At 44.2% G+C, this 144,179-nt stretch overlaps 1 protein-coding gene across 1 annotated transcript; it reads left to right on the top strand.

The window, feature by feature from the left end:
• Positions 1-26,556: 26,556 nt before the first annotated feature.
• ALKAL1 (ALK and LTK ligand 1) lies at positions 26,557-89,577 on the top strand. Its single transcript, XM_090037322.1, has 5 exons — positions 26,557-27,124; positions 74,255-74,308; positions 80,357-80,437; positions 86,691-86,767; positions 89,081-89,577. The coding sequence occupies exons 1-4, from the start codon at positions 26,743-26,745 to the stop codon at positions 86,753-86,755; spliced, it is 582 nt and encodes a 193-aa protein (XP_089893448.1). The 5' UTR covers positions 26,557-26,742; the 3' UTR covers positions 86,756-86,767; positions 89,081-89,577.
• Positions 89,578-144,179: the final 54,602 nt, after the last annotated feature.

Here is a 144,179-nt window from a genome sequence, read left to right as displayed (position 1 = left end):
GGTTGTTGCCTCATGTATCTCTAAACCAGTTAATCTCAGAGCATGCCTATATATGTAAAGAGAGGCTGCTCTGATGTGCTGTAATTACAGTGTGTCAAAACAGACGTGATTAATCTAGTCTGCTGGAGCATGGTAATTACCATGCTTCAGTACACTCCAGCATCATGTATATCAGCATCCCTGTGCTGAAAAATGGTGGTGGGACCACTTTAACTAAAGCTTGTTTGACAATTTTTAATTAAAGCACCCCATCACCATTTTTTAGTGTGGGGATGGTGGTACACCTGATTCTCCAGGTGCTTTAATTAGAGTGGCTCTTGGAGCTGCTCTAATTAAAGTCCCTGTCCCCCTCACCCCAGGCACATCTGTAAATGCTCTAAGGTGCTCTGTATCCTACCTTCTGCTTGCTTTGTATAAGGGAAGAAATGTGGTCCAATAGATAGGGAGTGAGAAGATCTGGCTTTGTGCAATACTGGGCAAAATCTTTCTATTTCTCTGTGTCCTCTTTATGCACAGAAGCCTATACACTGAGTTGTCTAAGATAAAAGAATTCAAGTCAGCCTATTGCATTTACATACTGGTGCTTATAAATGTAAGCAGAAGTTAGGGAGAAATACAGGATCAATAGAAGCAAAAGTTTTTCTGATATCATCCAGGGATTATATTGAGACCATAGTTGGTAACCAAGAGATATGTGGGATTGGAAATCAAAACTGGTTTGCTGGACCATAAACCTAATTGATAATTGTTGAACAAAAAATAAGATGATAGGCTATTGGAGTCTTTTGGGTATCCTTACTTTAGTAGGAGGAAGTCAGGAGGAATCTTAAGTTGGTACTGAGCATAGGCAAAAGAAAGAGGGACATGCAGAATGAAAGAAGAGAGCTTTACCTTCATGACTGTCACCTCCACAATCTCCTAGTACTATGAGATCCACAAAGACACCACTATCACCCATTGCCCTGATCCTGAGGTCAGATCAAGCTGGGAAGAAGAAATGATATTGTCACCTCCACCTGTTTTCACAAAATCCTAAAGAACACCTGGAAAGTGAAACAAGCTGTCATTCCCTCTCTCCTCTCCTTTTCTTTCTCTACCATACTTGTTTTCTGGCTTTCCTTTTTGTTTGCTTTCTATGACCAGGAAGACAACTAAAAGTAGGGTGACCATACATCTTGAACTGGCTGGGGCAGTCCTGGACTTCAGAAATTGGTCCTGGTTGGCTGGTGAAAATTAAAACAAGGGTCTGGGACATGAGCTGTGTAATAGGAAGCTTAAGTGGACAAAAAAATTGTCCTAATAGGTTAGTTTGTTTAGTGGAATGGCCATTAAAAAGGGGATTGTTAACACCCATGAAGTAAAGAACAATGGGTCATTAATGAGCCATTGACTCCTTAGCTGCCTGAATATTGCCTGAGCAATATAGCTGCCTGAGTATTTCTAGTGGTATATCTGGCATGTCCTGGATTTCACATTGTCCCATATGATCACCCTAGCTAAAAGCAATGTCTTAAACAGCCAAACAGCACTCACAGTTTGCAGTAGAAAATTTTGTGATGGCAGATGCTGGGCCATTCTTTCTCCAGCTGTGAATCTTCCAAGATTTGGCACCAGAAATGGAAGCTGCATTTTAGCATCTTTATGTTCTTTTTCTCTCCTTTTCTGGTTGACTTCTCTGTTTTGCTTTGTTGTTATTTATAACAATAGTTCCAGTCCCATTCAGACATGGCATGGCTTCGTTATAGGCAGGTCTTGCCTTACCAACCTTCTATGACCAGGTAACTCGCCACCTGGACATGAGAAAGCAGGTTGACATTATATACCTAGACTTCCAAAAGGCCTTTGATCTAGTATGCCACAATGTCCCCACAAGAAAATTGGAGGATTGTGGGCTTAACTCCAAGACAGTCAGGTGGGTGAGAAACTGGTTGCAGGATAGGACCTAGAGAGTCGTACCAAATGGATCTGTGTCATCCTAGCGAGAAGTGGGCAGTGGTGTCCTGCAGGGGTCAGGGCTTGGTCCAGTACTTTTCAACATCTTTATTAATTATTTGCATGTGGGGGTGATGAGCTCCTTGGCCAAGTTCCCAGATGACACCAAGTTATGGGGAAGCATGGTCACGCTTGAAGATAGGTTACAGTTACGGGCGGATCTAGACAGGCTAGCAAGTTGGGCAGATCAGAATCTGCTGAAATGTAAAGTGCTCCACCTTGGGATGAGCAACCCCCAACACACCTAAGGCTTGGTGGCACCAAACTGGCTAAATTGAGAGGGTCCAGAGAAGGGCCACCTGCATGATCAGAGGGCAGCAGAGCAGGCCTTATGAGGAGAGGCTAAGGGACCTGAACCTGTTCAGCCTCACAAGAGAAGGCTGAGGGGGGATCTAGTGGCCTGTTACAAACTAATCAGAGGGGACCAACAGGCACTGGGGGAGTCCCTGTTCCCCGAGCACTACCAGGAGTGACTAGAAATAATGGTCACAAGCTGGCCGAAGGTAGATTCACACTAGACATCAGAAGGCGCTACTTCACTGTCAGGGCGGCTAGGATCTGGAACCAAGTTCCAAGCAAAGTGGTGCTAGATCCTACCCTGGGGGTCTTTAAGACAAGGCTAGACAATCACCTAACTGGGGTCATTTGACCCCAGTACTCTTTCCTGCCCATGGCAGGGGATCAGACTTGATGATCTGCTTAGGTCCCTTCCTACTCTACTAACTATGAAACTATGACTAGCACCACAGATGAAAGGGACCTGGGGGTAATAACAGACCACAGTATGAATATGAGCCAGCAGTGCAATGCTGTAGACAGTAGGTCAAATAGTCTGGTCTGCATCAATCAATGCATCACCAGCAAAACTAAGGAGATGATTCTTCCACTCTACTTAGTGCTTAAAGAGTCCAATTAAGAGCCACTTGTATGATCAGAGTCTTAAAAGGCAAGCCATACAACAAAAGGCTGAGGGATCTGGGACTCTTCAGCCTGAATAAAAGAAGGCTGAGAAGAGACCTGGTAGTAGCACTATGGGAGTACATCAAAGGCTCAGTTCACCAGGGCACCCAAGGGAAAAACTAGGAGTAATGGCCACAAGCTCCTGGGAAACCAATTCAGGCTCAACATTAGGAAAAACTTCTTCACAGTCAGGGTGTCCAGACTTTAGAATAAGCTCCCTCCAGAGGTGGTGCACTCACTTACCCTGGAAATCTTCAAGAGGAGACTAAACAGTCACCTTGCTGGGGTCACCAGACCCCCAGTTATCTTTCCTGCTTGGTGCAGGGGGTGGGACTCAATGATCTTACAAGGTCCCCTCTGGCCTTGCAAAGTATGCATCTATAAATAACTTTATCTTTGTCTCAGTTTTACTACCATCTGAAAAGATTGTCAAACTAGAGGCATTTTTCCCTTTAAAAATGAGTATGGTGAGAGAGGAAATGAGATGGACTTCTATTTTAATATACTACTCAACACTTCACATTTCAAATACTTAACTATTTTTTATCTTTTTTTCTGATTCTTCAGTAAAAAGGTTAAATTTTTTGACGTGATTGTTTTCCATTGGACTAATCAGGCAGAGGTCTTTGTGGTTATAACCTTGAACTTTAACTGTTTTATATTGTGCAGTGCTAGGGCTTATGTCACTAACTTTGACTCTCTCTTCTTATTCCACTGAAATTAATGAAACTCTGTCCCACATTCAGTCTATAATTCTTAGTTAAACCGTGATCTCTTCAGAGCAGGAAGACACTTTTAATATGTTAGACCTACCTAGAAAATGGATTTCCTTTCTGTAAAATATTTTGGAGTTTAAAAATAATCTTTCATCACAAACTGGGATGAAAAATCAAAAACCTGACATTCTGCCAAGAGGAGAAGCTTTTTTTCAGAACAGTTAGTGTCCTCGTTGGAAGGAAACGTATTTGGTTTCTGTTGCAATTTTTGATAAAACCAACATTTTCCGCAGAATTCATATCTTCCATTGAAATATTTTTTTTTTCTTCCTCGTGGAAAGCTGTTCAAAGAAAAAACTTTAACAAGCTCTAATGTTTATACTGTACTTGGGAGAATGAGTTCCTGATCTCATTTGAGTCCTTTACGCACTACCATAATATAATGAAAAACAACAAGGATATGCTCATGAAGCATCCAGGATCCTCCCGGCCCCACCACACCAGATGCAGCAAGCAGTGGCAAGGCATGGTGAGTGAGAGTGAGGGAGAGGGAAGGGGCAAGGAGCCAAGCCAGCTGTAGGGGATTGGGAAGGGGTTTTTTCCCCTCCCATCCCCATATAGTCACACCAGGTAGGAATTGTGCTCCCAAGCTGGGCAAACTGGCATGCTCTTCAGGGGTGTGCTGGAGTTCATGCAGGTGGGAGAGGTCCTGATTGAAGTCCTGGAGGGGCAGGTGAGGGAACTCCAGGCAGAGGCGAGCAGGCTGCTAGAGATCACAAAGGATGAGACTGATGGTTACTTTCATTGTCTGCAGGACAAGATGCCTGATGGAGAAGCAGAGAAGGAATGCCCTGAAGCAGATGTAGGTGAATGGAGGGTGGTCACCTCCAGGGTCATATCTCTTGCTATAGGGACAGCCCCCCCTCCAGTGCAGTTAGAGAACAAATATGAGGCCCTAGCTGCACTGGAGGAGTGTGCAGACCTCCCAGCCAAGGGGAGGAGCTGGACCGGGAATTTTTGGGCCAGCTTGCAGAGGCACTTAAGGCAAGGTATGTAGTTCTCATGGGTGATTTAAATTACCCGACATCTGCTGGGAGGAACAGTCAGCCAGGTCAGACCGTTCTAGGAGGTTCCTGGCTGAGATACAGGACCTCCACTTAATTCAGGAGGTGCACAGTCCTACCAGAGGAAATGTCCTGTTGGACCTGGTCCTGGCCATAGGTGATGACCTGGTAAGGGGCCTCCAGGTTCTTGACCACCTGGGTGATAGTGATCATCACTTGCTGGAATTCACCATCCAGTGCAGGGTATCAAGGGCCTGCAGCAAGGCGGTAGCCCTAGACTTCAAGGAGCCAACTTCAATGAGTTGAGGAGATTAGTGGGAGAGGCGCTGGTGTTCTCAAGAGCAGGGGAACTCGGTGCCCAAGATGAGTGGTCTTTTCTTAAGGAGATGATACTCAGGGCCCAAGGGGTGACCAACCCAACAAGAAGCAAGGGGGACAAGAGTGCCCTAAAGTCCCCCTGGCTCACCAAGGGCATCCAGGAATGCCTGATTGCCAAAAAGGTGGTGTACAACCAGTGGAAGACAGGATGCTATCTCCAAAGAGGAGTATACCTCCTCTGCTTGGGCCTGTAGGGGGGCTGTCAGGAAAGCTAAGGTGGACATAGAGGGACTAGCATCCAAGATCAAAGATAATAAAAAGTCCTTTTTTAAATATATAGGGAGGTTGAAGAAAGCACCAGAAAATGTGGGGCCCCTGCAAGATTCCCTGGGCAATCTGGTGGTTACGCCAGAGGAGAAAGCAGACCTCTTTAACCAGTTCTTCACCTCCATTTTCTTGTGCAGGGACCAGGACTTCCCCACCATGTGCAGGGACCGAGAGCTTCTGGAGGGCTGGACATGTTCAAATCAGTGGGTCCAGATGCTCTCCATCCCAGGGTGTTGAGGGAGCTAGCTGGGGTTATTGCAGGGCCCTTGGCATGGCTTTACAAGAACTCATGGTGCTTGGGCTAGGTGCCAGATGATTGGAAGATAGCCAACGTGGTCCCCATCTTTAAAAAAGGGAGGAGGGAGGACCCGGGCAACCATAGGCCTGTCAGTCTTACCTCAATCATAGGGAAACTCTTTGAGAAGATCATCAAGGAGCACATCTGTGATGGACCGGCTTCAGGGATGATACTCAAGGGCAACCAGCACAGTTTCATTAGGGGCAGATCATGTCAAACCAACCTGATTTATGATCAGGTCAGAAAAGCATTGGATGCAAGCGTCGCCGTGGACATAGTCTTTCTGGACTTCAGTAAGGCCTTGGACACCGTCTCCCACCCCATCCTCATTAAAAAACTAGGTGACTGTGGCATTGATGCCTACACAGTCAGATGGATTGCAGATTGGCTGAAGGGTCATACTCACAGGGTGGTGGTAGACGGGTCATATTCGATCTGGGGGGAAGTGGGCAGAGGAGTCCTCCAGGGCTCAGTTCTTGAGCCTGTGCTGTTCAATTTCTTTATCAGCGATTTGGACAACAGGGTGAAAAGCAACCTGTTTAAATTTGCTGATGATACCAAAATTTGGGGTGAGGTGAGCATGCTAATAGGGAGGGAAAGACTGCAGCAAGACCTGGATAGGTTACAGGGGTGGGCTAACAAGGTCCCTTCCGACCCTACTTCTATGATTATATGAAAGTGCACTGGAGGAGCCCACAACCATCACTGAGTGAGTTGAGGACCAGCCAGGAAACCGAAGGAAGAAATGCCATATCATCATGGTGGGAGACTCCCTGCTGAGAGGAATGGAGGGAACCATCTGTCACTCGGATCCCATGGCACATGAGATTTGCTGCCTGCCTGGAGCCCGGATCAGGGATGTGACAGCAAGGATTACTGACCTCATCCAATCACTATCCCATGGTCCTTATCCATGTGGGCACAAATGATGTGCCAGGAGTAATTCAGACCATATCATGAGTGACTACAGGGTGCTGGGGGCCAGGGGCACAGGTAGTCTTCTTGTTGATCCTCCCAGTCAGTGGTCACAGCAGACTTCACATCGCCTGTGTCAAAGAAGTCAACCCGTGGCTCCGGAGCTGGTGCCATCAATCGGGTTTTGACTTGCTGGACCACGATCCGCATTTCCACACAAGGGACTTCCTGGGACATGATGGTCTCCATCTCTCTGCAGAAGGTAAGAGTCTCTTCTCTTACGTGTTGGCTGATCTCCTACATTGAGCTTTAAACTAGGTTTGACTGGGGATGGGGATGCAGAAGACTGAGAAAAAATCTAAGACCTACAATCTATGAGAAATGCGACAGCACATCCCAGGTAAGTACTTAGGGGTCCATTGGGCATCAGAATGGGGGGACACCAAAGGCACCATTTGGAGGGCTCAACTGCCTCTATACAAATGCTAGAAGCATGGGGAACAAGCAGGAAGAACTTGCACTTCTGCTTGCAAACAATAAATTTTTATTTCGTAGGGCTAACGGAAACCTGGTGGGACCCTACCCATGACTGGGCAGTACGTGTGGAGGGTTACAGGTTGTACAGAAAGAACAGAGTAGAGAAGAAGGGGGTGGGGTTGCTATCTATGTTAAGGAGCATTATACATCTACCTTAATCAAAATGAGATCAGAGGAGGAGAAAGTTGAGGTTTTGTGGGTTAGGGTACATGGAAGTTGAGAGAAAGGGACTTGGTGGTGGGGGTCTGCTACAGACCATCACATCAAGAGGCAGAGCTAGACCTGGAATTCTTGAGGTAACTGTCAGAGGCTGTATGGTCTAGGGATGTGGCTGTCATGGGGGACCTAAACTACCCTGACATTTGTTGGGAGGAGCAATCAGCCAAATCCAACCATTCACATAGGTCCTTAATCTGCGTACAGGACCTTCACCTAATGCAGGAGGTGTATGGTCCCACTAGGGGCAATGCCTTACTGGACTTGGTGTTGGCTACAGGGGATGACCTCATAGGGGAGCTGCAGATCCGTGGTCACCTTAGGGACAGTGACCAATTATTAGAATTCACCATACGGCGCAGGGTGGGTAAAATAACTAGTAGGGTGGAAGTGCTTGGCTTTAGGAAGGCTAACTTCAGGTTGCTCAGGAGTTTAGTCAACGATGCACTGCAGGATAGGAGTATTGGCAAGATGGGAGTCCAGGAAGGGTGGTCGTTCCTAGAGGAAGTGATTCTTTGAGCGCAGAGGGAGACTATCCCATTGTAAGGGAAACGGGAAAAGGGGCCAAAAAACCTCCTTGGCTAAACAGAGGAATTCAAAGAAGCCTAAGGGCAAAAAAAGAGGCATATAGGCAGTGGAAGCAAGGGGAAGCTACCAAGTAGGAGTATACCTACTTGGCCCGCACTTGCAGGGAGGCAGTTAGAAGGGCCAAAGCAACCACAGAGCTGAGGCTGGCAACAGAAATTAAAGACAACAAAAAGTATTTTTTTAGGTATGTAGGGAATAATAGAAAGGTGCAGGGCAGCATAGGACCTCTACTGAACAAGCAGGAGCAATTAGTAACAGACAGTGGGGACAAAGCTGAGCTCTTCAATGAGGTTTTTGCCCTGAACAGGGGTCAAGACAGGTCTCCGAATGGGTTCTTAGATGGGCATCAGAGGGACACCAGCCCACCAGCTGTTGATGCTGACTTGGTGCAGAGTCACTTGGATGGACTGGATGTGTTCAAGTCAGCAGGCCTGGATAAGCTGCATCCAATGGTACTGAAGAAATTGGCCGGCGTCATAGCAGAACTACTGGCATGGGTTTTTGAATGCTTGTGGTGCTCAGGCCAGGACCCAGAGGACTGGAAAAGGGCCAATGTGATCCCTATTTTCAAGAAAGGGAGAAAGGAGGATCTGAGTAATTATAGGCCAGTTAGTCTCACCTCTCTCCTTGGAAAAGTCTTTGAAAAGATTATCAAGGATCATATTTGTGGGACCCCAGCGGAAAAAATAATGTAGCAGGGCAACCAGCATGGGTTCATAGCAGGTAGATCATGCCTGACTAATCTGGTTTCTTTTTATGATGAGGTCACAAAATGCTTAGACTCAGGAGTAGAAATGGATATCATTTACTTGGATTTTAGTATGGCATCTCACTCCATTCTCATAAATAAATTAAGGGGCTGTGACTTAGATATTTTCACAGTCTAGTGGGTGGTAAATTGGCTTGAGGGGTGCACCCAGAGAGTGGTAGTGGACCAGTTGGTATCAGCCTGGAAGGACGTGAGCAGTGGGGTCCTGCAGGGCTTGGTCCTTGGACCTGTGCTCTTCAGTGTCTTCATCAGTGACTTGGATGTGGGTGTGCAGTATGTGTACTCTGTCCAAATTTGTGGATGATACTAAATTGTGGGGTGAAGTGAACACACCAGAGGGTAGGGAATGACTGCAGGCAGACCTGGACAGGTTGGAAGAGTAGGCAGTAAACAATAGGATGCAGTACAACAAAAACAAGTTCAGAGTGCTGCACCTAGGGTGTAAAAATATCCAGCATGCCTACTGGCTAGGGAATGACCCTCTCAACAGCACAGAAGCAGAAAGGGATCTTGGAGTCATAGTGCACTCCAAGCTGAACATGAGTCGTCAGTGTGATAAAGCGTGATTAGCTTTGCTGATGACTTATCATGCATTAACAGATGCATGATGAATAGATCCAAAGAGGTGACACTTGCCCTCTATACAGCATTGGTTAGATCTCAGTTGGAGTTCTGTGTCCAGTTTTGGACCCCGCACTTTAAGAAGGATGTAGATAACCTAGAGAGGGTCCAGAGAAAGGCCACTTGTATGGTGTAGGGTTTGCAGGCCAAGGCCTATGAGGAGAGACTAGGGGACCTGGATCTCCTGCAAGGAATTGGAGATGCTCTGTTCACCAGGGCACCTCCTGGGGTAACAAGGAACAATGGTCAAAAACTGACAGAGAGCAGATTTAGACTAGATATCAGGAAAAACTTCTTCATGATAAGGGTGGCCAAAATTTGGAATAGGCTTCCAAGGGAGGTGGAAGACCTTGGGGGTCTTCAAGAGAAGGTTGGATAGGCACCTGGCTGGGGTCATCCAACCCCAGCACTCTTTCCTGCCTAGGTGGGGGGTCGGACTCAATGATCTGATGAGGTCCCTTCCGACCTTAGCATCATTGAATCTAAGATTTACTGGGTGCATCTGTATGAGAAGCTTTACTGTACAGCTGACTAGTTAGTGCCTCAGTAAAGTGTCACCATCTACATGTGTGCCCCTATTAGGCTGGACTAAACTAATTAACTCTGCCATAGGATTGTACTGCCCAACACAAATACTATCTTATGGCAGAGTTATTTACTCCGCCACAAGACATTTATAGACAGTGACTGGGCTCAACAGAGGCCATGGCAGCAGATGACACTGGAAGAGACAGAGAGCAAGCTGATAAAATACTTTCTCTTCTTAGAAAGTTATATAATTAAATTCATGTGTTGCACTTCTATGAGTGGCAAGCCAGAAACTCTTGTCAAAGGGAAACCTTGTTTAATTTTTTTCACATAGAGTAGCATAAAATGCAGATAACAGATAACACACCTAATCAATCAGTTATCTCTCTTGATCCCTCTGTTCATTTCTTTCTTCAGTTTTTCTTCATAAGACCTTTCTTCATAAGGTGGTCTAAATAGGTTTTGTTTTCCCCCGTGGAAAAAAATTCATTTATTAGTCTCAAGCCAAAACTAGGAGTGGCCAGATTTTAGTGAAAACAAAATGGCATGTGGATGTTCAGGCTATGTATGAAAATGCAGTAACTTTTCCCTCCTTGGAAAGCAGGAACACTACGCATATGCATACATACATACATGTATGTTTGATCAAACATCCAATTTCACTGTATTTTTATTAGAAAAAGTTTAATTAGCCCTATTTTCCATCACTAACTCTCTTCCTTTTATCAAGCACATTATATCTCTTCCTTTTCCCCCTGCCTATTATTTATCCTCCTCCTTCTTTTCCCTTTTTTCCTTGGCTTCTTTATCCACACTTAATTATTTCTTTTTTTGATTTCTTTTCTTCACCTTTTCTCCCTCATTAGTATTTCCTTCCCCCTTGTTTCTTCTGGTTCTTCTCTCCTATCTTGGATTTTTTTCCCCCTAGCTTTCTTTCTTTCCTACCTTCACAATAGCTCCTTTTCATTCTTTTCTTCCACACTTCATTGACTGAGTCCTCTCTCCATTAAGTTCTCTTTCCCTCTGAATGCCTTCCTCTTCTTCCTGTCTCTTCCTCCCTAAATCAGTTACTTCATGATTTCTTTATTTTTCCCTACCTTCCACACTCATTGCCTTCCTACTCAAATCATTCTCCCCTGATTCTTCTTGTTTTGTTGTTAACAGTGTAGTGCTCAGTGTACTAAGAACCATTCAAACATGCCAAAAATAAGGCCTCTACCACAAAAGATTCCATAGTAAAGGAAAACAGATGAACTAAGGGAAAGCAAAAAGGAGTGAAAATAAGAAACGCTACTAAAACAATCCATGGTTTTGAGGGGATGTTAGTAATACTCTACTGTGGCTGGTGTGAACTTAGGTTTTAAAGCTTCTCTGAAGTGTGGTTTTAAGGAGGCAATAGAAGAAAAAGATGTCCTTGCCTCAAAGATTTCTGTATTCTGCTTTGTCTCCTCTTTGCTGAAATATAGATAAATAAAAGCTCTATCACTCATTTAGAAATCAACATTGTTCTTTAAAATAAAACATGTATGAAAGTTCTGATGGAACCCATGAGGTGGGCCACCTGACGTAACCTGTGTGTTGAAGGGTTTGCTTTGCAGACTGACAGCTTACACTAACTGTAACCCTATCTGTCAGCTAAATTTTTCTTGGCCAAATTACCTGTCAAATTGCTGCTGCTATCTAGAAGGGTTTATGACCAAATTAGTTAACTCTGAGCTAACGAGATTGAGTCCATATGGTACATGCAGTTTGAAGCTCTTAAATGTTCTCCACTTGACCCTGCCAATGGCCAAATCTAATTTTATTCTTGTTCTTGAAAGAGACAAAATCTTTGCTTGGGATGAAAGCGCATCTGCGTATCTCAAACAAGTGAGATTTGGTAACCAATTTGTTCAGAGGATTTTATTTATAGATCATCTAAATCTTCTCCACTGACAAATGAAATCTGTGTGATGTGAGCAGGTGTGTAAGGTATTATCTCCATTTTGTCTCCTTTCTATTTGCTCTCTGATTTGAAACTTGCTATTTAATGTCTGATTGAAACTTTTGGTCTGTATAGTAATCAATCATTATTTTCAAAGAATACACTTTGGTCAAAATAAGGGGGTACAGCCATAAAGTCATAACGTGCTGCTACTAGCAAATTGCCCATCAAGAATGACGGATGAATTTCAAATAACAAAAACAAACAGATTTTACTTTTTATAGTTATTAAATAAATTCAATATTTATAAAAACTTAAAATAGGCAGAACATTTGAAGATACCAGTCTCTTCCTGAACTTGTTCTTGTCCAGTGGGCTGGAGGTGGACCCACTGATGCTGCTGTTACCCGCTGCCTGTGCGCCTCTTTGCTCGGCAAGGGCAGGAGAGCTCCGCGCCTCGCAACAGCCAACCATGCCCTGGGGCTTCCCCTGGGCACCTCCTTCCCTGCTCAGGCCTTGGGACAGGGTCACCGCTGCTTACCCACTGCCTCCCTCTACCCTCCCAGAAGGAACTCAGTAGAAACAGCCCTGGATCCTGACTTTTTTTTCCCAGTTCTGGAAGTTGTGATTATCCTAACATGGCCACTGAACAAATGCTAAGGTTTAGCAAAGAAATTTCTCTGAAGACACAAATATTCTCTCTTACAGTTTTCAAGCTATTTGCATTCAAAGAGTGTTACAGACAGACAGGCGAAGCCCTTTGGAGAGAAAGAGAGAGAATTTATGAACAACCATTTTATCTCTTGGAGATCCTATGGATAAGAAGAGCATTCATATTTCGTAAAGTCATAAATCATTCAGGGCCAGTACTGCAATGGATAATGCATCTGACTGGTTCAGAAGATTGTAGGTTCAACTCCTGCCTGGCTTGGGTGCATCTCTTTCCTGCCCAAGTGCAGGGGGGCTGGACCTGATGACCAGTTAGGTCCCTTCCAGCCCCTAACATCTATTAAATTATGAGATTCAATGGTTATGTGAAGAAAAATCATTACTATATTCTTGTATTATATTATATTCTTTTTGAGTGTGGAATAACATTTCCTCCAAGGTGGGGCATACAAGGACATTTACTCTGCATAGAAATTGAAAATCCTTTTTGAAGGGGATTAAGCTATAGTCACCAGACTCTTTCTTATGGGTGGAAAATTTTTTATGTTTAGAAATTCCTCATAGGGGGCTCTGTGGGTTGCTGAAACTGGCAGCATGGTGCTACACTGTCTAGGAATGAGAGTCCTTAAAGTCAGCACAGGCCTCCCCCCCCAGAGATCCTTGTGAGCCATAGGAATTAGAACTCTTTTGCTAACAATTAGCCTACCCACAGATTGTTTCCCAGTGTTATTTTCACTGGAGAAAGTATTCTAGGCTGAGCTCTGTATTTTGGTCCTGTAAAGAACGTATGGAGTTTACAGTGAACAGCATGGTGATTTGCTTCAAACTAGTGTGAAGTAGGCTGTGAAGAGAGCAGCCTTACTAAGAATGATGTGACAAATATATATCATAAAGTTCATGGCAAATGCCTAAGAGAATGTTTCATGGGAGTGCATTTCCTAAATATACTTGATCAAGCCTAGTTGGAAGCAAGTCTAACTGAAAACCTTAAACATATGGCTTCTATTCAAGTCGGGCTTCGTCCTTCTCTCTTTCAAGTCAATGGTAAAACTTTTGTAGACCTACAAAAATAAGTCTGAGACAATTATTGTATCTGCAGCCTGCATTTAAAGCATCAGTGGCCCGGGTATTCCTATCCTACATTTGACCAGTTTCCCTCACCAATGTTTGTTTCATGGTGGTATAAAAATTTGCTCACATTCCTTGTAAAATAAACAGTTTGGGAGTCTGGCAAGTTTGGTCTAATACCAAGAACATGACAAATGTCACCCTGAACTTAAAACCAGATAGAAGCCATAACATTCAAGGTACTCCAAGAATTAGAAGCTTGGAAATACATAAAAGTGTTATGGATTGTAACTCTATGGCTCCAGCTCCCCTAGTTGGATCAAAATGTATTCCTCAAAAATAATGGTCTTTCTTAAAATCTTATCAAAATCTTAAAAATTACTTCTGTTCTATTCCAACCATCTAGAGTATATTTTATTGATCAGACACTTTAACCTTCCTCAAGCAGTGATTCATAGTCAGTCTGATTGATTTATTACCCCAAGGATTATCTTCTCCTCTGGCACAAAAGTAAGCTGGCACAATATTTTTACCCAAGGGCAGATCCGTGGGGGTGAAGGGGTGCCCTGATACACTTTGTACTCCCTCCAAACTCCGCTTTGATTTCTGATCCACCCAAAGTTTAAAATTAATTGCCTGGCAGCATTTTTAGTCAGGCAGGGCTAAGGGAGTAACTTGACTTCATGGCTCATTATAATCTATCAGATACCTTCTAAAGTTTTCATTCCACAGGTGTCTAAGACCCTCTCTTCTTTTTAATGATCTCGATATTTCACCAATCAAGCTATCCTGTATTTTGCAGTTATGAGGTCTGTTAGCTGCTCCTCGTAATGGAGATGATTGTAGATTGTTTTTAACTCATACTAATGAAGTTATATTTGTTTTTACTACCATCTTAAATTTCATAATAGAGCCCTGGGACTTTAGCTTATTAGGAGCAGAGTCCTCCAGGGCTCGGTCCTTGGGCCGGTGCTGTTCAACATCTTCATTAGCGACCTGGACGAGGGTGTGGAGAGTGCCCTGTTCAAGTTCACTGATGACACCAAGCTGTGGGGTAAAGTGAATACACCGGCAGGCAGGGACTGCATCCAGGGAGACCTGAATAGGTTAGAGAAGTGGGTGGACCTGAACAGGATGTGGTTCAACAAGGACAAGTGCAGAGTGCTGCACCTGGGGAGAGGGAACCAGCATTATGGTTACAGGTTAGGGGCTGAACATCTCAGCAGCACAGAGGCAGAGAGAGAGGGATCTTGGAGTCAGGATTGACTCCAGGATGAATATGAATCACCAATGCGACGAAGCAATAGGCAGAGCCAACCGCACTCTGTCATGCATCAACACGGGCATCCCTAACAGGTCCAGACGGGTCTTGCTCCCTCTCTATGCGGCATGGGTCAGGCCACAGCTGGAGTACTGTGTCCAGTTCTGGGCGCCGAACTTCAAGAGGGATGTGGGGAACCTGGAGAGGGTTCAGAGGAGGGCCACTCGCCTGGTTGGGGGCCTCCGTGGCCAGCGCTATGAGGAGAGGCTGAGTGACCTGAATCTCTTCAGTCTCCACAAAAGGAGACTGAGGGAGGGATCTTGTGACAAGGTTTTACTACAACCTTATCAGGGGCTACCAGCAGGGACTCGGGGAAAGTCTGTTCACCAGGGCCCCCCTTGGAGTCACCAGGAACAATGGCCACAAGCTGAGGGAGGATAGGTTTAGGTTAGCTATTAGGAAGAGCTACTTCACTGTAAGGGTGGCCAGAGCCTGGAATAGGCTCCCTAGAGAGGTGGTCCTCTCACCTTCCCTGGAAATTTTCAAGAGGAGACTGAATAGGCACCCAGCTGGGGTCTTATGACCCCTCCCACCCCCAGTGCTCCTTCCTGCCCATGGCAGGGGGTCGGACTCAATGATCTGTCTAGGTCCCTTCCGACTCACTGATTCTATGATTGTAAACCTTCTAGTTTACTTTTAACTGGAGAAAAATATGTGTTGTTTTATATGAGGTGATGCACCTCACCATCTGCCCTGCCCTTTTCAAAATTCTAGATCTGCCCATGCTTGCCCCATGTTGCTTTTTATCAGTTTCCCTTTTCCTTCATGTATTTCTGCTCTTGTATGGGATGCAAGATCCAGATAGCTTTGTCACCTTTTACTTTGGAGAAATTCTAAGCTTTCTGCACATACAAGTCCTTGCATGAATGCCATGTGCCCCTGCAGGCTGGGGGGGCACAATGACTGCCCACAGGTGATGTGGTCATGGCAAGTGGGGAGCTCCTGCAGGCAGCCACAGTGGTGTCAGTGGTGGGGACAGGCTGAGTGGGGAGCTTCCGTAGGCAGCCACAGCAGTGTCAGTGGTGGGGGGAGGGTTGGCGAGCACCGACCAGTGCTCAGCGACCACCCACAGATGCTGCTAGCAGCATCAGCGGTGGCCAGCAGTGATCAGGGACTGCCTGCAGACACCACTGCCAGTGTCAGCGGTTGCAGGGGGTAGGGTGTGGGGGGTTGGTGAATGGAGACCACCTGCAGGCACCACCAGCAGGGGTGCACTGCCAATCTCACGGGGTGCATGTGCACCACTACACATCACTAATGAGTCCTTGAGCTCATTTGACTTGTATTTTGTTCCCCTACTCTTCTCTCTTTTCTTTTGAAAATGCAATACATCACCTTAAGCCAATGGTATCAAGCCTGTAGTGTGATGGCGTCCTCACCAAGAGGAGACAATAAGTCTCCTGCTTATGCAAGAAAGAAGGCACACATTGTCCCTTCCTGGTAAGGAAGCCATCAAACTACGGGCCTGATGCCATCAGCATAGGGTGACTTTCCAGAGTCGTCTTTTTCCATGATCAGCAATGACAGTACAACATACAGTCTTTTTCCAATGACAGGGAAGGATAGAAGGAACCCCAAGGATCATCATCACTTGAACTGTTACTAAATATTAACCACCAATTACACGTGGTCTCAGTGGAAATATACCCTACATGCAAAATTCCAGTTGGGGTGGTGGGATGTAGAAAGCAGTGCATGGAGCTTATAGCAGATTCCTTTGCCACAAAGGACATCAAATATCCAGGGATGGAATAAGTCAGGCTCCCAGCTGAGTACCTTTTTTAAAAAATTACTTCAGGGACTCCTATATGTTTTACCACAGATTCCCCGATCTCTGTGATAATATACCAGATCAGATTTAACTAAGGCTCAGTCACTCGTATTGGCCAAAATAGTTCTTCCTGCTGGACATGTATGGTTATCCAGAGGGAATCTCTTTTACATTCAAGCTTGCCTAGATATACCCTAGAACCAAAGTCAGATCCTGCATGCAAATCTGTCATCTTTGCATCTCACAGCTTAGATACTGGCTTTTGACAAAGGCTGTTCCCTACAGGATAAGAAGTTTCTCTAGAAAAGCAGGAAACCTTCCATCAGGAGGCATAGGACAAATTTTCTCTAAAGGCAACTCAGAATGACAGGGAATGAATAGAAGTGCCAATACTGAAGACTATAGGTGAAGCCGGGGGCATGTGCCTCCCCTCCAAAATTGGCCCTCGCTGGCTAGGAAGTAGGGATCACTGACTGGTGCTCCCCCTGAAAAGTGCTAGCAGGTGGTGATCAGCCACTGAGGGACCCCTGTCCCCCAGTCAGTGATTGGCTGCAAGCACAGGGGGCACTTCAGGTTTGCTCTGCCAGCACTTCCACTGTTGGCAGTGATTGGCCACTGGGGGATCCCACCCCACCCCATTGGTGATCGGCAGCTGGTGTCCCCCCAAAGCCAGGAGGTACCAGTCGTCCATGCTGAACACCTTGGACTATATGTTGTTCTTGATACAAGCAGGATTATCATTTAAGTTTCTGAAAGTTCACCTTGCAACAAAATTGGCATTTCTTGTTCCACTAGTCATTATGAATGGGTTATGGATCCTAACTCTGTCTCCCTCTGAACTCTCCTGCCATGACTTAGATGGGAAAGATAATAAGAGGGATTCAGAGGTGTTTCCCCACACAGAGTTAGTAATGTCGCCCAGGTGTTCATTTCTCACAACAAAGCTTTATTATCCCTGCAGGGCTTTGGAGAACCACCAGGACTTCGTCAATTACTCCATTAGTGAGGGAAGTCCGGGTTGCTGATACGGTATCTCAGCTCTGGGTACATCATAAAGGCATTGTATTCTCTACCATCCTTGCTGCTAATTGCCTCATTAAAGTGGTGCATTCCCCATGTCTTTTACTTATGTCATGTGCCGGGACTGGTGCCGGCTGCCCTCTTGCTGTCCGCATCACCGTGCTCAGTGTCATTGTGTATTGCTTTGGGTTAGGGCTAAGCCTAGCTCTCCTTGGCCACCTCGCCCCAGGGACCTTCTCTTTCTCTCCCAGCTTTCCATTGAACCACTTCACAGAGCTCCGACTCTTCACTGGACTCACCAGAGCAGCTGCAGTTCCCTGGTAAGTACTTAGCTCTGTGGCCAACCCACCACCATCCAGGATCCCAGCGTCCTGTGGAGTCACACGCCTGGCTCCCAGTACTTCTCTCTTATGGGGTCCTGAGAAAAGCCATTTACTTTGCATATCTCTAGAGCAGTGGTTCTGAACCTTTTTCAGTCAACTTATCCCTTGGTCTCAGGGTGAGACTTCACGTACCCACTTTCAATAGGAAATTAATTTTTTAGGTCCTTCAACCTGTATTAGACAATGTATGAAATATATCTCACATACCCCCTGATGAGGCTTCACGTACCCACTGCAGGTACATGTACCCCCGATTCAGAACCGCTGCTCTAGAGCTTTGCATATCTCTAGATATTTCCTCTGTTACCTCAGGAGGACCAAACCTTTCAGGTTGTCTAGTATTCTCTCAGTTGCTATATTTAATGCATCATAAGCCCCCATAAAGAACATTCAAGTAGACACATGTTGTATTTTAGCCTGATCAAGTTAGCCATTTTAGTCTGCAGTCAGGCAGAAGGCAGATAGATATGCACCTCAGAAACTAAATAAGTTATATAAAGAACATAAGCTGTTGTGAACTCAAGTTCAGTTATTTACCCTGATCTCTGCCTCAGCATCTGATGAAGTGAGCTCAAGTTTATGAAAGCTTACTCTTTCTACATATATAATTTATTATTTCATTCTGCCAACTGGCAGTATTTCCAAATGTCACAGTTCAGATCTCTGCTCTTTCTGATTTGGGGTGATCTGGGTTGAAAAAATTTTGCTCTTGATCTGGCAGTGCAATATCTTGAACCTGGCACACCAGCATGGCAATACCCTAAATTCCAGGCTATAGATGTGCACATATACACAAGAGCACTGGATGACTTCTGAGTCCTTTAGCAAGTGCAAAACTATTGGTTCTTTTGCTGAATCCATGGTCACCTGCAGGATCATTTTGGGCCATGTGAGCAGGTATATCCTTCCAGCCTGCTGCCATGTTGGAATTTCACTGACCTCTGCTTCGTCCTCCCACTTGCACACCACTCCTTGATGGTAAAATGATGTTCAGCAGGATGGATGTTTCTCAGCATGCAAGTCAGTTGAGCAGGGTCACTAGCCTTCTTCGGGGCTCCACCTGCCTTACACCCTGCCCCTTTCCTCAGGCTAATGGTAGCTACTCCCCAACGACTGGGAGTGGAGAATGCCCATGGAAGTTGCTTTTTGGCTTCTGCCAAGTTCTTTAACCTTCGGCTTCTAGGTTTCTTCTTCTGCTGGTCTAATCTCTCTGTGGTTCTGATTGCCAGGCTACCACTGGATCAACTTAATTAACTCATTCACATCTCTTCCCGGCCTTGCCCCAGGACCTATTGACTTAATCTCTTTGAATATCCCCCAGGTGCAGGATGTAGAGTCCTGCTTAGCTGTAAATAAAATCCTTGGAGAATTCTTCTCCCCTGGTATCTTTCACTTGTACAGGGAAAATAAATCAAAAGAAGAGGTTTTTTTTATTCCTGGTCTTCAATTCTTTCATTTCTTTTTCAAAAAGAAAAAAAAGTATCATTCTTGTTCCTTCACAGTTCTAATGGATCTGTAGGCTGTTGCCCTCCAACTTCTGCCTGGCTTTTCTTTTCCCCGATGTGCCCTCTACGGTTTTGGCTACCTCAGTTTCCCTCCAGACCCCACTCCTCCCGGTAGACCTATACTCTCTTTCTTCTCAGCTGGTCTCTGCCAGGCATTCCCATGGGTATATTTCCCACTGGATCCCAGCTTTGGGATGTGCTGAGATGACCTATACTACCCCTCCATCTGTTTTTACTTGTCTTTTGGAGAGAATGTGGGTGGTCCTTGCTTGGGGCTCATACAAGTCCCAATGACTCATGAGAGTTCAGAGTGCAGGGCCTTCTTCCTCTTGGGTCTTCCCTGTTCCTAGTCTCTTTGGGTTGTTCCAGTTCTGGGGGATGCCAAATACCAAGCCTCTCTTTGGTGTCCTCCTTTAAACTGCCCTGTTCTCTTCCAGGGCTAATCAGGGATGGCTTCCTGGCCACATTTTCTCATGCCCCTGGGGCCTCCCTGTTTCCCCACTTTTCCCCAGACCTTCTTTCCCCATATTTAGGGATATGTCGCTTAGCCTGGGCCCATCCAGGTAAGTTTCCAACCTTGTATTGCCAGACCCATGACAGCATAGCAGCGGTTTTGACCCAGTCCCTGCTACAGACCAAAATAGGTCCCTGTCATTTTTGTGGTATTGCCCTCCCTCCCCTCATGAAATTGTCTTGTATGCTCCATATAGCTACGGCGTTAAGGTTGAGATGAATGTAGACATATTCTCATCTTGAAAAGTTAGCTGGTGCTTTCTCAGCTTGTTTTGCTTGTGGTGTTGTATAAGCTGCTGTCTGCCATAGAGTATAAGTCAGATCTAGTAATCCATGAATGAATGAAAAAGGCAGTCCTAGTTAGAACGTAAGATGATAGGATGTCAAAGAACTCCTGCGGCTTATATGAAATAACCCAAAGTCATTATCTCCAGTTATGGCTATCCAAGTAAGTTGATTCACTTCATTTATTGGCTGACAGACTAGGCAATGGTGCTTTGCTCAGCCTCTGGACCCCAATCCTTTGGGTATTCCATTATTAGTGGTCTGGCCAGGAATGCCATCTTGAAAACTTTTCAAAACATTAAGTACAAACTCTTTTAACTTTGCTTAACTGAAAACAAATTCCTGAGCAAATTGCCCAGGGACACTTTCCAAAGCACATGATGTTCATCTCTTGCTCTAAAACTCCTTTCCCAAATGATCTGAAGATACTATCATGGGATCTTGGGTTAGATGTCCATAAAATAAGTACTAATCTCCTGTATTTCATCTAGTCAAATTGTAATTTTGAAGGACGTGGTCTCTCTCACATGTCTGCAACTGCACAATCCCTGTGATAGTTAAATGTTGATTTGGCAGTTTCAGGGACAAAACCTCCAATACTGAAAATAGTGAAACCACTTCAAAAGGAAAATGGGGGAAACCGTGCTCTTATTTCAAGTCTGCGCCACAGTCTCAGCCACTTCCCTTTTCTTTCCTCCCAGTTTCCTCCTGTTCCAAATTAGGAAAATTAGTTTTCATTTGAAAATCACAGTCAAAACCCATTCATTGTTTCTACTTGAGCTTTTCAATAAAGAGTTAAAAAATAACCAGAGACTGACATTGAGCTTGGGAAAGTGTGACCTATATCTCAACAGGAAATAACAAACAGGAGATTAAATCCTGTTTACCCTAGAAATTAATTGGTTTTAAAGCCAGTAAAAGACTATTATGATTTATCTAGTGTAATATGTTTTAAATAACTTTATAATGATAACACCCATATGCCATACACAGACTACTTTTACTGAAAAACATTAATATGTCTAATTTCATGTGTGAATAAACTTATATTTTCATTGTACCATGGCTGAAATAATAACCAACACTTAGTTAAATATATAATAGAGTTGTCTGTTTGCTTTTTAAATTAAAATAATTAAGACACTGTTTACTTGAAGTACAATTATTTTATAATATATTTTAAATGTGACAAGTTACTTTTAACATGTTGGACTATCAAGGAAACACTTTTATTTGCATTCCATTCCATTGCTACATAGTCTGTTTGCCATGTCCTATTGTTTAAATTTCACACCTAGAAATGTTTAAAATGGTTATAAAGTCAAATAAATGAGGGCACAAGGGATATTAGGAGCTCAGTTTATTCCAAACCCATGCACTTAGGAAGAGTCAACTACACATAGACAATCCCTGGCAGTTTGTCTGACTTGTTCTTAGAAACAACTTAATGAAAGAGTCTGTATGGTTTTAAAAAATGATGGGAACTCTTCTATTATTTATGCTCAACAGAGAATATGTTGAGCAACTATAAATACTTGTCTTGTTTACTTTGAAGTAATACTCTCTCCTTCAGTTCCAGATCTCCTGAGTGAATTCTGGACTATTAAAATCAATGGAAAAAATCTTTTTCTTTTTTCTAGGAAGACAGTATTTCACCTTCATCTTTTTTCTTGGGGTTACTGGGTTGACATGAAAGTCAAATGTGGACAGATTTATTTAATCTCAGTGGGACACCTATCCTTTGATCCTTTACTTTCATTTTCTTTTTTCTTAATGTAAATACTTTGGGTGGGGGGAATAAATTTGACTAAATTAGGTTTTTTAGGTACATCTAGAACCTGAAGTAAAATCCTTACGAAAGAAACCATTTGGAAGCAGTTAAATTCAAAAAGTGCATTTCTCTAGGTACATCTACATGTTCATTAATGTGCAGTGGTTACTGCACATTTAATTTAGTACTTGTATAATTAAGTGTTAAATAAATGTGCAGTAACTGGTGTTACTGTGCAGTAGTGCGGGCAAACACCTTTTAAGTGTTACTGTGTAGTAGTCTAATAATACTATACAGTAGTGTATAAGCACTATTTGTGCTGTGACATGCTAATGGTACAGTATTGTTGGGCTGCTGTGCTGTTAGTGTCTCATGTAGATGTGCCCCCTGAGTATAACCGTACTTACAAATAAGACTAAGTTCAGACCAGTGAAACACTGACTTGTGAATGAGGGAGCTCAAAGAACAAAAAGAACTACCATAGGGGTTATTAATGCATTAACTAAATCAATTTTTAGTATGGATAGCAAATAAAGCTGAAACATTTTATAGGCCACTATAAAATGGTTCTTAACATCATTTCCTAAATAAGGGTCTATGTGAAATGATGGGATTAAGGGCTGCTTTCTTTTCTGTCTTCCAAGCATTTTCTGGTAAAATGCTGGGGTTCCTTCTGAGAATAATGATGTGGGAGTCTCTTTAAGGCCAATGAAAGATAGGTCAAATGCAGTTCTGGCTTGAGAAGATGTTTTCAACCTGCCAAAATTGCCTAGGATTAGTAAGCAGTCTTCTTCCCCCAGTTGCTGTCTGGTTGTCATTTTTTGAAATACTCTCTGAAGAATGCACATATCTAAATAATAGGAGCAGAAAAAGGCTTTGCACAATAACAGAAAATAAATCTTTAAAAAATCAAACTCTGAGGCTCTGGGTAACTTTGATCAGAATAAGTTGGATAAGAATAAACTACTTATAAGAATAAACTTCTAATAAGTTAGATCAGACTAAGTTAATTGAAAGTTGTGATTTAGGATTCGTGTCATTTTAATTGTTTTTTCTTATCACTTTAGGGATTGATCAAGATAATAGGAATTATTTCACTGTAAAATAAATAATTCCTTCATATTGCTGTCCTGGGAGAGCCATCCTCTTTCCCCCTTCTTTTCTTGAGTGTTTTCCCTCTGTTTTCAAGAGCATAAAGTAAAAAACTAAAATCTAGTCCATTAAAGATGGTACATCAGGTCTTCACCTCTGGCAACCTGACTTATCTCTCCTTCCCCTTTCCCCCCTCTTTTAATAACAGTCTATATTGTCTTTTCTGTAGATATAGTATTCCAATCCAAGAAGAATATGGTGCACCTCCAAAGGGAAAACACCCCCCGAACAGGAATAAAAGATAAAGGAAGATGCTGAGGGGTCTACAAATTGGAAAGGGTTCTACAAGTGCAGAAATGCATAGCTTTGGATCATAGATCATAAAAGTCAAGCAACAGGTTACATCCAAATTGTTTAGTAATTTTCTAAGTGCATGTCCCAGTCTCAGAACTACCATAAATCATGGATCAGGCTCCCCATTATGTTGCAAATCAGTATTATATATGCAGTGTATTTGCAGGGCTGGTTAAGCAAGGTAGAAAAACTCACATCTTTTTCTTCAGTGCCTATAAGGGCTAATTCAACATCATCTATTGAAGTCAATGGAACTCTTCCATCTGGCTTGAGAAGATGTTGGATAGCATCCATAGTCTGTAAGAACTGTGCCATAAGCACAAAACTCCTATGTTTTATTTTGTAAAAACAAAACACAACAGGATAGCAAGGCTATTTTATGGATATTTAAAAAAATAGCAGTGTTGTGAATGCTCTGGAAACATTATTCTTAACTGAGAGAGAGGATGATAATGGTCTTGGTTTTTAGAGACCAACTCAATCCTAGTAATGGTAGGAATATTTCTCCTTGCAGAGAGAATGAATTAGAAATGGAACTTCAGGATTTGATTTGGAATATTTCAAGTTTTAGTACTCAGATTATACTGGTCATCTACAGCTTACATTTTCCTAATGCAGGTGCCACCCCCCCCAATTTATCTCAGACATCCCAATAAACAAACATTTAAGAAATATATTCTGTCCAAAACCATGATGTCCTGTCTAGATTTTGAATGTTACTTTAGGAATACTGGCAATTCCCAGGCCAAATTAGACTTCCTAGTTTAACAGATTTTCTCTGAAAGTCCCCTTTATCAAATACTTGTCAAGATGGTATCAGAAATCTTCAGTACAGTCATAGGATATTCTGCCCAAGGGAAAGTTTCTTTATTTTCTAGTGATTGAAATCTGTGTTGTGTCTGAGAGCATGATCGTTTACAGCTGCTCCAAAACTCATGACTTAAAAATCTCCACTTTGATAATTTTGGATATTGTATATAAATGGCAAATTCCATTTTTTTTCTTTAAATCCTACTAAGCATTGGCTTCAAAAATGCCTGGTAGCAGAGTTCCATGAGCCTACTATATACTATGGAAAAGGATTTCTTGGTATCCCTTTTTAATTTCAACTGTTTTGACTACTTTTTGTACTTTGACTTCCAGTTCAGAGGTCCATTTTTGCAATCATTTTAAAGATGGAGTTCATTCTATGACAACAGAGGGCACATTTTTATAACTTCTGGAATTCATGACTTTGCCTAGGTGAGTAATGATTTTGCTACTTTTATTTTTTTTAAGTCTTATGTTCTGAAATTAACATTTTTTTATATAGAAAAGTAGAAGCTTGCAATGTGATAGATCAGTTCCAGGGATCAAAGCCAACCTGCCCATCCTTATGCCCTCAAAACAACCATTTTCAACAAAGATAAACCTGGATTTCTGCAGCAAACCCTTCTTGTTCTGATGGCTCCTGAGAAAAATCAGTTGTACTGTATTTCATCCTCCAAAGAGTTAATATATGTGCAGTGGAATTCCACCAAGTTCAAAAATACTCTCATCTCCTTGAGCTTGTGGTTGTATTAGCAAGCATCTCCTAATCTGCAGGGAAACCTAATTTCACAAATAGATCTGAGCTGCGTCAATTGATGGCTTTCAGTTGTCATCCGCTGGGGGACACATTGTGAAAAGGAAGATTGTTACAAAGACCTTAGTGGAACTGAAGAGAGATTACCCAGGATGTCTTCATTGACTGCCACCCACCTGAAGTCGATAGCACTCAAATGAATAGCCTGTCTGAAGTATATAAGACAGGTGTATGGCTGTTCAATGTGGGACTTGTTCTGCACTCACTCTCCTAAGACAGAAGTCTGTAGTGGGAGGAGACAGGCTGTCTTGCCCGAAGAAAGAAAATCTCATAAACCAGGACTGAAACAGATCTTGCTCTCTTTCCTTGCTCTCTTTCAAGGTAAGCTCCCCCTCCTCCTCTGTTTAGGGGCTGTGTAGAGGTTTAGGCTGCTTCAGCTCTCTCTGAAAGCAGGACCTTAAGTGTAGCAGCTGGGGAGGGGTGGGGGTTGGATGTCTTCATTCATTCATTTAATTTTGCTGGGCTTTACTACCACTGGACAGTATTGAATGGGAGACTAAATCCGTTCCTAATGCACTGCCAGAGCTAGTCAGCTGCAACAAGCGCTGGGGAAGGATTGGGAGTCTTGAAACACTGCGGGGGGTGGGGGGGAGGGAAGGGATGGCCTGCTGGCTCTGCTAACACAGAGGGGTTGCAACAGACGCAAACAGAAATCCGGCTGGCAAGTGACCCCCCCCCCAACCTAACTGCTGGCTCTGCTTAAAATAGCTTGAACCAGGGGGTGTCTAGGGCCGGGCCCAGCCCAGCACCATGGCGGGACGTTAAACTGTCCTTGCCAAAAAGCCCACCCCAAAGACTCCTGCTAAGGAAATCCCTCTCAGCTCCACAAAGATGTTGGCCAGGCTGGGGGAGGGGGGGGGCAGGCTCACAACTTGATAAAGCAAGTTAGAAAGACCGCGCCTACCGCAGTCTTCTGTCTCCACACACACACAAGTTTGCCCTGTTTGAGGAAGACTGTGGTAGATAGATACCTGCTAGCTTTATCCTTTAGCTGGGGAACTTCCCATATACATATGTCGTAAAACTTGTGGGAAGTTGCCCCAGATGCCGGCTCGGGGCAGGGGGAGGCTGACGCGCGCTGCCCGGGGGCTGTGCCCAGCGCCGCCCGCCGGCCCCTCCCGCGGGGCAGCGCCGACGGGGCGGGCAGGGGCGCGGGGCTAGTTGCCAGCTCGGGGAAAGCCCGCTCCTGAGACGATGCCGCGCCGGTGCCTGGCGTCCAGCTTGGGGGGGAAACTTGGGCTGACTGCCCCGAGTGACTCAAAGCCCCGAGGAGCGCTGGCATGGGGGTGGGGTGGGGGGAGACAACCCCCAACAAAGCCCCGGCTTGTCATGTGCGCCGCTTGGCTCGTCCCCTCCCCTCTCCCCCGCCCCGTGCGGCCGGCGCCCCAGAGGAGGCGGGCGCGGCGCGGCGCGGACAGGGGCCCCGCGGCCGGCAGCGCGCACTCGGCGGCGAGGAGCGGGGCCAGCCCCGGGGCGGGCAGCAGCGCGCAGCCCCCCTGGCCCAGCATGAGCCGCGGGCCGGGGGCGGGGGCGGGCCCGGGCCGGAGCTAAGCGCCCCGCGCTCTCTCTCTGTCCCCCCCCAGAGCCGGAGCGATGCCAGGGGCCAAGCGGTGCCACGCGCTGCCCGCCATCGTCTTCCTGCTGCTCGCTGGGGCCGCGCCGCCGCCGGGGGCCGGGGGCAGCGCGGAGCTGCAGGCGGCGGGTGCGGAGCGCGGGGCTCTCCCGTCTCTCCTCGTGCAGGCGATGGGCGACGGCGGCAGCAGCCCGCAGCCGCCCCGGCTCCGGCCCCGGCCCCGGGACAGGGTGATCGCGCGGCGCTACAGCGGCGGCGCCCTGCTCGCCTCCGCCTCCCTGGAGCTGCAGTCCCGCGCCGCGGCCACCGCCGCCGCCGCCGCCGCCTCCTCCTCCTCCTCCTCCTCGCGGGAGCGGGCGGCAGGGCAGGTGCCCCGGCTCTTCACCACCGCCAGGCACGCAGGTAAGACCCCGGGGCTCGGCTCCTCCACCCCCGGAGCCCGGGCAGGGCAGCGAGCTCCGCTCTTCGTGCGGGCTGGGACGCCTCCAAACGCGGGAGCAGAGAGCGGGCGGGTGTCCTGCCCGGCCCGCGCCCCAGAGCCGCCTGTAATGTCTAAAGTCGGCAAAAGAAAGTAGGAGAGGACTCCGGGAGCCGCGCCGCCCTCCTTATTCGGCAGGGGCGACTTTGCTGCTGATTCCCGGGCTTCTCCTCCGGGACTTGGCTTGGAGGATTTGCATTTGCAAAATAAGATCATATTAGACAGTCTGCTGCTCCCCCACCCCCCTTCGTTTTCATACCTCTCCTGACTTGTCCAGGACAAAAACCACTTCTGAAAACCAAGAGCTCCCCACTTCTCTGACCCAGAGCTGCTAAGTCTCTTCCTCCGATTGAAAAAAACCCCAAACCCGCTTATTTCATTCCTGGCTGGAGTTGTTCATTTTTAGATTTGCCTTCCCTCTGATTGGAACTGACATCCTCAACATGTTAATGAAATATTATCTACCTTTAAAGGCTTGCACAGCAGGGGAAGCTATTTCCCCCCCCCCCCCTTTGAAGAAGCTCAGGCAGTGTCAAGTGTGGTGAGGAAGGAATTGGGATGTGGCTGGCCCTGCTGTGGGCAGTGCGTAAATTAGGCGGTAATGTCTTGTTGTGGTGAAAATACTATTTTATTCAGTCCATAAAGTCACTGTAGTAGACCAGGAATAACAGAGGTTAGCGGGGATACAGAAATCTTTATTAGGCAAGTGGACCACAGGAATTGTTTCTCCCATGCACAGTAAAACTACACCCTTTCTAACAGTATTTTTTCATGGAAATAACATAAGATTTAAGAAACGGGTGATTAAAGAGTGTCTGTGTCCTTGTTGTAGCCCCCCAGCATTTGCCTCAGGTTTAACATTAGTGTCATTTTGAGCAATGGGAACAAGTAGGGATGTGGATTTAAAATTAGGTCCTTCAGTATTGTATGGATCTCTTCTGCATGTAATCCTCCATCTCAGCATTGTAAAGGGCAGTGAAGTTGCAACAAGTGGATGCAGGAGGGATATTGGGAAAAAGTAAACATGCTGGTGTGCCCATCTGTGTTTAGGGGACCAGTCTGTGTCAAAGGAAGGTGTCTATGATGACGAGTGGTTACAAATATGTGAGTGAGGTAACTGCAAATATGTCTGCTGGGTTAGTGGTCTTTTTTCCCAGACAGCATGCTGGAAGTTTGACTTGGTTACACAAAAATGTTAATCTTTTAAATAGCTGGTAAATGTACAGAAAAATCTCACTCCCCTCCTGTCTCTTAGTGACAGAAATCATCAGGCTGGGAAGTGCCTCGGTTTTTTGACAGCATGAAGGAAGAAAAAGGAGCAACTAGACTAGGCATGGTAGCTCTGCAAAAATTTATTACATAGAAAACTTGTCTCTACCTGACCAACACAGATGAAAAGGTTGACAAAGGTGATTGCCAGTTATTGTCTTAGTCTACCCAAACACAATAAGGGACCTCCTGTGTTGTATTGTTTACAGTTCCTAGCAACAGATGCCTTAAAGAAAGGGACAGGAAAACCAAATATCTACTATGGAAGTTTTTTTCCTAATCCCTAGGTAGTTGTCTTATGTACTGAAATATACCAGTTAAAAGCTTATATCAAATGTAACAGAAAGATGTTTCCATTACCTGTATCAGTCTTTTTCAAATCTTTCTTTTTGGATAGACAGAGAAGTATTTTTGAATGCACTTCAGAAATATGATTTATCTTTAAACATTTATTTTTCATAAATATAATGCTGGCATACAGGTGTATGATTGCTAGATAACCTTGAAGACTAAGACCTCTAGTTATCCACAGCATAGGAACAGCACAACATTGGCAACTGCGCAATACATTTCCGCTCCAACCTGCAGAGACCACCTATAACGTTTAGAAAGCAGTTTAGTTTCTATTCGTATTCAGTTCTTGGGATCACTGTTACAACAGAGAGCAAGAAAACATTAAGCACCAAGTATGATGATGGCTTTTTTTAAAGGGGGACACCTGTCTGCTTGAATCTGTTCTGAAACCATCAATTCTTTTCATGCATGTCATTGGCATGCTAACAACTTTTTCCAGATGGTAACACTTCAGTCACTATTGAACTGGATTAATAAAGAGATCTGAGAGTCAGAAAGCTGGTTCACTTTACTGAATATTCAAACAGGAGATTGCGTTTCAATGGAGCAGGATTTATTTTCCTCTTATTTTGGAAACAAATATAGTACTTTGTGTAGAAAAGCACTTATTTTCTGTATCCTTTTCCTCTCTTTTCATGGAAGCCATTCAGTAAATTTGGAGAAAAGATGTGGGATGGCATTAATTAACTCATATTGTACGTGAAGATATTTCCTTCCAGATCTAGTAAAGATGTCAGCTTAAAAATCACTTTTCCTTCCTGTTCTCTGCCACCTAACAACAAGAATTTTACGTCAGAAGAACTACCATTTAGCAACCAAACATAAGACTATCTTTATCTTTTGCTTGGATTTTTGCTAGATGTGTTGCTAGAAACCAGTTACTCCTTTGAATATTTATTTTGTAGTAAGGCTAAATCTCCTACTACAGCATTCCTATTTTTGCACTATAAGCTATTCACAGTTGATTAGATGTGAGCGGGTACCTGCTTATTTGGGCTGAGAAGTCAAAGGTGCCCTGGCAGAGATGCTAGCCACATCATTCCCTTTTGAGTTGCTGAGAGGCCACTGGGTTACTAGAATCATTTTGATCCTGTGATCATTTTTGACATACTGTCTTAATCCCAAAAGCTCCTCATATTGGGAAATTGATAGTGGTTTAATTCTTGCTTTGACAAGTCCCTGTGGGCCTTAGTTGTCATATATTCCATAAGCATCTCTCTATTCTGTGTGTATGACAGTGGCTTTCTTAATCACTATCCCTCTGAGGGCATGAATATCTAATTGTGCTTTGTCATAAGATCAACCCTGTAGTTTTCACAAAGATGAGGTTGGTGTTGTGTGTTAGGTTTTATGGTAGCATAACACTGAATATTTCTTGCTTCTAAATTTAAATAAATCCCAAATAACACTCAGGTAGGTATTTCCTTCTCCTGATGTACAGTGCAAATGGTAAAGCCTGGAACTGTCACTGCACCCACTTCTGGCTGTGGATACCATAGTGACCTACAATGCTGCCAGTGTCACTTTGAAGTAGCAGTAGCAAAGCTGGCTACTGCTTTGCTTTTAAGGCTGTTGACTACTGTGACACGCAGATATTTGAAAGCATTGATCATTACCTGGTCAGGTACTGTAGGACATTATAAAGGGATAGAGGCACAGTTGTAGGCAGATGATAGTTAATAATTCAGCAACAGTCTTCAGATTCATGCGGGCCCGTGGACTGTTTGCCCTTCATCAGTAGGGTATGATCTGACTACTGGGAGAACAAATATAAAAAGAAATGGCCATGTGTATTGTATTTAGAAATAGGATGACATCTATCAAAAACTATTCAACTAAAATGAGTATACATTGGGACCTAAATAAGAGAAGGGGTGTTCCAAATTCCTGAACAATGCAATAGGATCTGCTCATTGCTTGGTACTTTTGAAAATTAGAAGAAGCCTGAGCAGGCTAGGTGAAGACTTAGAAACCTAACTTCTACCAGTTAGACTGATATTTTTCAAAGCCTCATCTGGAGTAGTCTGTGAAGTTTTGGACCCCATGCTTCAAAAAAAGATGTGGAGAGCTTGGAAAAAGTCAAGTGAGGAGTGACAGAAATGATTACTGGTCTGGGAAACATAACTTTATGATGAAAGGCTCAAAGAACTAGGTTTATTTAGTCTGGAGAAGAGAAGGCTGAAGAGGGATTTGAGAAAAATCTTCAAGGATCTGAAGGGAGACTATAAAGAGTATCTATGGCTATAGGGAACAGGACTAGGAACAATGGCCTCAGGATGTAGCAGAGGAAGTTCAGATTGGAGATTAGGAAGAGCTTTCTGGGTAGGCATTGGGATGGGCTACCTAGAGAATTTCTGAAATCTCCAACCCTGGAAAATTTCAAGAGCAGGTTAGACACTTGACTGGGATGGTTTAGTTAGGGATGATCATGTGGCGAGTAGGGGATTGGACTAGATGACCTCATGAAGTTCCTTCCAATCCTATGATCCTAAGGATAAAAGGCTGAAATGAATATGAAATGGGTGTTCATACCCCTTTAGATGGCTTTCTTTTCTATAAACTTGATGGCTGTTCACATGTTTTTCATGAGCCAATTTTTTTTGGATAAGTGCCCCTTTTGGTTGTAGTACTGGATGCATACCTCTTTATTAACTCTAACTGTTACTGAGAGATATTGGACTTATGCTTTCTAACAGATACAAGGGCTTAGCTGGATATCAGCTGTATATAATGTGTGTCAAAGATTCCTTTCTAAGGAGAGGTAGTTAACTGTTAATCTATAGTCAGGCATAAAATAGGAAGGGGTGGCATTTTAACACTAACTCACTCAGAAAGATAGGCTTTCATATGTTGCTACAGCCTACTTGTTAGATTCTATGACTGGAGTTGCAGAGGACAGCAGTACTAAATGGAAAGGGGTAAAGTAATTTAAGTACAAAGGATGGAGGAAGGATAGGGAGAGCAGGCATTTCTGAGAGGTGAACGTGTTGAAGATTTAACAAACGGGCACAAGGGTTATAAATGCTAGTCCAAGCAGTGGAATAAGAATCCAGAATCCCTTCTAGGTAATGGTCTTATGTCTTCAGTGATCTCATGGATCATTGTGTGCTGGGATTTCCTGAGATTTGGTTCATTGGTGATATTTGCCAGTGTGGACTTCTCTCTCTGATTTTTCTCATGATTTTCCTATTATTTCCTTGAATTCGAGTTGTACCCGCTAGTCCCAGTCTAGATCAAGGACCTGTACTAAATGCAGTATAACCATATAATAAAACATTTTGCTGGATTTTCTGTTTTAAGTCCAAAGGTAGATGGAAATGGGCCAGTAGAGCATAAACTCTCCACTGGTGGATATACCTTATAGAGATAAGGTACATTTTTAATTAAATCAGATATGCATAAACTTTCCTAAGCTATAGCTAATTGATACTTGTCACTATCTTACAGAGGCCAGTGTCCTCTATGAGCTGACCTTCCTAGTCCCAGAATAAGGGATCACAAGAGGGATGGTGAAGAAGTGTGGCAGCTATTCATGATGCTCCATTAGCATAAGGACCCTCAGCAAAGCAAATCACCACTGTTCCCTTGCAGCTGTAACTTGAGCTAGGCAAACCTAGTTGCAAATAGCTCTCTTGCAGACTTTCTCCCTTGGCATTGAGCTCCGCTTCACTGATTAGAGCTTTGATGCAGTTGAGAATTTTTTTTCCCACTTTTCATGCCCTGAATCTGTGATCTAAATTAACATAAGTAGTAAGTAAAGAAGACTGATTATGGTGGGAAGATGGAGATGATAGTGACTAGAAGGTGTGATTATGCAAGCAAGCTATTCTCGAAGCTTGATGTGCTTTTAAGGAATCTTGCATTTGGGATGTGTAGTGCAATTTAATCAATGTGTTTTGCAAAATCACTGCTTGCTACAGCAACACGTGTTAACTATGGTCAGTCTGCTGGATATACTGAGCACCATGTGGCAGGGAATTAGATTAGTGGTCCCCAACTTTTTGGCACCCCTCCATAACTTTTTTGTGAATAGAATGGCACCCAGTAAAAAAAATAAATGTATATATTACAGCATCTGCTTCCTTGGGCTGGCAGTGAGGGGTGGAGCATGGGGCAGGCAGCCTGAGCTTGAGTTTACTTGTTTAATCTCCTCACACCTTGCGTATCTTCTCATACCTTGCAACACCCTTCAAAGGGTCTGGGGATATTCTGGTTGAGAATCAATGATTAGATGCTTGTCAATCAACAATGGTCAAGCGACAGATGATCCTGTCCAGCAAGATCTTATTTTACTGTAAATGTGGGAAACTGAGATGTAGAACCAGGTCTTCTAGGTATTTCCTTAGTTTTGCCAACTCTGTATTTATATACTTTAACACTGTTTTACATTTGTATGTTCTCCAACTAATGTGACAACATGACATAACAATAAAAAAATGTGGTATATACACTGGTGATCTTGAAAGATTTTCTTAAGCAACTCTAGTAAAGCTGGTTGCTCTGTTATTTATAATGTATAGAACAACAGAATATACTTTACAGACAGCTTTGATACTGTATAATCTTACATGGTGATAACTAGAAGTAGATAATACAGAATTAACTGTTGTAGGGTGTCATATGGAGAAACAAAGGTTAGAATAGATTAAGACCCTAAGACTATTTTTAGTATTATATAGTATGGACCTAAAATCATACCTCTTTGGAGTTAGCTTTAAATTTTTTTTTTATGTATTTAGTCCAATGTCTGGAATGAAGGTCAAAGTGGAGGGTGGTGATACAGTTTTTTCTGAAAGTGATGAATAAGGGTGTGTAATCTGATAGGGATCTTAAATACTAGGCAGGACATGTCTCGTAAATACCGGTGGGATTTTCTAAGATGTCTAAGTCTGCACAAGTCCCAAGGAAAGATAATGGGACCTAAAATGTTGCAGGTACTTTGAACATCCCAAGTATCATAGATGGATCATGTGATACCTGGAGGATTTTAGGAACAGGGGGCAGCACACAGTGCAGGAAAAGCACAGAGATAGATTCAGTCCTGGCATAAACTAATGCAGTTCCCTTGCATTCCAGCAGAAGTCCCTTATTCATTAGCTCCCAAACTATTTTGTCTAATGGGAGCATCAAAGTAAATGGAAGTGGTAGAACATGGAATAGAATAGAACAGAAATGAGATGCAGGCACGGTCTTAAACAGGAAGAGTTACAAACTGCTTATCTATGAAGCAAAGGAATAAAGGTAAGTGGAGCTTGGGTTATTTTTTCTTCTTGCTGATGGAAGAATAAACATTTTAAGAGACATTTCACAGTTAAAGGAAGGGGAGTAAACAGTACGGAAGAGATGAGGAATTCAAATCTGGGAATCATTTACTGGAAGATTTGGTACCTGACTCAGAGTTGGAGAAATCACTGCACTGTTATAATACTACAAAAAGGGAGAAGAAGAAGGACCAGTGATGGAGCCCTCTAAGACCCTAACAAACTGGAGTCAGGAAGGCAAGATTCTGCAAATGCAGTCAAAGAATGACTGGAAAGGTTGGAGTGAAACTGCAAGTTTTTCACTTATATTTTCAATAATAAAGTGTTCATATCGCAGCTGCCAGTTTTTGGAAGCCTACTGGCAGTTTCAGCAGGAGTAGGGACTAAATATATGTGTTGACTGATCATTAGAGATGTTCTCTCTAAGTGGAAATTGGGGCAACTTTTAGGGGAAAGGCATTCTTAAAATATCTGTGCTGCATCTGGACTATAGAGGATGTCATATATCAGTGTTGACTACGTAGCTCCTTTTCATAAATAGATCTAGTAAAATGATAACTGGAGAAAGTATAATGTGTTTTCTAGGTAATACTATTCCAATATGCTAAATTACTTTTCTCAATCTACCGTTTGCCAAAGAATGTATATCTGGATAAACACACCACAAATGTTTTCTTCTGTAGCCAGGGTCTTTTATTGATCATATACTGATAGCTATAACCTCTTGGATAATATTGGTATTTGTGTGTTCGGTAGGTTTGCCTGTGGATATGAGGTAGATTGTTAACTGTAACTTGTTAGAAAAGAGATTTGCGTGTGTGCATGCTCGCATGTTCTATGCATGTACCCTTGCATTGAGTGGAATAGGCATTTTTTAACAGACAAATATTTTTTGAAATGCTTCCATGTGTCTTTTTATGAAAACATGTGTACTTAGGCAAGACTATAAATTCCATGTGTGTTTAGCGAGCTAATTATTAAGGAGTGTGGGGGGGGGAAATGACTAAATATAATTTATCAAATTACTGAAAATGACTAACAGGAGATTATGCCAGTCCACTCCCTTTGACCTGAGTGGGCTTTGTATCAGGCCTATTACTGATATTTCTCCAGTACTTTAAACAGAGATGCTTGGAAAACTATTTTTACTAAAATAGCTAGTAAGTTGGCAGTTTGATTTGATTCAGAATATGTACTCTCATTAGTCATAATCAGGTTAGAAATTATTCCTTTAATGATGGATTTAGAGGTTAATGAAGGCTATTCATTCATAGTTAGGACATATTCAAAGTTGGGTGACTGGAACACAATAGTTTTAGTGAGATTTTTGTTAGGTGTATGTGGTTTGGTTGGATGGTTTGTTTGTATAGTGGTATAAGGTTTGTATACGAGACAACTGTATGAAAGATGTGTAATCCAGTCATTCAATTTGCTGGTGATACTTTTAAATTATTTTATTCTTGGTATATTTTACTATGCCTACCCGGGAAAAAGTTCAGTGCTATGCAAATTAACTTGATCCTACTCATTGTGCTAAAACTGAGTTCACTCATCCTTAAGAAGAAAGGTGTATTTAATGCAGTGGCGATGTGTAGAGGGCGCATGGGGGTGCACATGCACCCCCTGAGAGCCAGTGCACCCCCCGACAAGCTGTGCTTGCCACTTAGGCGAGGGGCAGGGGGGTAGGTGGGAGTGTCAGTGCCCCCCCGCCCCGTGAGTGCCAGCTGGGGAGTAGGAGTTCTGCAGCCGCTTTGTGATGGGCTGTGGGGGGACCCCCCCCCATCAGTGAGATTTGGCTGCGGCTGGTCACTGGGGGGGGCACAGGCCCCCCCTGACTAAAATGGCACCAGTTGCCCATGATTTAATGCAAACACTAGAGCTGATGGAAAAATACTTCCTTCTTTTGCAGAAAAAAAGTGTTTTTGTTCTGATGTGGTAGAACTAGATGCATTAATTTTTTTTAAAAGAGATGCTTTAAATTTTAAATAATTATGAAAATGATAATTTCAAAAAAATTTTCCTACAATTCAAGAATATCAGAAAAAAATGCACAAGTTTCATAAAAATTAAACATCTGACCAATTCACCCTCCCCCCCACCCAAAAATAAAACATTTTGGAAAATGGTCACTTTTTCAAAGGAAAAAACTATTCAAAGTCTCTCTACCAGTTGCAACCAACAATACTTTTTTCTTTGGTTTTGCATACGTAGGTTACAAATAAAGCAGTTACGTTTCATTTTAACAAATATTGTTTTCCTACCTAATTTGGAACCTGTGTGTGTGGGGTGTATATTGTAATAAAATTAACTACAGTTACTTTCATCTTCAAGTTTTTCTACATGATGATGGTTATTATGATGTACACACAATCATAGAATTTGCCTTCTTAACTGTAGTATTCCTGGTATAGGTACTCCCTCAAAATAAAGAAAAGCCCTGAAGAAATCACTGAAAGCTGCTCGCAACTCTGAAAATTATTGCTCATTTCCCTTTTAAAGTTTTTTTTTAAATCACTTTATTCTTTATGATAAAAGGTTATGTATTTCAACAGAAATAAAGTACTAGCGTAAAAATATATATAGTGATATGTAGGTAGGGTTGCCAACCCTCCCGGATCGGCCAGGAGTCTACCAGAATTGATGTTGATACCCCAAGTGACTATTGAAGCAATCTGGGAGATTCAGGAAATTTGAATAGTGGTGAAATGAAAAAGAAAGAGTATTTTTGCTGTTTGAACAGTGAATGGTGCAAAGAAAATGCGTTTAAAAAATTGGCTTTGTAAAATTGACACTGTTACAGTAGAATGTATTGTCGTCAAGGGTTTTCGGTGAAGAAACAAAAATTTCCTGGAATAGCTTGAGTCAGAGTTGGCAAGCCTATATGTATGGCAGCGCTGAATAAAGACAATGGTTTAACAAACACTTTAATAGGATTAGTGTAGCTGAAAAAATAGGGGTGTTAGATCAGCTGTGATATAGCATTAACTCTGTCTTTGCTTGTGAATGCGTAATGTAAACAGGCTTCTAGTTCTTTTTTCCGTAGTCTTCATAATTTCATAGTCGTTTACTATTACTGTTGTACATAAAATGGCTCATGTCAGAATTATTTAATATAGCTACAAATACATCACCAGTCTGCTAACCATGCAACTACAGAATGTTCTTTTGTGTGTGTTGTACCGAGGAAAGTTTTCAGAAAAATGTCCTGTAATTCTTTCCTTCTCCACACACATCTATAACAAATAAAACTTGTGATTCTTTCCTGACTTGACAAGAAGGCAATATGCGGTTTTTTAAATAAATCAATGCATTATACCTTTTTAGTAGAGTTGATGACAGACTGTCCTAGAGCTATTCATCCCTGAAATTTTTACCACTAGAAGATTGTTTTGGGCATCAGTGTTTGCTCATCTCCAACTGAAGCTTACTGCTCTTTATGATGATAGTGTAAGTCCCACACAGCCCACTTGATAGACCTAAAAAAAAAAACCTTTGCTGGAACAGGAAGCACATCAATCTGACCTGGCTCTCCAGCATCTGTATAGATTGGGCACTTTAGTGGGCTTTTTGGCACTTTTATCTAATAGTTGATTGAATCACCTTGAAATAAAAGCACCAAAAAGCCCCACTGAAGTGTGTTATCCAAGGCTGGATCAAACTAATGTTATGGCTCTTCCAGCCATGTGCTTTGCACAGTGTGGGGATGTGCCAAGCTGAAAGTAAAAGCACTGTTGGTTTGTTGTTGTTTTGTTTGTTTTTTTTTTGGGGGGGGGGGCAGGTCACACCTGTAAGCAGCCACAGAGGCAGATCAAGGGGGAGTGGGGCATGGTGCTGTTGGACTTTCCACCCTTCACTTCTCCCCCTATGATTCCTGGACCACCCCACATTTAAGACCAGCTGCTTGCCATTGACCATCTGTTAGCTGCTCCTGGTAACGTAGCTCCTACTTTATATCCCCGCAGACTGTTTTTAATTCTAGCTAAAGCCCCTGATTTAACTCAGGTGTGGAAATGTAAGCTCAGATGTTGACATAAATTTCAGTGAAGCATGGATGTACTCTCAGGATGCTCCACGCTAGGTTTTTTTATTTTATGAATCTTCAAGGGTTGTACATTTAATTTTTACTTACAACAGGACAAATAAAACAACATCTTTTGATTTTTGTTTTTGCCTTGTGTGTTGTGGACTTTTTTATATATAATATGATATAGCAAATTGATGCACGCCACAGTGGAATGGTATTTGTTTTTGCTGATCTTAAACTGAATAATATACCCTTAGGCCCCTACCATTTTAGTTTCTTTTTATCTGGATAAAAATATACGTTGTGTTTGTGATCATGCATCATTCCTTCTGTACTCCCCTCCCCCCTTTCAAAATCCTAAATCTCATGGCTTCACACTTGGATAACGTGGTGTCTTACAATTGCAGTTATCTATTTGAGCTTACACCTGCTTGTCCCACAATTGGTAAATGAAATCATTACAAATCCACTCTATCTTACTGTAGTGATCTTGCTGTGTTGCAACCAGAATCAGGCATTGTGCAATCCTCTTGCAATTAATTCTCTTCTCCCCTTTTTAGAGCTCCCATAGCACTCCTTGGACACACTATAAGAGATTTCATTATACAAGAAATCTATGCACTGTTACTGACCTTGATGCCCTTATGTTTGTGGTGTCAAGTGTTTATTTCTTAAGTTTGTTTTTTTTGCACCCTATTCAAAAGACCAGAGTTAGTCACAGTTCAGTCTGTAGTGGGGAAAATGTCTTTGAACTTGCTTCCTTCATTTTGGAATAAAATGTGCATACTGTATTTGATAGTGTTATAGAGCACTTCTGATTGCAATGGCAATCAGCCTTTTGTCCCCATGGGCCAGCTGAGTGGAGTGGGGCCAAGCCATGAACTGAATTGGACTCCATGCTGCCCCCACACTCTGGGATCAGGCTCCAGGGCTTTGTGCTGACTGCCTATCAGGATTGGGCCCTGGTGTCCCACTGCATCTGCCCAGCCCTGTGTGCCAGGACTGGGCTCCTGATCTAGTGCTCTGGACCATGGGGAGCCCTGTGACCTGAATTACACAGCACTAGGGGCCAGATCTGGCCTTCAGGCTGATGGTTGAACACCCCCGTTACTGAGTATCATTTCCAGATGCTTACCATGGCTAGCATGACCAGATTCTGTTCCACCTAAATAGACTTTGGTGCTGAAGTACAGTTCTTTTATCTTGTCCTGTTCGGGTTCTGAAAGTCCATTATGCATTTGCTTTGGTAACACACTGTCACTTCATCCTTAAGAATCATAGAAAGCAGCATGGAGGGGGACCCAGTATGATGGGATAGAATTCCACTCTAGTCATGTAATCTCCATACATGTGTAACAGGTGGAATAGAATCTGGTTCTTAGTGTGCTATCCAGAGTCAAAAGAGAAAATTGCACCTCGGCCCAAGTATGTAGGATCATGCAATGGAAGTTTACCTCCTGTGTTGCATCCTGATTCTGCTCTGCTTCCATAAAAGCAAAGCTCAACGAGAAGCTAACATGTCACTCGTTCCTACATTCCCAAAGCTTCCTGGAGAAGGCTAATGCTGGTAAGAATATCATATACCACCACAAAGATTTGTCTGGAATTTCAGTCTTGTAAATATTATGTTTAGAAAACAGCATCCCAGAGCACCGTATCAGAACAGCTGCTCCTGACCTTCAGTCTTTTCTCCAGTGTGGCACTCATCATATTAAAACTTTTGTTCCTAAACATGGAGAGCTTGAGCAGGAGGACAAACTACACAACACTGCAGAAGCAGAGTTCCTTTTCTTTTTTTACATTTATATCTCATAAAAACATGAAAATAATGCTACTAAAATTGGTGAATTTCTTCAGAGCATCTAATGATGGAAGTTACAGTATATGCTTAAAGTGTAGTTCTATGAATTGAGGAGTTACCTGAGTCCTTAGCTATAGTTGGTATCTATTGTGTGCAACTCAAGAAGGATGGTTCTAGATTAGCAGCATGCTTCAATGGTTTCTTGCAGGTGTTAGTTCATACCAGCTGCCAAAAACTTTAAAGGGCTGATTCAGCAACTGAAACCAACAAAGTGCAAAGAATCCTTGGCTTTTATACCTTTCCTTTGCCATGTTCCTACTCCTGCCTCCCCGACATATCTTAAAGTTGGCATATGATCTGCCCTGCTGGCCACATTCTGTGTCCAACTCTTCCTGTCTGAGGATCGTCACCTTGTCATTGTGGAGAGGCTTGCATGTTCCAATGACTCTGAGAGCAATGCCGTCTGGAGCTCATGCTCCTGATAGGGCCACCCACAGTGGCAAGGTCAAGGAGGAGGTTCCTCAGAAAGAATGATCCGAGCAGTCCTCAGTGGCAGAGCAGGCGGAGGAAGGCTGAAGCCCCAGTGGCTGTGAAGGCAGAAGAAGGCTGCAATGGAGAAGTGGCCCCAGTCGTCATGGTTCACCATGCCACTGAACCCGGTCACCAACTGCCAAGACTGTGTGGGCCTGACTGTGTACTGGAGTCCCCGTGCTAAACATCCCACATGAAGGCTTCTGTCCAACCCAAAAGCTCTGTGGTAATGGAGGATTGGCAACAGGGGCAGGGCTGTGATACCTGGAGACCCCTAGCCAAGAATCTGCACACAGGTGGCAGATGCATGATGGTTATTGGGCAACTGCTGGAATAGGGCTGTCCTTCAGCAGGTGCATACACGATTGAGCAGTCCTTATTAGGATACTCTCTGCTTACCCCAATGGGGAGGGGACTAGAAGAGGTGCTCCAAAATTAGGTTGTCCCATATTTCTTAGCTGGGAAACCATCCAGCAGGATCATCATTCCTGTGGTTGAAATAAGAAAAAGCTAAACTTTAGAATCTGGAATGTGAGAGCGCTCATCTACAACCCAAAGAGTGATCATCCAAAAAGAAACTGCCATTGTGGCTCAGGACCTAGCGAGGCACAACATGGATATTACTGCTCTCCGTGAAACCCGGCTCGCTGGGGAGGGACAGCTGATGGAGGTCAGTGGAGGATACACCTTCTTTTGGAATGGAAAACCAGACCACAACCCCCATCAGAAAGACTGGATCAAGCCCATGTGGAGGTATCCGAGGTTGACAGTGCCTATGCCTCCATCCCCAGGGATGATAAAGTTGTTCTCCTGGGTGACTTCAACGCCCAAGTTGGACGTGACCATGAAATCTGGAGCAGAACTATTGGCAGGAATAGTGTAGGAAAGGCCAATGCCAATAGTATCCTGCTTCTGACCAAATGCGCCCAACACAGCCTGATTGTGACGAACACCATCTTCCACCAGAAAGACTGGATCAAGCCCATGTGGAGGTATCCGAGGTCAAAGAACTGGCACCTCTTGGACTACATCGTCCGAGGTGTAGACCTGAGGGATGTGCTTGTCACAAGGGCCATGAAGAGATCTGAAGACTGCTGGACAGACCACCAATTTGTGCACTCAGTGATAAAATCCACCTGGGGCCCAGAAGGCCGCCTGGAGACTGCTCAACATTACAGCTCTGAAGGACCCTGGACAGTGGGAGAAGTTCCAGGCCCAGTTGTATAGTGCACTGGAGCAAGTCCCTACTGCTGATGATATCTCCATCCAGGTACACTGGGAGCAACTGAAGTCTGCTGTCCAAGATGCCTGTGCCCAGACTATTGGGTTTGCATAGTGACGGAACCAGGACTGGTTCAACACTAGTGGTGCTTAGATTTGCAGTCTCTTTGAGTGGAAGCATGCAGCCTTCATCCCCTGGTAAAGCCATCCATGAACTCAGTAAAAGACAGCAGTGTACCACCAGTTGAAGGCTGAGGTCAACCGAGTGATGCATCTGTGACATGACAAACAACTGGTGGGTGGAGAAGGCACGTGTGATCCAGGGCTATGCCAACTAGCCCAATTTGTGCATACCTTCTTCCAGGCTACCAAGACAACCTGCAGACCCTGCTCCATTGAACAAACCCCCCTCCAATCACAGGGCAGCTCCCAACTCTTCAAGGACGATGACGCCATCCATCGGCATTGGAAGGAGCATTTCAAACTCCTCCTTAACCAAGAGTCCACCATGTCAGAGAAGACCCTCCAAGCCAGCCCACAATGCCCTGTGGTGGATTCCCAACCATCAGAAAGCTGAAATGGGCCATCCAACAGATGAAAACTAAGAAAGCCTGTGGGCCAGATGGTATGCCTGCAGAGGTCTACCATGCTGGTGGCTTCCAGCTTACATCACGAATACACCAGTTTATCCTCTGCCTTTGGGATGAAGAGGACATCCCTGGGGATCTCAAGAATGTGACCATCTACAAGAAGGGGTACGAATCTGACTGTGGGAACTACAGGGGGCTTTCTCTCTTGTCCATTGTGGGTAAGATCCTGGCCTGCATCCTCCTGAACAACCTTTGTCCCATCACCAAGGAGATTCTTCTGGAAATCTGGGGCAGCTTCCAACCATCCTGGGGCACTGTGGACATGGTTTTCATTGCCAGGCAGATCCAAGAAAAATGTTGGGAGCAAAATCAAGAACTGTTCCTTGCCTTCGTTGACCTGACCACGGTGTTCAATTCCTTAAATCGTGAAGACCTGTGAACGATCCTCCATCACCTTGGCTTCCCGCTGAAGTTTGTCACCATGCTAAGGCTCCTGCATGACAATATGACCATCACTGTCCTGACTGGAACATCTGAAACCAATGCCTTCTGCATCTGGATTGGGGTCAAACAAGGTTGCATGATCACTCTCACCCTGTTCAGCATCTACCTGACCGTCCTCAATCACCTCATCCAAGATGATCTACTATCCAGTGTCAGTATCCAGTATCAACTGGATGGGAAGCTTTTCAATCTTGGGTGCTTCCAGGCAAAAATGGAACTTGCCACTAATGACATCCACAACCTTCAGTTTGTGGATGATTGCTGCATGATGGCTCACTCTGCACAGGATGTGCAAGCAACATTCGATCTCTTCAACACTTTATATAAGAGACTTTGCCTTTCTTTGAACATTGCCAAGACAAAGGTTCTCCACCAAACCTCCCTAGACCAGCTGAACGCCCCTTGCACTATCTACGTAGATAGGGAGGCTCTGGAGTATGTGGAGCACTTTCTGTATCTCAGCAGCCACCTCTCTCAGTGGGCTACCATCAATGAAAAAGTCCAGCACAAGGTCAGCTGTGACAGTGCCACTGCCTTTAAGTTGCAGCAATGTCTCTTCAAAAATAGAGACCTTTGTCAACTTCCCCAAGCACCCTCAGGCTTCCAGCACCCCGTGCACTGTTGGATCTGATGAGTGCTGCCTGCAAACTGGGGCTGCACCCACACAGCTAGTACCCTGCCTGGGTGTCTCTGGGGGGGCACTGCTGCTGCGGAGGGAAGCACCAGGCCTTCCCACAGCTCAGAGGCTGCATGACCCAGTGGAAACTTGCATGGGGAGGCTTTGCTGAGGGGTGGGTTGGAAAGCGGTGTGGGACCTGATTTTCCACCCCCCCCCCCCCCCCCGAGCCTGCCTGCATCTTCTGTGGCCAGAGAGCAAGTTGCCAGTGGGTCATGCAGCCCTTGAACTGTGGAGGACCCCGGTGCTTCCCTCCATAGCGGCGATGCCTCTCAGGTAGCACCCACCCAGGCAATCCTGGGGGGCGCTGCTGCCACAGTGGGAAGCATTGGGGTCCCCTACAGGTCACGGCCTGCCAGCAGCTCACCCTGCTCACTACAGGAGAGGCAGGCAGGCTCTGGGAGAAAAAGGAATAAAAAAAGGAACCGGCCCCTCACCCCTTTTTTTTTTTGCTCACTCCATGGTGGGGGAGCCCCAGTGCTTCATTCTAGCTCTTACTTGTCTGCATAGTTATTTGAAATGCCTCAGGATATATAATAATAACATGCTTATTCCGTCTGTCCAGAGCACTCTGGTCGTTTCAGTAAGCATTGTGATTGGCTGCTGAGACAACCAATCAGAGTGTTCTAGACAGACGGAATAAGCCTGTTGTTATAGATTTGAATGGGGAATATCCCAATAAGAATTTTCAGTGAATGCTTTGTAAGAAATTCTTTGATATATTTGCATTATTTATTGGCTGTTTGAAAATACTCAACAAATTAATGGACATGGACAAATCATATATCAGAAGGACTCCAAGGGTGGCCAAGTAGAGAAGACAGCAATAGGTCCTTCTGTGTTTTGATGATCAAGAATGGCTAGATAGGTCATTTTTTTTCCCTCTTGCCTGACCATTCTGCTATTTGACTGCTGTCTTCATGTCATTTCCATTCAGATGTTTGGTTGAAGACTGGTTTCTTCTAGGTTTTCCTGGCCTGGATAGCTCTTAAACTATATTAAACAAAAAAGGGCTAATTTATTTTTAAATGGCTGGTGCCATGGGCTTAACACAGTTCCCACGTTTCCTACAACCTACTGATTGGCCCTTTTCCCTCAAGATTTCCACCTTTACAGTTTATGCTTCACACTTAAGTTTCACAGATAAGTTACTGAAATCTATATAAAACCTTCACCCAAGCTAAAGTAAAATAAGTACAGAAATGAGCCAGATTTGGGGAATGCAGGCTTTTTTCCTTCAGAATACTTTTTTTGTACATCTTTTCATGGGGGTGAGGGAGGCTCCCAAAATGATGCATGAGGAACATTCATTAAACACAAGTCTTACCCTGGTGAGCAATCAGTAATCAATAATTTGATCTGTTTGGCACATGATTTTTGTAGATACATATATCTTGCTCAAAAGTTTTAGAACAGGGGTTTTCAACCTTTTTTGATCATTGTACCCCCAGGTGGCTGGATGCAGAGCAGTGTATCCCCAGCTGCCGAGTTGCAGGGTGGGTGGGAATGACAGGTGGCTGGATGCAGAGCGGGCAGGGTGGGGGTGGCGCACAGCTGAATATGGAGCAGGCAGCACCTGCACGGCAGTGCAGGATGGTGCATGGTGGCGCTCCATCCCTACCTGCCTGTGCTTACCCCATGGGGCCTTCCAAAATACTTCCAGGGTATGTGTACCCCCAGTTGACAACCCCGGGTTTCAAATGTTGATTACAAATTTGAAATTTAATCTATCTGCCTGTTTTTTCTTCATGTATGTGATGAGTGGTGTTGGGGATGGGAGGAGGAGAGGAGGTGCTTTTGTATAAGGTCTAAAGTTCAGCTACACTTTGGGTGCTAAAATGATATATGCACAAATTCCACTGCACACTCCTGGGATATCTGACTTTTAGGGTGTAGGGCACACCATTGCTAGATTCTCAGCTGTACCTCTAATCTGTTGGGTACTGCAGAAGGATGGCTTCAAAGGAACTGTCTGAACATAATGTGGCTTAAGTTTACTAAAACAGCTATGTTTAAAGTTTGAGATCACTTTAGTCTCAAGAGACCCATATTCAACCTACTAAAGCTGACACATGGTACAACTCCAGTGATTGCAGAGGCTAGACAGTAGAGGAAATAACATGGGGGTTGCCTACATCAGATGTGTGGAGATTTGCTTACGCTGGTGGGATATTTAAGTAGGGAAATCCACTGGTATTAGGCCTCCCATACCAATGCTGGTTTTTAGAGTTAAATTTATCTAGATTTTTATTCTGTAATGAAAAATTATAAGACAAGGTTTTATTTTTGCAGTTAAAAATAATTTCCCATTATTTGGCTAGAAGCCTACATACAGAATAATGGTCTCACATTAAAATTTCATAGATTTCATAGACACTAGGACTCAGAAGATTATTGAGTCCAGTCCCCTGCCCCAGGGGCAGGAAGTCAGCAGAGGTTATAGGATCCCAGCAAGATAAAATCCAAATTTCTCTTGAAGGTGTTCAAAGTAGGTGCTTAAACTACCTCCAGCAGAAGTCTATTCCAGACCTTGCGGGCTCAGACTGTAAAGAACTTCTTTCTTATGCACAGCCTGAAATGGTCATGGAGGAGTTTGTGACCATTTGACTTTGTCATCCCCTGGGGCAGCCATTCCCCCAGATCCTGGTGATAAACTTATAGGCAGCCACCAAATCACCCCTGAGCCTGCAGGGCTCTTTTCCAGGCTGAAGAGTCCCATACCTCTCAGCATCTCATCATAAGTCTGTTTTCCTCGCCTCTGATCATGCATGTGGCTTTCTTCTGGACTCTCTCAAGCTTCTCCACATCCTTTTTTAATTGTGGAGCCCAAAACTGGATGCAGTACTCCAGCTGTGGCCTTACCTAGGCTGAGTACAACAGGAGAATGAAGTCCTGGGATTTGCTTGAGAAGCATCTATGGATGCAAGCCAGTATTTTGGTCGCTTTACTAGCCACAGCATCACATTGAAGGCTCATGTTCATCTTGTGGACAATCATGACCCCCAAGTCCCTTTCTTCCATACTGCTAGCCAGTTTAGCACAGCCGAGCCTATAAGCAGGCTGCGGGTTTTTACCCCAAAATTTGGTGTAGTCAGCAAACTTGGCCAGTCCGCTTCTGATACCAAAGTCCACATCATTAACGAAGATGTTGAATAGTGTTGGCTCAAGGACAGAGTCTCGAGGACCCAACTGGTCACAGGGCACCATGATGATTGACTTCCATCAACCACCACCCTCTGGGTCCAACCACGGAGCCACTTCCTCAGCCAGCAGATTGCGGTGAAGCCGAAGCCACAGTTGGCCAGCTTTGCTAAGAGGTGATCATGTGATACCAGATGGAAGGCTTTTTTGAAGTCAAGATATACAACCTCAATCTCTTCTCCCTTGTCCAGGTGATTAGGTCACCTGGTCATAAAAGGAAATAGAATTGGTCAAGCAAGACCTACCCACAACAAGCTTGTGCTGGCTATCCCTCAGGATCCTGCCATCAGCCAGTCTGTTAGAAAAGGTTATCAAAGAGGCCATTCTTAAGCCCTTCCCTGGGATATAGGTCAGGCTGATGGGCCTGTAGTTTGCCGGATCCACTTTCCTCCCTTTCTTGAAGATAGGCACGACATTGGCCTTCTTCCAGTCTTTGGGCATTTCACCAGAGTGCCAGGAGTTCTTGAAGATCTGTGCCAAGGGCTGAGCTATGATGCTTGCCAGCTTCTTGAATACCCTGTGGTATAAACTGACTTGAAGGTGTCCAGCCTCTCAAGGTGTTCCTTCACAAGGTCAGTGTTGATGGAGGGTAAGGAATCACCCTCACCCAGGTGTTCCTGTCCTGTAATGGACAGGGGTGCCACTTGGGCCTGGTGAAAAACTGATGCAAAGTACCCATTTAGCAAGTTGGCTTTTTTCTGGACATAAGTTGTCCCATCTGGTTTATCAGGGGTCCTTGCTTTTCCTCTGGCTCCCCACATATCTAAAAAAAGGCTTTTTATTGTTCTTGATACTTGTAGCTAGTTGGAGTTCAGTTGGAGCCTTGGCTTTTCTGGTTTGCTCCCTGCAGGTCCGGACCAGTGCAGAATATTCCTCCTTGGAGGTGGATCCAGTCCTCCATCTTTTGTAGGTCTTTCTTTTTAGATGCAGGAGGTCTGCTAGTTCCCTGCAGAGCCAAGAGGGCTGCTGTGCCCTTTTGCTGTCTTTCATCCGAGATGGGATAGACTTAGCTCGTGCATCCATGTTCACTCCCTTGAGGAGCAACCACTAATCCTGAACTCCCCTCCCCTTTGGGCCCTGGTCCCTTAGGACCTCACTGATGAGACTCCTGAGCTTGTTGAGATCAGCTTTTCTGAAGTCGAGGATTTCTGTATTGCTGACTGACTTGCCAGCTTTATGGTGCATGGTGAAGGTGATCAGCTCATGGTTGCTATCACCCAGCTTTCCTTCAATCATTATGTGACTGATTAGGTCATCCCCTGTAGCCTGTACCAGGTCAAGCAGCGCTTTATTTCTTGTCGGCTTGTCAACTTCTTGCATCAGGTAGAGCTCATCTGCGCATGAGAAAAAGTTGTGCGACCACTCGGATTTGGCCAAGCACTCTTCCCATGAGAAGAACAGTAATAGAAAGGAATGTATTTAGGAATATCTACAGTCAGTTTACAGAATGACATGTATCGATATAAATCCTGTGCTTTTTTTAAAAAAAACAGAAATGACTATAACTGCTCACATTTTTGTATCTTTAGGTCATTTACTGATTTAATACAATAGCAAATTTCTACAGACTTTTAGGGAAATTGTACAGGGGGAAATATCCTAATAAGTTAGGAAAATCCTTGTGTGCTATTTTAAGGCAGCTTTTAACCCCTTATTGTGTTGATAGAGAGGGTATATGATTTGGTTCATTGTATCAGTTGTTTAGAAAATATCTTTAATCTTTCATCTGTATCATATTCTCAAATATGTTACTTAGTCTGAATTAAGTGAAGCTTCATAGATTTCATAGATATTAGGGCTGGAAGGGACCTCGGAAGATCATTGAGTCCAGCCCCCTGCCCAAAGGGCTGGAAGTCGGCTGGGGTCATAGAAATCCAGCAAGATAAGCATCCAATTTGCTCTTGAAGGTGTTCAATGTAGGTGCTTGAACCACCTCTGATGGCAGGCTGTTCCAGACCTTGGGGGCTCGGACAGTAAAGAAATTCTTCCTTATATCCAGCCTGAAATGGTCTCACAGTAGTTTATGACCGTTCGACCTCGTCATCCCTTGTGGCGCTCTAGTGAACAAACATTCCCCCAGATCCTGGTGGTCATCCCTGATAAACTTATAGGTGGCCATCAGGTCACTCCTGAGCCTATGCTTTTCCAGGCTGAAGAGCCCCATGGCTCTCAGCTTGTCGTCGTAAGGCCTGTTTTCCTGATCTCTGATCATGCCTCTGGTCTCTCTCAAGCTTCTCCACATCCTTTTTGAATTGTGGAGCCCGAAACTGGATGCAGTACTCCAGCTGCAGCCTCACCAAGGCCAAGTACAAGGGGAGAATGATGTCCTGGGATTTGCTTGAGAAGCATCTATGGATGCAAGCCAGCATTTTGGTCGCTTTACTAGCCGCAGCATTGCATAGCAGGCTCATTTTCATCTTGTGGTCAATGATGACCCCCAAGTCTCTTTCTTCCATAGTGCTGGCCAGCATAGCACTGCCGAGCCTATAAGGATGTTGCAGGTTTTTCTTTCCAAGGTGGAGAACCTTGCATTTTTCAGTGTTAAACACCTTCAGGTTTTTGTCCGCTCATTTGCTGAGCCTGTTCAGGTCAGCTTGGATCACCCGCCTATCTTCTGGTGTGGATGCTTTGCCCCAAAGTTTGGTGTTATTGGTAAACTTGGCCAGTCCACTCCTGACTCCAATGTCCACATCATTAAAGAAGATGTTGAACAATACGGGTGCAAGGACAGAGCCTTGAGGGACCCCACTGGTCACAGGACACCATGATGAGTGACTGCCATCAATTACTACCCTCTGGGTCTGACCATGGAGCCAATTTCCCAGCCAGCGGATTGTGGTGGACCCAAGGCCACAATTGGCCAGTTTCACCAAGAGGTGATCATGGGATACCAGATCGAAAGTGTCAAGCCAGAGTTGGTATACCAAGCTCACCGTGGGGCAGCCGGGTGGTGGCAATTGGGCACGGAACAGGTGGGATTAGCGGTGGTAGAGTTCTGACTGGCACAGAGGCGTGTAGCTTTCAAACAAGGGTGATTTATTCAACTTACGCCTCAAAGCGTAAGTACTGATGTTCTTCAGTTACAGTGAATAATGACAACAACAACAACAGGGGTCTGTTGGCCCACGGGGTTCCGGAGTGAGCCGTTGCTTTCTAGCCAAAGCTAGGTGCAGCTGCCCACTCCTTAAGTCCCAGGGCTGGTCAACAGCTCATAGGTGGGGAAGACAAACAAACAAAACTGTAACGTGGTGAACGATGAAATGAGATGTGACGCCAGTCCAAAAGGGACGATCGAGGTCAAGGTCAATGAAGAGCGGTGCTGGAGTCGAATGCCAGGTACGGTGGGACAGATGGATGGTCGAGGACGAAGGCCGAGGTCGGAAGCCATGGAATCAAGGTAAGTTCGGTTTGAGAGTCCGTTAATGAGTATCAAAATCGTAGTCGTAGCCAGTGCCAGTTAGATCGAGAGCCAAAAAGATCAATAGGATAAGAGCAGAACGAATCGGAAGAACCGCAGTGGAGGAGACCGATAGGCCGCAGAGCCTAACTGAGGGACAGTCTCTGAGAACCAGCCTCCGTCCTCAGTTGAACAGATCTCCCCGTGAGGGAGGGGCCCTCAGACTTTTTATAGCAGCCCTATAGCCAATCAGGCTGCTTCGCTGAGAGAAATTTTTAGAGGTATTACCTCATTCCAGTTGTACACTGGGCATGCTCTGCAATAAGGTCTGTGTAGCAACTGAGCCTGCGCAGGGCTGAAAGTGGGTCAGGGCTGATTGACGGCTCCTGAGGTCACCCAGGGGGCACATACTAGATCTGTTTCTATGGCACATGCTCATACAATTCCTTAACTCCTGTAGTGTCAGCAGTCAAATGAAAATTTACCATGACAGAAGGCGTTTTTGAAGTCAAGATATATGACATCAAATCTCATCTCCCTTGTCCAGGTGATAGGTCACCTGGTCATAGAAGGAAATGAGATTGGTCAAGCAAGACCTACCCACAGCAAACCTGTGCTGGCTATCCTTTAGGATGTTGGCCTCGGCCAGTCCCTCAAGGATGGCTTCTTTAATAAACTTTTCTAAGATCTTCCCCAGGATAGAAGTCAGGCTAATGGGCCTGTAGTTAGCCAGATCCACTCTCCTCCCTTTCTTGAAGATAGGCACCACTTTGGCCTTCTTCCAGTCTTCGGCCACTTCACCAGAGTGCCAGGAGTTTTTAAAGATCCGTGCCAGGGGCTGGGCTATGACACTCACCAGCTTCTTGAGTACCTTGGGGTGCAGATTGTCAGGCCTGGCTGACTTGAAGGCATCCAGCTTCTCAAGGTGTTCCTTCACGAGGTCAGCATTTATGGAGGGCAGGGGATCTCCCTCAGCTGGACCTCCCTGTCCCATAGCGGGCATGGGCATCCCATGGGACTGATGAAAGACCGACACAAAGTACCCATTTAATAGGTTGGCTTTTTCCTGAGCGTCAGTTGTCAGTTGCCCCATCTGGTTCAGCAGGGGTCCAGTGTTGCCCTTGCTTTTTCTCCGGCTCCCCACATATCTGAAAAAGAACTTTTTGTTGTCCTTGATGCTCAAAGCTAGTTGGAGTGCAGTTGCAGCCTTGGCTTTCCTGGTTTGCTCCCTGCAGGACCGGACCTGTGCAGAATAATCCTCCTTGGAGGTGAATCCCATCCTCCAACCTTTGTAGGCTTTTCTGTAAGCTTATTTCAGTGGAATACATTATGCTTTGATGTATTGCATTGCATATAAGCTAATACAGTGAAATGTAATGCATAAGAAATTAGAAAATATATCTTCTACTTCTTTTAAATTTTCATCCATAAATATCCTTGAAGCATGTCCTTATCTTAGTGGGAATTGTTGGTTGATGTTTATCATATTTAAATGCAGGTAGTTGAGTAATTGTTGGCAACCAAAATTACCAAAATTCTAGTTCACTACAACTTAAATGTTTTATATAGAATCCTCCTACCAATAATACTTTAACCTGAATGTAATTGATCCAGACATAGAATGTAAGAGGCAAGGATGTCTTACAGTGATATCATTTTATTGGACAAACAGTTGAAATCCTTACCTCTTGCATAATTTTGGACCATCATAGCTACAACATGACTCTTGCACTACTGTAGAAAAGAGTGATAGACAGACAGACATGGGGCTGGATTTAAGCATCACACAGAAACTTTATTAACTTAATGGGGAAGGTTTATATCTGGTAACCTTATCTCTCATACTGGTGTTTAAGAGGTTCTAGAACCAGATTACAAGGTCCAAATCAGTTAACTAATGCCTCGGGTAGACTTTCAGCCTACCCCTAAAACTAAGTTTCCTTTTCCCCTCATCTGCACAGCCTGGGAGATGTAGAGGGTATGAAGTCATCTGTAAAGACTTCAGGCATCATCATGTTTTCCTTTTTATGGGCTCCTTGGCTTCAGGAAGATTCCCTTTTTAGCTTTTAACTACTGGATACTAGCAGCTGGGTGTCCATGAATAAAACATTCCTTCATGACCTCCCTACATTAACATAACTATTCTTTTTCCTTTTTAAAACTAGACTAGGCCTTCACAATGCTATGAGGAAGTTGACCCCCACCTCCCTGATCCCTGACATTTTGGTTCAAAAGGTAAAAATTCCCTCCTAGCCCCACAAAACAAGCAATTGATCAGACTTACAGAATGTTGGAAACACAACTCAGTACGGTGCAGGAAATGTAGCTGAGATACCAATCGACTGCTTTAAATTGATGTGGTGGCCAAGCATCTCCTATACCCCTGATTGGCCAATGGACAATAGAAAAGCCTGTTTTCACATATGCCTGCAAGGAAGGGGGTTCCACTCCTCCATCCCAACTTCTGAAGAAATGCTGCGTCTAAAGAGATGACTAAAGGCTCCTAGTGTGATTCTTGCTTGCTCCTAGTGTGATTCTTGCTTGCTTTGAATCTTACATAGGTCTTTATACCAGTGCAAAGAGAATGTAACATGCAATCTTCCAATTTTGAAGAAGTAATTAAGAAACACTTAAATGGAATTGAAATGCCATATGAGATATCCAGAAGATATTTGTACAGTGTGCTGAAACTGGAGGAATACCTTGGCATAAGCCTTGATATTACATTCATTAATTTAGTTTTAGTGTTGTTTTTAAAATGACATGTCACTGTAGCTAATGACAAATGGTCTTCACATTAAAGTTCATCCCACAGATATGATAATTTGTTTTTCTTAGTTGATTCTAGCAAGAAATATTATATGCAGAAAAGGAGATAACTTGTGGGTATAATAGTCATATACAGGAAGGTAACTTTCCTGAGAGGAACAGCAAAATCAGAAAGTTAGGGTGCTAAAGGAGGATATAATAGTCCAAATAGCTTTCTACATAGCAATGCTAGAAAACTATAATGTAATTAAGGGTGAGTGATAGGGGCAACAGCTCTGGGTGCTCATATCAAGGGAGTGCAAGAATTGACATTAACACTGCTGCTGACGCTACTGCTGCTGTCCTGGACTCTGCTGTCACCCAGAGCACAGAAACTGCTTGTTATGCCTCTGCTAGAAAATAGAAAAGAGAAAGTCAGGCAAAGTCAGTATGCATTTTCCTTGCCTGTTCTCTTTTTTTTCTAGTTTACCCAAGTATGAAAGCCTCTGTTGAAGGACAAACTTCTCTGCAAGTCACAAGAAGTAGACATTAAGGTTAGTGACAGTGGACTTGGTGGGGAAATGGTTGGAGGATAGCAGCACAAGCTCCAGGGGACTTCTCATAAAAACTCCTTGCAATCAGTAGCCCTTAAAAGCCTTCACAGATTTACAGTTCTGAAGTACCAGCTTCTTTGACAAGGGGGCCAAACTCACTCTCCTTCACCTACAGACAAATGAAGAGGAAATCCTAGCAGTAAACATTTCTGGCTTTACAGGATATGAAGGAATGACTAACAACATGGAGTACAGAGCATGGTGATAAGTGCAGTTTCCTACTCAAATGAACACACACAAATGCTGTAAACACATTGCTAACGTGGCCCTCTCCTCTTCTTGAGGAACAGCCTCAAGAAACTTCTGATCAAGTAGTCTTTTCTATCCCGTGCATCTTGTTATGAAAGTATGGCATGTTATAAAAGTATCTCTGTCATCTAGAGTTGTGAAACGGAACCACAAGGACCTGAATAATGGATGTCTTTTTTCCCCAGTAAAAATAGATGATTTACTAGCATACAACTTATGAAATATAAATAGGCTAAGAAATTGGCATGACATTTGGGGCATTTCATGTTTAATATCATGTACTCTAATCATGCATTTCTAATATACTATTTTTATCTCATCCTGGTATAGCATAACAAAAATAAATAAAACCAATTCATTCAGAAACAGAACCTATTTAACTGAAAAAAGCAAGGCAGAGAGAGAAAGCAATAACACAGAGTAGGTAATTTGCCAGAAGTTGTGTGGATTTCTCCGACAATGCAGCTGTCTCATCCAGCCTATCCTCTCCTTTTCTTCATCTCCGGAATCCCTGTATTACCAAATGCGCTCTGCAAAGAGTTTCAGGGGAAAAGGGATACTGTTCTACATAATCCTTTCACTGAGGGAGTTTTGCAATGGTACTCCCCCATTATCAAACCACTCTATGCCATGTATCACTGGCTTTAAGGAGTAAATTATATATTTGTTTGTTGAATTTAAACTTATGTTCAGCTCATAAGAATTCAGGACTGGAAGGATCCTTCTGGGTCATTAGTTCAGTCTCCTGTTATCTTGGGCAACCAGATCATAAAAGGTGCCTGTACATGCGCACAGAGGCTGTAATTACAGCGTGTCAGAGCAGACTCAATTAATTGAATCTTCTGGAGTGTGGTAATTACTGCGCTCCAGCAGCCTCCCACATCTAGGGTATCAGTGTCCCTGCGCTTCAAAGTGAAAGTAGAGGTGCTTGAACTAACGCTTATTGAATGAGCTTTATTTAGTTCAAGTGCCCCTGCTGCCATTTTGCAGCATGGGGACACTGATGCATAAGATGTTATTGTGCTTTAATTACAGTGGCTCTCAAAGCCACTCTAATTAAAGTGCTGCTCCTCCCCCCCTCAGAGCAGGTGTGAAAGTGCCCACAATGCTATAGCAGATGCGTGCCAATGAGCTGGCACTTTCCTAACTAAAGCAGACCTCTTGTCTGTTTGTCATGTAGCAGTAGTGAATAAATATTCCTGTTGCTTAAAGGAACTCAGAGCCACTTTAATTTTGCTTTCCTGTGTGTGGTGTTATTGTTAGGCTTGGCAGAATTTCATTTTTAATAATTTTCATGGCTAAAATCAGTATTTATTTTTAAGCATTTCTCTTGATTTTTTTTTTTTTTTAAATTGACTTCAGTTTTCAGGATTGCATGAAATTAGGGGTATGGGGGGCAGACAATTTAGTAATGACAGTATACAGTTCAAAGCTTTATAAAATCACGTTAAAATATAGAAAGTAAATATCCATAAAACATAACTGATCAAGCAGAAGCCAGGCTGGACTCACTGGGAGTTTAGCACCCAATCCCCAGCTGGGACCTGGGCAGAGTAAGTGGCCAGAGGCACTGGGCTCCCAGGATCCCAGCCCCTCCAACAGCAGCCTCCCAGCACAGCCCAATCAGCATGTCCCCCAGCTCCTGCAGTAGCTGCCCAAGGCTGTGTGGACGGCACAGCTGGGGCTCCCCCCACTCTGCCTGTAGCAGTCTCTCTGTGTATGCATGCACACACATGCATGGCACCCCCTGCCCTGGATTTCCTTACCCCTGTCCTCAATTTTTTTATATCCTCTTTCTATAAATTTCCATGATTACTGACATAAATATTTTTTCCGTTGGTCTGTGAGTGTCAGGAGAAATCGATGTTTATCGATTAAAAATCGAATCCTGCCAAGTCTAGTTATTGTATGCATTCTGATGCATACAGTATCTCCTATATACATTCTAATGTAATATTACTGAAATGTGCTGGCCACAACCTACCTATCATAGGATCATAGTAACTAGGGTTGGAAGGGACCTGAGCAAATCATCAAGTCCAACTTCCTGCCTTGGGCAGGAACAGATGCTGGGGTCATATAACCCCAATCAGGTGTCTATCCAGTGTCATCTTAAAGACCCCCAAGGTAGGAGTGAGCACCACTTCCCTTGGAAGTTGATTCTAGGTCCTAGCTGCCCTAACAGTAAAGTAGTGCCTCCTGATGTCTAGCCTTAACCTGCTCTCTATCAACTTGTGGCTATTATTCCTAGTTACCCTGTGTGCTGCCCAGGAGAACAGGGCATCTCCTATTCCCTGCTAATCCTCCCTTATGAATTTTTAGATGGCCACCAGATCCTCCCTTGGCCTTCTCTTATGGAGGCTGAATAGGTTCAGGCCCTCTAGTCTCTCCTCGTATGGCCTGCCCTGCTACCCCCGACCACGTGAGTGGCCCTCCTCTGGACCCTCTCAATGCTAGAGACATCTCTCTTGAAGTGCGGCGCCCAGAACTGGATGCAGCGCTCCAACTGTGGCCTGACCAATGCTGTGTAGATGGGGAGGATCACTTCCCTGGACCTGCTTGTGATGTATCTGTGGATGCACGACAAGGTGCAATTAGCCTTACTGACAGCTTTCTCGTGTTGGCAGCTCACGTTTAACATGGAGTCAACAAAGACTCTAAGATCCCTTTCTGCCTCTGTGCTGATGGGAAGGGTGTTCCCCAGCCTATAGGGATGCTGCTGGTTCCTTCTCCCTAGATGCAGCACCTTGCACTTGTCCACGTTGAATTCCATCCTATTCTCATCTGCCCGTCTCTGTAACCTGTCCACATCTAGCTGGATTCTGTCTCTCTTTTCTGGTGGGCCTACCTCACCCTATATCTTGGTGTCATCAGCGAACTTAGACAACGTTCTTTCTACCCCTCGTCCAGGTCACTGATAAAGATGTTGAACAATACAGACCTGAGGACCGAGCCCTGGAGAACCTCGCTGCCCACATCCCTCCAGGTCAAAAATGACCCATGTACCACCACTGTGTGTGCAACTGTCTAGCCAATTAGCCACCCATCTGACTGTGTAGGCAACAATGCCCACAGTCGCCTATTTTTTTTATGAGAATGGGGTAAGCAACAGTGTCAAAGGCTTTCTTAAAGTCCAGGAAGCCAACATCCACCCCCACGCCTTTGTCCAAGGACTTTGTGACCTGATCGTAAAAGGAAGTACAGTTAGTCTGACAGGATCTTCCCTCAATGAACCCATGTTGGTTCCCCCTGAGCATGATCTCCCCTGCTGGTCCCTCACAGATGTGCTCCTTGATAATTTTCTCAAAGCCCTGGGTCCTCCTTTCTCCCTTTCTTGTAAATGGGGACCACATTGCCCTTTTTACAGTCATCCAGCACCTAATCAGAGCTCCATGAGTGCTAATATAGCTGTGCCAGGGGCCCTGCAATGACCCCCGCCAATTTCCTCGGCACCCTTGGATGAGGACCATCCGGGCCTGCTGATTTGAACCCATTCAGCCCCTTCAGAAGTTTCCTAACTATGTCATCCCTAACCTTGGGCCTGGCAGTGCCTCTCCTGAGTCCTTCCATACTCCTGGTGGGGGAGATGTCCTGGTCCCTGCTCAGAAAAATGGAGGCAAAGAATTTGTTAAAGAGGTCCGGTTTTTCATTTGCAGCAATCACCAGATTGCCAATCGTGTCTTGCAGGGGCCCTACATTACCCAGTGCCACCTTCTTGCTCCCTATGTATTTGAAAAAGGACTTTTTGTTATCCTTAATCCTGGTCACCAGCCCCAGTTCCATCTCAGCCTTGGCCTTCCTAACAGCCGCCCTGTAGCCTTCGGCAATAGAGGTGTGATCCTCTTTGGTAAGAGCCCCTTGCTTCCATCGGATGTATGCCTCCTTTTCAGCCGTCGAGCATTCCTGAATGCCCTTGCTGAGCCAGGGTAAGAGTGCTAAAATGCATTGAGACTGACTCCCTTTGGGCTTGGAAGATTAAAACCATCATGTTGTGATGATTGTAACCTGTGTTCAAATGTCTCTCACATGCAGATTCTTATACTAGTGGATAGGGGTCTACCTAAATTGTACCAGAATTTTGCTGCACAGTGGCTCCTTTAATTTTGCTCTTTTCACCATGCATTCCTTCACTGCTGATTGGGCGAGGGACCCCAGCAACTTAGTTGTTTGCTTGTGATTGGCCGGGAGGCAAGAACTGGGATGTATGTATACCACAGTTTTTGCCTCCTGGCCAATCAGTACTAAGTGGCATGGACACCAGAGTCTTGGCCAATTAGCAGTGGGGGGCAACATGAAAAGAGCAAGATGAAAGGAGCCACTGTGCAGGGTGGTTTCAGCATGATTTAGGTAGGTCCCTGCTGATGGAGACTGTAGAGATACTCAGGTGTGGACTGGGGTCAAAATCAGCTCTGTTACATTCTTGGAACTCTGTTGAAAAAGTTAATGAATTTGGGCAGGCATAAAACAGAGAAGGATATGTCCCTGAGTCACTTTAAAGAATTTTTTTATCATTCTTTGTTCTTGAATTAAAAAAAAATAAAAGTATTCATTTTCATCCCAAGTTTGAAAGGAAGAAATATAAAATGCCTAATTTAAATCTGTCAAATCTTAAAGCACAAATCATCAATCCCATGTGAACCAAGTGTTTTCTGGAAATGCAGGCATATACTTTTAAATATATGGCATGACATTAAAACAAGATGTGGGCTGAATTGGGAGACAGCAGGCCTTTGGGATGTTTTGTGTATTCCTTTTGTTAGTCTGGTAGAACTCAGGGTAGGCCTGACAGACTGCCACATGGTTTCTGATCTTACTGCTTACATTGATGGTACACTTTTAACATCCTATTTAAAAAAAACAAAACAACCCGACTATAATACTTGTAATGATTTGACTTTTAATGTAGGGTCAGACTTTACCCTCATATTAGTGAGCAGTTACTTTAACAGGGAGTTCATATGAGCAGTGGCATACCTAGGGCAGGGTGACTGGGGAACTGCCCCAGACATTGATGTAGAGGGAGGAGAGGTGGTGGGAGGAGATGTTACTGGCAGTTGCGTCATTGCATCAGCCACACGGTGGCAATGGGAAGTCACTTTTGTCCCTCTGATCTGGAATCTTGGCTGTGCTGTTATACTGGTGCATATGAGAGTTAATCCCACTGACTTCAGTGGAAAAACTTGGGTGAAATGGCTGCAAAAAGCCGCAGGATAGAGAACCTGGAATGTGTATGAATGACTACAATCTGTGATACAGGGTAGAGATGGGTATTCTGGCAGCAGAAATGCAACATAGGATTTCAATAACTTGTGCTCCCCTCTGTACTCTCCAGACAATTCTTATAATAATTATGGAATTATGTAAGAGAGGCCTATATTTTTTAATTTTGTCAGTAAATGACAAATATTGCCAGATTGAACAAGGTGAAGGCAGTCATTGTTCAGTTTCCCCTGCAGGTATGTCATTATATCCCAATTGTGACTCATATCCCTTCTTTACTAATCCAAGGCTCCTAATGACCTGTTACTGAATAAAGACTTTATGACAATGTCCAGATGAGTGCAGACATTTTTTTTCCCTGGGGACAAGTAGCAGTAGGGTGAAGCCAGCAACTATGCTGACCCTAGCAACCTTACGTGGGGCCCTTGGGGAGCTGCAGTCATGGCACTCCTACAGCTCCTACAGTTTGGAGCGGCGTGCACTGCTGCCACATGCGCCACTCCACTTTTTTTTGTGTGGGTTTTTTTGATCCCAGGATCTCCCAGGGTCAAAACCTGTGCTGCAAGGTAGCAGCGCGCGGAATGCCTGCATGCATTGTGTGTGGCACCCCAGATGGGTCTACAGTGCCACATATTACACATCTGTGCTTGTCTGGATGCAGCATATGATATTTTATCTGTTACACCAGAGAGAGAGTTCATAACCTCTGTGTGACTAGTGCAAAAAAAAAAAAATCCTTTTATTGAACATTTTAAACCAGATTTTCATGTCTGTATTGTTTTTTGAGGCTCACCTTTTAACAGATATCAAAAAAAAATCTGGCAGAAAAAATTCAGAGAATGAATTTCAAATTAACTAGTTAGAGTATGGACAGAAGCAAAATGTAATGTGGATGAGCAAACAGGCATTCCAGAAATTCATGTTCCAGAAAGTGGGAGAGCAGAAAAAATATTATGCAACTTTTCTGACAAAACGTAGTCAAGAATCACCATTCATATTTCAAATATCATCTACAGATGGAATAAAAATAACAATTGTTAAACAGCAAATATCCCCAAGAGGCTGGAACACTGTTCATAAATGCTGGAGTAGAAACAAGCTCTGAACTGGGCTAATTGTTCATTTTGAATTATTAGCTGCACTGTACTCATAACTTTCATTCTCTAGCACCAACTTTTTCTTAAAGAACTACAGGAATGGCCTTTACTTGATGAACAATATTAATGCTAAATTAGTTCATCCGGCAAAGAAGGAAAAAGTCTCTCTGTAATTTTCCATTCAGTAGACGGCAGTGGTATGCAGTCATATTTGAGTTCAGGGCATTTTCTTGAGCAGGCAATGTCACCTGTGTTAAACTGGGTAGTGTGGTGTTTTGTTGTTTGAGCCATGTACAAAGACAAACTAGATTCATTTTTTCACCTGTGAGCTAAAATCAATACCGTTAGAAAATCATGATACAAGTGTTTAATTTCTGTTAATCTTTATTTCAACCCCTTTGTAGTGCTGGGTATGTTTTGAATTTCAGATGGATTTTTACTTGCACCGTGGTGAAGACTGCATTTTTGTGTGCAACTCTTTATCCTGGTGAAGCACTAAATCATTTCCCATATTGAGGACTGGAGCTAATTCTACATGAAAAGCATAGTCTGAGCCCAAGGTAGTAAGTAACACAGGGTCATGCAGTATTTAATAATGACCTTTTTATTACAACTCTAATGCTATCTGTATCGGACAAGAGGGTGTTCATGCAGGGAGTGCAGGCCTAGATAGCATCTCTTTGCAAATTAAACTGCAGGACTATTATGAATGTAAGAAAATCCAGACTGCAGCAGCACCATTGTGAAATGTCAGGCATAACCCAAATACTTGGAAATCCTCAGCTTTGTAGAAAAGAGCTTTGTCTGAGCATAGACCCAGTGGTAATAACTGTATGAGCAATACAGTCAAAGCCAATGCAGGCTGATGAAAGCAGGGAATTAAGATTTATCTCATCAGGGGACAGGATAGAGAGATATGTGCCACTCATTAACTCACCACTGTTCAATATCAACAGCTGTTCTGGGATCTCTTAGGACTGTTTTCCAAAGTATAATGAAACTTTAGCATAGTGTAAGTTCTTTGCTGGGGATGGGATAGGCTCCTATGTTTTAGCAACAGTGATGAATATTATTGTAGAAATCAAGAAGATTCTCTGGTTCAGGGAGACCATAATCCATCTGTACAATTACTCCAAGAATAGATTTTCAACCGCTATAGCAGGAATTTGTCTACCTGATTCTTTGGAGTAAACTAGTAGGGCTGTGCGAGTCAGCAGCGATCTGATCTGGCTTTGGATCCAGCCACTTTGGATGGCCGTGATCCGATCCAGAGCTCCAGACTGGGTTTCTGCCTTGATCCAGCTGAAGCGGCTCTGAAGCTTCAGAGCTGCCTTGGAGATCCAGTCCTAGGGTATAATGGGGAATCAATGACATATCTGTAACTTTGTTGTTTTTTGTATGATGTGGGTGAAACTTGCAGGAATGGTAGCCTCTGCTAAGAGCATGAAGTCTGCCAAGTTTCAAGAAGATGGGGGCAGGGGTTTGGGAGGAACTGTATCTCAAATGCTTGAAAGCCAAACTCATTTCATGGCTGTGTGTTACACCACAGGGGGCTGAAAACTTCAGGGCTGTTGGCTCTTGCTGAGGCCACAATGCCTGCTAAGTTTCAAGAATATCGGCCCAGGGGTTGGGGGGACTGCACCCCAAGATGCTGACAGGCAAAACTCATGACACAAATGACCGTGTGTGTTAAGGTGCAGTGGGCTGAAAACTGACTCCTCCAGTTCCATTTTCACTGACTGGTTTTCTTGCCTGCGTTGTGGGCCAGGCCAGCCTCTGGCTTCTTTACTATTCCTTCCATCCAGGACCAGCTACAGGTACTTCCTCAGCCTGACAAAGGGGTTTTCAACCCTAAAGCTGGCATCCTGGGCAGCTAAGCTGAGTTCACTGGGTGACTCAACTCCACTGCAACCAGCAAGTGTCAGGACTGTCAAAGACGTGACAGGTCTGGGCGTTGCCCAGCCAGGACTTTGTGCGTGCGTGTGTTAGCTGGAGGTTATGGTGCCTCCTCCCTGCCTTTCACCAGGGGATCATTGGTCCTGGCATTTACGGGGCTGCCGCGCCACCAGCAGTCCCTGCAGGCCTCCCTACCCTGGCAGGGTGCAGTTTTAGTGGTCATGCCCAGGACCTGGGGCCTCCTCCTTCCCCACAGTCCCAGACCCATACCTCCAAGTTCATCCTGGCAGGGGAATGAGCTCAGCAGGGACACGTTCTTCCCCTGCTGGCTGGTGATGCAGTTAGTGCCCTCTCCAGCTGAGAGTGGGGCATTACTTGGCTTTTCAAAAACTCAAAAAAGGAAATTGGTGCAGACAGAGTGAGGGGGGTGGTACTCTGTCTGCAGGTGGAGCTTGGGGAACCCCAGCAGTGGGAGCTTCACCTATAGGAACACCAGCTGCTCCACCAACGTAGGATCCAAGCAGGTGCGGGGGGTGTCACAACACCCCAGCAATGCTGCACACCCTCTCGCTTGGAACACTAGTCGGTGGACAGGACAGGTGTTGCCGGGCAACTGTGGCCAGATCCTGCCGCATCTGGCTGCCGCTTGCCCAGTAGGCCAAGAGGTCACAGTCCAGTGGCTCCACATCCTCAGCAAGATAGGTAGCCACTAAAGCCTTGGAGCTACCTGCCTGAGGCTGGGGTCTGGTGTGCTTGGACCCCAGCATTGAAGCCATGCCCATGGCCCACATTGGCAGTGGCTGGCGTGGAGAAGACTGGCTGGTGCTCGTGTTGGTGCTGGCACCAGTGCTGGTACGGAAAAGTGGATCCCCGCTTTCACATCCCCTTGCCTCTGCACTTTGGCCTCCCTGACTTTGTTCACCAGCACCCGTGTCCAGTGATCAAGGGTTTTTGGGCTGCAAGTGCACATGCTCCCCTTCACCCTCGGGTCGCACATGCCCACCATCATGTGGACCGTACTGGACCACAAGGGATCCAGCTGTCTCCTGATGTCCTCCTTCAGCTGCCTCACCAGTGCCTGCACGTCTGGTGACAGCGGTCTGCCCCAGCCAGGAACATTGAACCCCTGTAACTTCTCCATTTGGTTCTCCAGTTCCCTCACTAAGGGGATCACCTGGCTGAGGAGGGCATTGCCAGTGCTAAGGGTCTCGGTGGCCTTGAGGAAGGGCTTGAGGACCAGCAAGATCTGGGAGATGGTACCCCACTCAGCTCTGTTCAGGGTGGCGCTGATCCCTATCTCCCCTAGCAAGGCCATCTCATGGATGGCCTTCTGTTGCTCCACAAGCCTCTCAAGCATCAGGTATGTGGCATTCCACTGAGTCTCCACATCCTGTATGAATCTGTGCTGTGGGATGCTGAGCTCTGCCTGTTTCTGCCGCACCATCTTGCCCCCCTTGATGCTGCGGTGGGAGTAGTCCGCCATCTTCCTGCATTTCAAAATCAGCTGGCTTGCAGCAGTACTGGTGGTGGCGGTGTCACTGTCAGCCCTGTTCCCCTCCCAGGCATCCCTCACTATTAGGTACAGCCTGTGTGACAAGTGGATACCAACAAAGTTGGCATCACAGACAGCCTTCACCATATTGGCCCCGTTGTCGGTGACCATGAACCCACAGGTATGCTTGGCCTGCCTGGTGAGCCACCCCTGCACCATGTGGTTCATGGCCCCTATGATCTTCCTTGCTGCATGGGACTCATTCAGCACCTTGGTTTGCAGTAGAGCCTACCAGCGGCCTGACTGATTGCACCAGTGCCCCTTGAGGGAGAGGTAGGCATGATCGCCACCCTGGCTGCTCTCGATGTCGGAGGTGAAGTGCAAGGCTACCTGTGGTCCTGCCTTGCGCAGCTCCTGCTTCAACTACTGCCTGCATACAGGGAGGGCACCACTGCCCTGCTAAAGGTGGTGCATGCAGGCACTTTGTAAAAAGGGGCCAGAAGTGCTACTAACCTCCTGAACCCTGGTCGCTCAACTAGGGAGAATGGCTGGCTATCAAGAGCAAGCATCTCCCCAATGCTCTGGGTGATCTCGTGGGGCTTGGGAACGCACCCCACTTTCTGTCCACCTTTCCCCCACTGGTCCAGGGTGGCCTGCTTCTGCTTTGGGGGCAAGGGGCTTTGGAGTGAGCTAGAGACTTCCCTTTCAGCACACTCACACTGGTGCCATGCTGAGCAGGAAGAAGGGTAAGAGGGTGGTGCCTCCTTAGATGCAGCAGCATGGCCATGGTGGAGAAGTGTCTCATCCTTGCCACGGCTAACGTGCCTTCAGCAGTGCTGGCAGATGGCAAACCTGGGATCATCTGCCACCTTAAAATGATCCCACACTTCACTACTCCCCCTCTTCTGGGTTGAAGGTGAGGATCCTGCCTTTTCCCCCTTCTCAGCAGGCTGAGCCTCAACAGCAGGAGGAGCTGCCTCAGCTGAACCACTTGCCTCCACAACCTCAGCCTCCTCCGAGGTGCTGCTTTCCAGAGGAGACCTGGGTCTAGGGGAAACATGAGGGGTGCAGAGCACTAACTCTGATTCCCCCTCAGTCCCCCCAGAATTGCCTGAACCAGCACGCTCAGCATCCCTGGTTCCAGCTCCAGCTTCTCCTCTGGCAGTGGGAGGCTCACGCTGAGAGCTGAAATTGGGGTGGAAGAGGCAGTGATTCCACTGCTGGTGCCCACTTCTGGACTGAGCAGAGGTGGTGCAGGTGCAGGGACGTTAGGTGCCGACACTGCTCCCACCTCCTCGCTTCCACTGGCAGCACTGATGTCATGGCTGCTCGGGAAGAGAATGTGTCTGTATTCAGGGTGGGGGGGCTTGCAGCTCTAGCTCTCCCTGTACCCCCTCTCCCTCCCCTGCCAGAAGAGCTGGCACCTGCCTTTCCAGCACGCTTCATATTGATCTTTCCTGTGCTATCTCGTGTTGTGCTGTGAATGAAATTATTTGCATGTGTTCCCATGTCTCAATATATTATCTGTGTCTTGCTCTTCTGTAAATATCTGTCTGTCTTCTTCCACTGTGATTTTTTTTTTCTATATTCTGGGTCTCTGCATGTGCGTGTGTGTGTGCATGTGTGTGTGCATGCATGCAAGCAATCAATCTGTGCCTCCCTGCACAGTGATAGATAACACGGGCTGGGAAAACACAACTGTCTTTTTGCAAAGTTTCCAAAACAAGTTCCCAAAAAAATAATTCAAAGAAATAAATTGAATTGTAATACTACTAGTAATTGAATTGAATAGCTAAGATAAACTAAGCTAAGTTAAGCTAAATCCTAACCACTTCTTTATAACATGAAAAAGCAGCGGCCAGGTCTCAGTCGCAGCGTTCCCCTCTCGCACAACTGCTGACAGGGAACGAGCTGCAAAAGGCACAGAAGGGCTGGAAGCAGGGGCTTTTATAGTTTTTTAAGTCCCACCCCACAGATGCTGCCATTGGAAAGGTAGCCGGGGAGAAATTATTCTCACTGGCTACCTACAGAAGATAGTCTTCCCTCTCCCTGCTCCCCCTCCCTCTTCTAATTCCCTCAAAATGGCTGAAGCGGCTCTGGAGCATCCAAAGTGGGTCCAAAGTGCTTCAGATGCCCCCGATCCACTCTGGACACCATTGCTTGTATCCTGCTTCGACCTGGAAGTGCTGCTTCAGACCCCAGATCATCTGAAGCGGGTCCGGATCCGAAGCCTTGCACAGCCCTATAAACTAGCCTCAGAAACTCCTAGTGAATACTGTGGTAAGGCACAAGATGAACACAATGAACTTGTATGTCAATATTTTTTAGTAACAAAGTCCTCCAAAATTAAACAATCCCCTCCCCCCGCCAATGTCAACGGGTGCACAAGGGAGATCTGCCTTAGAATTGCAAGGTACTATTATAGTCCGAATGACTTTTGTAAGCAAACGTAAAGAAGCTGTTAAGTAAAGCAAGGCACTGAATAGACCCACAAAGATGCTGCTTCCTGCAGTGGATGATATTCTGCCAAAAGTCACCAGGCCAGAATTTTATAGTCTTATATGCTATGTGCACATCCTTTTAGTCACTATATATGGCTGTTGGTGAGTGAGTGGGCTTGAGCCCTGGGCATTACTTAAGTTGGGGCACGAGGAGGGAGGGGGCACTGGAATGGCTGGCTTCTCACCTGCTTTTCTCCCCTGTCCTTCTGCCCCTCTCCTACACCTCACCTAAAGCATTTCTGAGGTTAGGTTCAGCAGGAGAGAAGGGAAGGCAGAGCAGCACCAGTGATGCACAGGGTAGGAACAGTGGCTAGAAGTTTGCTGCTGAGGCAAGCACACAAATGTCACTCCTTTTTTTTCTCCTTTTTTTTTGCTGACAAATTTTGGTGTTTATATGGCTGGTCAACATGTGTGTTTAATGGCAAAAAGAAGAGATGACATTCCCTCTCCCCCATCTCCCACTTTACACAGAAAATTTCTGGCTGCTGTTCCTGCCCAGGGTACAGTTCTGGCCAGTATAACACTGGAGGGTAAGGCCAGAACCAGAGACTCACCGAAGAACTATGTGACCTGTCTGGCTTGTGTGCAACTACAACTGATATCTTTATTATAGATGTGTTAGACATTGTTGAAAACTAATGTGTCCCAGGTTTCAGTTTTGCCACCCACTGACAGGGCAGAATTGGTGCCTTAATTCTTTACTAAGATATGAGACTGGGAGTATAGTCAAATAAACACCAGAGGGTCCCTCAGCACTAGACTGTTTTGCGATATGTGCTTTTATCCAAATAAATTTTATTGCTATTGTACAACAATGGTGAATTATATTCACTTCACGTATTCATCTTGCTTGTTAATTTTGTTTTTGAGCAAAACATTTGTTTTTTAGGTAATACATACTGTTGCCATATTTATAGCAAGCATTGGATTTTCATAGGGTGCGCATGGCAGATTGATGAATTAGGAAGCTATGTTAGTTTGCATTCAAAAAAATTGTTTTTATGCTTTATTTGTTTTCCAAAAATCAAGTCTTTTGTCAGAATAGTTGTAATCAAGCTGATGGCTCTTTTATATCCTGATCCTAATGTCATCCTACTGACCTGTCCTGGGCCTGCTTTATTCTGTTATATTGTTCTCCTGACTTCTTTTGCATCACTTAATTTCTTCCTGACACTGTGTTTAGCTTTTTTATTAATTTGTATCAGCAATATTTTACTATTGCTTTTAGCATAACATTTTCTGTTTACATAAACTGGGTTCATCCTGGCATAACATCATGTACAAAATCTTACTGTAACAGTTTCTTTTTTTAATGTTGTCTGAATAGATTATATCTGGCATCTTTAGACATTATGGAATAATTAATGTGAAGAAAAGCTCTATTAAGAGATTGTAACAAAGAATGTTATTGAATTTAACTATTCACCATGTTCCAGTATTTATAAAATCAGAATTTATCTTGGCCATTCAGAATTGTATTTCTAAACCACAAACAAACCTTGTCTTCAGTGACGATAACTGCTCTGATATGTTTTATTCTTTAAAAAAACAACCACTTTTCAAATCCTAGTGATAAATACAATGCAATAAATAGCTATATTAAATGACATTTTCTGAGCAAAAGTAATACATAGGTTATGTGCCTTTTCCATGCCAAAATTTGATAAGATATGGCTGCTCATCCAGGTTGACAACAGAAAAGCCAGCTGTGCCTCAGTTGTAACAATATTATAACAATATTGATGCCATTTAATTACAGAAGAAAATACACAAAAATAGCATACATAGAACTAAAAATGCCTTTGTAACAGAATTTTAAATCCAAATGTGAGGAAATAAGTCCAGAAGTGACTTGTAAACATTTGATCCCTTTATAGGCAGATACATTTTGAATGGTAGTCTTAAAAATATATAAAATTAGGAGACAAAGTGGAGACAAAGCTAAGTGTTGCAACAGAGTTTGAGAGAGGAGTGATGATCATCTATAGTGACTTGGAATTTTTATGATTCACAAAATATATATTCTTCTGTGTGCTAGCCAGTGGTCCCTGACACATTGTCATTACAGCCCTCTGATGTACAAACTCTGGGTTACTTGCAATTAAGTTAATGGAAAACTGACTAAAACACTAGTGCAATATTTATTGAAATGCATTGCCTTGTAATGGAACTCATTTAGCTTCAATAGGGCCACAAAATAAGAAACAGAAGAAGAGAATGTTAATAATAATAATAATAACCCATCCAAAAAAGTATAAGCATGGTAGACAATGTGAAGTGATACATGATTAATTTATAGAGAAGCATTTGTATTATTTGCAAAAGCATGTGATGTAAAATAGTGACTACTAGTATTAATTGGCTTGCACAATGTACTATTAACTTGCACAGGTTTGGGAATGATGAAAATATCAACAGTAATGTCCCATGTGATTCCCATATTGTAAAATAGCTGTAGAGGGGATGCAGAGGACTACAGGCCAGAGTCTAACTTCTGTTCCTGGAAATCTGGTGGAGCTAATAATAATAATAATAAAAAAAAGGATTATTTTATGAATGAGCACAACTTGCTTGGGAGGAATCAACATGTCTTTGTCAAAGGGAAATTATGCCTCTCCTACCAACTAGAATTCTTTGAGGGTGCCAGTAAGCTTGTGGATCAGGGCAATCCAGTTGACATGGCATATCTGGACTGCCAAAAAAGGTTTTTGGCAAGGTTCCTCATTATGGGATTGCAGGGAATCTCCACTTGTAGATTAGAAATTGGCTTAAAGATAGAAAATGAAGAGTAATATAAATGGTCAGTTTTCGGGATGGAAAGAAGCAAGCAGCAGGGTCCCCCAGGGATCTGAGTTGGGACCAGTGCTATTTAACATATTCATAAATGATCTGGGACAATGATCTGAACAGTGAGGTGGTCAAATTTGCAGATGACACAAAGTTTTTTCGAAGTAGTAAAGACAAAGGTAAACTGTGAAGAACTACAGAAAGATCTGGCACTACTGAGTAAATGGGCAACTAAATGACAGATGAAATTCCATGTATTTTTGCATGTGAGCAAAAATAAACCAATCTATGACTACACTAATATGGGCTTTACATTAGCTCTTACCTCACAGGAAAGAGATCTGGGAGTCATTGTGGACAGTTGCTAAAAATATTGGCTCGGTGATCAGCAGCCATCAAAACATGCAAACAAAATATTAAGGATTTTTAAAGGAATTGTAAACAAAACGGAAAGTATCATGGTACCCCTCTATAAATCAATGGTGTAACCACACCCTGAATACTGTGTCCAGTTCTGGTCCCTCCCCTCCCAATCTCAGAAAGGATATAGAAGGACTAGAGAAGGTCCCAAGAAGAGCAGCAAGGAAGTTTAGTGGCATGGAGGGGCTTCTACATGCGGAGACCCTAAAGAGGCTACTGCTATTTAGTTTAGAAAAGAGATGCTTGAGGGGGTACATAATAAGGGTTTACAAAATACTAAATGGTGAAGACAAAGTAAATAGGGATTTATTGTTTACTCTCTCTCATAATACAAGAACTAGGGGTCATAAATGAAACTAGGGGATGGTAAGTTTTAAACTAACCAAAGGAAGTTCTTTTTCTCACAGTGTGCAAGTAAAGCGTGGAACTCATTGCCACAGGAGGTGTAAAAGCTGACAGTTTAGCCAGGTTGAAAAAGGGATTAGACACATTCTTGGGCTAGGTACAGACATTTAAAACACCTGAGGCAGTTTAAAACTAAATTGCATGTGTTTCTCTAAGCAGACTATGTTAGTTTGGGAGCAAACAGAACACAAGTTTGCCCTTTCAAAGCCTACCTGCACTGGCTGAGGCCAGCAGGCTGAGGGTACTCCTACATGCCTCCCAGGATGTCAAAGGCTGCTGAGGGCAGTTGAATACAGCCGAGTGATGCACCATCCCTGATTAGATGCCCAGTGTGCTAGGATGACCTGCTCTAGGGCTCCCCTGGAAGGGGGTTGGAGGTGTGTGCCCAGCTGTTCCACAGAAGGAAGGATCAGGCCCCTTAGAGCTCCAGTGAGCAGCAGGCATTCAGCAGTCCCATGCCATGCAAGGGGGAAAGGAGTGCTCCACAGATGGAAGGACTGGGCCCCTCAGAGCTCTGGTGAAGTGCAGGCAGTGGCAGCAGGTGCCCAGTGCAATTCTTGCACTCACACCAGGCACCTGCTGCTGGGTGCCTGCCGCTCATCAGAACTCCAAGGGACCAATCCTTCCTTCTGTTGAGCCTCCCTTTTCAGTTTGTTTGGTGAGGGGCTACTGGATTGATGTTCTCTGGAGCTCTGAGGGGCCTAATCCTTCCTGCTGTAGAGCGCCCCGCCCCCTGCCACCTAGGACCTTGTGTAAAGATAGAAAAATACTGAGCTACAAATGCTTTCCCCCCATACTCCTGCAGTGCATAGGTTGCCACAGGCAGGAAGCAGGGCTGGGGGTGGAAACTTTGCTGGCTAGCTCTGTGACAGTCTGGGGGTAGACCTGCTTGCTGCATGCAGAGCAGCTGAGTCCAGTGGAGCTCGAACAGGCCTCTCTGTGGGTAGGGCTAGTGGGGAGCTGCAAAGGAACCCAGAATGCCATTGAATAGTGACCTGGCATGAATCAATAAGGGATCTAGTACAGAAGTTTACTAGGTCAGTCTGGGCCTACAGACCCAGCAACGCTAAGTACAGACAGTTAAAAAGCCCAGGCCTACATTGATTCAGTCTTTGTAGGTCAGTCTAAGCTTCACAGATTAAACTGAAACAGAAGTGAACAGACATTTACATTTGGTTTCGGAAATGCAGCCACATGCCTGCATCAGCTCAAGCCAGAAGCCGGGAGCCGCTAGATCACAGCTGTCTGGTATGTAGCCAGCATGGGCTATGTGTTTGCTTCCTCTTCCTGTCGCCCTGAGGTTTCTGGAATTTGCTATCCAAAATCACAGAAGCAGGACTCTGCAGGGTTGCTTATCACTTCCTCTTCCTGCTTCCAGGTGCCTCTGGGATTTGTAGCCCATAGTTGCAGCCAGCAGTAAGTATGAGTGGGGGAAGGGGTGCTTAACCCCTCCAACTCCATGGCCCCAGACTCTAGCTGGGGTTTGTATAGTGGGGCAGTCTGCTCCACAGACTAGGCTGCATCCCAAGCTGGACTTGTCCCCCAGTCCCCTTGTCAGCCAGCCCTCACTGCTCCAGCTACGGAACAGAGGGTTAGGGCCAGCCCTGTTCTCTGCAGCAGACAGCCCAGCCCAGCCCAGCCAAGCCTAGGGCTGCAAAGCATGCTGGGATGCTTGGGGACTGTGATTTTAACTTGTACCAGGAAGGAGTCCGATACAGAAGTTTCATAAACCGGTTTGGCTCAAATCAGTTGAGTCTGATACTGAATTCAGCCAGGTTTATCTTAAACCACTTTCAGCCATTTTGAAACTGGTTTATGTGCATTGAGCTTCTGTTCCATTACAGGTTTAAACCAGTTTCTGATCACTTAAACTGGTTTGTGTGTAACTTATGTATCTAGCCTAAGTAGCTGTTCTTATGTACCCTGAAGAGCTTGTGATTTTGTGCCTCCATCAATTACATATGCCGTCTGCATGGCCAAGCTAAGAAAAAACATCAATTTCTTGCAAGTATTCCTCTCTGATGCTTTCATTACTCTTTGGGCCCAAAGCAACAGAGTAATATTGGATGCATATCAGTGTTAGTTTTCATGACAGTTGCCATTTATATGCTTCATTGTTTCAAACTAGAGGTGAAAATTGAGACATCCTATTGGAGAGAAGAATAAAATCCTTAAATAGAGACTTATGGTTATTAATAGCCATTATACAAACAATGGGTATCTTGTTTCAGTAATGCAAGTCTATTTCATTTTAATTCATGTGCAACATCGTGACTATAAGGAAGCAATGTAGGTCTGTGCACAGGGAATGGTATGTGCTGTTTTTCTGTATGAGAATAGAAATGACTTACTGTCCTACCGCTGTGTGTTTGTGTTGTTTAAGCAGTGCTTGAACCATATTTGGCTTCTGTGGCCTCTACTTTTTTTCTTGTGAAAAGAATATGATATCTAAACTCTTCTGTATAATCTCATCCATTTAAATTTTCATAGGCATGTTTCTTTCATACTGGTGTATTTATACTCAGTGGCACTCCATGTTGTTATAGTTTAAGTAAAATTTCAAATTCATCTTACCTTTATTTCACATTATTGCTGTTCATCTTTTGAAATTCAACTAAGGAATTTATCTTGCAATGTGAGCATGAAATCATCCTTTAAAAGTGACTGATATCAGGTGAAATTTAACTAAAACTGCTAAAAAGAGATGGTTACAAGCTGGGCTAACTTAGCATAGAGCTTCTTTCTTGATGATTTCAAACTGATTTTTTTATTTCCTGTAGGACTTCATAATTCTCTTGTTCTTGACTTCCATTCCATGATATAAAATCTATTTAACAGAAAACTGTGTTATTAGTTTCATTTAATGTAATGTTCTTTGGCAGTGAGGCCTTTTTTTTTATATATATCTTAGTTAAGCACTTGTTGCTTTGCAGTCTTAGGAATTTCAGAACCCTATCTATCTTTAAAATTAAAATTAAAGCAACTTAACTAAAACGTAGGAAGTAACTACATTAGCAATAGTAAGAACTCCCATTGTTAACACCAGTGTGACCAGGCTTCCTTAAGAGTGACAGAATAAAGTAATTATTTCTTCTTTAATGCCACCAGTAAACTCAAGTAGCTTTATTCCTCATGTTAACAAGCGCAGCCGAACAAAAGGTGCTAAAAATTATCTGTGACTTTTCATAAAAAATAATTTAAACTCTGTGCACTTGTGTGTGTGTCTACTTTATTTGATTCTTGTAGTGAACAAAAATGTGGCATGTAAGACGATGAAAAATGAAAACCTCAAGGTAGCAAGTTGAAATGGACACTATTAAAAGATGATTAATCCCAAAAATTGCATTCCATCATTCAGTCATTTCATACCTCATGACTGACCCAGTTTTTCATACGTAGGGTGACCACATGGGAGAATGGGAAATCCAGGACACCTCTCTTCCCCCCTCCCACCCCAGATCAGCTGTGTTGCTGCAGGCAGAGGCAAAGGTGGGGCAGCTTGGTGATAAAACTTCAAAGAAAAAGTTGAATGGTTGCTCATTGGCAATCCCTGTGAATGGATGCTGGAGCATCTGGTTCTCATGAGTAATAAATACTGGACCATTCTGAGTTTGCACGGACCTACTGGTATAAGTATTCTCGTATGAATAGGGTGACCTGGTTTTGCTAAGACGGTCTTGAATTTTGGAGGCTGGTCCCAGCTGGCTGGTGAGAAATAAAATGAGCATCCTAGAAATGCAGGGGTGCAGAATACATGTTTTACTCAAAGTGGCTTCCCTTTTTTTATATGATTGCCTCTGAGTAATTTTAAATAAATCCCCTGAAATAGTATATAAAAAAATCTTGTTGGCAAGAGAAAAATATGAGACTTCACCTTGAATAAATTAACAAACAAATTAAGCTTGGTTTTTGGTTGTTGCCGTGTTGGTTTAAGGACATAGACAGGCAAGGTTCTTTGAGCAGATGTACTTTTATTAGACCAACTGAGTAGTTCTCTTATTTCCTGGAGTCTCAGAACAGCAGAGACTCCCCATGCCTGAAGAAGGGTGATTGTGCTCGAAAGCTTGCTAAGAACTTTTTTCCAACTGCTCAGTTGGCCTAATAAAAGATATCACATCTACTCAAAGAACCTTGCCAAATAAATTAAGGAAATTCGTCTCTGAAACAGCCTGTGGCTCATGTACAAATCTCTTACCTGTTTGATTCTATTGGCTAGTTTGAGGCATATGCTTTCTCTTGTTTTTTGAGAAAATCTTGAAATGGTCTCAGTTTGTAATGGAAAACATTTTTTAATCTCTGAAATTTACACAGGACGGGAGAAAGGTCAAGGTAAAAGGCTTAATGGGAGTTAATGTTGTCCTAGATGCAGTATAGAGCATCTCCCACTTCATTTGAAGCATGAAAAGGTGAGAGAGTTTACTTGGTGTATAACTACCTATATTCTCATATTACTTTAGAAGCTGAGCATTTATGATCTAATGTAACATGTCCTATACTTGCATCATTTAAGAGTGTTTCTAAAGATATGGTTAGCTCAACCACAGGAATGGTCAGGAATTCATGGTTGAAATGCACAGCTTGGATTTGCAAGAAATTGGACAAAATAATAATGGCCGTTTCTGGCACTGATCTTTCTCTGAATTATTTGAATTATTGTGAAATTAACTGAAATAGACAATTCAGTGTTTATGTACCTAGATTAAGTGGCAAGTGATTATAAATATAGTAGCTTATTGTGTGTATGTACAGTACATTTTTGTAATAAATTAACCTTTTTTCTTCTTCTTTCTCCTCAGAAATATTTCCAAGAGATTCCAATTTAAAAGACAAATTCATAAAACACTTCACAGGTAAGCAAAATGGTTGCTTTAAGTTCATGTACATCTAGATATACTCTATGTATCCAAGTAGCCAGGAGAAACTAATTGCATTGCTAATATCATTCATAATGAAGTTACATCCATTTCACTTAAGGCTGAGATTTCTAAAGGAGCCTAAGGCTAATAAGTGCCTTAGTTCTACTGAAGTCTGGTCATCCTAACCTCCTTTAATTATCCCTGAACAAAAATCCTTTTTGTTTTTAGTTATAAGCACATTAACATCATGTGTTTTATGATTGTAAACATTGCTTACTTTTCACCACCATGTAATTGTTTCTGTGTTTACAGTAGTAGTGTTCTTGAAGAGTACATGGCACAGGGAAGTTGAGGTCTGGAGTAACAAGAGTCTTGGATAGAGGTAAAAGGAAAGATTTGAGGGAAAACTAGTGACATGAAAACGGTAGTATTTGGACAGGAGATATAGGAGGGGAGGGAAAAAGGGAAGAGGGATCTGGAAAAGGGACATTAAGCAGAGAAATTTATCTGAGGGCAACAAGTAGTAGGAGTTGCCTCAGTAGTTGAGATGCAGCTTCAGACAATGTGTGTCTAGAATAGGACCCCAAACCAGGAGGTACAGAGGATTCTCTGGAGAGCTGGGAAGAGTTACAGAAGGAGCCAAGAATACAGAACAATAGCTATGGAAAGAGCAGGAGAGAAGCCAAGAAAAATACCTGAGAGTCTATCAATATAATATTGGACCTAATATAATAGGTAGAGAGTCTGAAGGAACATTTATATAATAGGTCCAATTCTTAACTGTTCCTTTAGACTTCTTGTGGCTGTGTAGAGATTCTTTTATTAACACTTCTTTCTCTTTTTAATGCTAAAAATACTCATCTATGTCCCAGATCAGACATGTCCTTTATCCCCAAACCCTCTCTGCCAACACTGCTTGACCACTGGGAACAGCCTGAGATGCTCATATGGCGCTTCAGCTTTATCTGTCTCACCTGGTTCTTGCCAGCTTTTAGCTAAGTGATTTTTATCAGCTGAAAGTTATCACACACTTGGCTAATCACATGCTTAGACATTTTAGATTCCTCCCTCTTCCATAGCAGAGGCCTGGCTGTATGGGCAAATGCTCTGAAATCACACTAATCCTTGACACTAAGTAAGTTCTAAAAGATGGCAAAAAGATTTATTATAAAAAAAAGAACTAACATAAGAAATCAATAACCATACACTGAGATACAAAAAGAAATATGAGAACAAACCAACAAGAAAATATCAAATCAATGATTTTCCTTATCCTTGTATCTTAGCCCTAAGAACAAATCTCCTTCTCAGCTCAACAGGTTTAAAAAGTAGCTGCTTGCTTTGACATTTCTGTCAGGGCTTCCTGCAACTTCTCCTGTCAGAGAAGCTTTTCCCCCCCTGTGAAAAATGTCCTTTCCTGAATAGCCTATATAGCCAGGAGACATTCTCATTACTCGTTAAAAAGAGGCCTCTCTTTTTAAATTGTAAATTTGTCATTCTGGAAAGACCTGGATCAAGTGCCTAAGGCTAATCTGCAAGGGCCTATTTGACTGGCCATTTTACTCGCCTTGGATGCTAATTCTCAGCCATTTAGGCTTTGGTCCTTTCTTAGACGCTAAACTCATTGTTTAAGGCATAACATGTAAAAATCAGGCTCATGTTATGCAATCCTGCCCCTACTGTAATGTATGAGAAATACATTTATATCAAATACCATAATGCATATACACATAAAGACTAAATTAAAGCTAAGTATAGCTTCACACTACCTATCCACAGAGACTATACATGCCGTATCAGTAAAACAAGTTTAGGAAAACGTGCATGACATGCCACAAACTCATCAATATATTGTGGACTCATGAGAGTCCTTGCTGAAAAAATTGTGGAGTTAAATTAGAAGTTTTCCCCTTCTTACCAGTCCCTATAAGGGCTGCTATAACATCTTTAATTACAGATGCCTTTTAGGTTATTCAGACCTCCTAGGGCTTCTATACATGTGCAGGGAAGCTGCTCCAGTGTGCTGTAATTACAGTGCATCAGAGCAGACTTGAGTCTGCTGAAGCGTGGTAATTATTGTGCTCCAGAAGACTCCAGTGTCATGTGTATCAGTGTCCCTGCACTGAAAAATGGTGGTGTGGTCCTTTAAACTGAAGCTCGTTTGATGAGCTTTAGTTCAAAGTGCCCCGCCACTATTTTTTTAGCGCAGAGACGCTGATACACATGACACTCCAGGCGCTTTTAATTAGCACGGTTCTTGGAGATCTGCTAATTAAAGCACCGTCCCCCCCCCCCGCCAACTGCACCTCCCGGAACACGTGTATAAACATCCCTAGAGTCTAGCTAAGTTGACAAGGAAGTTCGCTTGATGAAACATAGGGTGTCTTTTGCTCAGAAAAGAGCATCCTGAGTTAATTGAATACATACATGCAAAACTTTGTTAAATAACAATCAAGTTCACTTTATTTATATATTAAGTAAATAACTTGGAAAAGTAGAAGGCTCCTTTGAAGACACTCACATGCGTAATCTTTCTTCCGCTCTAACGGTCTAGGCTTTCAGGCATTTCAACCCCTTTTGATTCCCATTCCAAACTTCAAATTACCTCCATAGGTTTAGAAGAAAGGATTTATCTTACCTTATTCTGTTTCTTTAACCAAAGTTCCCATTCTTCCCTTAGAAATCCATTCCCCACCCTTTTGAACTTCTACCTTAATGAATGGTGCAGCTGCTGCTTTGAAAAGAGCCAAAATCAATAAGGAGACATTATTTTGTTACCTGGTCCACTGTTGTAGAATTCAGTCCTGTAGTAACTAAGACAGCCACAATTTCATCACTTTTCAGTTTAAATTGAAAAAAAAAAGTCTTCAGTTTGGCTTTCTCACATAGCATGTCCAATTTATTTATAATGAAATAACAATTGGGGGAAAAAAACTTCATTTGACTATATAATGGTATTTTTTGTTTATTTCTACATGTGGAAACTGCTTGGATAAAGCCATGAATACAGTATAAGAACCTATAATATGGAGTAAATAAATAGCAGTAACAAAGAGCAGCTATGAATACTATCAAGCATAAATCTAGAGTACTGAATCACAGAAATCAGAGATTAAAAGGATACTGTATGGGGCCTGACTCTGGAGCCATGATTCATGTGAATATCTATTTTTGTTCAAGTTGTCCCAAGGCAAGTAGCAGCATTATTTGCCTAACTAATGCATGACTAAATCAGGTAGGATCATTCTGGAATCTCTTTCTTTTGTCAGCACAAGATTATTTCCTATGTAGTATTTAATAATTTTCTCCAATTGAGTTTTAAGGTCTCGGGTGATGTTCCTGTTTCTTTGATAACCTGTTCAGCAACTTTAGTAGGTCTTACAATAAGTATATTTTCCTTTAAAATTTAGCCTACATTTTCAGTTTCTTAATTTTATCTCATTAACATGAGATGAAATGGCACTTGCACTGTGTCCAGATGAGCTAACACAGCTTGGAACTGTGACATGCATCAGAACAGCAGAGAAACAAAACACTGCCACTTTTTTATGGGCAAGAACAAAGATAATTGACCAAGAACAAAGATATATATCAAATCCTTAAATAAAACAAAATCACCTTGGAAGCCAAGTCCTGCATTAAATTCCATGAAGCATTTAGATGAAAATAGAAGCCACAATCAAATTTCTTTAGCTTTGCTGGGCTTTGAAACTTCTATTTGTTTAAAATCGATTTAAAATGCCACATCTGCTTAGCAATTAATTTAGGACATCCAGGCAATGAACTGTATCACTTTTATTGCTTCTACTTTTGATTAATTGAAGACTGTGGTAGCTATGCAATTTTATTTTTTACTTTAGTGGAAACATTACTGTTAACTTTGCACTTCTTTCTGGAACTTCATGACTAAAACAGTTGGTGGTATCATTTTCAAAAGCCTTTATTTCTGATCGTGATCATGCTCATATCACACAAATAAGGATGTCATGCCAGGTTGTGGGCAGGCAAGCCTGAGAGTCGCTCAGGGTCTAGAAGAGCAATTTGGATCAGGAGGAAAACACAGAATCTGAGTACTGGGGAGCTAGGAGGTCAGTTGGAAGAGCTAAGCCAGGGATTTGGAGGGTTGGGCAGAGTGTAGAGTCAGAAAGCAAGCCAGGTCAGGTATCCAGGAGATCAAGCAGGGAGTCAGGTTAGGAAGCCGAAGTGTCAGGTATAAGAAGGAGTCTGAGGGCAAGCCAGGTCAGGTAGCTGAGGGATCAGTCAGAGAGCTGGTTGAGGCACAAGCCAAGGGCAAAGGAGCCTGGTACAGGCTAAGCCCTGTTGCCCAGACACTTTTCTTTTGAGTCGGAGGTTTCTCCCTGATTGGCCACTCTGGTGGCAGGGAGTGGGTAGGTGGCGAGGCCCAGGTGGAAGGTTTTGGTTACCAGCATCCAGCCTGTGTGTTCAGTCAGGAAAGTTGCAGACTAGGTTGAGTGAGCAGACTGAGAACTCCCTCTTCTCCCTCCCCACCACCAGGATCCAAGAGATGGCCAGACAAAGGGAAACCTTAGTGATAAGGTTGACATGAAAATCAGCAATCTTTCCCCAATAATTGTCATGTGTGTATGTGTGCATGTATACTTCCTGTTTTTGCAAGAATTTATGTCATCATAACCAGGTTACATTATAATTTTAAAAGTCACATTAATGGTATTTTTAAGTATGTTAATTAGGGCTGTGCAAAATTTCGGCAGCCATTTCCTTTTGGAGGTGTTTTGGGCCGTTTCGGCACCTGAAACACTGAATACAAATCAAAACAGAAGGCTCTGAAACAACATTTTGGAAATGTTTGGGGGAATTTCAGTTTCAGAGCCAGGCTTGCAGGGAAAGAAAAACTAGAAGGAGAGGGAAGGACTGCTCTGATATTGACATCTAGCTCCCAGTTAGATTCTCCAGCTCTCTGATCATTCCTCCAGCTATTCCTGGGCGGTGCAGGCCCCCGATCTGCTCACAGGGTATCAGCAGGCTGCCACTACAGGCTGGGGCCAGCAGCAGCCGATTGGCTCAGCCTGCACTGAGTGCCAGGAGGCCTGTGGTGCTGCTGCTTGCTCCAGTGCACCTGGTGCGCAGATCCGGGGGCCTGAAGAGCTGGGGGAATGATCAGGGGCTGGGGAATCGAACCAGGGGCCGGTGAATCCCTGCCATGCTACCTGGCTCCTCCAGGAGTAGATATCTGTGCCAGGGTTTCCTCCCCACTGTTGCCCACCACGTGCAGCCCCAGATCTCTGCTCCCTGCTGAGCCGGGTCACGCGGCAGGGACCAGGACTACTCTGCCACGTGACCTGGCTCCACAGGGAGCAGTGATTCATGCTGGGGTCTCCTCACCACTGCTGCCTGTCCCGTGCAGCCCCATGTTGCCAGGGCAGAGCAGAGCAGGCAGCGGTGGTGAGGAGACTCTGGTGCAGATCTCTGCTCCCCGTGGAGCCAAGTTGTGCAGCAGGGACCAGCAGGCTTCCTCGCAGCTCTGCGCTGCTTCCCTGCCCCGTGACCTGGTGTGACAGGGATCTGTGCAGGGGTCTCCTCACCTCCACAAAGGGCAGTGGCCCTCTCCCTTCCCTGGATGAGCCACCCACGGCCTCATCCTGCTCCACACTGGGGCCCTACCTCAAGCCTTGCTCAGCTAAGTAGGTAGGGCTGTGTTAAGTTTCCCTTGAAGCCCATTCAAAACAGATTAAGAGGAGATTCAGCCAAAACAAAACAGGTTTCAATGTTCTGAAAATGAATCCCTGTCCTCTGAAAGGGTCAGCTCTAAAACTGAATCGAAACACAGCCGTTTTGCACAGCCCTAATGTTAATGTTGTAAAATGTCACCAGTTGTGGGGGTCTAGCATATTTCAATTCTTGGCCTAATGCTTTTGTTTCTTAAGATTTTGTTTAATCATGAAGAATATTGAAGCACGTTTGGACTTATGTTTACATACACATATGCATCTGAATTTATCGAATCATCTTGGTGTAATGTTCGTTTTGTAATTAACTCCTGTTTACTTTACTATCTAATAGGGCCAGTCACATTTTCAGCTGAGTGTAGCAAGCATTTCCATCGACTCTATCACAACACAAGGGACTGTTCAACACCAGCCTGTAAGTAAAAGCTGAAATTATATTTAGGTGTAACAGTAGCATCTTGTCCACTAACAAACATGCTTGGTTTTCTTCCTGAGTGTGTACCATATTAAACATGGTTGTGATATTTTGCTCATACATATATTTCTTATACTATTGGTGTACCATAACACATGCAGAGTTTAATCATTCACTAATTTTACACTGGCAATGAAGTTAGCTGTGTTAGTCTGATGTCTAAGGCTGAAGAAAAGGCATGGTAACACCTTAGAGAACAACTTATTCAGGCTCTCTCATAGGTAAGAGCCTATTCTGTCAAGTGCTATGAAACTAAATTTTACACTAGTGTAATTCTGTTAATTCTAATGGAGTTTCTCCCAGTAATAAGAGTAGTATCCATGAGAGAAGAACCAGGTCTCTGGAGAAAAGATAATTCTTAGAAATTGAATACACTATAACTTATTTTTCTGGAATTTACAGTTGTACCTTAAAGAATGAAATTCAGTACACTTCTAACTTGTTAGGTTTTTCTTTTGCAAAGAAAAAAATGCTAGAAACAAAATAGTCATTGCCTGTATTATTGACAGACACACTTTCCCTTACCCAAGCAAAATTCCACAGAACTAGTTGCACTGGTTAACTTGCAAAAAGGGAGAAAAATGAATATGTCATTTGATTACAAATTAAATTGTATTAATCAAGCAAGACCACACTCTGTAGGACAGTGCTTTCTAACAAATCTTTACCATCCAAATTTTTTGAAAAATGGTCACTTGAGGTCATAAGGCATCATTCTGCAAAGTGGTGGGCATTTCTTATGAGCTTCTGAGAGTCTTTAATTTTGTGTCATGTTGTAGCAGATTTGAGCCCCCTTGAAGTAGCCATGACACCCCCTGGTGGCCACATGGCTCCTGCCCCACTCAAGCCCTCTGGGTACTCTCCCTTTTCACCCTATCTCACCTGCCACACCTTGATATACTTAGTTGACTTGTAAAAGGGAGGCTGCCCTGGGGTCCCAGCATGAGCCCTCATCTGTCGTCCAGCCAGCAGGTCCCTTCTGGACCCTGCTGAATCCAGTCCTGCCCCTCAAGCACTAAGTGGGCCCTTCTGGCCTTTCTGTGCCCCAGGGCACCTGTTGTCTTAAGGGTTATTCTCAGCCTCTTTCTGCCCCTACAACTAGGCCCATGCTTCATGGATGTGGTCAGTTAATCAATCTTATATCAGGCCACTGTAGACTTCTCTTCCCTTGTCTGGGCCTTGTCCCTCCTCTCCTCTGCCCCTTTCCTCTGGCTGGCCTATTTAACGTAGGCCTAGGGTACCACATCTGGCTTCTGGACTCCATCCCTTATCTTGTTTCTTCTTGAGCTGTGGTCCTGGTTGTCTCTCTAGGGCTGTGGGCCCCTAGCTTTGGTTGCACCCCTCTAAGTTTTCTGCTTGCCTGTAACTAAAATGCCTCAATGCTGGGTTCTACTTCCTGCAAGCCTCTTACTTGCAGTTCTCAGGGCAGCTCAAGTGCGAGACTGTCCCTTTCTTGTAGCCATTCTGTTCACAATCTTCTCTACTTGCCACCTGCAGGGCCAGACTGCATGTTGTGGATCAGGCCCTGGGTTTACATTTCTCCCAAATCCTGCCCCTTCTGGTCAGGTGACTTCCCAGCCACCTGCAGGGGTTTCCATTTAGATCCTGATGGCTACAGTATTGCCAGCCCCACTGTATCAAGAATCAAGGGACAAATTCTTAAAAATCAAGAGATGCTATTTTTGAAGTACAAACCAATATGGATATATTGACCGTAGGTTTATAAACCCCACTAGTCACTTATTTAACTTCTAAGAGGTCAGAGATTTATACAAAACTATATTACTACAACTGATAATGCTATATCATTATCAGTTGTAGTAAATCAGTTGTTGGGAAATTTGGTCGTCACACCAGATGGCAAAGCTAACATGTTTAACGATTTCTTTGCCTCTGTCTTCCTAAGTAGGGACCAGAACAGCCACCTCCCTGCTGGGCCCCCCTCGGGCCCCGAGGGAAGCACACCTGGGCCAAGGGTTAGCGAGGATTTAGTTAGGGAGCTTCTGGAGGGACTGGACGTATTCAAGTCAGCCGGCCTGGATGATCTCCACCCTAGAGTTCTAAAGAAATTGGCCGAGGTCATTGCAAGACCCCTGGCACGGCTTTACGAGCACTTGTGGTGCTCAGGAGTGGTGCTAGAGGACTGGAAGAGGGCCAACGTGGTCCCCATCTTCAAAAAAGGCAGGAAGGAGGACCTGGGAAACTATAGGCCAGTTAGTCTTACCTCAATCCTAGGCAAGCTGTTCGAGAAAATTATGCTGGCACACATCCAGGAGGAGCCAGCAGGGGACTGCATGCTTAGGGGTAACCAACACGGGTTCATTAGTGGCAGGTCCTGTCAGACCAACCTGGTGACCTTTTACGATCAGATCACCAAATCATCAGATGCAGGGGTAGCAGTGGACATAGTCTTCCTGGACTTCTGGAAGGCTTTCGACACTGTCTCTCACCTGTTCTCATTAAGAAACTGGGGGGCTGTGGTGTAGACACCCACACAGTCAAATGGGTCGCCAACTGGCTGGAGGGCTGCACCCAGAGGGTAGTAGTGGATGGGTCCTTCTCAACCTGGAAGGACGTGGGCAGTGGGGTTCCGCAGGGCTCGGTCCTCAGGCCCGCACTGTTCAACATCTTCATCAGCGATTTGGACAGGGGGGTAAAAAGCACGCTGTTCAAATTTGCTGATGACACTAAGATGTCGGGGGGATGTGGGCACACTAGAAGGAAGCAACAGGCTACAATTGGACCTAGACAGATTACAAGGGTGGGCTTTTGAGAATAGGATGGGATTCAACACAGACAAGTGCAAGGTGATGCACCTGGGGAGGCACAACCGGCACCATACCTACAGGTTGGGGAACTCCCCTCTTGTCAGCACGGAGGCGGAAAAGGATCCTGGAGTCATAATTGACTCCAAGATGAACATGGGCTGGCGGTGTGGGGAGGCAGTTAGGAAGGCCAACTGCACCTTGGCATGCATCCACAGATGCATCTCGAGCAGGTCCAAGGAGGTGATCCTCCCCCTCTATGCGGCACTGGTCAGGCCACAGTTGGAGTACTGCGTCCGCTCCTGGGTGCCACACTTCAAGAGGGATGTGGACAGCATGGAGAGGGTCCAGAGGAGGGCCACTCACATGATCAGGGGACAGCAGGGCAAGCCCTATGAGGACAGGCTACGAGACCTGAACCTGTTCAGCCTCCAAAAGAGAAGGCTGAGGGGAGATCTCGTGGCCTGTTATAAACTAGTCAGGGGGGATCAGCAGGCACTGGGGGAGTCCCTGTTCCCCCAAGCACTGCCAGGTGTGGCTAGAAATAACAGTCACAAGCTGGCAGAGGGTAGGTTTAGGTTAGATATCAGGAGGCGCTACTTCACAGTCAGGGCGGCTAGGGTCTGGAACCAACTTCCAAGAGAAGTGGTGCAGGCTCCTACCTTGGGGGTGTTTAAGAGGAGGTTAGATGAACACCTTGCTGGGGTCGTTTGACCCCAGTACTCTTTCCTGCCATGGCAGGGGGTCGGACTAGATGATCTGCTTAGGTCCCTTCCAACCCTAGAAACTTTGAAACTATAAAAAAAATTAAAAATTCCTACCTGTTGTTATGATTGGAACAACATTTGCTTGACTGTTGTGCAGCTCTTTCCAGACAGACATGGACAGCGCCCAGCAGGTAAGTCTGTAGAGAGACAGAGGCAGGGGGTAAGGGAATGGAAGGGGTAGGGAGGCAGATTGAGGCCCCCTTGCTGAGGGGAGGGTATGGGATTAGAGGCAGGGGCTGGGGTGAATGGGGCCCGCAGGTGGCTTGTCCAGAGGCACAGCGGGGTGGGGTGCAGCTCTTGGCTGCTCTGCATCCCCCGGGGGGAGGCATGGGGGCATGTGCCTCCTGGATTTGTGCACAGGGCAGAGGCAGGCTGCCCTCTGTGGGCTGGGGCTCTGTGCCCTGTTGTCTTTGCTTCGGTAGCTACACACTGGCCATGCCGCACATCCCTTGCCCACCTGGTGGCAGGAGATACAATATGGCATCACATTGCTCTCACAGCCCCAGCCCAGGATGGGTAGCCCACCCTTGCCCCACACAAATCCAGGGGGGCACATGCCCCCCATTCCTTCCCCTGTGGGGGGCATGCATTGTAGAGGAGAGCCATGCCTCCCCTTCCCCTTCCCACCCCCACCTCTGGATGAGCCACCCACAGCTCTGTTGTACAACCTGCCCTGGCTTTGGAGCCCTATTCACCCGTGCACCTGCCTCTGCTCCACTGCCTCAATGTCCTCCCCAGCACTGCCCCTTCCCTCTCCCCCTGCCCCTTCTCCTCCACAGACTTACCTGCTCCTTGCTGCTCTACACACACCAGAAGAAGAAGAGAAATCCTGAGATTTGAGAGTTCTGTTGTGAGATCATGAGTCAGACTTAATTTTACTTAGAAATTGCAACTTGCAATAATGTCATGAGAGTTGGCATTACTGTGACTAGCTTCCAGGGAAGTTTACAACTGCTACTCTTACTGCCTTAGCAAAGATCTGCCCTACTGTCCTATTGCTGGGTGGTTAGCCCTGCAATACGCACTTTTAGTCTATGAGTCCCCAGCCACTTACTCCCCTGCAGCCAGCACATAATGGGCAGTGCTTTCCCCCACCTGGGGATCTCCCTGCTGGTGTTTCTTTCTTAAAGTAATGGGAGCCTCTGGATCCCTGTTGCAGATGCTAAGTCTCAGTGGAAATCTAGTTTTTTACATAGAGCCCAGTACTCAAATCCTGATTGGCTTAGTAATAGTGGCCCTAAGTCAGCCCTTAGAAATAGAGAAACTGATTCTGTAAAGACTAAATGTATTCACGTTCTCTTTTGCAATATATTTTTTTAGAATATATTTCCTATAGTGTTTAGATATGTGGGAGTATCTGTTTAAATATTTTGATGCTTAGTAATCTTCTAAGTTTCAGAAATTGCTAGACTCTCACTAGGGAAGTAGTGTGTATATGTAGCTAGGCCTTTCATGTTAGATATGTTTAGTAAATATGCTTTTTTGAATACTGCTGCTTTGTGTGATTCCTTCATATTATACACCCTGAGAACAAGATGCACAATTCTTCCCTCATACAGTTGTGTAAAATGGGTATCTGCATGGCAGAGAGTTACTGTCATTATAGCTTATGCAAATAACTCAGTTTGATTTGAAACAAAGAGATATTTTATATTTATATTTTTGCAAAACAATAAGAAAAAACCTTTATTTTGTTCAACATGAAATGATCTCGCCCTTCATTTTCAATGAAACAGAACCTTAGCAGGGCTGAAGAAGGAAAAGGAAGTGTCATTTCCTCCCTTTAGCCCATATTCAGTGGTTAGAGCACTTGCAAAGGTTGAAAGAGACCTCTGCCTAAAGAGGGATTAGAATCCACTTCACAGGTGTGCACCCAAGCCTGTAGACTATGGGGCGTTTTCAGTTCCTCCTGTCCCACATCCTGAAAGAGAAGACTATTGTAGAATTTTCCCAAACTGGAATATCTTAAGCAGGACAATATGGAGAAGCCACCACTAAGAGCACCCTACTGCCTGGAAGTTAGGGAACTCTCCAGGAAGGCAGGAGATCCAAGTTCATATTTATTCACTTTCAGATACCAGAAAGGGATTTATGCCAAGGTAAATAGTTAAATAGCCACAGAGATAAGAGAGCAACAAAGAGAATGTCCTAATCACCTAGCGAGAGTCATCACCACCTGGGTTCCAGTCTCTGCTTCAGCAAATCTTTATTCTCAGAGCATGGAACAACTCCAGCAGGAGCTATTGAAGAATCTCATCTTAGAATCTCTATAGCAGGGGCAGGCAGTTATTTTGGGCAGAGGGCCGCTTACTGAGTTTCGGCAAGCCATCGAGGGCCTCATGACAGGCAGCTCAGGGCAGATTAATCTTAATTTTCTAAATTTTTTAGAGGCCCTCTACATGTTGCCCACCCCTGCTCTATAGTCAGGTGATTAGGATGTTCTCCTTCAGAGCGAGGAGCTGAATCCAGGTCATCCACCTCTAAGGTGAGTGGTTTTGTCCCTGGTAAAAATGTAGTAAAAAAACAAGACATTATTTTAAAAAATCCATTCTAACTGTAATAATTTATGCTAACATTTTTCAACTATTTCAGATAAACTCATAACTCAAAATATTATATTAAAAATAGGTTAATTATTGTTGTGGATGATTTTATTTTTAGATTACAAAAGATGTGCAAGACTGCTAACAAGGTTAGCAATGAGTCCTTTGTGTACACAGTCCTAGAAAGTTTGCTGTGTAAGTAATATTTTTTTCTCCATTTGATTCTTTTTTGTTGTATAGGCTAATTCTTTTCTTAAGATGTTTAACACACCAATATGATGGCTAATAATGTATTTAAACCCACAGCTTTGGCACTCCTGTGCTCTTTTGCTGTGCCAGTATTTAAGTATTGATAGAGCATGTAGGTACCACATTAATATATGTATTAATCAATCATCCATTAGCTAGTGTGTGCCCAGACTGTTCCTATAACAACAGACTGTGTGTGTATAAATATACACATAGTATATTTGTGTGTAAATATACACATAGTAGATAAATATAGTGTGTATATATAGTCTACTTCTCCATTTTAACTCCAGTGCTCCCTGTAGCTTCATAGACTATACCAAGGAACCTATATGTAGCAGAGTCCCACTTACTGGAGGTGGGAGTAGAGAGGGCACAGCAGATATGCTCAGACCAAGACTTTAACTCTCAGGAAGGAGTCTTATTAGGTACCAGTCCCATGCTGTTTGTATTAAAATATTTGAAACTATTCATTAACTGTATACTAAGAAGAAAACAAAATACATTTTTGAAGGAGTCCCTTTATAAAATAGCTTGATTTTTGGGAAAATATTTTGATTGCCCCCCCCTTTCTTCCTGACTTTAAAAAAGATGATATAGTCACTGCTGCCAAAGGGAAAGAAGTATTTTCATTTTATTGTTTATCTCCACTGTTCCCTTGTTATACATTCAAAGAAGGCTTACAAAGAAATTCCTAGAGAATTAATTTCAGTTCAGGCAGTTTACCTGTCTAATAAAATTCACACAGAAAGTTCTGTGGCCCCATTCTTGTTCTGGCCTGTTCTTCCCACCTGGAAGTGGGGAAGACTTGTTTCTATACACTCAGACAATTCCACCCATGGATGCTGGCAGCTTTGTAGTTTAAAAGGATTAAAAGTTGCTTCTGGTTTACAGATCCAGGTGTTCTAATTTATCTGCCAAAGGGATGGAAAATAAATTCAGTGACCCGATTTGAGGGTTGAAAGTGTAAACAGCATTTGGAGCTCACCAATCACCATTTAAAAGGTAGCTGAGCAAACCTTCTTTGACCTTCATTTTCCTGAAAAGTTGAAGCATTCTAGGGACTAAATAGAAACATAGTCTGCATCATCTTCCCTGTCTTCCTTTCCTGTCCAATACTCTGTCTTGCTCCATGAGTGACTGCACTGAGTGACTGGTTTCCAGCAGAATTGAATCAGTCACAGCCCTCCATGATGCCCATTAACCAACCTCTGCTATTTAGTGGTACTGACATTTTTCTTGCCTCCCAGTGGATGGGCTGTCCTAGCTTTCCAGATCCTATCAGCTCTGTCTCCTCCTATTTTGGCAGTGGTGGGCAGGATTAGTGCCTGATCTCCTGGCACTGATCCAGCATTTAGTGAATAACTTTGATTATATAGTTCCCTGCTCTTCCTTACGATTCAACAAAGTTCGTAAGTACTGTTTCCTTCCTTCGTCCCCTTGGCATTTAAGTAGGACCAAAAGATAACACTCCTATTTGTGCCATCTAATAGCACCCTTGGGGTTCTATCAAGATTCCAAGAGCAGAGCAGAAGAGTTCTATGATAATCACCATTTGGTTTTTTAAAATAAGTTTTCCCTCAGGTATGAAAAGGTTTATTTTAGGGATGTGACCTTGACACTTTTTTTTTTTACATCAGCTACTGTGTCATAGGGAGCACTGACTTAGCTTTCCTCCCTCCCTTTCCTTAAGATGCCCATGGAGAAAAGGATGGAGAATAGTCTAAAAGTTATCACTCATTTGAAAGGTGTTTTATAGCAAGTTTCACTGTGCCTCCATTTCAGGACCATGGAGAAGTCTACTGAAGTTACACAGTATGTGCAGGCTAGTTGGGTGAGCTGCTAGGTTGATTACAAAATCAGTGCTGTGAGGATTTTGGGATACTCTTTGTATGAAAGCTTCTAGAGTTGTTGCTGTTAATCGTTATTTATTTCTAATTAAAATTACTATGGATTATTCCATCATAGGGAGTAGGGTGCAGTAGTGGTAAAGACTTGCACACGGTAACAAATGGTCAAATGGTAGCTTATCTAGAATTATATTTGCATTGTATGCAGGAAATATTTTCTTGTAACCTGTATCGCATGGATCACTAGTATTCTCCTGCTTGCTACTGGCAAGACCCTGTTTAATCATGGAATTAATGTAAAGGTTTCTATAATTACACTAGAATTGTGACTTTGAAACAGATTTCAATTAAGCCAAACTGAATAGTTGCTGAAACCAGATGCTTAATGGTATGTTCATTCCTTTTACAGAGGTTTCTACAAGTGAGAGATATCTGATTTGCCGAGAAAGTGCCTTGAAATCTTCCGAGACAGAGAAGACATCTTGTACCTTTATGATTCACAGCATTGTTTTGTTACTAGATGCATTTTATTTTCATATCTGTTGGACATTCCATATTTGTGAGACCGAAACTTTATTTTAATTTGTAAATTTGTTGCCTATAGTTCAAACAAGCCAGTTATTTAAATACATGTATATAAGGAGTACTAATAATATACTAATTAAATGTTATAATCATATGCAGGGAATTGGTTAGATTTTGCTGTTTATCTTGTTCCATTGTATTTACACCATTTTGCTCAGGCTCTTACTTTCATTATTTGCACTAACTTGAAATGCAGAAGTCTATGTAACTGAAATCTGAATAAGCTGTAAGTGAGATGTTTCACTTTCCATGGAAGATATTTTATATTATGAAGCTTTGTTAATATATACATGTATATTATTGCGCATCTGAAATGCTCAGAAATGCACCTTGCTTTCAGGAACATTGTATAGCTATTCTGGATTATCATCAGTTACATTTGTACTGGCACTTATGGAAAGAGCTGCAAATAATGTAAATATAAAAGACTGGAAGACTGCAATGCAGTTTTGGCAAAATAAAGAATATACAAAAAAACAGGTGTTTCTGAGTGTTTTTAATTGAGACCTTGGATGGAGATTGAGCTACCAACTACCTTTTACATTTCTTGTAGTAATATAATAGCATATTACAAAAGATCTTGAAATTAACCTCCTTATTAAGGGTTCAAACACTTGAGTTCGTATAGCATAGGGTTTTCACAAAGTTTGTTTTGAAGAACTAAGCTTTGTCCATAAATTAATTCTTTAGTTGATTTGATAGGAATGCAAGCTGTATCTATTATAAACAATAAAAACCACCCAATAGGGAATAATGACAATTTAACATAACTCATAAGGGGAGGGAGTAAAAAATGCCATGTCAGAGGGCATGAAGAGTGCCAGAAATGTGCTTGCAAAGGAGAAAAAGGGATCTGATTTCTTACAAGGAGAAAGGAAGGGATCTGATCTCTTACAAACCCATCTGCCATGTACACTGCTAGAGGCTGAAAGGGCATTTCAACATGCCAGCTTATCTTGGAAAAGTATGATTTGTATTATACAGAATGGGGTAGTGGCAGAATGGTGAAGGCATCCTGACACCCTTAAGGACATGAACTTGAGCCGTATTTTTGATTTGTACAAAAGGTTGTTCCCAGTCCATCCAACTGTTAAGTGGGTACCATGTCATTTGGGCTGCAGAAACAAAGGAAACTGGATATGGTGCTAACCATATCACTCTCTTGCATGCCATTGGCTATAGAAACTTTCATGCCTTACTAGGCAAGCTGATGCCAAGGTGGACCTTTGGCCTGGGCCACACAAAACATTTTCATACAAATTACTGCTGCAAAGTCAGCTGAATTCTTACCTAGTGTGAAAGGCAAGAATTTTTGGAGTGATATTTTTCATTGGGCCAGCAGCACAGTTGGGATAGTTAGACAAGCTTTTTGAATGCAAGGCATTCTTCTTCAGGTCTGAGGAGAAAAGCAAGCACAGCAACAGTTTAAAAAAAACAACCAAAACCATACGGTTAGTGGAGCTTTGACATGTGAGGAGGGGAAAGAAATTCCCAGGGTAGAAGACAAGCAATAAAATAATATGAAAATAAACTAATTACTGAGAGATCAAGGCCAATCAAAAGTGAGGAGGATCATTATTGCCTTTTGTGTATGGAAAGAATTCAGGAATCTGGTAGGTCATAATGTGCCACAAAATCAATAGCAGTGTTAAGTGTTTGGCTCTTAATTTCCAAACAGCTTCTTACCCAATGGCATATCAAGCTCAAGTATTTTTTTTTTTAATCCTAAAAACTACTTCATCTGAAGTTTGATTGGCTCCAGTGACTGAAGTAACATTTGCTATTCCATCATGATCTTCTCTGACAAAGGGTGCAGACAGAAGTGCAGCTCTGCTGTAACTGAGAATGCTTTGTAGAAAGCCTTCTGAGTTGCAAGGATCCCCCAGACCAAAGAGGAGCTCACTGTTGGCTCCAGGGAGGAGGGGAAATCTGCTTCCAGCCTGCAGTGGGTTTCCCTTAGCAAGGGCCTCTTCTCTCTTCCAGCCTGTCCCTGGAGAGAAAGCAGAGGAAGTTCATTTTAGGGGTTCCCCAGCCACCTCTGGAGTGAGGGAGAAGGGGTCTCCAATACATCCATCCCACCCTCCAGCAGGAGCTGAAACCCACCCAGACCAAACTCCCTCCACTCCCTTTCCGCACTTCCATTCTGGAAACAGCTCAAGGCAGGGAGGCAGCACAGACAGAAGTGACTCTGTTTTGAAGACATCTGTTTTAAAGTGTCTTCATCTACGAAGAGTCATATTTTCACTGGATCGGCCATTTTTTTAAGCTGTCTGCAGCCGTGAACATGTGTTTGGTCACAGCTATAAACTGCTTGCTGTGGCTATATCAGGTGAAAATTGTCACTTCTGTCTGTGCTCAAAGTGTTCAAATGGACTCAGAGGCCATCCTTGCATCTAGGCCTAATGCAAAGGTCCCTTTGTCACCACTGTCTCTCTTTCTTCATGCCATTTAGATTTCAGCTTTCTTAGTTCCAGTAGTTCAAACTAAAACCTTTAAGGTGTAATGGTCTCATACAATCAAATCTGAGTCTTTTCTAATCAGGGAATCAGAATTCTTGACCCTTGATTTTCTAAACCAGCATTTTATCTCCTGCAGGGTTGGAAGGTAGATATCATTTTGTTTTCTTGGTACTACCCCCCAGAGGCCTTTCTACGGTTTTTTTTTGATTATCCCTCACCATTTTCCTGGGCTGCCACCTATCTTCTCTGCTTGTTAGAGTAATAGATCTGTTCCTGTGACTCTTCTTTAAATCAACCTCTGTCTTCTTCACACATCATCTCACCGTGTCTGGGTGGCAGCCTTTTATAACAGGTGTTCCTGAATAACTGCTTAGTTTCCACTGAGGAGGTAATTAACCCATTCATTAAACCTTGCTAAGCCTGTCAGGGTTGATATACTCTAATGAATCATTGTTTCTCATTGCCTCCTTTGCTTTTCAGGCTTTTTATCATCGTGTCCCACTTTTATCAAACTAAAAGACCAGTTGTATCCCACCTTTGTAATGATGCTCATGTTAATGAAATACTGGAGTACATAACATTACAGCAAATTTATCCTGGGACATTTCCGTAAGATTGATGAGCATGTGCCTGTGGATAATCATAATGGATATACTGCTCAACTGAAATTGGAGAATAACTTATTAGTTCTTCAAGCTCAGAGGCAGAAGAAGAAACTGGAGCAGATCAGTACTATTGGATAACAAATAAAGAGAGATCAGTCAATTAAAGAAAAGTCCTTATTCATGCTCCAGACTATTATCCTATGCAGGTCTGTCCTTTCTTTCTGCTCTGTTTATTTATCTCACAGCCAAGTCCTTGGGCTGACTCCTCCTATTCCATCATTCTATTATGGTTGAAAAAATGTAAGTACGGGAGGAAAAAAAAGACCCCTCTGACATGAATCCTTACATCATAGCAATGGCTAGGAAGAGTTGCTTCAGAAAAGCAGTATATGAAATTCCAGGCTATTTAAGAAATGAATAAGAAAAGTCTACCAGACAGTCCAAACAGCTCTGTCCAGTAATTTGTATTTTCTTACCTTCTCTTTAAGGAGACCTGATATAAACCAGTGAATACCATGTTTTGGCTGAAATCAGTAAGTTGAAGGTCTTCAACTAAATCAGCATATTACCTCTCTGGGAAAGAGTGTAAAAACTTCACTTCTTGACTAGCAAAAAAGAGTTAACTCATTTTCTCTAGGACAGTCCACAGCCCTTTTTTTCACTGCAGGATACTCAGGAGAGAGTGACATCTGTGGAGGAGGGAAGTCTATCTAGTCTGTTCTCTAGACCAGCTCTCTACTTGCCAGGAGAACTGTAGAAATGAGCCTTGATTTGGGTGGTAAGAGGAAAATGTAGAGATGGAGAGAGTAACTTTCATGAAAAAGTTGTAGAAGAAGATGAAAGCAGCTATGAAAAATGCTGATGCCCTCCAAGGAAAAAGGTAATTCTACACTTACAAACAAAATCAGGGGACCAACAAGTCAAAATACTGGACAATTTCAGACATGTTCTAGAGGCTTCATGAATTAGGCAATGGTATGGTATTAATGAATAGATACAAACTACTAATGGGATACATGGAGATCACATGGCAGAGTTAGTCCCAAAGTAGATTTATGAGAAGTTCTGCCTTATCTAATATTAGTCAGGAATGTTTGGAGGGCCGCATTTGCACGCTGCAGGCAATGGTATGATGTCTATCACTAGTCCTGGTGAATGCCCTTTCCCATCACACTTTCCTTTACAGCTCAAAATTTTGTAACAACTATGGGAGGCCTGGAAGAATTACAGAACAAAGTCTGAGGATATTGCTGTATGTGTTTTACATGGGGCCAGAAAAAAAGTTGTCTGGACTCAAAGCATGCTTAACAAAAAGGGAATGGACAATCAGTTTGTGGCTTAGATCTGGATCTAAAATTAACTCACGTGACAATAATTCAAACAAAACTTAATATATACATTTATTTTGGCAAATACATTTTTGTCCATTGTAAGATTACTTATTTTGCATTTCATTTGTTAGTAAGTATGGTGTTGCATCTGTTTTACTTTGGAGTCATCTTGGCCTTAATGAAGGTCAATAGCATATGAATTACCTGGGTTTAAAACAGTATGCTAAATAAGGACAAGGCTGAAATAGTCATCAAAAGAACAGGAATACTACAAGAAATGCTGCCACTACATACTAATGACACCCCCTTGTGTCTGTTCATTGCATCACAGGCTGGAAAACCAACAACTAATATAGTCGATGCTTGTGCATCTTGCGAGCAAATAGCCCCTGTAATCTTGTACCTGTTTTGACTTATTAGTCTCTTAAAAACCAACATCTTTTCATGTGTTTAGTCCCATTCCATTTCAAACTATGTGCATAAGTAAGGGTTTGGAGAGTTTTTCCCACTCTTAAACAAATATGCAGTTTACAAGAAAAAACCCGATGAAACGCACTGTAAATTTAAGACTGTAAAGTATTTCTTCTGTTCAACTAGACTTCAGGAAGAATTCCTTTGAGTGATACAAAGAAAGCAACTCTGGCAGATTCATCATATCTGACTGTGGTACCCTCAATGAAGAGCTATCAAGTTCAGTAGAAACCATCCTGAAATAACTTGTCACTCAAAGAGCCATTTTACTACAAGACACAACAAAATTTCTCAATGAGGTCCAAGACATTAACCAGTTCCCTGAGAAGCCTGTATTGCAACCATGGCTGTCACCAGCTTATACAGTAATATCCCACACAGTGAAGGCTGTCTACCTTAAATGCCTACAGGAAAATGAAATGCACTCATCTTTGTAATGGCAACATTATTGCACAAATTATCCATTTCATCCTCACTTACAACTTCATTTTCAACAGCCAGCATTTCTTCCAAGCCATGAGCACAAGCCATCCAGAAGAGGAGTTTTTAGAAAGTTGCACCACCAAACCTGCTGTTCCGGGGACCCAAAGCGGGACTTACTGGCACATCAGGAAGATGAGCACGTGGCGCCACCGGAGAGACCCGTGCGGCGCGTCCACCATTTTTTTTATGCAAATGCACCCAGAAGATGACATCATCAGGAGCGGGCGGCCGGCAAGTATAAAAGTGGCCACAGAAGGCAGAGAGGGAGGGACGGAGGAATGTGAACCAGGTCCAGCAGCGGGAGAGGCGGAGAGCCCCGGAGCAGAGCAGGCAACAGCCCCACTGGCAAGAGGGATGGAGAGCCCCAGGGAGGGGCAATGACCGGCTGGCAGCAGGGCTCCGGACGAGCGGAGGCAGGCAGCGTGGCTGGAGGCTGCTCACGAGGGAAGCGAAGCAGGAGGAATGTCCGATGAGGGCCCCTTGGGATACAGACCTGAAGGCAGCGAGACACACAGGTGGAGTTCTGGGGCAGCGGTGCAGGGACTCAACCATATAAAAGGGGGTGAAAACCTGGGAGAGCCCTGAGAGGGTGCAGCCAGGCAGAGATCGCCGCCAACCTGCCGTGACCAGAAGCTTGAAAGGGGCACTAGGGAGATTAGGGGCCAGGGACAGCCCGGGAGGACTGAGGGAGGTCCGGATAGGATCCTCAGCTTGTAGAAGGGCTGAGGAGCTGGTCTTTACGTTTATTTGTAGGTTTGTTTTTTGGTTGAAGGAATACCTTAGCAGGGACAGCTGAAGAGGTATATTCATGGAAATAGGGTCAAGGATACTCTAGAGGGTCCAAACCTGTGCTGCGACCCCATGCAGGGTCAAACAGGGAGAAGGAAGGAGGGAACGGGGTCAGGCTGGTCAGTGAGTACCCCGACGAGGGCAGGCCAGGAGAAGGGGAACTATCATCCCACCAGCAGGAGACCGGGCCCATAGAAGGTAAGGCACTAGAGGTGGCATGAGGCCAGGGTGCAGGGGTGGCGGAGCCCCGCAATGTGACCGCCGAGGGATCCTGGGCCGCGGAGCACTCCAAGAACTGACCTTAAAACTGAATGTAACATCAAGTTGTGGCAGGTGAGAACTAAGGCAGGGAATGGCTGAAAGAGATCCACTCCAATCCCATAGTAATCCCGTGAGACAAGCATCATCTCTCTATAGAAGGCAAACCACCCACAGGTGAGAACTCTAACCCGGTGATCACACCTGCATTATACCTATGGTACATAGATAACATTGTCATCTTCTGCACTGAATACCTGGACTCATTTATTGACTTCTATAATAGATTTAACAGCTACATCTTTCAATCAAATTCTCTTTGAAATAAACCTACCCTAACATGAATTTTCCAGACACTATGATCTACGTCTATAAACCAATACATACAGAAAACCTATGAACCACCATGCTTACCTCCAAAAAACCCCATCAGTCACCCCAAACAAACCAAAAAGAAGTGATCTACAGTCAAGTCCTTGGATACAACTGCATTTGCTCTGAGGAGAACACTCATGTTCACCCATCTTGCCAAAGTGACAACTGCCATTATCTAACAAGGGCACTCCAGAAGAGAAATGGTCTTTATCTTTGAAAGAGGAACCTAGATACCATGAAGCAGCCTACTACAATCCAAAGAAAGAAAACTTCACTGACTTCACAGCTCAGTTGTTCACCTACCATCCCACACTTAAACCTCTAAGAAAGATCATCAAATAGCTACAGCCTATACTCAAGAAGGACCAGACCTTGAAAAAACTATTTCCAGCACCCACTACCTTGCCTGACTTTGTCTTCAGAAGTAAACTCCCTGCTGATCAACTGGTACCTAATGGGACCCTAGGTCAAACTATGGGGTAGGGGGTCATGGCGAGAGAGATCTAACTGTAAATGTATGTTACAAACCACCAAACCAGGGGAGGAGCTCAATCTGGAATTCTCTTGAGAACTGGCAGAGGCCACACATGCATGGGAATGGTTGTCATGCGTGACTTCAACTACCCAGACATATCTTAGGAGGCACACTCAGTTAAGTCAGATTGGTCATGTTGCTTCCTGACCTGTATGGAGGAGTTCTACCTGTTTTAGGAAGTGCATGGGCCAACCAAAGGTAATGCACTCCTACACTTGGTCTTGGCTAAAGGAGATGATCTGGTGAGTGACTTGAATATAGAGGGTAGCCTGGGCAACAGTGACCATGAAATCATCATGTTCACTATCTGTTTGCAAGGCAGGCAAATCAGCTAGCAGGGTTGAAGGTTGGGACTTCAACAGGCTCAGGGCAATAGTAGGGAAAGTGCTGCAGGACCAGGGACTGAAGGTGAAAGTAGTGCATGAAGAGTGGTCCTTCCTCAAGGCCATGATCCTCGAAGCCCAAAAGAAGCCCATTCCCATGCAGAGGAAAGGTAGCAGAAGGGCTGGTATCTCTTGGCTTATTAGGGATACCATGGTTCTCTTGAAAAAGAAGAAAGAGGCATACAAACAATGGAAGCTTTGGACAGTCCCCAAGGAGGACTATACAACAACAGCCTGCACTTGTAGGGAGCAGATTAGAAAGGCTAAGGCAAAGATTGAATTTAAACTAGCAATGGGAATCAAGGACAATAAGAAGTCTTTCTTTAGATATATAGGGAACAGAAGGAAAACAAATGGAAGCATGGGACCATTGCTTAACAACTCAGAACAGCTGGTTACTGACACGCAGGAGAAAACTGAACTCCTGAATGACTACTTTGCTTCGGTATTTCATCAGACTAAGGGGAAAATCATACTAGATAAAGTTCAGAGTGGGCACGGTAGGAATGACCACCTTCCTACTGATGGCATTGAGCTGGTGCACGATCAATTAGGAAAGTTAGACATTTATAAGTCAGCAGGACCAGATGAACTTCATCCAAGAGTACTGAAGAAGCTGGCCAAAGTCATCGCAGGACCTCTGGTGAAACTTTTCCAAAACTCATGGTGCTTGGGATAGCGCTTAAGACTGTCAAGAGGGCCAATGTTATGCCCATCTTCAAGAAGAGGAGGAAAGAGGAACCAGGCTACTATAGACCAATTAGTCTAACTTCTATCTCAGGGAAAATGCTGGAAAAATTCATCAAGGAGTCTATACATGTGCAATACGCTTGCAGAAGGTAGAATTCTGAATGACAACCAGCATGGTTTCATCGTGAGCAGGTCTTGCCTTACCAATCTCATCTCCTTATATGGCCAGGTAACTTGCCACCTGGATAAGATAGAGATTGACATTGTATACCTAGACTTCGAAAAGGCCTTTTGATCTGGTATCCCACAGTATCCCATGATGTCCTTACAGGAAAATTGAACAATTACAGGCTTAACTGCTTGACAGTCAGGTGAGTAGGAAGTTGGCTGCAGGATAGGACCCAGAGAGTTCTAATAAATGGATCTGTATCATAGTTTCATAGTTGGTAGGGTTGGAAGGGATCTGAGCAGATCATCAAGTCAGACCCCATGCCATGGGCAGGAAAGAATGCTGGGATCAAACAACCCCAGCTAAGTGATTGTCTAGCCTCCTTTGAAGACCCCCAGGGTGAGAGCGAACACCACTTCCCTTGGAAGTTGGTTCCAGCTGTTAGCTGCCCTGACAGTGAAGTAGTGTCTCCTGAAGTCTAGCCGGAATCTACTCTCAGTCAACTTTATCGCCATTACTCCTTGTTACTCCCGGTAGTGCTTGGGGGAACAGGGACTCTCCTACTGCCTGATGGTCATCTTTGGCATGTTTATAGATGGCCACCAGATTCCCTCTCCGCTTTCTCTTGCGCAGGCTGAACAGGTTCTGGTCCTGTAGCCTCGACTAGTAGGGCCTACTCTGCTGCCTCCTGATCATGTAAGTGGCGCTTCTCTGGACCCTTTCATTGCTGTCCACATCCCTCCTGAAGTGTGGCACCCAGAACTGGATGCAGTACTCCAACTGCGGCCTGACCAATGTCGCACAGAGGGGGAGGATCACCTCCTTGGACCTGCTCATGATGCATCTGTGGATGCATGACAAGGTACGGTTGGCCTTCCTGACCACGTCCCCACATTGGTGGCCCATGTTCATCTTGGAATCAATAGTGACTCCAAGATCCTTTTCTGCCATCTGTGCTGACAAGAAGGAAGTTCCTCGGCCTGTAGGTATGCTGCTGGTTCTTCCTCCCCAGGTGCATCACCTTGTACTTGTCAGTGTTGAAACCCATCCTATTCTCATCCGCCCACCACTGTAACCTGTCCAGATCTAGTTGTAGCCTGTTCCTCTCTTCTAGTGTGCCCATTTCTCCCCACATCTTAGTGTCATCCTGGTGAGAAGTGGCCAGAGGTGTCCCTCAGGGGTCCGTGCTTGTTTAAGTGCTTTTCAACATCTTTATCAATGATTTGGATGTGGAGGTGAAGGGCTCACTGACCAAGTTGGTGGACGACATCAAGTTATGGGGGAACATGGTCACACTTGAAAATAGGCTGCAGAAACAGGCAGACCTAGTCAGGCTAGCAAGTTGGGCAGACTGGAACCAGATGAAGTCCAACATTGAGAAGTGTAAGGTGCGCCATCTAGGGATGAACAACCTCCAACATACTTGCAGGCTCAGTGGCGCCAAACTGACTATCGTCATGACTGAAAGGGACCTAGGGGTAATGATAGACCATAGGATGAACGTGAGCCATCAGTGCAATGCTATAGCCAGCAGGACAAATAATACGCTGGCATGCATCAACTGATGCATCTCAAGCAAAACCAAGGAAGTGATTCTTTTGCCTTACTCAGCATTGGTGAGACCGCAGCTGGAGTTCTGCATTCAGTTCTGGGCGCTGCACTTCAACAAGGATATGGAAAAGCTTGAGAGAGTCCAGAGAAGAGCCACCCTTACGATCAGCAGGGATCCGGGTTTTCTGTATCCCATGAAAAAATAGAGAAAACCACAAATTTTCCTGGTTTACTGGAGAAAAAATGGATTTTCCTTTTCAGCAGAGAAACCTGCAAGATCCCTTCCAGTCACTTACAATCTATGAATCTGTGAATCTATGACCCAGCCATTCTTCAACAATATGTTCAGGACCTGTCAGCACATCTTTACTGACACAGCAATCAATAACTCCCCACAACAAAACCATCAGAATCCATGGATCATACATAGGTCTATTTGAAATTGTGGTATAGCTCATTCAGTGCACCAAAGAGCATCATAGCAATTACCTGGGTGAAACCAGACAAAAACTTCACAAAAGAATGAATAACCACCAAAAAAGATAAAGAACAGAGAGACTAGAACACAGGTAGAAGAATATTTTTCACAGAAGAATCTAAACTTACAGTTTTTGTGCTCAAAGGAAATCTACCCAAAAACTTTACAAGATGAACTTGGGAATGGAAATTCATCAGCCTATTAGACAGTAAATACCAATGACTTAATACAGGCAGTGACTTAATGCATGGGCAACTGGTGCCTCCTGAGTCTGAGGGGGTACCCACAGACATTGCTGGTGGTGGCGGAAGCGGAGATGGTGAGCACCTGCAGACACCATCAATGTTGGCAGGCACAGCCCTATCAGGGGGGCACATCGAGCACCCACAGACACTGTTGGCATTGACAGCAGGGACAGCTGTGTCGGGGGGGGGCATGTTCCCTCCCTGCCCCGTGCCACCCCTACCAGTCGCCTATGACTTAATTGTTCATTATAATCTACCTGATACTTGTTAACCCCTGCACGTCACAGATAATAACTAACAAGCTTTTGTTCCACCTGCTGTTTAGCTCTACTGTATGTTTCTCACCCAGAGGCCTGTAGAAGGGTAATATGATACCCAAAAGCTTGCCTATATCTATAGCAACCATATAACTGGTCCACTAAAAGATATCTTCCACAATAATTCTTGCTTTTCACATATCTTCTGGACCATCAAGGCAAGAAAATCATCTCAGCACTACTAAATGAAATGAAATCTTTCTTACAACAGAAACGCATGGAAGTTTTAATCTTTGTCTTTTCTCATCCTAAGGGTTTAAAGAAGTTGAAAGAAATTGGCATGTTCAGTTTATAGAAAAAGTAATTAAGAGGGGTCATGATAGATTTTTTTCTTCCTTAGGATCATTGTGTGTCAACTACAGCCAAGGCTGGGGATTTTGTCTGGGGAATGCCAGTGTTCCCGCTAGACCTAAGACCCAGAAGTTTCCAGTTAGAGGCTGTTGTCTCTCCCATTGGGATTGGACTAGTCACCACATTTGGAATCAGGTCAGAGTGGTGTGAATTGTTCGGTTTTTGGTCTGGGTTTGGTTTAGCAAGATTAGGCTGTACTTGTTTAGTTGTTTTAGTTGTGAATTGAGAAGTTGTTTTAAAATCTTGCGATTCAAATAAAACCAAAGATGTAAATCAGAAAAAACAACCACCAGAGGAAGACTATGAAACATAAAGGAAATGTAAAATTAGAATGCAATAATGTTTATTGCCACAACTGTGGCAATAAATCTGACAGGCCAACATTTTTTTCCTCTACAGAGATCCCATTTTATATGTGATTTCTGCATTACAGTAAGTTTGTTTTTACAGCAACGTAAAACACTTCCCCATTGTGAAATGGAATACTTAACTTCTACTTAACATTTTGTGACATAAGACAAAAATTGGTATAATTTGTTAGGAGGTTTTCTTTAAAAATTACAGTTCCCTCTCCATTGTATAAATGATATTATTTTCTAGCTTCAGTCATGTCCACTTTTCAAAAATCACTGGCTTTGTCCAGTTGAGTCTCTTCAAAACATTGGAATGAAATACCTATCTTTCAACACTGTCCGTAAGAGTTTGTCTCACAGATATAGTCCCTGTGCACAAAAGTGAACAATTGCAACATTCCTGCAAAGCAAAAGAAATTGCATGTTGTCTTGTAAGCACGGTATTCTTAAAAAGGGATTGTTCATACTTGTCATGCACTTAAATCTTTATTAACATGGTAACGCAAACAAAATTTTCTAGTTCATCAATCCACGATCTTATTTTAATTTTTGCTTGAATTTTTTTTGGTTTCTTGATTTTTATAGAACCTGTGCCACGGACAGGAGATAGAAGGCTACGGAGTACAGAGGCAAACAGTATAGGGAGCAGAAAACAGAGCAGTGGATTGGGCAGGAAGAAGAAAGCAGAGTAGCCAACGTTAAGGGAAGGGAATCAGAGGAGAACTAGGGGAGGGTGTGGGCTAATTTGTGGTACACCTGCCAAAAAGGTTGTTCCTCCACTGATATAGACTATAAAACTTTCTATTTAGCTGTACTATCCAATATGTATTCAACTGATACTCGCCTATTATTGTTAATTAGTTCTTGTTAAGACCCTGACATATTCTTCCCTTTCAGGGGACTGTCTGCCATTACTTTAACACTATTCTCATATTATCATCACTGTATCTCATATTATCATGGCACTATTAGCAAAATACCTGAAATGGATTTTTTGCTAGTTGATAACATAAACTAACCTTTATACAAACATGTCTTAAACTTACTATAGCCACCAGTTAGATACATTATCACTTGTACACTAGGCACTCAGAGTTCTTAACGTCTGATGGGTGTGGGGTGGATTTGATATCTAATGTATGCAAGGAGTTAATGCAAATATGCACATGGACCTAAGTGAACACACATGCTGGTTTGTACCTGCATATGCTTAACTTAAAAAATCGGGCCAATAACATTTGAAGACCAATTACACAGATGTGTAACATGAACTCCTTTGAAAATACGCGGTTAAATGTTTTGCATTGTTTTTAAGTGTGCACAATTTAGTTTATGTCAGTACAATATGTGGAAGATATGGGACCCATATAAAGGACTCAAACACTTCTGAGAAGTGCATTGCTTTTTCCAATGACAGTTGGCTTTTATATTTTTATCCAAGTTCCTGAAACACACCAGTGCTTCAACTGAACTAGTCTTTGTATAACGTACATCATAACCTCATCTCTTCTGCTTCAATCGGGGGAGGTGCAATACTTTACTTTCATTCCTCCAGCATCCCAAAATGCACAGCTTCTAGTTCCTCTACCTCTTCCTACCCTCCAAAACCTTAGTGGTTTCCCCCCACTCCCCTTCCCGCTGAGAGCAACTTCTCTGAGCTTAATTGCAGAGAAACCATGGACCTAGGAAGTCTGAATTCCCCAGCTACATGGTCTGGCTGCAGGAAGCTCAATTTCAGCCTCAGTACAGAGCCCCAGAGAAGCAGCCTCCCCTGGGCTTTGTGCTCACAGCTGATGGGGACTGAGATTGACTTAGGGAAACCATGCTTTTCCCAGACATGGGGTCTCACCCTGCCTTCAGCCAGCATGACCCCTGTTGCTACTAACCCAATTCCTCCCTCCCACTTAATCCCAATTCACTAAGACACATGTAATATTTTAGTCCTTTAGGATATGTTTACACATGCACGCATTGCAGTGTCAGGAGCTCTGAAAAGGGCCCGGCACTGCAATGTATGCAGTTGTATAAGTGGCAAAATGCGCATCAGCGCTGAGAAAGTGGCAGTGGTGCTCTGTTTACCTAAAACACCTCAGAGATGCTTTAGTTAAAAAATGCACTGCCGCCACTTCCTGTGTGCTGATGCACATTTTGCCATTTGTACAACTGCATGTGGTACAGTGCAGTTTGCCTCAGCTCATGTGTTGAGCAGACTTGATTAATTGAGTCTGCTCTGAAGCGGCGGATCTCCATCGCATCACTGGGAAAAAAGTGCATGTATAAATGCCCATAGTTTTTTGTTAATTATTTTGTTAATCTTTCTTTTCCTTTCCCTTATTTCTCTTTATTCCATCTCCCCCGCCCACTACACTTTGTCCCCACCTCACTTAAAATAATTTTTCAAGATTTCTCTCCTCCTACTCTCCACTTTGGCTGGGCTGCTGTTGGATGTAGAGGGAGGAAAGACCCCATACTGGTTTCTCTGCCTCCCAGTTACATGCCAACCTCCCCTCTCCTTTCCCACCAAGGGGAGGAGTACAGTCATGTGTTACATTCATTCCCATTGCTTTAGGGAATCAGATAAAAGTTTCAGTCTATACTAGGACTTCTATAACAGCATTTCTCAACCTGTGTGTCACAACCTAAAAGTGGGTTACAAGAATATATGAAACGGTTGTGAACAAGCTTTAAAGGAGAAAAATGTGGGAAACTGTGGCTTTTCCCTTGCAGGCTGGCAGAGTTCCAGCCTGTGAGGGGCTGCTTGGGGGTCCCCATGCTCCACACACCAAACCCCTGCCCGCAGACTGGGGGGCTGGGGCCTGGGTTTGGGAGGCAGTGGGTCAGATGTGAAGGGTACTGGCCACTGATGTTTACAAATGGGTCCTGGTACAAAAAATGGTTGAAAATCACTGTTCTATAGGATCCCCATTGGCAATGCCTGTACTGGGGATGCACTGAGCTAGCCCATGCCTTAATCATCATAGTAATCCCAATTTTATCCACCACAGATCCTCTGTGACCAGCAGAGTGGAGGTTGCAGCTGCTTTCTGTCTTGATTCAGTAAGATGTAACATGGCAGCTTGGGTGATCTTGATTAGCTGTGTTTTGAGAAAGGCAGTGTACATTTTCTCTCTTAATGCATACTTGTTTTAATAGACTCCAGAAAAACATGTTATGATCCCACTAACTTTGTATTTGATAGAATTCATCACAGATAAGATGAAGAGAAAAGATTTCATTTGCTTATATACTTATGCTAAGAGTCTGGATAATGAACAGTATAAATACTCTGTGATTCCATAGGACTGATTTCCAAAACTGAAAAAAATTATGAGCAGGGTTGATTTGGAAAGAATACTTTGGGCAGAACATGTGTGAATGAAAATGGGAAGTTCAAGTTAGGCTCCGGAGTGGTGAGAGACACGTGGGTGAAAGCCTGCTGCACCCCCGCTCCCCTGAAGCCCCCCAGACACCCTCTCAGCAGCCGCAGAGCCCCCTGCTGACCCCCAGCACAGCCGGAGGTAAGCGGGCTCGTGGTGGGAAGGGGTTAACTGCTCGCTTCCTGGGAGGCGGCGGCTGCGTGGAGCCGGGCCGGGTCAAGCCCCCGCCCAGGCCCCTACTTGGCGCAGCCCCCCAGGGAGAGAGGAGAGAAGGAAGGGGGTACTCACCAGTCCCCCTCCTGTAGGGCAGGGCCCCCTAAATCCCAGGCAGGGCCCCCCCTGGCCTGAGAAATCAGCTTTCCCTGACAGCAGGCCCACTGCGCATGCGTGCAGTTTAAAAGGGCCCGCCAAACAGGGAAAAAAGCTCAGTTAGCCTCTGGAGTGGTGAGAGATGCGCGGGTGAAAGTGCGCTGCGCCCCTGCTCCCCCAAAGCCCCCCCAGACACTCCCTCAGCTGCCGCAGAGCTCCCTGCCGACCCCCAGCACAGCCGGAGGTAAGTGGGCTTGTGCTGGGAAGGGGTTAACTGCTCGCTCCCTGGGAGGAGGTGGCTGCATGGAGCAGGGCCGGGTCAAGCCCCCGCCCAGGCCTCTACTTGCCCCAGCCCCGCAGGGAGCTGCGCAAACAGGCTGCATAAACAGGCGCTCAAGTTAGTGCGGAGTTCGTGCAGGAGAGGGCGTGGGAGGGCACGAGACCCTGCCTGCGAACCCCCCAGAGTAGTCAGTCCCAGCCGTAGCCAGCCTACCAGAGGCATGACACAGATAGGCACGCGCCGCACCCCTCGGGTCCCCTCGGGCTCTGCGGCCCCCCCATCGGGCACCTCAGAGATGGCCACCCAGACGGAGCCCATGGTTCTGGGCTCCACTCAGACGGAGCCCCTGGCTCTTGGCTGCGGGGGCTGCCTGTCCCTTTTTCAGGCTCTGGGGCCCGGGAGCACGGCCACCTCCCCTTGCGGGGTCTGCTCCCTACTGGGGTCTCTGGCACACGAGCTGGAGGAGCTCCAGGCCACAGTCTAGAGACTGCGTGCCATGAGGGACTGCGAGCAGGAGATAGACTCCTACTGCCAGGCCCTTCTCCCCCGGGAGCCACAGGGTAGAGCATCATCTCCCTCCAGGACTAAGGAGGACTCTGGAACCTCCCGCTCTGCCCAGTTGGGCATGGACCAAGGTGGTCAAGGGCCCTAAGGCCCGCCACACCAAGGCCACTCCCTCGCCGGAGCTTAGCAACAGGTTCGCACCTCTTGCAGCCCCAGCAGAGCCTGCTCAGTTGCCAGCTCCTGCAGGCAACCCAGGCTCAACCACAGCTACTGTCCCCGCTCTCCCCAAGACAAAACGAAAGGTGTATGTTGTGGAAGACTCCATCCTCCGGGGGACTGAGGGGGCAATCTGCTGCCCCGACCCCTTAGCCCGGGAACTCTGCTGCTTCTCAGGGGCCCGCATCCGAGACATTGCAGAGAGGATCCCAGAGCTCCTCCGGCACACAGACCACTATCCCATGCTCCTTATTCATGTGGGCACCAATGACATGGCTCAGAGCACCCCCAGCCAGGTCATGAGGCGCTACAGGGATTTGGGAGTGGGGCTTAAAGGTCTGGGAGCTCACGTGGTATTTTTGTCGATCCTCCCAGTCTCGGGCTATGGGCTGAGGAGGGAGAGGAGGATCCACGTAGTGAACCAAAGACTGTGGAGCTGGTGTCATCGGGAAGGCTTTGGCTTCCATGACCACAGCCCGCTCTTTGGCGACAGAAGCAGCGAGCTGCTGGGAAGAGATGGCCTCCACCTCTCTCCCCTGGGGAGGAGGCTCTTCTCAGCCAGGCTGGCTGACCTGCTCCACCGGGCTTTAAACTAAGCCCGCTGGGGGATGGGGGGACTACTGCCACTGCTGGCCCGCTGAGCAACCTTGCAAAGCCAGCAGACCAAGGCACTTAAGGGAGCCCACCCCTGCCCCAGCCCTGGCACAATCTGTGGGCAAGGCAAGAGCCCCCAAGGGCACACTTGCCTGCCTGTACACTAATGCCAGGAGCCTGGGCAACAAGCAGGAGGAGTTCGTCCTCCTGCTCAGTGCAAAGAATTATGACGTCATTGGGATAACAGAGACCTGGTGGGACTCCACCCATGACTGGACCATGGGTATAGAGGGCTATACCCTGTACAGGAGGGATTGTGTTGACAAAAGGGGCGGGAGTGTAGCCCTCTATGTGAAGGAAAGCTACATGTCCCTGCAAGCTGATGTTGGCGACCAGCATGGACAGCTAGAGACCCTTTGGGTAAAAATTCGTGGGGAATACAGCACAGGGGACACAATGGTGGGAGTCTACTACAGACCTCCCACTCAAAGTCCTGAGCTTGACCAGGAGTTCACCCGGGAACTGACTGAGGCCACTTGCTCCAGGACCTTGGTTGTCATGGGTGACTTCAATTACCCGGACATCTTGTGGGAAAATCACTCAGCAAAATCTGAGCGGTCGCAAAGCTTTCTCTCGTGCGTGGATGACCTCTACCTGACTCAAGAAGTCTATGGGCCAATGAGAGGCAAAGCGCTGCTCGACCTGATACTGGCTATGGGGGACGACCTAATCAGCGACCTAGTGATTGATGGGAAGCTGGGGGACAGCGACCACGAGCTGATCACCTTCACCATCTGCCATAAAGCTGGCAAGTCAGTCAGCAACACAGAAGTCCTTGACTTCAGAAAAGCCAACTTTGACAAGCTCAAGAGGCTTGTCGGTCAGGCCCTTAGGGACCATGACCCCAGGGAGATGGGAGTTCAAGGAGAATGGTTGCTTCTCAAGGAAGCGATCCTCAATGCACAAGCTAAATCTATTCCAACACGGAGGAAAGGCAGCAAGAAGGCACAGCAGCCCTCTTGGCTCTCCAGGGACCTAGTGGACCTCCTACGGCTAAAAAGGAAAGCCTACAAAGGATGGAGGATGGGATTCACCTCCAAAGAGGATTATTCTGTGCTGGTCTGGTCCTGCAGGGAGCAAACCAGGAAAGCCAAGGCTGCAACTGAACTCCAACTAGCTTCAAGCATCAAGGACAACAAAAAGTCCTTTTTCAGATATATGGGGAGCCGGAGGAAAAGTAAGGGCAATGTTGGACCCCTTCTAAACCAGATGGGGCAACTGACAACTGCCGCCCAGGAAAAAGCCAACCTATTAAATAGGTACTTTGCGTCAGTCTTTCATCAGTCCCATGGGACGCCCATGCCTGCTATGGGACAGGGAGATCCGGGTGATGGGGATCCCCTACCCTCCATAAATGCTGACCTCTTGAAGGAACACCTTGAGAAGCTGGATACCTTCAAGTCAGCCGGCCCTGACAATCTGCACCCCAGGGTACTCAAGGAGCTGGCGAGCATCATAGCCCAGCCCCTGGCATGGATATTTGAAGACTCCTGGTGCTCTGGTGTAGTGCTGAAGACTGGAAGAAGGCCAATGTGGTGCCGATCTTCAAGAAAGGGAGGAGAGTGGATCTGGCTAACTACAGGCCCATTAGTCTGACTTCTATCCTGGGGAAGATCTTAGAAAAGTTTATTAAGGAGGCCATCTTTGATGGACTGGCCCAGGCTAACATTCTAAGGGATAGCCAGCACGGGTTTATTGTGGGTAGGTCTTGTTTGACCAATCTCATTTCCTTCTATGAACAGGTGACCTATCACCTGGACAAGGGAGAAGAGATTGATGTCATATATCTTGACTTCAAAAAAGCTTTTGATCTGGTATCCCATGATCGCCTCTTGGCCAAACTGCCCAGTTGTGGCCTTGGCTCTGCCACGATCTGCTGGCTGGGAAATTGGCTCCGTGGTCGGACCCAGAGGGTTGTAATCGATGGCAGTCACTCATCGTGGTGCCCTGTGACCAGTGGGGTCCCTCAAGGCTCTGTCCTGGGACCCATACTGTTCATCATGTTCATTAATGATTTGGACATTGGAGTCAGGAGTGGACTGGCCAAGTTCGCTGATGACACCAAACTTTGGGGCAAAGCATCCACGCCAGAAGATAGGCGGGTGATCCAGGCTGACCTGGACAAGCTCAGCAAATGGGAAGATGAGAACCTGATGGTGTTTGACACCGAAAAATGCAAGGTTCTCCACCTTGGGAGGAAAAACCTGCAGCATCCTTATAGGCTCAGCAGTGCTACGTTGGATAGCACTACAGAAGAAAGAGTCTTGGGGGTCATCATTGACCACAAGATGAACATGAGCCTGCAATGCGATGCTGCAGCTAATAAAGCGACCAAAATGCTGGCTTGCATCCACAGATGCTTCTCGAGCAAATCTCGGGATGTCATTCTCCCTTTGTACTCGGGCTTGGTGAGGCCGCAGCTGGAGTACTGTGTCCAGTTTTGGGCTCCACAATTCAAAAAGGATGTGAAGAAGCTTGAGAGAGTCCAGAGGAGAGCCACGTGCATGATCAGAGGTCAGGAAAACAGATCTTGCGATGATAGGCTGAGAGCCATGGGACTCTTTAGCCTGGAAAAGCGTAGGCTCAGGGGTGATCTGATGGCCACCTATAAGTTTATTAGGGGTGACCACCAGGATCTGGGGGAATGTTTGTTCACCAGAGCACCCCAAGGGATGACTAGGTCGAACGGTCACAAACTCCTGCTGGACATAAGGAAGAATTTCTTTACTGTCCGAGCCCCCAAGGTCTGGAACAGCCTGCCATCGGAGGTGGTTCAAGCACCTATATTGAACACCTTCAAGAGTAAATTGGATGCTTATCTTGCTGGGATCCTATGACCCCAGCTGACTTCCTGCCCTTTGGGCAGGGGGCTGGACTCAATGATCTTCCGAGGTCCCTTCCAGCCCTGATGTCTATGAAATCTATGAAATCTATGAAGAAGGGTCAGAAGTCAAAAAGAGCAATTGCAAATTAGCAATATGCAACAAGAGGAAAATATTAAGCAATATCAATTAGAAGTTATGAATCCAAGAAATAAAGAAGCTGAAAACATTGGGTGAAAAATTGATGTTGACAGAACTATGGGCTTTTAGGGGGTCTTTAAATTATGAGGCCTAGGAATTTCTATCAAACAGTTGTCATTTGTTCTAAATGATTACAAATTATGTTGTAAACAATAGGAAAGTCAAATTACTTATGTAAGAGGTTAGCAGGCTGTGTGGGATTAGAACCATTGATGATGAGATTGATGGGTACTTCCACTCTTTGCAGGATCGCTCAAACGGCAGGATGACAAGAGGGATCTGACATGGATAGATAGTTCTAGATGACAGAATTATACCCTGCACTGCTGGAACAACTCCAGTACAGCTGGGCAACTGATTTGGGGCGCTGGCATCACTGTGAAAGAGTAGAGCAATGGAGAGTGCAGCAACAGAGGCCACACCCACAGCTACCACCAGGCAGGCTGCAAGGCAACAGAGCAACTGGAGAAGAAGACATAGGGTAATCATAGTAGGCGACTTCCTGCTCAGAGGAATGAAGGGATATATCTGCAGCACAGGAGGTATGCTGTCTCCCTGGGGCATGGGTCTGTAACGTCACAGAGAGTATCCCCAGGCTTGTCCAGCCCACAGATTACTACCCCATAAGCCTTATCCATGTGGGAACAAATGATACAGCCAGGAGCAATCCAGAACATGTCATGAAGGACTACAAGGCTTTGGGAGCTGGGCTTATAGGATAAGGGGCTCAGGTAGTTTTTTTCTCTGTGCTTTCTGTTGCAGGCCACACTCCAAGGAGGCAAGAATGCATCAATGAGGTGAACCGGCATCTTTGACAAGGCTTCAGCTTCTATGACTATGGCACCCACTTCAAGGACAGAGGACTCCTGGGGAGAGATGGCATCCACTTCTTGCAGAAGTATAAACCATTTTTCTTGGTCAGAATGGCTGATCTCTTGGGGCTTTAAACTAAGATCGTGGAGGGATGGGGAAACGCTAACTGAAGCCTACCCAGGGACCAATATACAGAAAAGCTCCATTGATAACGAAAACAAGCAAGTTACTCTCATGCAAGCTGAGAAAACAGCTCCCCTTCAACACGACAGGCAGCCAGTGACCTCAGTAGAAGGACTTATGTGCCTGTACACCAGTGCCAGAGGCATGGGGAACAAGGAGGAGGAACTAGTCCTCCTGCTTTCTGCTGGGCACTATGATCTAGTAGGGGTCACAGAGATCTGATGGGACTCCTCTCACAACTGGAGTGTAGCCATAAAGGGCTGCATTCTTTACAGAAGGAATCAGGTAGGGAAGAGAGGTGGGGATGGTGCCCTATATATGAAGGAGCAGTACACTTCCCTACAGGCCGATGTCGGCCCCAAAGAAGAACAGCTTGAAACCCTTTGGGTCAAGCTCCAGGGGAGTCGCAGTGAGAGAGACCTGACTGTAGGTGTATACTACAGGCTGGCCATCTAGCCAAGGGGAGGAAATTGATCTAGCTTTTGCCCATGAACTAATGGAGGCTGTGCATGCATGGGACTTGGTTGTCATGGGTGATTTCAACTATGCAGACATTTCCTGGGAGGAAATGATTTGGATGAGGGGGTAAAAAGCACCGTGTTCAAATCTGCTGATGACACTAAGATGTGGGGGGACATGGGCACACTGGAAGGAAGCATCAGGCTACAATCAGACCTAGACAGGTTACAAGGGTGGGCGGATGAGAATAGGATGGGTTTCAACACAGACAAGTGCAAAGTGATGCACCTCGGGAGGAACAACCGGCACCATACCGACAGGTTGGGGAACTCCCCTCTTGTCAGCACGGAGGCGGAAAAGGATCTGGGGGTCATCATTGACTGCAAGATGAACATGGGCCGGCAGTGTGGGGATGCAGTCAGGAAGGCCAACCACACCTTGTCATGCATCCACAGATGCATCTTGAGCAGGTCCAAGGAGGTGATCCTCCACCTCTAAGCGGCACTGGTCAGGCCGCAGCTGGAGTACTGCGTCCAATTCTGGGTGCCGCACTTCAAGAGGGATGTTGACAGCATGGAGAGGGTCCAGAGGAGGGCCACTCGTATGATCAGGGGACAACAGGGCAGGCCCTATGAGGACAGGCTGCGGGACCTGAACCTGTTCAGCCTCCAAAAGAGACGGCTGAGGGGGGATCTTGTGGCCTGTTACAAACTAGTCAGGGGGGATCAGCAGGCACTGGGGGAGTCCCTGTTTCCCCGAGCACCGCCAGGAGTGACCAGGAATAACGGTCACAAGCTGGCAGAGGGTAGGTTTAGGTTAGATATCAGGAGGCACTACTTCACGGTCAGGGCGGCTAGGGTCTGGAACCAACTGCCAAGTGAAGTGGTGCAGGCTCCTACCCTGGGGGTGTTTAAGAGGAGGTTAGATGAACATCTTGCTGGGGTCGTTTGACCCCAGTATTCTTTCCTGCCATGGCAGGGGGTTGGATTAGATGATCTGTTCAGGTCCCTTCCGACCCTAGAAACTATGAAACTATGAATGCTCAGCCATTCGGATCGATCACAATCCTTCCTGACCAGCACCCAAGAGGTTTTTTTGACTCAGGAGGTGCACAGGCCAACTAGAAACAATGTACATCTTGACCTGGTCCTGGCCAAAGGGGATGACCTGGTGACCAACTTAAACATAGCGGGCAGCCTAGGCAATAGTGACCATGAAATCATTACATTCATGATCCATCACAAGGCTGACAAAATAAATACCAAACTTAAAGTCTTAGACTTTAAAAATGCAAATTTTAATAAGCTTGGGTCACTAGTAAAGAATGCCCTGAGAGACCAAGGACCACAGGTAAAGGGAGCATGAGAAGAATGGTCATTCCTTAAGGACACAATCCTTAAGGCTCAGAGAAAATCCATTCCCTTATAGAGAAAAAGTAGCAGAAGGGTCAAAAAACCCTCTTGGCTAATCAGGGAAGTTGCAGCCCTCCTAAAAAGCTTGAGAAAAAGAAAGAGGCATACAAAGAATGGAAGCTTGGGACAGCCTCTAAGGAAGACTACTTCACAATGGCCCGCACTTGTAGAAATCAGATTAGGAAAGCTAAGGCAGAAACCAAACTAAAACTAGCTACAAGAATCAAGGACAACAAGATGTCCATCTTTAGCTACATAGGGAGTAAAAGGAAAACTAGTGGGCGTGTGCAGCCACTGCCAAGTGCCTCAGGATACCTGGTCACTACCAGTCAGGAAAAAATGGAACTTCTATTTTGCCTCGGTGTTTCACAAGACCAAGGGGAACAACAAACCAGGCACAGAATGAGCAGGGCAGGATTGACACCGTTTCCCACCATTGTCATAGAACTGGTGTACGATCAATTACAGAAATTAGACATACAGTAAAAGTTCCATTAACTGGGACCTTACAAGCCAGCATGCTCTATTAACCAGCATGCCGGCTTGTAAGGTAAAGTGAAACCAGAAATGCCCACCATGGCACTTCTGGTTTCTCCGAGCCCACACTGCCCAGGGCAAAGGAGCCTGTGCTGTTGGGCCCCCATGGCCTGGGAGCGTAACAGGTTGTGTATAGCCTGCCTCCCTGTCCCGTGGAGTCCACAGGGCCCAGGGAGCATTGGCAATGCCGTAGGAGGGGCAGCAATGCCACAGGAGGGGCTGCAATGCCACAGGAGGGACAGTGATGCCCCGGACATGGCGGGAGAAGCGGTGGCCCAAACAGGCAAGGACGCCTGTTCAGGCCGCTCAATTAACCAGCATATTTTGTTATCCAGCATCCCCCACTCCCATGGGATGCTAAGTAACAGAGCTTTTACTGTATACAAAGCTGCAGGACCAGATGAATTCCACCCAGGAGTGCTGCAAGAGTTGGCCGAAGTAATCGCAGAGCCCCTGGCAAAGGTCTTTCAAAAATCATGGGCCTATGGAGAAATCCCCAGGGGACTGGAAGAGGGACAGTGTTGTGCCCATCTTCAAGAAGGGGAAGCATGAGGACCCGGGAAACTACAGGCCAAATAGCTTAACTTCTATTCCAGGGAAAATCCTAGAAAAATTCATCAAAGAGTCTATATGTGACAAACTTGCAAAAGGCATGATACTGAATGACAGCCAGCATGGCTTTGTTGCGGGCAGATCTTGTCTGACCAACCACATTTCTTTCTATGATCAGTTGGCTCGTCACCTGGATGAGGAAAAAGCAGTTGATATCATATACTTTGACTTCCAGAAAGACTTTGACCTGGTATCCCATGAGGTACTGATCAGAAAACTGGAAGATATCAGCCTTAAGTGCGGAACCATCAAGTGGGTGTGAAACTGGTTGTGGGGTAGGATGCAGAGAGTCAAAATGAATGTTGTCCTGGCAAGATGTGGGCAGCAGCATACCCCAGGGGTCGGTACTGGGCACAGTGCTGTTCAACATCTTCATCAACAACATTTACAGCATGGAGGGCTGGCAGGGCTGCAGCTGGAGACTGGAAGGGAAGAGAAGCAATCACCACACTTCTGGAGCAGCATCTTGCTCCAGATTGGAGGAGGGAGGCTGTTCAGAAGTATTTCTGGCCCTGGAGAAGGGCAGAGGTGGGTTGATTTCCTGTGAGCTACAGAGAGAGGAGCAGCTGAGTGTCTCAGCAGGTAAGTGTTACAAAACCTGCTGGAGAAATGCTGCAGGTGTGACCCTGAGAAGGAGACAGGTGGAGGCCTGCACACACAAGGCTTCTGATAATCCTTGGAGTGGAGTGATAGTTGAGGATTCAGGGGAGAGGCCAGAAGAATTGCTGTTTTCAGGTTAGCGCTTTGCTGCACATGGAAGAGATCCATCGGGACTGTGAATGTTCATGAGTAAGCCAGGACAGGCCTGTGCAGAGCAGTGACTGGATTAACTGATTTTTTTTGTTGTGATTTGGACATGAGAGCCTGACCCCAAGTGAAGGGGACATGGACTGAGTCTGACAAAGAAACTGAGAGCAGTTGGGTTTTGTTTTCTTTCCTTTGGATATTTGAGTGCAGGCCAAGGCCAGCCCTGGAAGGGTGTGCACCTAACTAAAGCCGACGGTCACTCTAGTGTATGAGGGCAGAACAATAGACCAACAGGCAGTTTTAAGATCTGGCTGCAGAGAACTATGAGTGCCATCTGGAAAGGCTAGGGTGGGGTAAAGGGGAGGTTTGGAGCCCCACAGAAGAAAACAGGGATTCAGACTGGGTAGGATCACCTTGGGCATGGCCTCCTAGCAATATAATATCATCAAAGTTGTGGCAGGCGAGAAACATAAGATCAACTTCCTGGCAGACCAGGTGATCCGAAGCCAAGATCCACCCTGTCACCCGGACCTAGACAGGCTGGCATGTTGAGCAGAACAGAACCAGATGAGGTTCAACGTAGAGAAATGCAAAGTGCTGTATCTGGGAAGGAAGAACCCCCAACACACCTAAAGGCTGGGCATCACTAACCTGAACAGCACTACAAATGCAAGAGATCTGGGGTAACAATAGACCCCAGCATGAATATGAGCCAGCAATGTGACGCAGTAGCCACTAGGGCCAATAAAACTCTGGCATGAATCAATTGATGCATCTCCAGTAAATCCAAAGGAGTGATTTCCCGCTTTACTCAACATTGGTGCAGCCGCAGCTGGAGTATTGTGCCCAGTTCTGGGCGCCGCACTTCAAAAAGGACGTGCTAAAGCTCATGAGGGTCCAGAAAAGGGCCACCCTTATGATCAGGGACTTGCATGGCAAGCCATAAGAGGGATCTTGGACTCTTCAGCCGAAAGAAAAGAAGGCTGAGAGGGGACCTGATTGCAGCTTACCACTATATCAGAGGCATACATCAGGGGCTCTGTTCACAACTGTTCACCAGGGCGCCCTGGGGAAAAACTAGAAACAACAGCCACAAACTCCTGGAAGATAGTTTCAGGCTGAACATTAGGAAAAACTTTTTCACAACTAGGGTGTCCAGACTATGGAACAAGTTTCCCTCAGAGGTGGTGTAATCACCTACCTTAGAGGTCTTCAAGAGGAGACTAGATGGTCACCTGGCTGGGGTCACCTGACCCCAGATGTCTTTTCTGTTCATTTAGGGAGCTTGACCTGATGATCCTTTCATGTCCCTTCCAGCCCTATGATTCTATGAAGACAGCTCTCAAAATAGCATGTCTGAAAAGACATTGTTAGGCCTCGATCAAAACTGTGTTCACAGTTTTCTTGACAGCACTAGCATATTTCAAGAAAAGAGAGGTAGCAGTATATGTAGTGTATATGTATGCATAGGGTGACCATAGGTCTCTGGAAAACTGGGACAGTCCTGCCTTCCATAGTCTGGTCCTGGCCGGTTGGTCAAAAGTTGTCTAGTGGGGAAGTAGAGAGACATAGTGGTCCAGGCAGGTAGGCATCTCTGCTGCTCTGTGGGAGCAAAGTAGGAAGACTGGAGCAGGTGCTACCCCTCCCATCTGTGCGGCACACCATACAACTCCTTGTCTCCACTGGACTCCACTCAGGGACTTTTAACCAACTGATCAGGACTGGACTACAGAAGCTGGGACTGTCCTGGTTTGCCCAAGATGTATAGCCACCAGGGCTAGGGACAGAAGTTACACATAAACTGGTATAAGTGATTTGAAACCAGCTCTAATCTGTAACACAACAGAAGTTCAACACACATAAATTACTTTCAAAATGGCCCAGCCTGGTTTAAAATAAAACTGGATGGATACAGTATCAGACTCAAGTGATATAGTTTAGATCAGTTTATTTAAATTCTGTCCCAGATCTCCTCCACATTCAAGTTAACTTGCAGTCTCCCAGCATACCAAGATGCTTTTCACCTCTCCACAAATCTCCACTCACAGAGTGGTCAGGCTAGCTTTGACCCATGCTGTCTGCTCCAGCCAAGCAGCCCACTAGCACCTCCTGGCTTTGGGCCTGAGCCACTCCAGGCATGTGGCTACATTTCTGGAATCAAAAGAAAATGTCTGTTCTCTTGCTAACTGATTCAATCTACACAGTTTAAACTAACCTGCAACAGTTGAATCAATTCAGCCTCAGGATTTTTGACTGTCTGTACTTAGTCCCTATGTATGCACCATTGGCACATAAGCCAAAGATTCTGACATCCAGTAGTCTAATGGTATATTTTACTTACAGGCGCTTTTGTTGTCACAGACTTAGCTATGTATGTTCTTCCATGCTAAAATATTCCTACATAAAAGTGCTGTTAATAATTAGATCAGTTCAAATAATCTTGGCTTATGATGAAAGTAACCCCTTTTTTGTGTTTGATACAGATGATCTGATATCCTCTCCTTTGTGTCCTGCCTAGCTGCCTTCCCATCTGGCCAAGCATGAGTTTCTGGGTGCCAGAGATATGTACCATATATCCTTAGACTATCTGAATCATGCCAGAGATCCTTTGGCATAACATATCATTGATGACATGAATGAAAGCCAAGTTCATGAGAGACCTGTGACTGCAGGGGAGCAGATTTGCACTACTTCACTTCAATAATGTGTCTACCAACTAAGGAAAAGCAGTTACCCTTGGCCTACAGATTGCAAAAGAAAAACAATATAATATTAATTCACCGCATATGACTAAATGCCAGATCACACATCTGTCCACCATGCACACTGTGAAATGTATGCTTCAGAAACAACAAACATAACTATTCCTCTTTACTTTTGATCTCAAAGAGGTTCTTATGGGTCACTACTTACAAAAATGTACCATGTTTTATTACAGATGTGGTCCCAAATACATTATAGCAGTATCTCCAATAATCTGGACCATTACAGTGGACTCCTATATTTTAGGATGGATATAGTTTCAGCCTACAAAATAATGGGAACAATGTTTTTGTCTTAAGATATGGTGTGCACTGGTAATTGCTTACATTCACACCATTTCATACACTAATGTTTGGTTAGCAATCTGACGTACCTCCTGTGGTAAACCTCCTAGTGTCAGTATTTTTTGTCTAGAGTCCCCCTGCATTAGCTACTTTGGTCAAGATGGGCTGTGCCCAACTTGAATACACATTCTTAGCACATCACATTTTCATAGAAGGGTAAAAGAAAATGTGGGGCCATAACCTTAGCAAGAACTCTTCAGTATATGACATTAGACTAGTGAACATTTGCAAGCTGCAGCTTACATAGCGTATGTTCAGTGCTTGCTCAGGACAGGGCAAACAAAGGATGTGTCCAAACTGGCAACATGCTGCTAGGAAGTACATACACCATATAAAATTGCTGTCACCCTGTGTCTCATTATCTGCTAAATGGTGTGTCAATAATTCTAACAGAGTACTGAAAAGAGAAGGGTAGGATAGATAGTGGTGATTTCAGATTGCAAGCAAGTATGGGTACAGGTAGCAAAACTTCACTTTAGATTTCAGGTGTGTGGTGGCAGTGGGTGGGCAAGGGATTATTTATGAGGTTGCGGTTTACAGTCCAGATATGAAGGTTAACAATCCTTTTTGCTCTATTTGGGCATACTCTAAAAATGTTGGGAACAACATCAAACTTTCTATATGGCCGCCTTTGGCCTCACAAAAGCCTTTTACTCTTTCAACTAAGAAGCACGGTGGAAGATCCTTTTGAAGTGCAGATGACCACCCAAATTCATCACCATTCTTTCCCTGCTCCACAATGATATGCAAACAATGATTCTCAATAATGGATCTATCAGAGATCCCTGGGAGGTTAAGACAGGGGCTAAGCAAGGCTGTGTCACTAGTCCAACACTCTTCTCAATATTCCTTACCGCAATGCTGCATCTGACCACCAACAAGCTTCCAGTCAGAGTGGAGCTAAACTACCAAATAGATGGTAATCTGTTTAATCTCAGCCACTCTGAGCCAAAACCAAGACCACTTTGACCTGAATCATTAAGTTCCAATATGGTGATGATGCTGTAGTGCAGGGGTGGGCAATTTTTTTTGGTGGAGGGCTGCTTACTCAGTTTTGGCAAGCCAACAAGGGCCGCTTGACAGGCAGCCAGGGGCAGAAAAATATTGATTTTCTAAATTTTTTAGAGGCCCCATGGACTGTATAGAATGGCTTGGTGGACCACATCCAGCCCGCGGGCCACGTTTTGCCCACCCCTGCTGTAGTGCATGCCCTCTCGGAAGCAGAACTTCAGGCAATCATCAACATCTTTACTGAGGCATGCAAGGAAATGGGACTGTTGCTTAACATTCAGAAGACTAAGGTCCACTATCAACAAGCTCTTAATGAGCAGTCCCCAGGTCCAGTAATTCAGATTCATAGTGAGACTCTGTAGAACACTATTTCCCATACCTCAGAAGTCATCTCTGTCAGAGGGCTGACATTGATGAAGAAATGCAACATCACCTCAAATATGCAAGCGCAGCCTTTGGATGCCTGAGGAAATAGGAGCCATCCACCTCACAAGGAAACATGTCCCCAAGCTGCAACAGAGTCTGTCAATCCTCAATAGGCCTCATCAGCCATCTTCAGACCTACAGATAAGACAATCACATAATCCAGTCATCCTCAACTGTGAGGGATTGCAGATGATGATGATACAAAAAGTTCATCACTGACACTGAGAGAGAGATTCATAAAATAACATCTAGCTGTACTGTAATAGTCAGTAAATATTATCAATATGTAGTAGGTCAATTGGTTAACTAAAAAATCACAATTTGGGTTTTGCTTGGAGTAAAGGGTTACTGCGGAATCAAGCTAAAAATCTTTTAGAAGATGATATCTGGTATGCAGATAATGGGAAGTAAAAGGACTTAGAGAATTACAACAAACTCTCTTGGCCCTTTTAGCAGCACAGAACTGTTTACTATTGAGACCTTAAGTCATTTTGATTTGAAGACTCCAGTATGTCTGTTTCTGATGAGTCTGATGCAGCTCAAACCATCAAACTAATATCATTGTAGATAACTGGTTAAGCATTCAACTCTGCACACCCTCTGGAGATTAGGGCTAGGATGCAGAATAACCTGGATAGACTGGATAAATGGTCCATCAATCAGATGAAATTCAACAAGAACAAGTATAAAGTCCTGCACTTGGGACTGAATAACTGAATGTACAAACACTGACTAAGGAATGACTGGCTAGGCTGTGGAACTGCAGAGAAGGACCTGGGAGTTACAGTGAGCTGAATATGAGCCAACAGCATGCTGGGTTGCAATAACAGTAGTATTTCTTGCAGATCAAACAAAGGGATTCTTTCATTCTGTTCAGCACTGGGGAGGCCAACTGTGTCCAGTTTTGGGCCCCACACTTCAAGAAGGATGTGGGTAGATTGGAAAGAGTCCTGCAGAGAGTGACAAAAAAGATTAGAGGCCTGAGAAGCATGACCTATGAGGAAAGGCTGAAAGAAATAGGTTTATTTAGTCTGGAAAAGAGAAGACTGAGGAGGGATTTGATGACAGTCTTCCAATACCTGAAGGGTGATTGCAGAAAGGATGGAGATGGGCTTTTCTCTGTGGCCACAGGAAACAGGACTTGGAGCAATAGCTTTGAGCTACAGTACAGGAAATGTTCAGTTGGAGATTTGGAAGACCTTCCTGATTGTAAGGGTGCTTAAACATTGGAACAGGCTACCTAGCGAAGTTTTGGGTGTGTTGGATACCTTTAAGAGTGTTTTGTAGAAGTTGTTACATTGACCCAGGGATTGCAGGAGAGAACAGCAGCACAGTAGGCAAGGCTCTCTGAATAAACCAGCTTTATCACTCTACAGCTTAACTCCTTGGTCTTTTAAGAACAACACAGTTCACATTTTCAAGAGCAAGTTAGACAGGCACTTGGCTGAGATGGTTTAGTCATGATTTTTTTAGTATCTCTAATTTATGTTTATTTCTGCACATTTAATAAAATTACATATCAAAAATGGCTTTTCTCAGCTAAAATATATACTTCATTAGTGCCTACAATATAAATAAACCAATCACAACTGGAGAACGTGAGTGAACTGAAAACATGGCAAGCGTGTATTGTCTTTGGTCTTCATGCTGAAATTATGACCATGTGCTATAAGGAGTTATACAACTGGTTAGTTTCTCCTGATGTCATAGATTCATAGATGTTTGGGTTGGAAGGGACCTCATCAGATCATCAAGTCCAACCCCCTGCCTGGGCAGGAAAGAGTGTTGGGGTTAGATGACCCCAGCCAGATGCATGTTCAGCCTTCTCTTGAAGACCTCCGGGGTAGGGGAGAGCACCACCTCCCTTGGAAGCCCATTCCAAGTTCTGGCCACCCTTACTGTGAAGTTCTGCCTGATGTCCGGCCTAAATCTGCTGTCTGTCAGTTTGTGACCTTTAGGTTGTTTTCCAGTTGGAAGACTATAATCATTAATTTCCTCCACAGAATAAAATATCAAAACTGAAATCTAGAGCAAAAACTTAGGTCCTGGCTTTGGTTTTGTACACATTACTGTCAACCTGGAATTACTCTGCTGACACCAGTGAAGTTCAATTGTTTTCATATGTCTGATATCAGATGCAAGCGCACACTGCTTAGAACATATACATATGAAAACTGAAAGCATGGCTCTCTGCAAGTCAGGACACATAATCACAGTCCTCTGCTCAGTGGCCTTGGGCAAGCCAATTCTTTTTATCTTTGTCTCCATTTCCCCTTCCACCTTTTGTGGAACTTTCTCTCAGCACATGTCTATAGTGCAATACCCAATACAGTCTTGTCAAGTTGCCAAAATAGCATTGTGTGACACATGGGCTAAATTACTCTGCTGTGAAGTACAAATGCATGCATATACCAACACTGTACTACCCAGTGCAGAAATGCAGTATAAATTAACTCTCAGAGTTTTCTGCTCCTGAAGCCAGACTTCTTTTGATACTTGATATTGTGAACAAGGCTATAAAACAATCTGTGCAGGACCAAGTTACCTATCTGGAGAACAAGGACAAGGAACAAAATTAAGAAATGACCTGCAAGTTCACAGCCAGAAACTGTAGGCAAACACTTTGGTCTATAGTGAGTGGGAGGCTAAAACCTGAAATGAAGACAAGGCTGCAGGAAACTGAGTCCAAGGCTTGGTCAGGAATGAACCTGAGAGCCAGAACACAAAAAGGGTGATACGGTTAGAAGGCAAAACTACAGGCTTGTAAAGCATTAAGCAGCCAACACTTTTCTGGAAATACTGGGTTTATATCTTGAGGCTTGACTGTGCTTGCAACTGATAGGGCAGTCAGGAACAGAAGAACCAAATCAGGTGGCTACAGGCAAACCTTAATGTCAGCCTTATCCCTAATATACGACCTAGCTGCGGTTTCTCTACATTGCCCCACAGCATACCCCTGGGTTTGAGGTAAGCACAATGACACTGCAATTTCAGTGAAAGCTTTGCAGTGCTACTGTATTATACATTATGATGGCAGTATCTTAGAAAGAAACCAGCGCTGTGGTCTAGTGACATAACCATGCTCCAGTTCTGTATCCTTATAGAGCAGCTAAGGAAGAGACAGCATTTATACCTGAGAATGTGTCATATTGCTATACAAAGACCTTGTAGAAGAATGAAGTTGTGATTTTACTGGATTCCTTTCTGAACTTCTCACTAGAAGAAAGGTCACTGAAGATACAGGAATAACAAAGGTAAATACATTCCCTGATACTCAGTACCATTACACATGTTAATTTTTTTCAGTCATCTTTACTAGGAAAACCATTAGCTTGTTTTTACTTATTATTTGTTGGAATTTTTGGTTTAATGTTATGAAAGAAAATCATTCATTTCTCACGATAATAAAGGCAGTTGGAGGGGGAAGCACTGAGTAACACCATCCACTTCAGCTAGTTATAAATAATACTATTCATGTAACTGCATAACACAGTCCCTGAAACTGCCTCAAGTCTTGTGTATTCATTGACAATTCTGGAGTAGAGGAAAGAGGACATGAATACCTGAAGTTCCCATACTGGGCAAATATCCTTAATGACCAAGAAATAGACTAGGTCTTTTTGTCACAAAATCAGTAGGAGCTGTCATGTGTTTTCAGATGATCTTATCGTTTTTTAGATTTTTAATTTTTTTTCCTTTTTTGTTTAGGCACAAACATCACCCTTTAGCAAAAATATAATTTACGCATATTTGAACATGCATATTAGCCTAAACATGTGCTTAGTAGCTGTTTGAGGAAAATAATTGCTCTTTGTGTTTTCCTTTTGAACTCTGCAAAATACAGCAAGTTGAAAAAACTTAACGTGAGAAACAAATGTTTTACTTTAGATTTGGGTAAAAGCAGCTGGTTATTTGGCAAATCTTTAATTTATTTTCATCACAGCTCAACATTTGCTTTTAGATTTTAAAATAATGTTCTTAATGTGGGGAAGTTGCCCTCCTCTAGCATCTTCTTAGATATCAATGTAAGGTGCATTAGAATCACAATGTATGAACCAGTGATTTAAAAAAACACTACTCATGGGTGACATACAGAGCTGAGGGATAACTTTGTAGTCTTTACCTGCTAGCTTGTGGCTCTATTGTGTCAGGATTCTGCTTCCTGATGGCTTTCTTGCATTCAGAGTCTCTTCAGGTATGGAAGGTAAGAGTTAACTGAAAGAAGTGAAGCGAGTTATCTTTGGAGCATAGAATAATTTAATAGTGACAAAACTTTTTGGCAGGACTGCTACAAATTACCCTGTGCCCTTCCTGAGGGTGACTTTGCTCCCCTTTCCCTGCCCAATCTTCTGTTTTGCTTTCTCATTCCAGCCCTGTGCTCCCTACATGATCAATGGTACTTTGTATAGTGTCTAGTGGAAGTAAATCCAACCACATACACCAGGTACAAGTTCATGCTCTTCATGTTAACAGTCTGATCTGCCATATATTGTTAAACAGGCCAAGTTCTAGCATCAGAGGACACTGCAGGTTACAATAGAGCAAACAGCCTTAGAGTTATCATGGGTGCATCCAATTTTTGGACTATGTGAACTGTTTTTGCAATGTTTACATTTATCCTCACATCCCCCCTGACAGGTGAGAAAGTATTTTGCAGATAGGGACAGCAAAAGCCAGGTTTATAAAAAGGACCTAAGTACCTAACTACCAGTTTAGACTCTGAAGTCCAAGATTTAGAACCTCAAAATCTCTACTCAGCTGACACCAAAGCTTGGAGGTACCTAAACACTTGCAGATGGGTATGCACCCAACCATGCAAGACTTAATAGTGAGTTCCTTGGCACTCACAGGCAATTATCAAGGAGTGTAGGATATTTTTCTGGCAGCAGCTGCTTCTTCTTGGAAGGTCAGACAAATCTGATTTTGCTCTCAGCCTGGGCTATTGATGTATAACTCCTTAACACACATGCAAACCTGTCTCACTGCAAAACAAACTACTCTTATAAAAAAAAGGGATTTTTTTGAGCAAGTACAAACTGAGTTTTAACTTTTGCCATGTCTTTCCATAGAAACCACTACTTTTATATATCAATATAGGAGGAACCACAGATTTTTTAAATTCTAAAATACAGTTCTTCTGTAAACTCAGTTACATAGAATTGCTTAAAACTTTTTCGGCCTTTTTTGTATCAGGACCCATTTATAAACATGAATGACCATGTTTATAAATGGGCCCTACCCCAGAGCCCCTCACTCCTGACCCACTTCCCCCCACCCCCAGTATGTGGGGCAGGGGGTGGATGTATGGGTGGGGGGAGCATGTGGGAGGTATAGGGAGCCCCAAGCAGCCCCTTGCAAGCTGGAACTCTACCAGTTTCCCACGTTTTTCTCCTTTAAAGGAGAATCCATTTTTAAAGTTTGTTAATGCATTTTTAAAGTTTGTTCATATGACCCTTTAATATTTTCTTGCAACCCACAGGTCACAACACACAGGTTGAAGAACTCTGGCTTAAACCACAACAATTGATAGCCTAAGGCTCCAGCCTACATCCAGCTTAGGCACCTAACCCCACGAAAGTATTCATGGCCATGAATCCTGGGGAGAGGGATGTGTGTACCTCACTTCACTCCAGGATTAGGCCGTTACGTCCCTTTGAGAAGTAGGGCCCATGCTATTTCTCTCTTCCTCGCCTCTGTTTTCTATTATTTGCATTGGGCAGTTCCCTTTTAGCTGTTGGATTTTTATGAACACGGTTCTTAGATGCATCTCTCTCTCTTTGTACGGTGTAGTAATTCCCAGCCAGAGTGCTGCAGCACCCTGGGATGCTTTGAGATCATTTTAAGTGTGCTGCAGGGTGAAAAATTATGATCTGTTCAGTTCTGAGTTCTTTGAAAGAGAAGAATTGTTCTGCACTCAAAAAACAATGAAGACTAAGAGCAGGGACTTTCCGAGAAGTGCCCTGAGTTTAATGGGACCTACTGATGTAGAGAACTGAATTTTCTAATTCCAAGTTGTGAATTCTGTTAGGCATAAGGGTTCTTTAAGACTGCAGTGCAACCCTGAGCGTGTGTGGCCTTGTCCAAGATGTATCAAGGAATCTGTGGCAGTGTGGGGAACCACTAATGGCTTCCGGATGTGGTCAGGATTGGGCCCTTGGCCTCTGGGGCTGGCAGGATGAGGCAAGCACTGCTGGATGCCTGCCTGTCTCAGGAGAAAGGAACCAGGCAGCTCGGTCCTAGCTGCATTGAACCCTCAGATGACTTGGCAGGTGCCACTGACTGCCCTGTCTGGGAGGAGGGGCTGGGCAGATTGCTTCCAGCATTACTGGGCTGTCAGCTCCCATGGATGACAGGACTAGAGGAGGAATGGAAGGGAGTGTGACTGTGTCCCCCTGAATTCCCCTCTGCACGATCCGGATTATAAGTCCTTGATACTGCTTTAATCATGGTGTATACCTCTTATCTCTCACATGGCGATCAACAACATCACTCTTTCAATGGTCTCCCCCCAGGAGTAATAGAAATAAGAATCTACTTTTCTTTTCCTCCTTTTCAAATCCTCAACATATTTATCACATATAAGAGAAACAGAGGATGAGAAAGCTAAAGGGCTATGCAAAATTTAGGCATAACTATACATAATAAAGACATGGAAGATGAAACTTATAATATTATACAAGCACTGCTGTAAAGATTTTGTCCCTGGCTGCATTTCATAGTTTCATAGTTGGTAGGGTCGGAAGGGACCTGAGCAGATCATCAAGTCTGCCCCCCTGGCGTGGCAGGAAAAAGTACTGGGGTCAAATGACCCCAGCAAGGTGTTCATCTAACCTCCTCTTAAACACCCCCAGGGTAGGATCCAGCACCACTTCTCTTGGAAGTTGGTTCCAGATCCTAGCCGCCCTGACAGCGAAGTGGCGCCTCCTGATGTCTAGTCTGAGTCTACTCTCTGCCAGCTTGTGACCGTTATTCCTAATCACTCCTGGTAGTGCTTGGGGGAACAGGGACTCCCCCAATGCCTGCTGGTCCCCCCTGACTAGTTTGTAACAGGCCACTAGATCCCTCCTCAGCCTTCTCTTGTGGAGGCTGAACTGGTTCAGGTCCCATAGCCTGTCCTCATAGGGCCTGCCCTGCTGCCCCCGAACATGCAAGTAGCCCTCCTCTGGACCCTCTCCATGTTGTCCACATCCCTCCTGAAGTGTGGCGCCCAGAACTGGATGCAGTACTCCAACTGCAGCCTGAGCAGTGCCACATAGTGGGGGAGGATCACCTCCTTGGACCTGCTCGAGATGCATCTGTGGATGCATGACAAAGTATGGTTAGCCTTCCTGACTGCATCCCCATACTGCCGGCCCATATTCATCTGGACATCAACGATGACTCCAAGATCCTTTTCTGCCTCTGCTCTGACAAGAAGGGAGTTCCCCAACCTGTAGGTATGGTGCTGGTGCTTCCTCCCCAGGTGCATCACCTTGCACTTGTCAGTGTTGAAACGCATCCTGTTCTCATTCGCCCACCCCTGTAACCTGTCTAGGTCTGATTGCAGGCTATTCCTCCAGTCTAGTGTGCCCACATCCCCTCACATCTTAGTGTCATCAGCAAATTTGAACAGGGTGCTTTTTACCCCCTTGTCCAAGTCATTGATGAAGATGTTGAACAGCCTGGGCCCGAGGACCGAGCCCAGCAGAACCCCATTGCCCACATCCCTCCAGGTCGAAAATGACCCATCCACCACCACTCTCTGGGTGCGGCCCTCCAGCCAGTTGGCAACCCATTTGACTGTGTAGGTGCTGACACCACAGTTTCCTGGTTTTTTAATGTGAATGGGGTGAGAGACAGTGTCGAAGGCCTTCCTGAAGTCCAGAAAGACTACGCCCACTGCTACCCCTGTATCTAAGGATTTTGTGACCTGGTCATAGAAGGCCACCAGGTTGGTCTGACAGGACCTGCCTCTGATGAACCCATGTTGGTTGCCCCTAAGCACAACCTCCCCCGCTGGCCCCTCGTGGACATAAGCCAGGGTAATTCTCTCAAAAAGCTTACCCAGGATCGAGGTAAGACTGACTGGCCTATAGTTTCTTGGGTCCTCCTTCCTCCCTTTTTTTAAGACGGGAACCACATTGGCCCCATTTATAATATAATTATTGAGGTCTGGCCTTTGCATTTTTCTAGTAAATCAAGCTCATCAGTATCATTTTACTATTAGTTTCTACTATCTCTTTGAGAAAACAAAATCTTGTACAAACCAACAAAGAGCATTGCTGTTTGGTTTTGTCTGTTTCTGAATGAGCTAAAATTGATGGCAGGATTACATATATTTTCTGTGAAATTCAGTTATTAAATTGCTGAAAATTTTTGTATGCCTTAGATCATGTTGCAAAGGAAAGTATGTGTCACAATCCCAGATTGTCAGATGAGATAGATAAACCAAGGTGATTTGACCAAGATCTGACAGAATTTTCCTAGGATAGAATCCAAATATCCAGCATTTCTGATCGGTCATATGTAATTAGACGTGTTCAGGGGCCACATGATTTCTCCCATAGAACCTATCTTGCACCTTCTATTTATCTTATATATATTACAGTCCCTGGCTACTGCAGCATCAGAGTGTCTCATAACCATTTAGAGTATTTAGCTTTACTAACCCACTGAGATTTTTATCTATCTGTGGTACAGAAAGACTAATGCACTTTGGACGGGAATATGACTTGGAATTTTTTCTGTAAGTATTCTGAAATTCTTAATGATTGAGACAGCCTGATAACTTTATAGCATTATGAATCATTAACAAGCATTTTGTGTATTGCTTGTAAAGTTCCAGCACTATAGTTCTGTTTGTATATATTTATTTAACACAATCTTAAAAAAAAATCAACATTGGGGCCCTATTGTGCTACATGTGGTCAAAACATATAACATCCAGACCCCTGCTCCTGGCTTCCTGAAAAACAGAAACAAAACAAAACACCTTTAGATCGGAAGTGTTAAGCATTCAAAAGATAGGACATGCACAAATTAAGGATGCCTATGTTTTTAAAGACTTTGTCATAATGTATAAAAGAATATGATACCATCCTGTTTCTTGGATGGACTCCTATCTCATTCAGTAGACAGAATAAATATTTTGGCATAAATGAATTGGAGTTATTTAGTAGGGGTGTGCAAAATGGGCCGTATTCGATTCAGATTTGGCCTGAATTGGGGTACAGTGATTCAATTAATTGATTTGGATCACTATCCCAATTCAATTCGGCCAGACCCAAATCTTCAATGCTGAAGATTCAATGCTGATTTGGAGAATCAGTGATTTGGCCACAGACAGACACAGCTTTAAATGTGTATTCTACATACCTCCAGGTACCAGGTGCAACTCATGAACACTGCAATGGTGGGGCAAATGGAGCATCCCACAGGAGCATGGGGGGGTCCCCCATGTGCTCAGTGGCAGACCTGGAGGTCTTCCAGGTCAACTGCTAGGTACATGGGGGACTTCCTCCTATGTCCCCCCGGCTCAGTGATCAGCCACAGGGGGACCCCAGGTACCCCCCCAGACCCAGGAGGCACCAGCTGCTGAGCCGGGAGGTGGAGGGGGGAGGCTTCTGGTCCACTTCTGGGTCTTCTGCCCACACACACACTCCTGTGGGACTCTCCATCCACCCCACCATCTCAGTGTTCATGAGCCACCTGGTACTTTGAGGTATGTAGAAAAAACATTTAAAGCCGTGTCTATGGCTGAATCATCAAATCTCTCCAAATTGATTCGGAGGATTCTGATTTGATTCGGAGAGATTAAAGGGTCTCGAAATTCAGTTTGGATTCAGAGATTCGGCCACCGAATTGGACCGAATCTCCACCAAATCAAATCAGTGACCGAAGCTTCAGACAGCCCTATTATTTAGTAAATGAAGCTGAATACGGTTGATATTGGTATCTCAGGCCAGTTTGGCAGTATTCTGTGCTTGCCTAGGTTGGTATAATGAAAAATGAGAATTGGAATTTTTGCCTCCTTCCCCCTATAGACAAGACTCCTCACCTCCCCTCAGCACCCTAGTCTTGTCTCTGAACCTATGCATGTGATGTGGTCATAGGCTTTCCACGGTATGTTCAACCAGAAAGGAAACTAGGTTCTATCATAGTAGATTTATGTGTATATTACAGCCAGGTATTTTGAGGGATGTTTCCCTTTAAGAGCTGTGGCTGAGATCATCTAATTTGTGGAGGCAGGAAACCACTCAGGGAATGCCATTGGCAGCATGCTTTCTCCCTGAAGAGACCATATGGCACCTCAGCATGTCACACATCCAAAGAAAAGGATAAGGTCATGCTTTTTATGCTTTTGGATACAAACACTAGCACAGTTATGTTATTAATCAGCATGTGGACAACGAAGGGCAAAAACTATCTTTTTAGTTTAAAAGACGAGCTTAACTTTTAATATTGAATTTACACGATGGGAAACATAATAGAATTTCTTAATGTAGCAAAAGACAATTTTGCCATGAACTGCCTCACAATGTCAATAGCAAGGGATTAAAATTGAGGTTAGATGGTCTCTAATTTATTTCCACAGTTTACAGGATGAAATTGAAAAAGTATAAAGAAACAGCATATAAAGCAACAATTACTAACATTTGAGAATATCCATGGAAGAAAACAATATTAACTTTATACATGATAGTTTGCATGTAAAATACTACAGCAGGAGTTAAACCACCAATTATACTGTTGTCTGTTTTACTTTCCATTTTCTTTTCAGACATTTGAAAAACACATTTGAATTAAGTTATTTTGGCAAGGATCAAAGATATGAGTCTACATCTATACTGTAGGCTTTTCTAATTTTAATGGATTAATTAACCTAAGCATTTCCTTCTAGAATAAATTAACAACTTGGAAAATGAGGAAAACTAAAAGCAAAATGTTTTTGGCTTTGAATTATTATATTTTTCTTGGAGACAAAAATGTACTCCTTAAGTTTAAAATAACAATTTACTTATTAATTTAAAACTTTAATTAAGGGCTTCATGCTTCAAGTTTATAATCTATCAGAGTGAGGACCTCTCCGTGGATGCCTAATTCTTGATAAAACCTGGGTTGGGACAGATGAATCAGTTACACTGTTTTAATACAAAGGACTTGCTGCTGATCATTTAAATTTAGTATAACTGTTGTATGTTTGGTTCTATCCTGTAATAACAAATTAAATCAGGGCAGTTAAACCAGATTTCTGAATGAAACAGGTTTTATCTTTACTTACTGAAGGGTAGGAGTGGATGTTTACTTCTGACTGGTAGGTTTCTATCCTGATTTTAAAATGTTGTAGTGGTATGTCCGTCTATGCTCTCATGGTGGACAGAGGCCCTGTATTGAAGGGAGACCTCTAGCAGTATCTGTAGATGAGCATAGATAGAATAGATAGGCCTCATTTGAAGGTCTCTAATAGTCTGGGGGTCTATTACTGAATGGCTATTAAGAGCCACTGGGCCTACACATGCATTAAGGCTGTGCAGGGGTGACTGGTGCCTCCTGAGTCTGGGGGGGCACAATTTGTGGGCAGGCCCAGGTGCAGGCCAAAAGCCCCATATCCACTCTTATACTTCTGTGCTGCAGTTGAATGATCTCTGCCCCCTCAGATGCCACTGGCCTGTGCAGCAAAAAAATCTGTCCTGTTCTGAGCGGTGCTGAGTCAGGGGCCAGTCTCAGAGAGGGTATGTGCCCCCTTATACCTCCCCTACCAGTCACCTGTGAGGCTATGTTAGTGTGCAGTAGTGCATTTGCACACTTTTTTAATGGTGCTTAATGTGCTTTAGACTATTTTACCACATGTTAGCATAATGTCACTTTTTTTACGTGGAGCTTTAATGAACAGTAAAATAGTCTACTGCACATTGAAATGCATGTGTAGATGCACCCACCATGAGATAATGTTGCTAGATACTACTAAGATTTGGAATTTGGGGTGGATAAAATGCTATTGTTCATGTTAGTAAATGGATGGATAAATGAACTTGATGTGCCAGGTCAGGGGCCACCATAACCATGGGCAAATCTAGAATTTTTAAAAGCAGGGTGCAGATGGTGAGATGCATCACCCCATATAACACAACACATGTTTTTCTCCAATTAAAAATAAATGAGAAGATTTACTAATAGATTTACTACTATGCTACAGGTCTGGGGCCTTTATTGATCCGATCTTAAACTGAACAAAAACAAGTATGTCTTTATTGGAATGTGCATTATTTTGCTACATCATATATCACATATAAAAACACAGTAAACTAGGCAAAAATAATTAAAAGATGTTGTCCACATTAGTCCTGTAGTCATTCCAATTAAATGTGTATCTCTTTTTCAGATTCATGAAACAAAATCTAGTCTTCTTTAGCATCTTGACAGTGTATCTAATACTTCACTGAACATTATTTCAACGTCTGAGTTAATGTTCACCTACATTAATGTTTCTACACCTAAATTAATGTTTTTAGCTAGAGTTCAAAACAGTCTGCAGTGCTGTGAATTAGGAGCTATATTACCAGGATCAGCAAAATCGCAGAGAAAAGCTTAGCTTGATTAATACAACATCTGTGCCATTAAAAGGGAGAGAGTGGAGTTGTTAACACAAGTGGAATGAAGATTTTAGGGAAAATTGAACAGATTATAATGGCAACTGACTCCCACAGCACTGCCTGAATAGTAATGCTGCTGCCACTGCCAGGCAGTTGATTTTAAACTTTGGGTAGACCAGAAATCAAAAGGGGTGCAGCTGCACCACTGCACCCCCCCTGGATCTGCCTCAGTCAGAACCTTTACTGTGTCTCCAGCACTGGAGTGAAGAATCTTGGCATGTGGGGCAAGGTGGTGGGGGAGCAAGGGAGAGAGAGAGAGAGATCTATCTAGAAGTGTTTTCCTATGGTGGTTTCATGAGTCAGGGCAGAAGATAAGTTGTATCCTGCCCTCTGTGTTGATGGAAAACAATGTTTCATCACCTTTTTAATGGTAGCTTTCCATATATATGCTGGCTGCTAGTGATATCCTCATCTTCCAGCTATTTACAAATTGTCTGTTCTCATAATTTACTCTAAAAAGGTGAGATGTCTATGTGCTACAAAAGTAGATGGATTAATGGATTTTTTAGAACCTGAGTAGAATAGAATCACTGCAAGCACCTGGATCAACTCAGAAACTTCATAGTGGAACAGAGCCTGGCAACTTTTTTTGGCAAGGTGCCAAAAATACACATAACCTCAATCTGCAAGATGCTGGTATGCCAGGAATCGATTGGCCGGGGGCGGGGGGAGGGGCAGACAAGGAGCCTAATCCTTGTTGTAGCAGTGCAGCCCTGGCCCCTTCCACACCATCAAGCCCAAGGCATGCATGCCAAGCAAAATGCCTTTGTGCCACCCCCTGGCACCATCCCCGGTCTGGGTCATAATTATATTTCTGCTAGGGTCAGGTTTGGTCCAATAATTCTATGGCCTTTTTTAGCTTTCCATTATATCTTCTCTCTAACCTATCTTCAAATCTTCATTTTCCACTGCCTTGTAGTGCATGTGGAACCTGGCCATGTAGACCTGTATAAAGCAGGCATCAAATGCTACCAAATCTGGGTAGAATTTATGCCTTCAAGGAGTTAGTGACCTGATCCAGATATGCAGACACATGCAGTCTGTGGCACTGCAAGCCTCTTTGCAGAGCCACAAACTGGACATCTGGCATGTTAAAACATGCCCTGCACTGCAAGTTCGCAGCAGGAGGGCAGTGGGAGTGTGTGAAATTTGCTACTGGGAAATCGCAGTAGAAAAATTAAAAAGTTGCAAAAAAAAAGTGGCATGGTGCATACTACAGGAGCATGCATTGGCAGACACAGAGGCTCAGTCCTCCTAGGTGAAGTTTTGGCTGCTGGCCAGACCATCTCCCCTCCTCTAGTTCTGCACCAGCTCCTCCAGCACAGCGGGGGCTGGGACATGGGTGACTGGTGCCTCTTGAGTCAGCAACTGGGGGAGGTCCCTGGTGGCCGATCTCATTCACCAAAAAGCAGCTGCTTTTGCTGGTGGTCCTGCTCCCTGGTCAGTGCTTACAGGGGGTGCACTGGTGCTCCCACCCGCCACCTGCCTGCCAGCTAAACAGGGAGCACGGCCTGCATGGGGTGCACTGGCATTCTCAGGGGATGCATGTGCAACCCCGTGCAACCCCTACACATCACCACTGGGCTGGAGGAGTGGGGAAGCAGCAGTTTCTCTAAAGCAGAGAATTTTGTCCTGCACCAAAGCACAGGTGCAGGGGCATGTGCAGTAGCAAAAAGTAGCTTTCTTTGGTACTGCAAATGCATGCTCCTACATGCATGGGCACACCTATCTGACCACCAGTGGTGGCTGTCTGGTAGTGTTCTTGCCTACCACATAGGAGATCTGGTTTCAAGTCCTAAGTGAGGTGACTTGGGGGAGTGAAATAACAAGAAGTAAATCTTCCTTAGGGAAGGGGAATTAGCTGAAATGGTAGAGGGCTTGCTTAGTATGTGAGAGGTAGTGGGATTGATGCCTGCCTTATCCAGTCACTTTTCCCCCAGGGCTCAGTCCTTGGGCCTGCGCTGTTCAATTTCTTTATCAGCAATTTGGATGACGCAGTGAAAAGCAACCTGTTCAAATTTGCTGATGATACCAAAATTTGGGATGAGGTGAGCACACTAGTAGGGAGGGGAAGACTGCAGCAAGATCTGGATAGGTTACAGGGGTGAGCTAACAAAAACAGGATGCATAATCTGGGGACAACAGGGCAGACCCTACAATGAGAGACTGCAGGACCTGAACCAGTTCAGCCTTCACAAGAGAAGGCTGAGGGGGGACCTGGTGACTGTCTATAAACTCACTAGGGGGGACCAGAAGGGTTTGGGAGATGCCTTGTTTCCCGTAGCGCCCCCTGGCAGAACAAGGAATAACGGCCATAAATTGTTGGAGAGTAGGTTTAGATTAGACATCCGTAAGAACTACATCACAGTCGGGAGGCTAGGATCTGGAACCAACTTCCTAGGGAAGTGGTGCTGGCTCCTCCCTGGGGGTCTTTAAGAGGAGGCTTGATGCCTACCTGGCTGGGGTCATTTGAGCCCAGTTTTATTCTTGCCCTGGCAGGGGGTCAAACTTGAAGATCTACAAGGACCCTTCCGACCCGACTTCTATGATTCTTTGATTCTATGACCATAGAATCACTGAGAATGACGGAGGCATGATGTCTATTAAGAGAGCTTCGGGTTTTTTTTCTAAGTACATTTATCGTTTAGAAGCTGATTCTGGGCTGTGGTAAAAGGGAATTTTAAAAGAAATTCAAACAATATAATGTTAAAAGAATGTATATGTCCAGTTTCCTCAGAAGCAGATTATATTTTGAAATGGAAACTCTTGGTACAAATTTAGGGGTTGAAAATAGGCATGAAATTTAAACAGAGAAAAATGTAACTTGAATTTATGACAATGGGATCTTAATGGAATAATCTCCCAAAGAATGTGGAAAAAGTGACATAATTTACATGTTGACTGCACAAAGCACTAGAAAGAACTATTGCAGAAAACAGAAGAAGAAAAAGCACTCACACTTAGCGTATCTTTTAGGTTTCTAAGATCAATTTGCCATTTCTTTTCTGTTATTCCCATGGGTGTTTAGCTTCGCAGAACTTGATTCTGACTCCAGTCAGCACTGTATGTTCACATTACCGGGCAAGGGTTATTTTTCCTTTTGGGGAGGATACGTAAGATATGTAAGACTTGACAAACTGCCAACCAAAATTGCTCATAGATTCTTTTAAATGCATATCCAATGTCACCTCCTGTGAGGTGTGTGTCACACTCTCAAATTTTCTATAGCAGCTGATGAGTGGGTGATATACACAGCATCAGGAAAAATAATCAAAAATAGCACTGGGAGCAGTGAGCCTATGAGATTAGGCCTTGAAAGAATAAATGTTATGATTAGTGTAGTTATGATTTGCAGACAGATGGTGCAGAGTTGGGCTGGGAGAGATTGGAAAAACATACTTGGCAAGCTAGGTGTCTCTTTATTTTTGTTTTAATAAATGTCCAAGACTGCACAAGGCATTGCAGAGCTTAATTTGATCAAACGAGAAATCAACAAAATTGACAAAGTTAATCTCTTAAATGCTCAGCTGTCTTCAGCTGTCATCATAGAGACAGCTCTACCTTCATCTTGGAGCATCTCTGGTCTGGTCTTTTCAGCCCAAGTTAGAGCAAGTTAAACACTCCCAAAAGATCAGCACAAGTTAGACCATTTGCCAAGGTCTTCAACAGGTCACAGGGCAGCTAGAGATCACTAGATACAGGGATTTGCTGGTCATCCAGCTGCATCCCTAAACAATTATGTGTGGGGGGAAAAAGCCTTAAGAAGTACAATGGAAACTGCAATACCACTCCAAACTTCTCCTACTCTTGGGATATCTTCTTGACATTGATATTTTGGCTTATCAATTTATTTGAGGCAGTAAATGAGTGCCCACAATTACATTCATAGCTAGTTTTTTCAGGACTCATAAAATCTCCCTTTCCCTTTCCTTGAACTCATTCCCCAAGAAACCAACTGAATCACCAAGTAGAAGTGCATAAAGATTGGCTGACTTCATGCTTCTTTGTAATCTATTGACTACATGGATTTTTGGCAAAGCCGTTCTGAACCATGAAGACATAAGACAGTCTTTCTTTTTGTTTATGCCCTAGACAAAGACAGGATTTGGTGCCTCTTTCCAGAAGAAATCACCCATTGTTCTCTTTTTCCAAGTTAGTTTGCCACTGATATTTTCCTCTCTCACATTTACTCATATTTGTCTAAAGCAATCAAGAACCTTTGCATTTGTTAAAGGCAGTCTTTGAAGGAGGTGTTGCATGAAGCGCGGCAAAAGATTCTGAAACCTGCTGGAGCTCCCTAAGGAGTTTAGTGCAGAACATTTAACAAAGCAAATATAACTCTTTCCATTTTGGTAAGGAAGTGTGCAAACTGTTCCCTGATTTTTCACAGAAATATTGACTCTAGACGGGCAGGAATGTGCATCTCCCCCACCTCCTCCCATACTCCCCCAAAACAATGTGGCATCAAGCTTACAGTATTACCATTCTCTCAGAGTTCTGTTTTCAAACTCTTAGATTAGTTCAGTTTCACAGTATTGTTACATTTAGCCTGATGGGAATGTTTCAGAATGATTCAGTATCACAAAGCAAGCTTGTTGCCAATCAGTAGCTTCATTAATTATTTTTGTATTTTTAAGACACTTAGGTTTTAATTATTTTTGCCTCAAGTATGGCTATAAATCACAGCCACTCTCTAAGATCTATTATGGTGTTATCATTTTTTCAAAAATAAGATGTCAAAAATTCACTCAGTCTTCAAACAGCAGCACATATTTTTTGTAGGACTAAGTTATAGTAATAGTGGAAAGATCTTTTTAGCTGCATTACAGCTGCAAAAGCACAGCTGGCTGAACAACTTAGTCTGCATAAGCCAGACATAAACACCAATCACAGCAAGAAGTTCTCATCATATTTGATAGAAAGGATCAACCATGCAGAGGACCTGATTTGAGGAAATTTTAAAATATGATCAGATACCATTAGCCAAATCATTGCCTATGATTGTTCGGATCAATTGTTTATAAGAAGAGCTTGAGCTGGCCCATTCTTGACGTCAAAAAACAGTAAAAAATAACCACTAATATTTACTATCCCCAACTTCACATTCAGAGAAGTCAATCTCAAAACTTCTCTGAAAAATGAAGTAGTCTGTTCATTCCATTAAAAAGCCAATACTTCATGCAGAAAATTTTTCAGGTAGTAAACCTGTCTTCAAATTCCATTCCTATAGAAACCATTCAGTAAAGTACTGACGACCTAAATCCAATGAATGCACTGTATTAGAAAAACATACAGAATGCCTCAAAATATATTTTCAGACCACAACATCATAGACATAGGCATGGTGGCACTAAGACTTTAAATATTCAATTATATTTTCAATTTTGGTGGAAACTTTTCCCTCCTTTAAGGGCCAAGGATTTCTCTTAGATGTGCCATTGTAAATGCTCATTCACATGGGTGCAATCTAAATACATAAAAGTATTAACTAAAAATGAAGGTCATATGGTCAGATTCATCCTCACTGATCTCTCTCTAGTTTTTGATACAATTATTACAATGTCGGCACATGACATTGCTGGAATAGACTAGATGGGACTAGAGTGGAACCAGTCCTGATTGCACAGGACTAAGGGCAATTTGCTTTTTTCCCCATTGCAGAGTCCCTTGGAGATTGTTTATTCTGTACCATTTCTTCAATATCGTCATGAGACTACTTGAAGACAGCGAGCGTATGGATAGCATCAGTGATAATGTAGTCTAAAGCTCTTCCATCTTAATACAAGGTTTTCTTGCTATGAAAAGATTTGACTCCAATGAAATTGTGCATTTAGTATTCCAAACTGATTCCTGCATTTCATTGTATCTGGAGCCTAACATGATAGCAATGCTGAGATGTATAGAAACAGTCATTAACAGGACAGGTATCTATGCTTATATCTTCTCTGTTGCTGCTACAAGTACTGATGGTCCTGACAGAATAATTAGTCAGAACTCAGATACTGTACAGATGGTATTGCCAGGATACACTAGGCCAAAATTTCTCTGGTGAAATGTATCTTGCAAAACCTAGAATAAATATCTAAACCAGAAAAATGATTGTTTTCAGAGGAATATGCACTGAAACAGTATATTTCAAAATATGCTACAAAGCCCCAGTTTGTGATAGCACTGCTCCACAACTGCATACCAAGACAAGGTCCCAGTGGTAAAATACTATTAGAGCTTCTAAAAAAATGTAGAGTTTCTAGAAATGTAGTTTCTAAAAGAAATTATAACGTAAGAAGCACTTTGCCCTATGCAAGGTAACTCTATATTGGATAGATATGGCAGATTAAGATGAATTAGATACTGGCTGGGAAATTGAAGGTTGCTTAGGAGCCGGATTCACCCATTCAATACTAATAAACAGTCCCAACCCCTGCAGTGAATAAACTTGGTACTTCAAAAGACTAATTTCCCCAAATCACCTAACATTTAGACAATTGTAAATTAAAATTGGTAGCTCTTTACAAAAAAAGTCTGAGATGGCCAAAAAACTATGGTTCCAGAAGCAAGGAAAGGAAAACTTTGACTAAGTCAAAATCATTTTTATAGAAAACAGGAACAAACCTGATTTCACTGTTTGAGGTGATTAGAAGTTTGTTTTTATGAAGGATGCTGCTCTGCCTGATTCACAATAGCCTGACATAAAAACTTGTACTTGGAACCAGGCAGAGTTGATATTTGAACAAGGTTTCCCTCTTCCCCGACCAACATTCTAACTTCTTATCAGGCAAAAGAGCATGAGACTCCCTCTCTCTTACATACAAGTATGTGTTGAGAAATTCATGGTATCTACAATGAAAATCTCATAGTTTTATCGTTTCATAGTTTGTAGGGTCGGAAGGGACCTGAGCAGATCATCTAGTCCGACCGCCTGCCATGGCAGGAAAGAGTACTGGGGTCAAATGACCCCAGCAAGATGTTCATCTAACCTCCTCTTAAACACCCCCAGGGTAGGAGCCTGCACCACTTCTCTTGGAAGCTGGTTCCAGATCCTAGCCGCCCTGACTGTGAAGTAGCGCCTCCTGATATCTAGCCTAAACCTACCCTCTGCCAGCTTGTGACCGTTATTCCTGGTCACTCCTGGCGGTGCTCGGGGAAACAGTGACTCCCCCAATGCCTGCTGATCCCCCCTGACTAGTTTATAACAGGCCACTAGATCCCCGCTCAGCCTTCTCTTTTGGAGGCTGAACAGGTTCAGGTCCCGCAGCCTGTCCTCATAGCGCCTGCCCTGTTGTCCCCGATCATGCGAGTGGCCCTCCTCTGGACCCTCTCCATGTTGTCGACATCCCTCTTGAAGTGCGGCGCCCAGAATTGGACACAATACTCCAGCTGCAGCCTGACCAGTGCCGCATAGAGGGGGAGGATCACCTCCTTGGACCTGCTCGAGATGCATCTGTGGATGCATGCCAAGGTGCGGTTGGCCTTCCTTACTGCCTCTCCACACTGCTGGCCCATGTTCATCTTGGAGTCAATGATGACCCCCAGATCCCTTTCCGCCTCCGTGCTGATAAGAGGGGAGTTCCCCAACCTGTAGGTATGGTGCCGGTTGTTCCTCCCGAGGTGCATCACCTTGCACTTGTCTGTGTTGAAACCCATCCTATTCTCATCCGCCCACCCTTGTAACCTGTCCAGGTCTGACTGTAGCCTGTTGCATCCTTCCAATGTACCCACGTCCCCCCACATCTTAGTGTCATCAGCAAATTTGAACAGGGTGCTTTTTACCCCCTTATCCAAATCGCTGATGAAGATGTTGAACAGTGTGGGCCCAAGGACCGAGCCCTGCGGAACCCCACTGCCCACGTCCTTCCAGGTTGAGAAGGACCCATCTACTACCACCCTCTGGGTGCGGCCCTCCAGCCAGTTGGCGACCCATTTGACTGTGTGGGTGTCTACACCACAGCCCCCCAGTTTCTTAATGAGAACAGGGTGAGAGACAGTGTCAAAAGCCTTCCGGAAGTCCAGGAAGACTATATCCACTGCTACCCCTGCGTCTAACGATCTGGTGATCTGATCGTAAAAGGCCACCAGGTTGGTCTGACAGGACCTGCCACTGATGAACCCATGTTGGTTGCCCCTAAGCATGCAGTCTCCTGCTGGCCCCTCCTGCATGTGTGCCAGCATAATTTTCTCGAACAGCTTGCCTAGGATCGAGGTGAGACTAACCGGCCTATATTTTCCTGGGTCCTTCTTCCTGCCTTTTTTGAAGATGGGGACCATGTTGGCCCTCTTCCAGTCCTCCGGTACCTCCCCAGAGCACCACAAGTGCTCATAAAGTTGTGCCAGGGGACTTGCAATGACCCCAGCCAGTTCCTTTAGAACTCTAGGGTGGAGATCATCCGGGCCGGCTGACTTGAATACGTCCAACCCCTCCAGAACCTCCCTAACTAAATCCTCGCTAACCCGTGGCCCAGGTGTGCCTCCCCTGGGGCCCGAGGGGGGCCCAGCAGGGAGGTGGCTGTTCTGGTCCCTACTTAGGAAGACGGAGGCAAAGAGATCGTTAAACATGTTAGCTTTGCCGTCTGGTGTGACAACCAAGTCGTCATTTAACTAAAAATGTTCTGATCACTTTATTGATGGGATAGAAAACCGTAGCATATAGAGAATTAAATGTACACTCTCTAAAGTGTTATTACATCTAAAAAATATCTATCCTTACTTAAAAAAAGTAGTGGATACAGTATTAGAGCTGATAAAATAGGAAAAAACAGAATAAGATACTAATTCCTGAATCATGTGAAATGGAACAGGAATCGACTCTTTATGGTACAGTACTTATCTTTATTACCTGCTTCAATGTCCCTTAAGACCTGAGAGAGGTAGTTAGCCATCTTAGTTTGAAGGTAGAGCAGTGTGGTGGAGCACCTTTGGGGGTGCTTGCCACTTGAGGGCTCTCACAGGCTCTAAAGAGCACCTCCTTTGGAGCAGCAACATGGGAAACCTCCCCCAGGTACCATTTTAAGGGGGAAGGTGTGCGGCCACTTTAAGATCTGAGCCAAGCAGCCAGCAGGTGCTTGATTGTGGCAGCCATTTTACATCCCTGGATGCCTATATGAGCAGAGCCTTTTGCTGCTGGTAGGCTAGGCAGCAACATTGCCTGGCTGTGAGGCTTCATGTATCATCCTGGAGGTAAGAGAGGAGCTATAGGGAATGGATTGGAGGCTTCTGGTCCTGGGAATGACCTAAAACAGCACCCTGTGAGGAGTGGGTGGCCTGGTGGGGCTCTCAGTGGTGCAGGAGCCCCCAGGAAATGCCAGGCCAGTTTTCACCCCAGTGAAAGATGGGTAAGGGCACTTTGACCCTAGCCCTCACCTCAGGTGGGTTTGCGTAACACCGGATACAGTTGGGGCCAGGCATGGCTGCAGCCACCTCAGCCCTGTGGAGTTCAAGACCCCGAGAGACTCTGAGGAGGGAGGGTGGGGGCCAGGCACAGCTGTGGCTACTTGAGCCCTGTGGGGTGCAAGACCCTAGGAAAAAGTACTTGGGGCCAGGCACAGCTATGGCCATCTGAGCCCACCAGGGAGGAAAGCCCCATGGCCTCAAGTGAGGGGGGCAGAGACTTCATAGATTTCATAGACATTAGGGCTGGAAGGGACCTCGGAAGATCATCGAGTCCAGCCCCCCACCCAAAGGGCAGGAAGTCAGCTGGCATCGGGGCAAGAATGGGCTGCCTCCCACCTTAATTAACATCTTAATTAATTAAGAACAGAGCATGGTAGTTGAGTCAGGTGGGTGGTGTGCCCAAAGAAAAGTGGGGAACCTAGCACTGTGACTAAAGTGGGAACCCCACTTTGCCACACTAGAGCATCACTCATAAAAAGGGAACTGGCTCCCAGCAAAAGTAACAGCAGAAGTTGTGGTGGGCAAAAGGGAAATCCCGGAACACCTGTTATTGGTCTCCAACCTCTCATTGCCTAGTAAGATGTCAGGCCATAAGGGACCTAGGCCTTATAACACCTACCAGCAATATGGTTCAATCTATGCAGCTTAGACTAACCTACAAAGATTGAATTCAGCCTCAGTCTTTTTGGTTGTCTATACTTAGCCCGAGAGACTATCTGCTATGAATCCATAATGTCTGTCAAAGTAGGCTGTCGCTTATGAAAACTCATACCTCTCTGAACCAGTCTCTAAGATGCCACACTGCCCTGCCTTCTATCTTTAAGATGCAGCATTCTTGTATTTATCTTTACATGATTATGTACCTGAAGCCAGTAGTGTAATTAAGGGGGTGGTGACCAGGGCAGCTGCCTTGTCTACCACCTTTGCAGAAGGGTGCCCAAGTAGCCATTGCCACAGTAGCACATAGTCACAATGGACATGGTGGGAGCTAGTGTGGCTCTGAGCACCACACACCTGCTTCAGGCTCAGAACTGTTCTGCTACACCTCTGTCTGAAAGCTTTTCATTGTAGGTTACCATTCATGCTGTCCTTTAAAATGTCCATCAAATTAAATACTAAAATGCTGATGAACCAGGACATTTTAATGCAGAACTAATGCATTTAATCCCATTATTAAAACCATTAAAATATTATGTTTCCCAACATAATAGTTTTCCACAAAGAGGCCAGCTGGGTTTTTTACTAAACTGACTTGCCTACTGAGAAAAACCTATATGCAAGATCTTAAGCGGTTAACATGGGAAAAAATTCCCAAAAGAATAGAAATGGACCTAGTAAGATCAGAAATATTGTTGTGTGGGTGGACACTAACTGGACAGAAGGTTGGTAATAACTGAACTCACTAAGCATAAGGTGTCCAGATTCCTCACAGTGTATCTATAATTCAAGGTTATTAAAAGTGACAGGATTAATACCTAAATTAAGATAGAAACAAAAGCAAACAGCACCACTAAAGATGTTGAAGTTAAATAAATTACAACCTGCTGGGTAGCCACCTGATTAAAATGTAGGTCCATGCATGTTATGAGGAAGAACAAAATATTCATTTCAGGAAGGAAAGAGTAATTCAGTGACTGTTTAATATTCATTGTAAAAACATGAAATCCTGAATCCTTTGCAATCAATTAAAAATTCCCATCGCATTCAAGAGATCCGGTATTTCACCCGAGTTTTTAATTTTTTTTTTCCCTGAGAATTTATTACTTATCGGATTTAAAATACCTTTCTGGAGCAGTTTTCCTGCTGATAAGATAATTTTATTCACATTAAAATATATTTTCAACTCTGATTTCTCTTCAACCTTACATTCATTGTATCAAAACCACACTTTAGAATATTTTCCAATGGGTATTAAGAACTGAGGCTTGAATGTGTTTTCATGTATGCAGGTTTGATTTTAGTGAAGTAACCTGGATTTAGATTTATGTAACTGAGATCAGCATTGAGTCATGATGCATAAGGGAATTTAAGTTTTTTTTTTTAACTTAAATATTGCGTATGGTAATACTTAATTGTGTATTGTGACTGGAGGGTGACAATATATCTCCTTTAAAAGCACAAATCACTTTCCAAGCAGCAGTTTTGGTTATTTGTTAGGGTGCGGGGGCGGATTCAGAGGGAGGGCTTTTTTTGTTTTGGGTTTTTTTTTTGCTAAATGGATAAAATGTCTAAGTACTAAGATGTACTGAGTTCCTTATATGGTCAAATTCCTCCCACTCAGTATTATAACATCAGTAAAGAATAGATGGCACCAGCTTTTATTACAAGCCAGTACTGTAGCTTAAAGAAACTCCCTTGGATTAAAAGATTCATATTTCCATATCCTCTTTTCTCCCTTCATTTTGCCAAAATGATCTTTGATCAAGTTTGCTATCAATTCCGGAAACAATTATCATTATCATCACTACTAAGTTTTCTTCCCCTTCCTTGCCCCATATAATTTAAAAGGTGGCTTAAATAATAACCTTGGTAAGTAAATATTATTAAAAACATATAAACATTTGAAAATCAGTAAGTGATTTTTTTTTCTGTTAACTTTTAAAACAGCATACATACGCAAACACAGTGCTCCTGAGTATCCATCATAGAATAAAACAGTGCACGGCAGAAGTCAACCAGCTCAGTCGGGTAATCTCGAGCTGCTCCAGGCAAGTGGTTTCAGGGCTTCACAGGACTGATCCGGTATGCCCTGGGAATTCCCATTCCCAGGATACATGGGATCAGGCCCAGGATTCCCTGGCAGTGACTGCTTGGGATCCCCTATTTGTAGAGGTGCACCCCAGGAATGCCTCAGCAGGAGATTCCCATCACAAAAAGCGCTGCTGAACCCCAACTCAGGTTGCATCTTTGCAAATGGGGAAATCCTAGATTTCCCTGACTGCGTAGCTGCACCTAGTGTTCCTCCTTTTGCAGAGGCACGTCCCTCGGAATGTCCCTTAAAAATCAGACTCAAGCCACTCTTGGGAGTGGCAAAGGCCTGACCCTGTGGCCAACACACGACATTTGTTTCACCCAATGAAGTAGATTAGCAGTGCCAGGATGCATCACATCTTGATTCAGCTGATCCACTTCATTTGGTGACATCAATTTATACTCAGTCACTATAGAATTTCTGTGTACTCTCACCATCCCTGTCAAAAATACCATCTTTGTGTGCATGTTCACTAATTAGGTTGCACATTCAATTATAACTTCACTGATGCCATATTTTTGTACCTTTTAGCACATGAAAAATAAGGAACTGGAGTTTTTGAAGTGGCTAGATTGCTTGTAATGACATTCTCAGATATCACTAAAAAGAGAATAATGTAAATAATAGCTATTATAACAA

This window comes from Crocodylus siamensis, chromosome 3 (genome assembly GCF_052110815.1).
Source record: "Crocodylus siamensis isolate JL-2025a chromosome 3, ASM5211081v1, whole genome shotgun sequence".
Classification (NCBI taxonomy): Eukaryota; Metazoa; Chordata; order Crocodylia; family Crocodylidae; genus Crocodylus; species Crocodylus siamensis.
Note: the sequence above shows the minus strand (reverse complement) of the source record. Positions and strands in the feature narration are given on the sequence as shown.

Bases quoted from the DNA above. Each gene is read 5' to 3' on its own strand.
- ALKAL1 (XM_090037322.1), top strand. From the start codon at position 26,743: ATGCCAGGGGCCAAGCGGTGCCACGCGCTGCCCGCCATCGTCTTCCTG. The intron at 74,309-80,356 runs GTAAGCAAAATG...ACTATCTAATAG, and splicing joins ATTCATAAAACACTTCACAG to GGCCAGTCACATTTTCAGCT. The intron at 80,438-86,690 runs GTAAGTAAAAGC...TTTTATTTTTAG, and splicing joins GGACTGTTCAACACCAGCCT to ATTACAAAAGATGTGCAAGA.